We start from the raw sequence: 103,151 nt of genomic DNA, 5'->3' as shown, positions 1-103,151 counted from the left end.
TTTATTTTGATATCCTTTTTGTCCAATAAATTTGAAAAGAACATACCATTTGCCATAGTTGATTGGCTGAAAATTCTACTGATACTTTTACTTCTAAAATAGGAAGAAGTTGAAAGCCTAAGCAATCCCAACAATAATGCAAATTCAAATAAGTTAAAATCATCAACTTCGAATGTTGAGAATATTTCCAAAGGAGCTCAAAAATCCATCATGGGAACTAGAGCTTCGGATTCTACAAGAGTTATGAAGTTCACAAAGGTCCTTTCAGGGACAACAGTCATATTAGGTATAAGGACTCTCTCTTTAAACTCCCCCCCTTTCCCTTGCTTTTCTTCTCTCCCACCACTCTATTCATGAAGGTTAAATAAAGGTTAAATGTTTTTTTTTTTCTCAATATGTTTTGATGGTGCTTGGATGATTTGTTAGAATCTGTTAATATCCTCTTATTTCATTCCATCCATACAAACCCTGTAGCCATACACTACAACTCCACATGAGTTCTTGTTTTTCCCCACCAAAAGGATAGTGCTTCTCAGAAACCATAAAAATGCATGGTCAAGCTTCCATGGACATTTTGTGCCAAAGCTTTAAAGAATATTTTCAGCTCCAAAAGGGTCAATATTTTCAGCCTCCCTCTTGCACATAATACACTCATGAGGAGATAGACTAACTTTAGGCCTCTTTTGAACCACAAGTATTTACTCTACCGCGAGCAATAATCTAAAGAATATTTTTACACGGTACTTTTGCCCCTCCAAATCATATGATAGGGGTTGAAATGGGGGAGAGATGACTCATCAATCAACCTATGTGAAATAACACCTAAAATGCCCAAAGACTGAAGAGTCCAATTCTATCTGGTGTTAAAATTGCTAATGAAATCTAATGAAAAATTCTCAATCAAAGAGAGTCAAGAACGAAGCTGCAAATTTCTATAGAGATTGAAACTCCAGCTACAATTACTACATCACTTTCTATAGCAAAGTAATCTAATCAACTCTCTCTTCACAAACAAGCAAACAGTGCTAAAAAAAGTGCAAATGCTACAGTGCGAGCTCACACAATGCAAAGTCCCTTCCCAGTCCAAATCAAACCCTTACACTCTACACATCAACCACCAATCAAAAAATTGAACCAAAAAGTCAGATCTTTATGCTTATACATCACTATTAAAAGAAGTGTGATTCTTGTTATCGAATAAACAGTTACAAAGGCCTTTATACTGAAAATATAACTAATCTAACAGATGAATAACTAATTACTGCCTTTAACTATTAGCAAAAATTATCAATTTAATGAAGTAAAATTCAGTACAAACAATGTGACTATTCACAAATTTACACAAACACAAGGAAATAAAAAGAATTAACAACAACTATGCAAATCAGATTACAACAGCATCGCAGAATCTAAAGCAAGAAAAAAGTCATTTTCCAACTGTCATCAAACTACACAATTGTTCAAAATCAATAAAAAGTCATTTTCCAACTGTCAACAACAACGAAGAAGAAATTGCATAAACATAAATAACTCAAAATCAATACAATTCAGCGCCCGCCAAAGAAGGAAGAACCAGACAGAGATAATTGCCCTCCTCTACTCTCCAGAATTAGCCCTTCCCTCCTCCACCATAATTGGCCAACACCAATGATGTGCCCGAATGAGCCCTGCCACAGCTTCTTGCTACGGCCAAGCTCAGGCTTTATTTCGGAGCAGACTCATCATGAGGAAGAAGAGAAAGTGCTTTCGGCGTGGCGTCGTGGAGAGAAATATGATTTTGTGCTTTTAAACAAAAAGGGTAAAAGTGTATTTTTAGTCTTTACAATTTAGACAGACCCAACGAATCTGGGCCTCCTCTTTGGCCAAATCTAAAACAAAATTTGATTCCTATGTATTAAAACCTAAACAGAAATACTATATGTCTCAAATCCTAATTTGTAAGGATTTTTATGTCTAATACCTAATTTTTCTAAATTTTTTTGTTATATCTAACTGGTTAATTATATAGATTTATTTAGCTCACAAACTTATTTTGTAATTTTCCCTTAAATTGACTATATTAAGGGCATGTTTGGGAGTGCTTTTGGAAAGGCCAAAAGTACTTTTTGATAACTAAAAGCGCTGACAGCGTTTGGAGAAAAGTTTAGAAGTGCTTCTCCAAGAAGCACTGCTATATGCTTCTTCAGGAAGCACTCCCAAGTGCTTTTCCACGAAGCACTTTACTTTTTTATGAAAATTCTAAATTTTTATAATAAAAGCGCTTTTGTTAGAAGCGCTTATGAGCAGAAGTACTTTCTAAAGAAGCAGTCCCAAACGAGCCCTAAATTAATTCACTCTTCATTTAGATGAGGAAAAATAACTCGGAATTTAACTAATAATCGAGAATTTAAGAGGATATATTGACAATTCCTTTATTTGGCAACTTAAGCACGAAATTTATTAAATAACACGTAGAAAAAATCGTGGAAACTAGGGGCATCAAATTTCCGAATTTAATTTCCACCAAAATAGGCATCATTTCACAATTTCAGTGCAATTGATAAAATTTTGTCATTTACAAAATTCGGCATACATAAATCCAAACATTGAAATCTTCAATTGCCAAAAAATGAAATAATAGAAATATAAATTTTGTCATTTAAGAATTCTGTGTAATTTTCAATTCCTTCGTAAACTATAACATTAACATCAAACAATATTGTAAAGCTGATGCGGTGGACTTCTTTGTCCGGTAATAATACTATTCTGTCAATTTCGTTAGTAGATTTAAGAATCATTGAAGTGTTAGATTGTCTAAGAAACTTCAAAGTTTGAACAACATGAGGGATTGCCGAGGTTTTCTAATGCAGTTCAGTCAGATATTCAGGGCGTCTAGTAATGTTTTCGGAGAGTGTTTTATGAGAATATTTCAGAGAATGAAAACAAGAAAACAAATTTGTATTTTCAGGAAATGACAATGCGTCTAGTAGATTAATTAGAAAACATTTTTAGAAAACAAAAACAATGAAATCGTGTCTGGTAGTACAATTGTTTTTCATGTTTATTTTTTATAATTTCAGTTCTCACGCATGTGTCAATTGGTTTTCTTTTTTCTTTTTTCTTTTTTATTTTATTTTTAGAATGAAGAAAAGATAATATAGGTAGTTATGTTCCATAAAAGCAAGATCTATTATCTGATTTTGTTTTTATTTTTATTTTTTTAATATGAAAAAAATGTGAATTTAACATATTATCCTCATTTAATTAATAATTTCAATTCTTAATATTTGAATTAACTAAGGGCATTTTCTAGTATTTGAATGTTTCACCATTTTCTGCCTTTTACTTTATCTATATATATAAAGCAAAAGGCAGAGAATGGTGAAACATTCAAAATGCCAGAAAATACCCTTGATTAATGCAAACATTAATAATTAAAATTAATAATTAAATGAGGATAATATGATAAATTCACACTTTTCATATTTAAAAAAATTAAAATTAAAATTATTTTTTTAAAAAACCTCTTATAAGCGCGGAAGCGCGTGCGGAGAGACTAGTATATATATATATAGATGAAAAAAATTAAAGCTCAAAAACTATCTTATCTCCTTTTTTTTTTTTTTTCTCCTTCTCTCTCTTTCCTCCTCTTTTCTTCTTCTTTTCCTTCGCATGGCTGTTTCTTCTCTCTTTCTTCCGCTTTCCTTCTTGGGCAGAGATGAGGAACAGTCCGACTACGAGCACCACTTGTGGAGGTGTGGCTGAATCGCTGGCTGCAGCCGCGAGGCTTAACCAGAACACTGGAAAATAAACCTACAAGTCTAGATCTATATAATGTATACGTATAGATATATATGTACGCACGCACGCATGGTTAATTTTGGAGTTGTAACAATCTCAAGGAGTTTTTACTTTTTGTTAGTGCTACAAGTTGCTACAATAATGTAGACTTATATTTTGCGTTTAAAGGAGTTGTGTAGTCAATCACGTAACTCAAGTGTTTGGTTTAAAGTATAAACATGTTTCCATATATAGTTTGGGTTCGCAAATGTTGTCGCTATAATCCCACATTACAATTTCTTTGTAGGTCACGAGATAATAGTCATTAGATCAATTGAAAAATTATTATTGGGCGTTTAGATTGAACTACTCAACACACCTCTTTAATAGAGACTCAATTGTAGAAACTCCTCGACAATTAAAGCAAGTGAAGTGTATTCTGTTTGATTCACGTAAGAAACAATCTTAAAACAACTTAATATAATATTCCCCCATCCCCTTGAAAAAAGAAAAAAGAGGTGTAGATGCACTTCAGTGAAAGCACAAAATCCTATACAAAGGGAACATAAGTTTTACAAGATTTCTTCAAAATCAGAGTTAACATGTCTAAATTATGTATCTTAGTGCCAGAAGACTGATCCGTACAGTTGGGTTTGTGGCAGGGATCAATCAAGATATGAATCTTTTAAAATAGAGTAACCAAATAATTAATTTAGGAGAATCACAAGTACTTCTGATTTTGGGGATGTTTCTTGCTATCTGATTCATAGATATGGCTTGGTTGGCTGCCAGTTTATATATGTCTACATTTTCCAGCAAAAGAACCAATGAAATTAACAGCTGGGAGGATCTAAGATCTCATATGCTGAAGATTGAAGAACCTCTCCTCTGACTCTGAGTTGCTCGTACAAATGACTTGGGCCCCTGGCTAGGACCTGATTTAGCACTTTAACCACGTTGATGAGTAAGCTCCCAAGGAATATCTGCACACTTAAAACAATATCATAATAAGGGCGGATTGGGGTTAATCCCAGTTAAGCCCCCTTCGATGGTTAAGTCATAAACTAACTTCAAATGGAGAGAAAATGAATATAGGGTTTCCACAGTGAGAGTATTTATTAAATTTGTCTAAAGATAGGTGAGGGGTATTTATAGGGGAGAGAATGAGAGGTAGAAAATATCCCATGCATTGAATGCTCCTTTTCCAACCACCATGCCTTCTGATAGGAAATAGGTGGCAAAGTGATAAACGACATGGGATGGGAGGTGCATTAACTGATCCCTTTTCATCATTAGGTTACCAGTCAGATAAGTGAAGTGATTGACTTCTGACATTGACTTCTGACAAGAGGTTTGCCATGTCTATACATAATCAAATATTTATTTAATAAAGAAAAAAGAGGAACCCAGTAAGGACCGGCTTAACCTGTAAGGCCATCTCCAGTCATATGACTAAATGTAGTCCAGGGCTAAAAATTTAGCCCTCCAAAATATTAATTTTTTAAAGAATAGTGTAGGGCTAAATTTTTTCATCTCCAATCATGCAGGGCTATATTTTAGGGTCCTTCATATTTTATTATTTTGAAAAAAAACTATGGTACAACACATACATTCCACAACTATGTATTGATTAATTTAATTAAACTACTATTTAGAGACAATATTTCATAACCAAGAATTTTTTATAATTTTTTTTAACAACATTTAAAACATTTGAGAAGGTGACTACATTTTTTTTTATTTTTAAAAGGATGGCTTTCAATGGTTTGACATCCAATGGTCATGACCAATAATTTTTTTACAAATTGAAAACATTTAAAAAGACTTTTAAATATATATATATATATATATATATATCCAGCTGACATCATCAATGAAAAGCACATGCATAGAGCCCACAAAAAATTTTAGGCCAAAGCTGGGCTAAATGTGGGTTGGAGGCTAAAGGGCCAAATTTGGCCAAAATTTTGTTTAGCCCATAGTTGGAGATGAGTTTTACAATATTTTAGGACTATATTTGGGATATAGCCCATGACTGGAGATGGCCTAAGTCTTGAAAAATCTCAAGAGTTGTGTGACATGCTGAAATGTCATCCACGTCTATGACTTCCTCGCATATCAACATCTGAAGCGACATGTCATCCACATCTTTGACTTCCTCGCATATCAACATCTGAACCTGAAAGTCGCTTAGTATTTGTTATCTGACTGAGATAGGTGAAACATTTTCTACGAGTGGGGCTGGCCTCTGTTTTAAAAAGAATCCAACTATGTTTCTTCCTTTAGCACTTACTTGCATGACCCATTGAGAAAGTTAGCCATGATTTCTACTAAATGGTTTGCAATGAATATTTTATTGCTCAACTTCCTTCCAATCCTCCCCTCTTCCACTTCCATTGTCATTGGCTCTATAAAGCCAAACCAACCCATGAGAGATGGCGATGTTCTTCTCTCTAGTACTAAAATCTTTGCACTTGGGTTTTTCAGCCCGGCCAATTCTCGTAACCGGTATGTTGGAGTTTGGTACAACAAAGTTCCACGCCAAACCATTGTCTGGGTTGCAAACAGAGACAACCCCATAATTCCTGTCACTGATAATAATGCCTCTGGAGTTGGACTTCTAGCTGTTCATGGAAATGGAGGCCTGGTCATCTATGGGAAGGACCAAAATACCCCTATTTGGTCTGCTAATGTTTCAGTCTCTTCGCCAAACAATTCCATGACTGCCAAGCTTTGGGATACGGGAAATCTTGTTTTGCTTGAGGAGGACAATGGTCTTAGCCAAAGGGTATTGTGGCAAGGCTTTGATCATCCCACAAATACGTTGCTTTCATTTATGAAACTTGGGCTGGACCGGCGTTCCAAGTTGAATTGGTTTCTCACATCTTGGAAATCTAAAGATGATCCAGGAACCGGTAACTATTCGTATCGGATCGACCCAAGTGGGTTTCCACAGGTCTTTTTATACAAAGGTCAAGCTCCGCGCTGGAGGGCCGGGCCGTGGACCGGAGAGGGATGGAGCGGTGTGCTCCAAACGAGAAATGATTTCCTATTCAACATTAGTTTTGTGAACAATCAAGATGAGGTATCCCTTGTGTATGGTATCATGTATAAATCAATCTCCTCGAGAATAGTGCTTGATGAATCAGGAGCCGTTGCATGGTCCGTGTGGAATGATGAAAGGCAACAATGGATCAAGTATTGGTCTGCCCCAGAAGAGTTTTGTGATGAATATGGGAAGTGTGGTGCCAATAGCAATTGTGACCCGTCCAATATGGGTAAGTTCGAGTGCACGTGCCTACCCGGATACGAACCCAAGTCGCCACGTGATTGGTATTTGAGGGATGGGTCGGGTGGGTGCGTGAGGAATAACGGAGTATCCATATGTGGAAATGGGGATGGGTTCATGAAGGTGGAACGTGTAAAGGTACCCGACTCATCTAAGGCACTTGTGAGCATGAATTTGAGTTGGAAAGCATGCCAGCATGAGTGCTTGAGAAATTGTTCTTGCAAGGCATATGCAAAAGCAGATGAGAGATGGGGAGGGTTCGGATGCGTGACATGGCATGGGGACTTGATGGACACGAGAACATTTTCAAATGCTGGCCAGGATTTGTATGTACGAGTTGATGCAAATGTGTTAGGTAGTTGGTTCATGTCCTTTTCCTTACAAGTCAAGATCATTTTTCACTCGATTAGACTTCGATGGCATAGTTCGTTTATCCCTTCGTTCTTCTATTTTTATCTCATTATAATGCACTATGACTATAGTGTTAGTCGTTTTATTGAAAAAAAATTCCACCATCTTACTAATCTCAAATTTTCCTGGATTTTATTTGTGTTTTTTTTTTACCCTTGAAGCTCAATATGCAAAGTCAAATGGTTCACTTAGCAAGAAGGGAAAACTGGCAATTTCTCTAGTTTCTGTTCTGGTGTTCCTTCTTCTTGTAGTTCCCGTTTCTTATTGGTTGGTAAGGAGGAAAAGAAAAGGTAAATATCTGATACAAATTTATTTTCTTTTCACTATTCATTTGTCACCAAATTGTTCTGCACTGAAATACAAGTTGTGCTGCTAATGAAACAAAGGCTAGATAGATTACCTGCTCTGCATTTGATGGCAGGTAAGCAAAGACAAAATAAGTATTCCCCTAGAGTTACCACAAGGTCAACCTACTTTGAAGATTCTACTGCAGAACTTGATGAAAGTAGTATGCACTCAGACATACCATTCTTTGATCTAACAACCATAGCGGCGGCCACGGACAATTTCTCTCTTGCAAACAAGCTTGGAAAGGGGGGTTTTGGCTCAGTCTATAAGGTAGTTATCTTTGAATTATTTCTCAAATCAGAAATCAGATTTTTGTGAATATGCCTCGGTTTTTAGTTTTGCATGCACAAGAGCACTTTCAAGGGCACGAGAAGGCAAATTTCATACAAAAATGTGGATTATATTTTCAGGGTGTGCTTTGTAATGGTAAAGAAGTGGCAGTGAAAAGATTATCAAAACATTCTGGGCAAGGAATTGACGAATTTAAGAATGAAATTGTGCTGATTGCAAAACTCCAACACAGGAACCTTGTCAGGATTTTAGGTTATTGCGTTCAAGATGAAGAGAAGATGCTAATCTATGAATACGTCCCAAACAAAAGCTTGGACTCTTTCATCTTCAGTATGTCTTCCTTTTGCTTTCATATCTAATTTTGTCACTTGAAAACTAATAAGGCAGCAAGAATTTAGTCTATTTTCTTAATTTTAACATCCAGATGACACAAAAAGAGCACTTCTAGATTGGATAGTACGCTTCGGGATCATATATGGGATTGCTAGAGGGATCTTGTATCTTCATCAAGATTCAAGGTTAAGGATTATCCATAGAGATCTAAAGGCCAGTAATGTTCTACTGGATGCTTCTATGAACCCCAAAATTTCAGATTTTGGTATGGCTAGAATTTTTAGAGGAGACAAAAGTGAAGCGAATACAAATCGTGTGGTTGGAACATAGTAAGTTAAATTTTTCTCCAAATGTATAAGATATCACAATAGTTTCTTTCTAGATTCACAAGACCACCAACTGATGAAATACTTGATAATGCATGTCACGAGAGCATACAATTCAAAGGCTAATTTCAACATATTCTGTGGATCAGTGAATCAATGCTTTCGTAATCACTTTTCTTTCTGCTGCAGTGGTTATATGTCTCCAGAGTACGCAATGGGAGGACATTTTTCAGTGAAATCTGATGTATATAGTTTTGGAGTTATACTCCTAGAAATCGTTACTGGCAGAAAAAATTCTGGTTATTACCACGACAAGTATCCAGACGCAAATTTGGTTGGACATGTAAGTTTACTGGCTTTGTGGAAAACGATGTAGTTTTTCCTCTACTTATTCATGCTAACTTTGATTATCTAAAATCGTTTTTAGTTTTGGAACTTGTGGAGAGAAGGTAAAGTCTTGGAAATCGTCGATCCATCTCTGGGTGAATTGTACCCTGTCAACGAAGTTGTGAGATGCATCCAAATTGCACTCTTGTGTGTGCAAGAGTATGCCACTGACCGGCCAACCATGTCAGCAGTTGTTTTCATGTTAGGGAATTATGATGCAGCAGTTCCTTCACCAAGACAGCCTGCATTTTTGTTACAGAAAACTTATGATGCTGGAGACCCATCAACCAATACAGAAGGAGCTAAGTCTATGAATGATGTTACATGTACTAGTGTACAAGCTCGCTAAAAGGCCTAGTCCACAAAATATTGGATGTTAAGCTACTGCAACTATAGCAGCCTGCGTCAAAATTATTCACTTGAGGCTTTTTGGTTGCTGCATTCACTTTGAGGCTTGAGGCTTAATTTCCCAACTCTGCATAATTTCCCTTTTAAAAAAAAATAACATGCGTGTGTATATGTAGTATAGAGGTTTATGCAAATTAGGAGCCCTCCCAATTTGAAGGATCTAGGAGGCCGTCTTGCCCGCATGTGGCCAAGGTCTCCCCCAATTAAATAGAAGTAAATCAATTACAATATGAACCTTGATGTGCTGGAACAATTCTTTTTTGGATTGATGATGCTGATGGATCGAATATTATTGCAAGGACTGAAAAATGGCCAATTTATAAAGTAGGCTAAATGGGGCCTAGCGTACAAAAACTAAGATCGTTCGACCCTCAAACTGACACTGCACTGGTTTTAATTTTACTCATCTCCTCAAACTCCCCTACTTTCTACAATTCGAAACATGCATAATTTTTTCCCAAGAATCTAGAAGGTACAATACTCCAACACAATCAGGTTTTACTTGACAGAAAGATTGCAGCAAAAAGGATTTAACTTCCTAACCAATGATGCTGATACAAGTGATCACATAGCCAAGGCGTTAGAGGTTTATTTTGATATCCTTTTTGTCCAATAAATTTGAAAAGAACATACCATTTGCCATAGTTGATTGGCTGAAAATTCTACTGATACTTTTACTTCTAAAATAGGAAGAAGTTGAAAGCCTAAGCAATCCCAACAATAATGCAAATTCAAATGAGTTAAAATCATCAACTTCGAATGTTGAGAATCTTTCCAAAGGAGCTCAAAAATCCATCATGGGAGCTAGAGCTACGGATTCTACAAGAGTTATGAAGTTCACAAATGTCCTTTCAGGGACAACAGTCATATTAGGTATAAGGACTCTCTCTTTAAACTTCCCCCCTTTCCCTTGCTTTTCTTCTCTCCCACCACTCTATTCATGAAGGTTAAATAAAGGTAAAATGTTTTTTTTTTTTCTCAATATGTTTTGATGGTGCTTGGATGATTTGTTAGAATCTGTTAATATCCTCTTATTTCATTCCATCCATACAAACCCTGTAGCCATACACTACAACTCCACATGAGTTCTTGTTTTTCCCCACCAAAAGGATAGTGCTTCTCACACAATGCAAAGTCCCTTCCCAGTCCAAATCAAACCCTTACACTCTACACATCAACCACCAATCAAAAAATTGAACCAAAAAGTCAGATTTTTATGGCTATACATCACTATTAAAAGAAGTGTGATTCTTGTTATTGAATAAACAGTACAAAGGCCTTTATACTAAAAATATAACTAATCTAACAGATGAATAACTAATTACTGCCTTTAACTATTAGCAAAAATTACCAATTTAATGAAGTAAAATTCAGTACAAACAATGTGACTATTCACAAATTTACACAAACACAAGGAAATAAAAAGAATTAACAACAACCACGCAGATCAGATCACAACAGCATCGCAGAATCTAGAGCAAGAAAAAAGTCATTTTCCAACTGTCATCAAACTAAACAATTGTTCAAAATCAATAAAAAGTCATTTTCCAACTGTCAACAACAACGAAGAAGAAATTGCATAAACATAAATAACTCAAAAGAGATAATTGCCCTCCTTTACTCTCAAGAATTAGCCTTTCCCTCCTCCGCTAGAATTGGCCAACACCAATGTTGCGCTCGGATGAGCCCTGCCATAGCTTCTTGCTACGGCCAAGCTCAGGCTTTACTTCGAAGCAGACTCATCGTGAGGAAGAAGAGAAAGAGCTTTTGGCGCGGCGTCGTGGAGAGAGATCTGATTTTGTGCTTTTAAACAAAAAGGGTACAAGTGTATTTTTAGTCTTTATAATTTAGACAGACCAAACGAATCTCGGCCTCCTCTTTGGTCAAATAAAAAAAAAAATTTGATTCCTATGTATCAAAACCTAAACAGAAATACTATATGTCTCAAATCCTAATTTGTAAGAATTTTTATGTCTAATACCTAATTTTTCTAAATTTTTTTGTTATATCTAACTGGGTAATTATATAGATTTATTTAGCTCACAAACTTATTTTGTAATTTTCCCTTAAATTGACTATATTAAGGGCATGTTTGGGATTGCTTTTGGAAGGGCCAAAAGTGCTTCTGACAGCGTTTGGCAGAAAAGTTTAAAAGTTCTTCCTGGAGTCTATGTGCTTCTTCAGGAAGCACTCCCAAGTGCTTTTCCACGAAGCACTTTAATTTTTTATGAAAATTCTAAATTTTTATAATAAAAGAGCTTTTGTTAGAAATGCTTATAAGCAGAAGTACTTCCTAAAGAAGCAGTGCCAAACGAGCCCTTATTAGTTCACTCTTCGTTTAGATGAGGAAAAATAACTCGGAATTTAACTAATAGTCGAGAATTTAAGAGGAGAAATTGACAATTCCTTTATTTGGCAACTTAAGCACGAAATTTATTAAATAACACGTGGAAAAAATAGTGGAAACTAGGGGCATCAAATTTCCGAATTTAATTTCCACCAAAATAGGCATCATTTCACAATTTCAATGCAATTGATAAAATTCTGTCATTTACAAAATTCGACATACATAAATCCAAACATTGAAATCTTCAATTGCCAAAAAAATGAAATAATGGAAATATAAATTTTGTCATTTAAGAATTCTATGTAATTTTCAATTCTTTCGTAAACTATAACATTAACATCAAACAATATTGTAAAGCTGATACGATGGACTTCTTTGTCCGGTAATAATACTATTCTGTCAATTTCGTTAATAGATTTAAGAATCATTGAAGTGTGAGATTGTCTAAGAAACTTCAAAGTTTGAACAACATGAGGGATTGCCGAGGTTTTGTAATGCAGTCCAGTCAGATATTCAGGGCCGTCTGGTAATGTTTTCGGAGAGTGTTTTATGATAATATTTCAGAGAATGAAAACAAGAAAACAAATTTGCATTTTCAGGAAATGAAAATGCGTCTAGTAGATTAATTAGAAAACATCTTTAGAAAATAAAAACAATGAAATCGTGTATGGTAGTACAATTGTTTTTCAGGTGTATTTTTTATAATTTCAGTTCTGATTTTTTTTAATTATGATTTTTTTAGAGGCTAAAATTATTATAAACAATGAGCCCCTCGGCACTTTGTTGAGGCCCAAAAAATCCACACTTCGGCCCAAATAAATTATCGGCCCAATGCGATACCTTATCAAGAAGAAACCCGATTTAGGCACGCGAAAGTTCGTTATATACGCTTTGCACACATGCCACGCCAAGCAAATAAGCAACATGCCACGCTACAAGCTTAAGTGGGCCCAAGCCACGCAAGATGTCTAGGGCTTGCTTGAGTGGGTTGTGGTATGGATGGTAATAAGTTGTCATGAGGCCCATTGATGGGTCGAGAAATGGAGGTTCCGGGTTGCTTGAGAGCCTCGGAACCCAAACCCATTTCTTAGGCCCAAACATGTGGGTGAGCACAAAAGAGAAAGTAGCCCAACCAAAATAGCCCATTACTCCAACCAAAATAGCCTATCACTTCAACCAAACTAGCCCAATACTTGATGAAGTTAGCCCATGTACTTGATAAACCAACTTATTGTCATAGAAGGCCCAAACAACCCAAAAAAATATATGCAAATCTTCAGCACCTAGCTGAAAACAAAAGCCACGTTGAAAGCCAAAATATCCATGTGTGAAAGCTGCTGGAAAGCTCCAGCACATGGGAGGAACAAGTTTCAAGCAAAAACTTCCAAATGACCAAGGGATATTGGAGCGCAGATCACCATTTGAACCAGCATGCATACCTATTTCTTTCCTTCATCAGACCTAACCTTGGAAGAAGGAAGAAAAAAAGAAAAAAAGATGGCTGAAAATAGAAGTCTGAAACAGCCGCGGGAAAAGGGGCCTTGAGCACCCAAAATTCCTGATTTTGTGCAAATGAGTAGAGTGGATTTCACCAAAAAAAGGATGATTGAAGGGATGAAGGGAGAAAGGAAGGGAAAGACTTGACAAAATGATAAGGAAACCATTAGGGTTTCTTGGAAAATGTCAGCTTCCAGCGGCTATAAATTGAGGCCTTTTCTACCCAACAGAGGCAACCAACATCTAGAGAGCAAGCTTCATCTCTCATCATGAAATCTCTGCAATTTCGTGCCCTAATCCTCCATCTCCTCCCAGTTTCCATTCTGCCATGCCATTCTAGAGTCTGACATAGCTTTTGTCAGGCTGCTGGAAACTTACCCAAACCACCAAACACTTCACCATTAGCCACAACTCAGACCCAGAGAGCAAGCTTTCTCTCGAACTTACAAAAACCCAGCAATCTCGTGCACTGTTCATCTTCTTCTCCGTTTTGCTCTTCTGGCAGCTGCCGGAAGAACTTTGCTCTTCATTTTCCCTTTCCTAGCCAAATCTCTTACAAAACTTCTCATTCATTACCCTAACACTTCCTTTTCCCTCAAAGCAAGCCTAAATTTTCTCTTAGTGCCAAACTCATGTTGATTTTGCTCCCATGCCATATGCCACTCACGCTGAGCTTGAGAGTTTATCTGTAAGCATGAAGAAATAACCTGTAAGCTGCCATTAATTTTGGTTGGTGAAGATAACTGAAATACTTCCTAAGGCCCTACTGCTCTTTCGAGGTATTTTGGGGCCTAATTTTCGAACTCAGGCAAAGGGGACAATTTCATCAGTTTGCCCTTTTACAAGAGCTTGACCCATTTGCAGCTCTGGAGGAAAAAGTCCCCTGTAGGCACATACTCACACATGTGCCAATTGGTTTTCTTATTTATTTTTTATTTTATTTTTAGAATGAAGAAAAAATAATATGGGTAGTTATGTTCCATAGAAGTTTTTAAAGAAGATTAAATGTTTTTAAATATATATATGTACTGTTTTACGTTTACAATGCTATTTTAATAATTATTTGTATTAGTAAATATATATATATATATACATTTGAATAACTATAAATTATATTATTTGTTTTTCTCTAAATCCTTAGATATTTCTTGTGTATTAAAAAGCTAAAGAAAATCTGTTTTTATCTTTATGAGCAAGTTAACTTTGGACAAAAGGATTGACTTGGTAATTTTTATTTTATACATATATATATATGTATATATATATATATATAGATACACATATGAATGCAATCATCTTAAGGTGGAGTGGACGTGTGGATTAGGCACATGCATATTTCATTCTTGTCACCAATATATGTGTCATTGTTTTAAAGCTTAGAGCTTGTGTGTGTTTGACAGCTCGTGTTAGCAGTTAGATTTTATCTTCCTATATTCGTATTTATCCTTATTCATTAAGCTTATCTATATCTATTCTTACTTCATGCCCAAGTTTTGTAAGTGTATAAATAAGGCCTCTCCCCTATTTTGTCAATAACAAAAATGAGAACCAGAGAAATGAAGTAAATACCAGAGAGAGAGAGAGAGAGAGAGAGAGAGAGGTGATGAAATTCTTGGAGGAGATATAGAGTTTAGCTTGTATTTTCTTAAATTGGAGCAATGCTTTGGAATCAAGGTAGGGATTTCTTGGGAGCCTTTACATAAGATTGATTTAATTAAATTTCGTGAGCTCTATATTATGTGTGATATTGTATAATGTTCTTGATATGAGATATTTATGTATTGTGAACTATTTGAATAATGTTGGCATAATTATATCATGTCATGATAATTGGTTGGAGTTGTTGGGTGGAGAAGATAATAATGGAAAAGAGGTTAATGGAAATAGTCTTTTGTGTAGTTGAGTCTAACTCTTGGCAGGTACCAGGTCTCAGGGATCCCACAGTGCACATGATTTTTATTGGGTGATTCGGGACTGGCGAAAGGGAGTTAGATAAGATGACTAACAAAAGGGGAATTATGAGATGATTGAAATGGGTGTTAGTTCATATAAATGGGCATTCGGGACCAAGTGGTATAAGCATGGTATGGGACGTGCAGGTCTGCTTGTCCAGTTATATGAATTAACGGGAGTAGATGAAGAGCATTCATGCATTATTATTATTAATGTGATATTTGGTTGTGTGATTGCATGTCACTTAATTTAGTTATATCAATCTACTGTGGTAAGGTCTCATGTCCCTACAGAGCTGTAGTTGCTCACCCCTCACCCTGTTTAATTTTTCAGATGAATTAGTGGGAAAGAAAAGGAATAAACCAGTTGATGTTGAATTAGATGAGAGTGATAGAGCTTTATTTATTAATTGTAAAGTTGTAAGATTTTGGAGCTATTTTTATAAGAGAAGTTTATTTTAAACAAAATGTTTCGGCTTTCTATTTATTTTATTTTAGTTTTTATTTTCTTTAGTCATGCACCGGGCGCGGGATTTCCACCGACCCCCGGGTCCGGGGCATGACACTATTATCTGATTTTGTTTTTAATTTTACTTTTTTTAATATGAAAAAAATGTTAATTTACCATATTATCCTCATTTAATTAATAATTTCCATTCTTAATATTTGAATTAACCAATGACATTTTTTGGTATTTTGAATGTTTCACCATTCTCTACCTTTTGCTTTATATATACTAGCTTTTTTGCACGTGCTTCCACGCATGTGAGAGGCTTTTTAATCACGCGCTACACGCGACTTATAAAGTTTCGTAAATATTTTTTAATTGTATTTATATAGATGTCCGTTTCAACAGTTTCATATTTTAATCGAGCGCGTGTGATAAATCGTCGTTTTAAAAGTTTTCCTTTATCGCCCATATTTTTCTAGAGGTCCATCTTAGCAGTTTTTTTTAATAGCGTGTAAACTGCTAAAATGGACGTCTAGAAAGATACATGCGATAAAGGAAAACTCGTGCTCCATTAAAATATGAAACTGTTGAAATGAACATCTATATAAATACAATTGCGAAAAAATATTTATGAAACTTTATAAGTCCCGCGTAGCGCGTGATTAAAAAAATGTCTTTCACACGCGCGGAAGCGCGTGCAGGGAAGCTAGTATTTATAAAGAATAAACTAATGCAAATAGAATAGTCCTTTTTTTTATAAATATAATATAATTAAAGGGTATCGCCTCCCGGCTATACTACCGCGTTTTTATTTTTTATATAAAATAGTATAGTTGCATGGGGACTAAATTGGCCAAATGGGTAAAACACATGGACTATTTTGACATTTAAGTCTACATAATATGCACATAGGAGGAAGATATCAAGACCACTTGTGCCACCCATTCCTCTCTTACTGATCTTTCACTTTTTCATTGTCAATCTATACATAAATAACATGAGATAAGACCAAACTTAAACATATACTTTTAAATTTGTACTAATCAAATTTTAGCATAATTTGGGAACACGTATACTCACCTTCAATTTTGATAGTTTATCCTTTGCTATATGTCTACTCCAATAATCGAAAGAAAACTGTACCAAAAATAGTGTCATTTTCATAAGTCAAGAGGCAAAAGGAAAATTCTTTCATTTCTATATAAGAAGCCACATTTAGCAATAAAACAATTAATAAGAAATTGCTAGAGGATTAAAGGAACAGTTTCATGATTTGCTACCTTAACACTATGATAAACACAATTTTGGGCCTAAAGAGGTTTTAACAATATAAAATAGGAGGACTATATGTAATTGTGTGGTAATGTAGAATAGTAATGTTTTAAGTCTCGTCACAAATACTGTGTCACAGAAAGTAGAGGCATTTTCTATGTTTCACTTAAGTGCAATAAAATACATTAAGAATCCTTTAGTTTTGTTTATAATTCTTAAAGGTGGTGCTTTTATAGTTGGGAAAACATCTTTATTGGCTGCTTTTTTTATTTAAAAAAAAAAAAAAACCATTTTCAGAGTCAGACCATTGTAAAGCAAATGTTCTGCTACAGTGCATATATCAACATTTGGTTTTGCATCTATTTTTTTGTCGTACGTGTTTTTATTTTCAACATGCTAGCATCTCCATTTGCTACACAGTGGACCCATTCTTGTATTTTTAAGTAAAATTAACCATATGAATTCGCCATTAAAAATACCTACAAATACCAAGATCCTACATAAAACAGCAAATGTACTCATATCTCATTAACATATTTGAAACCACCTCTTCATACAATTCTGGTATACAGAGTGGGGTGATTTTGTTGAGCATGAAGACTTAATGACCGTATTCAGCTCCTGAATAATCAGAGTTCCTCTGTTCTTTCAATTCTGTAGCAATCTTCGTTCCCACCTCCTCTATTTTGTTGTTGAAGTAGTGGAAACACTTCATTGCATAGAATCCTATAGCAACTCCGTGCTAATTGTTACATCGATCTTCCTTTGCTGCCATTGAGTCAATTGAAGAAAATTAAAGCCTATTATTGATATGTCACATGATTGTAAGGAAGTATCAGCATCTTCATATAAACATAATTAAAATTCTCAAATAGTTCAAAATGCTAAATGAAGAAACAATAGGTCACTACCAAGATAACCATACATAAAATGTTTACTTGACAATGAAGAATAAGAATCACAGAGACAGAGAAGTGCCCAAAGAAATGTAGTCATTTAATGAAAACCACAAAGATAATATGGATTAAAGGGTGAACATGCATTTGAAACAATATTCTGCATAATAAAAGAATACAATTGACTATGAAAAATGAATGCAATCTTGTACTTCTTCATCCATTCTAAATGAAGGCAAATGGAAAAAGCAAAATCAAATTAAGAAAATCACTACGTTGCTTTTGTTCAGAAGAAAGATTTCATACAATGTATGCATTATTTTGCAACTGATAATTTTAGGATATATTTATTGTTTAGATAATACTTGTGTTAACATTAGTTATTATTGTCAAGATGGGAATGAAGACATTTTCCTAATGGTTATGTGATAAAGCAAACGATTAAGCAAATAGATAGCAAAGAAGAGGACAGAGAAGAAACTGAGGGAAGAAAATAAATTGATATCCTGTATAATAAATAGCAACGCAAACAGGAGGACATAGAAATGATATCTTGTTAAATTCACTCTCTTGCATAACAATATTAACCGAGGAAGACAAAAGAATAAACATGAGTAAATGAATTTATGCAAGATTGCCCCAGATATTTAAATCTGTGCAAAATTCAACTCTCTCACATAGTTTTTCAGCAAACCTTTAGAAAAACCAAAGATAAAGCAAAAGAATAAACTGAAAATAAAAAATTTAAAGCTGAAAAGAGTGGCTTCGAGGCATTTGAAAACCACAGAGTAAAAGCTGAAAAAAATATATATACATTTCAGACATAAGTCAAACAAACACATAACCACAATGATACACACAAACAACACCTGCCAATCTACCAAACCAATTGGTAAGCAGCAAGTCAAGAAACTGACCTCATTTAGGTAGGTGTATGGTATATCCATTGCCCTTCTTCAACCATGGATGGCCCCTCCCCTTGTAGCAACTGTAGCCTATTGGTAGTCTAGCTCAGTCAAGAAATGACCTGCATAAATGAAGCCAGCATCATAGTACACAAGAACTTTCTTTCTATATACAAAAAAAAAAAAAAAAGCAAATAACAATAGCCAAATTAAAGCAACTGGCCCAATTTTAGGAAAACAAATACAAAAATCAAACATAAAATTAAAGTAAAAATAAAAAATAAAAATAGAACTACAATTGTAAACTGAGTTCCTTGACTTGTTCAAAGAGTGGCATGACAGGTTTGGTAACAACAAAGATGGTACGCTTGGTGGTAGAAGCACCCAAAGTTTCACCGGCTTAAGTACTATGAAGTAAGGATATAATATTTGGGTGTCTAACCTGAAACAAAATCATATTCCAACTAATGTATCCTGATTGGAAACTTTAAAATACAAAATAGTTTCCAACTAACCTGAAAAACATGAAATACATAGTTTCCTCTACTTCTTTTGCTTCCTGTATGGAATCGAACCCTTATACGTCAGAGAGGTGAGAGACGATTCCATCTGTTAAGATAAAATTCCAAAGACTTTAATTTTATAAGTCAAAGCAAAACATTCAAATTAGAGACATAGATAATTAGAAATGCAAACAAAAGCATTCATATAAATATCATTAGTGACAAAAGCATTTTTCAAAAATCAAATTACATAGTTTATACAAATTTTGACAGGAAGAATGAGAAAAGCTCACAGTGTAAATGCCACCATAGCAAATTATGTCCCTTTTGGGGTTTTGCAAGTAATCTTTGTAGAGCTTATATACGGTGGTGGTGGTGGTGGATATGTCGCTGTAGCCATTGCCAGCACCTTTTGGCCAAACCTAAATCTACAAAGTTAAAGAAAACAATCACACGAAGCGCAGCTGTTGAAATCAAACAGAAAACAAACTGAAATAACCTAATAGAAACATTAAGAAATCACCCAATAACCTAGAAACATAAGTCTCCTTTGCATCACAACACCTACACCTAAAGCGAACACATACCCACACAATTCTTTAAACCAAACCATAAACCTGCAATTTCCTTTTAACAGGGCCAAAATACCCACACCTTCTGCATCTCTACCACTCAATCATCCAAAACAACCAAACTACAATAAAATGCATTCTACCAAACCAAAAATAAAACCCATTTAAACAAAACATTGTCAAAGATTACAGGCTACACAAATCATCCCAAAAATTAAATTCATAACTCCATCTGCATTAGCTGTTGATGGAATGTGAACTTCGAAACGTATTGTTATAAACTTTTACATTGGCATAAGACCCTTTCATAAGAAATAATAAATGGTAATAAATATATAAATCTATTCCAAAACTAAAATCAGAAATTCATAACAATATAAATGTAAAATTAGAGAGACTACACAAAGCGACCTTACCTAAACTAAAAAAGCCTAATTCTGGCAGCTGAACTGAAATTGGGAATTGATGTACAGAAGAAATTGAATTACTGAAAGAGAAAAAAGACAATTATGTCACTAATAAAGGTATGAAGGTCACAGGAGGTACCTTTGGACTTGTCCACGAAGAAGAGCGACTTTGATTCACTGCTAGAAGAAGTCATGATCAATGCTTATGTTGACTCACCATGATGCTTCCCTATCCCTCTATCTGTTTTGAGTCTCTATTGTGCTGCTTTCTCCCGCAGCAAACTGTATCTACTTAAACAATTGAAAAATGAAAAGAAAAATGAATATCAGAGCTAGAGACAACTAAAATATCAACAACCATATCAAAGAACCCCCGAAATATTTATTTATGGAATTGAGTTCCTCTCCATTTCCAAGCACGCATTCACTGCAAAGTTCAAACAAAAGAAAAATCTCAAAACATACTGAAAATTTTAATTTTCAACCAACACGATGCCAAGTAGCTTCAGAAAAAGCGAAGACAATGCGAAGCTTCACTGGACTTCCTAGCACAAAATTCCTAAATAAACAAATGAAATTGCCCAAATCATCATTGAAATGGAGAAAAACTGAGAAGAAGATGAGAGCACGTACCTGTAATTGGTGATTGAAACACTCAAAACAATTGAGCAATTAATTTCTCCACTACCCCCCTTCCTCTTGTCTTGAGTTCATATAGCATCAGAAGACAAAAGACGAAAAAAAGAGAGGAGGAAAGCAAATAAGAAGAGGAGAGCACCGAAGAAAAAGTTTTCTGCAACTGAAATGAACTGATGCTTGATTGAGGGATGATATTGGGGTAAAAACTGAAAGGAACTGCTCTTCACACGATCTGGCTGAGTTTTGTAGTTTTGTGGGTTTGTATTTTTTTCCTTCTTATTTTATTGCGTGTTTACGAAACTACACATCCGAACTCTAAAACATAAATTTCTCATAAGCTATTGGTTTTTTTGTTTCAGGGGTTTTTCTGTCCAAGTATTTTTGGCATTTCTTGAGCACGTTTTCTTCTTATTTCTTTTTCATGTTTTTTTAAAATTAAAATTTCAACACGTTTATTTTAGGGAGTTTCACTAAAACACCCAAAATGGGGGTTGAAATTATAAAAAAACCCAAGCACTATTTAAACATATAAACACACCCAAAACCCATCATTATACACACTCAAAACCCATTTATAAACACACCCAAAAAGTTGACTTTGGGGTTGATTTTGGGTGTGTTTCTATGTTTAAATAGTGTTTGGGTTTTTTTATAAATACATGTCTAGGATTGGGTTTATTTATAAATTTGTATTTATTTTATCACTTTACCCTTTTTTAATTAATTTTTTCTGCTTTAAATCAGTGGTGTTTTACTATTTCACCCTCTTTTAATTAAAATTGTATGCTTTTAATTTTTTCTTTGACAAAAGGCATATTCAGAATTTTTGAATGTTTCACCACTTTTTGCTTTATATATATATAGATGAAAAAAATTGAAGCTCAAAAACTATCTTTTCTCCTTCTCTCTCTTTCCTCCTCTTTTCTTCTTCTTTTCCTTCGCCTGTTTCTTCTCTCTTTCTTCCGCTTTCCTTCTTTCTTCCTCATTTCTTCTTCCTTTCCTTCCCCAGGCCGTTTCTTTTTTCTCCTTTTCTTTCTCTTTTCTTCTTCCTTTCCTTCCCAGGCCGCAGCCACTCCTCCTTCCTTCCGTGGCATGAATCCCATACACCCACCCATATATATATATATATCTCTCTCTCTAGTTCCACTACTTAATGGTTGTGGTGATTTGATTGGGTGATGATGGTGGTTGAGCTGGTATGTGGTGGTTCTTCTTCATGTCTCTGTTTTTCTTTTCTTTTCTTCTTCCTCTGTATTGTTTTTTCTTAGTTTGCAGATTTGTGTTATTTTGGGTGGGAGAAGATTGGTGTTGTTCTTGTCGGTGGGTTTATCGGTTGTTAGAAGCAGAGAAGAATTTTGGCTTTTGGTCTGATAGGGAGAGACGATTGAGCGAGAGATTGAGCAGAAGCAGTGTATTTTGAGTGTTTGTTTTATGGGAGAACAAAAATATCTTTTTTGTGTTTTGTAGAAGTAAACGTGAAGTGAAGTTGGTCTCATCTCATTTTATGAAAACATTTTCAATGTTTTCTGTTTTTGCCCACCGAACACATTTCTGCTTTGTTTTTGTTTTTTGAAAATGAAAAGGGTCTCTAAAACGTAAACGAACGGGTTGAATGAAGAAAAAAGAGGGTCCCAGCCTGTAAGACTTGAAAAATCTCAAGAGTTGTGTGACCTGCTGAAATGCATGTCATCCACGTCCATGACCTGCTGAAAGTCGCTTAGTATTTGTTATCTGACTGAGGTGAAACATTTTCTACGGGTGGGGCTGGCCTCTGCTTTAGAAAGAATCCAACCATGTTTCGTCCTTTAGCACTGAATTGCATGACATTGAGAAAGTTAGCCATGAATTCTACTACTAAATGGTTTGCGATGAATATTATATTGCTCAACTTCCTTCCAATCCTTCCCTCTTCCACTTCCATTGCCATTGGCTCTATAAAGCCAAACCAACCCATGAGAGATGGCGATGTTCTTCTCTCTACTACTAAAATCTTTACACTCGGGTTTTTCAGCCCGGCCAATTCTCGTAACCGGTATGTTGGAGTTTGGTACAACAAAGGTTGTGAATTTATTTCTTTAGGTTGTAAATTTATATATGTTTGAGAAGTTCAAGTTGTGAATTTATATTTTTTGGTTAAAGTATGCTTGAACTCAAAAAGTTTCAAAAGAAGCATAAAACCTAGGCTTAAAAGTGTGGAAGATTGAATTTTTATGACATAAAAATACCACACTTCAAGATCTAAAATTATCTAATTTAGGCCCAAAATATTCAAATTGGTTTAAACCGTTAATTCACGGTAACCGACCTATTTTTGAGGTTTCAAAAATCACATTACCGCAAATAGTCTGTCGGTTTGCGGTTCGAGGAAAATTTCACGATTACCGAACCGCAACCACCTCTAGTACCAACTAATTTTATATTATTATATTATATACTTATATAATTTATACAAATCTTAAGACACAGTACTTATTTATTTAGTTAACTTCCAATACATATATAAACATTCTTATATTATAAGTATATACTAGCCCCTTGGCACATGCTCACGCATGTGCCAATTGGTTTTCTTTTTTATTTTTTATTTTATTTTTAGAATTAAGAAAAGATAACATGGGTAGTTATGTTCCATAAAAATATGACCTATTATCTGATTTTGTTTTATATTTTATTTATTTTAATATGAAAAAGTGAATTTACCATATTATCCTCATTTAATTAATAATTTCAATTCTTAATGTTTATATTAACCAATGACATTTTCTGGTATTTTGAATGTTTCACCATTTTCTGTCTTTTGCTTTATATATGTATATATATATTGATTATATATTATATATATATATTGATTATCTTGCCTTAATACTTTTTTTTTTTCTTCAGCAAAATAGTTATATGTTGATTTTTTCTTCTGTAATGGGGCGGGTTGGGGAACCCATTCCCCAAAGAATGTGGGGATGAGGAATCCCCGATATAAATATTGCAGATATGAAGGCGGGGATAGGGATGAGAATGACATACCCATCCTCGATTTGACCCATTGCCATCCTTACCCACCCCCATCATTGTTCCTAAATTTGACCAGCCCAACCAATGCTGTATATTTTACATCAACGTTTACAATTATATTTTTTGGTCGGCCAAAGATGGATTGATCTCATTCTACAATGCTCTTTTTTTTTTATGTCAATCTAATTTTACAGTGCTACTTACCCCATTGTTAATTATTTAGTTAAGTGTCACCACTAAATCATTGACGTGTATCCCTTATCTCAAGTGATTTCAAACTTAAAAAAGGAAGACTAGAAAGGGGTAGGGGAAACTCATACACAGGGTACATAGGGCTTGAACCAAGGATCACTTGAGAGCATACCAAATTAGGTTAGAATTTAAGAGGAAAAATTGACAATTCCTTTATTTAGCAACTTAAGCACGAAATTTATTAAATAACACGTGAAAAAAAATTGTGGAAATTAGGGGCATCAAATTTTCGAATTTAATTTCCACCAAAATAGGCATCATTTCACAATTTCCATAATGCAATTTATAAAATTATGTCATTTACAAAATTCGACATACGTAAATCCAAACACAGAATTCTTCAATTGCCAGAAAATGAAATGATGAAAATATAAATTCTGCCATTTAAGAATTCTATGTAATTTTCAATCCTTTAGTAGAGTATAGCATTAACAGCAACAATATTGTAAAGCTGATATGGTGGACTTCTTTGTCCGGTAATAATACTGTATTCTGTCAATTCCGTTAAAAGATTGAAGAATCATTGGAGTGTGAGATTGTCTAAGAAACTTCAAAGTTTGAACATGAGGGATTGCCGAGGTTTTCTAATGCGTAATACTATCCTCTCTCGCCGTCAGATATTTTTATTGAATGAAGAAAAAAGAGGGTCCCAGCCCAGTAAGGACCTTAACCTGTAAGACTTGTAAATTCTCAAAAGTTGCGTGACCTGCTGAAATGTCATCCATGTCTATGACTTCCTCGCATATCAACATCTGAACCTGAAAGTCGCTTAGTATTTGTCATCTGACTGAGATGGGTGAAACATTTTTTACGAGTGCGGCTGGCCTCTACTTGAGAAAAAATCCAACTATGTTTCTTCCTTTAGCACTTAATTGCATGACTCATTGAGAAAGTTAGCCATGAATTCTACAACTAAATGGTTTGCCATGAATATGATATTGCTCAACTTCTTTCCGATCCTCCCCTCTTCCACTTCCATTGTCATTGGCTCTATAAATCCAAATCAACCCATGAGAGACGGCGATGTTCTTCTCTCTAGTACCAAAATCTTTGCACTTGGGTTTTTCAGCCCGGCCAATTCTCGTAACCGGTATGTTGGAGTTTGGTACAACAAAGTTCCAAACCAAACCATTGTCTGGGTTGCAAACAGAAACAACCCCATAATTCCTGTCACTGATAATAATGCCTCTGGAGTTGGACTTCTAGCTGTTCATGGAAATGGAGGCCTGGTCATCTATGGGAAGGACCAAAATACCCCTCTTTGGTCTGCTAATGTTTCAGTCTCTTCGCCAAACAATTCCATGACAGCCAAGCTTTTGGATACAGGAAATCTTGTTTTGCTTGAGGACGATGGCCAAAGGGTATTGTGGCAAGGCTTTGATCATCCCACAAATACAATGCTTCCATTTATGAAACTTGGGCTGGACCGGCGGTCCAAGTTGAATTGGTTCCTCACATCATGGAAATCTCAAGATGATCCGGGCATCGGTAACTATTCGTATGGTATAGACCCAAGTGGGTTTCCGCAGGCCTTTTTATACAAGGGTCAAGCTCCGCGCTGGCGGGCTGGGTCGTGGACCGGAGAGAGATGGAGCGGTGTGCCCAAAATGACAAACTTCATATTCAACGCAAGTTTTGTGAACAATCAAGATGAGTTATCAATTATGTACATGAGTGAATCAATCCTCTCGAGGATGGTGCTTGATGAATCAGGAGCCGTTGTACGGTCCATATGGCATGATCAAGGGCAGCAATGGATCAAGTATTGGTCTGCCCCAAAAGAGGAGTGTGATGAATATGGGAAGTGCGGTGCCAATAGCAATTGTGATCCATCCAATATGACTAAGTTCGAGTGCACGTGCCTACCCGGATACGAACCCAAGTTGCCACGTGATTGGTATTTGAGAGATGGGTCAGGTGGGTGCGTGAGGAAAAGCGGAGTATCCATATGTGGAAACGGGGATGGGTTCGTGAAGGTTGCACGTGTGAAGGTACCCGACTCGTCTAAGGCACGTGTGAACATGAATTTGAGTTGGAAAGCATGCCAGCAGGAGTGCTTGAGAAATTGTTCTTGCAAGGCATACGCAAACGCAGACGAGAGATGGGGAGGGTTTGGATGCGTGACATGGCATGGGGACTTGATGGACACGAGAACATTTCCAAAGGCTGGCCAGGATTTGTATGTACGAGTTGATGCAATTGTGTTAGGTAGTTGGTTCATCTCTTTTTCCTTAAAAATCAAGATAATTTTTCACTCGATTAGACTTCATTGGCATAGTTCCTTTATCCCTTTGTTCTTCTATTTTTATCTCATTATAATGCACTATGACTATAGTATGTAGTTAGTCCTTTTATTGAAAAAATTTCCACCATCTTACTAATCTAAAATTTTGCTGGATTTTATTTGTGTGTTTTCACCCTTGAAGCTCAATATGCAAAGTCAAATGGTTCACTTAGCAAGAAGGGAAAACTGGCAATTTCTCTAGTTTCTGTTCTGGTGTTCCTTCTTATTGTAGTTCCCATTTCTTATTGGTTGGTAAGGAGGAAAAGAAAAGGTGAATATCTGATACAAATTTATTTTCTTTTCACTATTCATTTGTCGCCTAATTGTTCTGCACTGACATCACCCACATCAAGAAATTCTCCTTTCAAGAGATGAATCACACTTTAGTCTGATCATAGAAATACAAGTTGTGCTTGCCAATGAAACAAAGGCTAGATAGATTACCTGTTCTGCATTTGATGGCAGGTAAGCAAAGACCAAATAAGTATTCCTCTAGAGTTACCACAAGGTCAACCTACTTTGAAGATTCTACTGCAGAACTTGATGAAAGTAGTATGCACTCAGACATACCATTCTTTGATCTAACAACCATAGCAGCGGCCACGGACAATTTCTCTCTTGCAAACAAGCTTGGAAAGGGGGGTTTTGGCTCAGTCTATAAGGTAGTTGTCTTCGAATAATTTCTCAAATCAGAAATCAGATTTTTGTGAATATGCCTCGGTTTTTAGTTTTGCATGCACAAGAGCACTTTCAAGGGCACGAGAATGCAAATTTCATACAAAAACGTGGATTATATTTTCAGGGTGTGCTTTGTAATGGAAAAGAAGTGGCAGTGAAAAGATTATCAAAACATTCTGGTCAAGGAATTGAGGAATTTAAGAATGAAATTGTGCTGATTGCAAAACTCCAACACAGGAACCTTGTAAGGATTTTAGGTTATTGCGTTCAAGATGAAGAGAAGATGCTAATCTATGAATACGTGCCAAACAAAAGCTTGGACTCTTTCATCTTCAGTATGTCTTCCTTTTGCTTTATTTTGTCATTTGAAAACTAATAAGGAAGCAAGAATTTAATCTATGTTCTTACTTTTAACATGCAGATGACACAAAAAGAGCACTTCTAGATTGGACAGTACGCTTCGGGATCATCTATGGGATTGCTAGAGGGATCTTGTATCTTCATCAAGATTCAAGGTTAAGGATTATCCATAGAGATCTAAAGGCCAGTAATGTTCTACTGGATGCTTCTATGGACCCCAAAATTTCAGATTTTGGTATGGCTAGAATATTTAGAGGAGACCAAAGTGAAGCGAATACAAGTCGTGTGGTTGGAACGTAGTAAGTTAGAATTTTCTCCAAATGTATAAGATATCACAATAGTTTCTAGATTCATGTTGAGGCCCAAAAAAAGGGGAAGAAAAAGCCCCCTACAATTCACAAGACCAACTGATGGAATACTTGATAATGCATGTCACAAGAGCATACAATTCATAGGCTAATTTCAACATATTCTGTGGATCAGTGAATCTATGCTTTCGTAATCACTTTTCTTTCTGCTGCAGTGGTTATATGTCACCAGAGTACGCAATGGAAGGACATTTTTCAGTGAAATCTGATGTGTATAGTTTTGGAGTTATACTCCTAGAAATCGTTACTGGCAGAAAAAATTCTGGTTATTATCACGACAAGTATCCAGACGCAAATTTGGTTGGACATGTAAGTTTACTAGCTTTGTGGAAAACGATGTAGTTTTTCCCCTACTTATTCATGCTAACTTTGATGATCTAAAATCGTTTTTAGGTTTGGAACTTGTGGAGAGAAGGTAAAGTCTTGGAAATCGTCGATCCATCTCTGGGTGAATTGTACCCTGTCAATGAAGTTGTGAGATGCATCCAAATTGCACTCTTGTGTGTGCAAGAGTATGCCACTGACCGGCCAACCATGTCAGCAGTTGTTTTCATGTTAGGGAATTATGATGCAGCAGTTCCTTCACCAAGACAGCCTGCATTTTTGTTACAGAGAACTTATGCTGCTAGAGACCCATCAACCAATACAGAAGGAGCTAAGTCTATGAATGATGTTACATGTACTAGTGTACAAGCTCGCTAAAAGGCCTAGGCCACAAAATATTGGATGTTAAGCTACGACAACTATATAGCAGCCTGCGTCAAAATTATTCACTTGTGGCTATTTTTCCACTTTACTTTGAATGGGATGCCAAACCCACCCTTGAATTAGATTTTAGTAGCTTTGGTGAGGACGTATTAGCAGAACGGGGATGTAGCTCAGATGGTAGAGCGCTCGCTTAGCATGCGAAAGGTACAGGGATTGATACCCTACATCTCCATATTTTTAATCGTTGTTTTTACATATATAAAAGAAGCTACTAGTTCATCTTCATCATAATAATGAGGATTAACTACACTTTAGTTCCTGGAGGTTTAGTGTCAGTATCGAAATGGGCCCCAAGGTTTCATTTAAATCAATTTCTTACCCAACATTTCGAAGAATTACCAATTTACACCAGCCGTTACATTGACCGTTAAAGTCAAGCGTTAAATCTTGGACGTGTGACAGGCCGGGCCCACCTTATAACCAAACAACAGTTAGAAAGAGACGAGACGAAGGGCAATTTCGAAAAAGAAAAAAAAACCAACGTTCGCCTACTCTCTCCAACGCACGCGTTCCAAGGCAAGTCCTCCATTACCCAGGCTTGGAAAAATCCAAGAAACTCAGAAATTGAGTTTTGTTCGTGGAGAGGAAAAAGGAGCAAGGAAAAAAGTTGAGAGGAAACTAACGAAGAAGATCCGATTGGCTGGCTGGAATGGATGAAGAGGAGCGGATGTGTTGGTGCGAAAAAGCTGCTACAATTCAAACATCTTGGACATATTCGAATCCTGGGATACGATTTTCCATGTGTGCAACAAAGGTACGTGCGACCGGCCATGTGTAAACGGTCAAAGGCAGTGATTCCTAGGCTTCTAAAATCTCGGAATAAGCTGGAGAAATCAGTGGCAAAGGCAAGACAAAGAGAAAAGGTCATTTGGGTGTTGTTGGTGGCTTTGTGGGTTCTATTTGCAAGCATCAATTTGGGAGGGATGTGTGGATGTGGAGTGAATAAAAAGAGGAGCTTGGGATTAACTTTTGCCATTGAATGAATTGTTTGTGGGTTGTTTTTGTGATTCCATGATTCTGTGATTCTGTAAGTCTGTAAGTCTTAGGTTGTTAGTAGCATTTTGTAATGGTTTAATTATTATGTAAGGGTTTAGGGTTTTATGGTTAAGGGTTATGGGGTAAGGCTTAAGGGCTTAATTGCTGACTTTTTGTAACTTGATGAAGTGAATGGAATGCCAAAATTTGTAGAGTATTACATCTAAATGAAATGAAGTGAATGGCCATCTAAATCTATGTGGTGGTCAAATAATGCAAAGGAATGCCAAAAACAATGTAAAGAGAACGGCCAATGATACTTCCCAAGTGATAGTCATCTTATGCAAAGGAATGCCAAAAACAATGTAGCAGGGAAGTTAGAAAATTGATGCACCTGGAACAATCAAGTGAATGGCCAAAATAATGAAGTAAAGTGCCAACCCAAAAACTCAGAAAATTCTGCATTCAAAATGGGCTCAAAAGAGCCAGATAATAACATTGCATATCATACATATTTTATGTCCATTCAAATTCATTCCAAAATGGCAGTTTCAGTGGATGTATTTGCATTCACAGTGGTTGAGGCTTATGTGAATGCCATGACATCCATAAAAAAAAGTCAGTACTTAAGTTACACAGGACCAATATATCAAAAACAAAAACCTCCTAATCACAAACTGCCAGTCTAATATAAAAAAAAAAGGTGAGTCATCAAATTTCTTTTTCAGTGAGCTTCAATCTACAACATTTGATCCTGCAGTTGAAACCGAAATTGCTGGATGAGGACATGAAGTTCAGGCTGGTTGTGCTTCAGAAGTGGCATGTCCTTTCTTACTTGCTTTTGGCTGCAAAATGTTTAGGGTGTTAACCTTTTTTTTGGAAATTTACGAAAATTGATAATAACTATCATAAAGACAAGTTACTTACCAGAGGCTTCCCTTTTTGCACACGCCTTGGAGGCTTGGATCTTTGCTTTAGGGTGCTTGGACCACCAACTGGAGTGGACGCGGCAGATGGATTAATAGTGGTCTACAACATAAAAATACTTGTCAGTTAGCAACAAAAGCTTAGGGTTATTAAGGGATAGAATTGAACAAGATTGAGTTGTTATACCTAGGTATTTTCAATACCCATCTTCCTCTTAGTTGCAGGTTAGGGTTTTGGGGGAAGATTCATATGACAAGTCCTCTTATTGTGCCCATTTTTACCACATAGGCCACATTTGAGAGAGTCCTATGTGTTGGGAATGCAAGACAATGCAGTTTCAGTTTGGTTGCTTGATACTCTCATCTTCATTTTGCCCTTGTGCTTTCCCTTTTCTTTGTTTCTACATTTTCTTGGCCTTCCAGGCTTTTTAGAGTAAGACAGAGGAAGATATGGCGGAAAGTTACTCCTATCCCACATATCCATCCCATTCATAGGCAGTATGAGATTATCATATATCTTCAAGTAAGTTGTTGTCAAATAACAGTCATCCACAAAATCCATGACATTAAGACCACCTTTATAATTTATGGCTGCAATAGCATGAACATAAGGCCATCCCTCCCGAGCTCTGCAAGAACAAGTCCTCAATTCCAAGTCCACAATATATTGTGCATGGCCACCAGCTGACACTTGGAATTTACCTCCACCTGACCACATTACCACACAAGCTCCTGCCTTGGCTTTATTTCCCTCCACTTTCTTAAATATTCTTGTGCAATAGGCCTATTCCATTTCAGCACTTTTTCCCTTCTTCCTTGTATTCTCCTCATCAGTTTACATCTAATATACTTAAACATTAATAGAATTGGTCTATCCCTACATTCCAATATTGTAGCATTGAAAGACTCGCACAGATTATTCAACAACATGTCACACTTCAAATGAGTGTTGAAGTGTGACTTGGACCAATGCCTTAGAGGTTTATCTGGAGTGGTTAGCCATTCATATGCATCCTTGGACAGTTTTTTCAGGTCTTCCATGGCCCTTGTAAAGTGGGGGACAGTGGTTGCATATGATGCTTCCCAAAACTTGTCTCTCAAGCTTTTTGCTTTGAACAATATCCTATAGTTGAAAAACATATGTCTTGCATAGAACCTGTGGTTACAATTAGGGACCACTTGCTCAAAAGCAGGCAATAAACCTTTCTATTTGTCGGATATAAAGGTGAAGCCAAATTGATTAACAATTTTACAATGCTTCACCAATAGCTCCAGAAACTAAATCCAAGAATCCTTGCACTCTGATTCCACAACTGCATACATAATTACCCAGGTTTCATTGTTAGCGTCTATACCCACAACAATTAACAGTTGCCCTACATAAACACTCTTCAAAAAGCACTCATCTAAACCTATAATAGGTCTGCACCCAGCTTTGAAGCCTTCCTTAGCAGCTCTTAAACAAACACACAACCTTTGAAACAAAGGTTACCCTAACTGTTGTTGGAAATCACACTTAACTATTACTATGGCTCCTGGGTTACTCTTCCTTAATTCCTCACAATAATCCCAAATTCTTGAATACTGTTCATTGAAACTACCCTCAATAAGATTTAGTGCCTTATCCTTTACTCTATACACTTGTTGTCTTAACACCCCTGTATTATAATCCTTCTTAACAATCTGCTTGAATGACCTGATTGGATACTAGGGATTGGACTTCAATGTCTTAACATATTTCTTACTTATCCATGTTGACTTCACAGTAGGGTTCTCCCATAGCTATGTACATGTGTGCTCACCTACATATGTCTTCACTTGCAATGTGTTCTCATGCTTCATTTTTGAAGCATATATCTTCCACCCAAAATCTGGGTCCTCATAAACTGCCTTCAGCTTCAAAGCCTCATTCCTAATAAATATTACATCCCTATTCTACAAGATGCCCTAAACACCTTACAATCAGTAAACAACATGCCAATCTCAAACTTTGGATATGCCATGTCAGTTGCAGTATTGAACTCTAGCCAATTCTTATAAACTTCCTCGTCAGAATTATACTTGGCATAATCCTTGCACTCAGAATCTTCAGAATCCAATTCAACATCTGTAGGCTAATCAGGAGCAGCCTCATTCCCAATTTCTTTAACCCCTATCCATTCAGTTTGGTCATCCACCCATTCATAAAAAAAACATCATCTTCATCTTTATTCATCTTCACTAAAGTTCTTAGGAATAATATAATCTGAGTCCTGACTATCAGAAGCATCATCATTTTCATCTTCAAAGTATGCATCATTTGCCAATCTTCTTCCACTTCTCAACATCATGGAATGCCTTTTGGACTGGGTCCTGATGCCATCAACCCTTCCTTCCACAACTTTGTCTTTATGGTGAACAATATTTGTCATCCTCATACTGCCGCATCTTTTTTTTTTTAACAAAAACACGCTTCACCCTATGTGACATGTCTTGATCCTTGCCTTTGCCTTTATCAGAACAACCCTGATTTTTTCTTGGCCCTTGTCAGAATTCTCCTTAGTATTCACAGTGGCAGTTTCTTTGCCTTGTTTAGAAGCTTCATCAATCAACCCTACTTTATTCAATCATTCTTCATTCAACTCTTCGCCTTGTCCACCTACTTGTTCAGTCAACCCTCTTCATTCAACTCTTTGCCTTGTCCACTTACTTCTTGATTCAACCCTTCTTCATTCAACTCTTCTATTACAACACTTGTTTTTTTTTTCTTCACCTTTTGCACTTAGGATACTCTCTCACCCACTGGAACAATGGCACCATAATTGTCACCAAGCTCTTCAATCACTACCCCAGTGTTGGTCCTAACATCATCATCCAAATTTATAAATATGTTTGAAGTCACTTGACTGTAAAACTGCTATTGATTGCATGCCAAGACATGTTCTAGGAATATATTTATCAACCTAGTGTCTGGCACAAATACTAGCATGTCTAAGACATCTACATCCTCACTCAGCTTAAGTAGGCCACCATCAAAATTATCACATGGAATACTGTACTAGTTGTTAATCAAACCTTCGTGCCCTAACTCCTTTACCATGGCATCTATCTCAGTCATTGACATTCTATCATTATCACAATAATCGAACCAATCACACTACTACAAAAATTGCAATAGACGATGGTAATCCACAATCGTGTATCCGGTTTTTCAACTGTCGTGAAATCGACCGACATCTTTTGATGCATAAAAGCACGACGGTAAATCCCCATCGTCTATTATTTGTAAAGATGACGCTTTTACTCAAAACCGTCGTCTATTATATGTAAAGACGATGGTTTTTTTGAAAGAAATGTCATCGTGTTGTTATATAGACGACGGTTTTTTTTACAGAATTGTCGTTGTTTTGTTATATAGACGACATTTGTGACAAAATATCGTCGTTGTTTAGGGGTAAGGACAACATTTTTGTTAAAACCGTCGTTAATTGTAGGCAAAATATGGCGGTTTTTATTTAAAACCGTCTTTGATTGTATAGAAAGATGATGGTTTTTTGTTTAAAATGTATGTAAAGACGACCTTTTTTGTTAAAAATCATCATTGATTGTATGTAAAGACGATGGTTTTTACAATAAAACCATCGTTGATTACATTTTAGTTCAATCGTCTAATAAATTCCTAGGTTGTTATATTTTAGTTTTTTAGTTTCCTATGATTCTATACAACTATTTTGATTAGAAAACTAACCAGAATGCTTTATTAATGAATATATACACTCAAAAATTGTTTCTTTCATAAAACTTGAAGTTTCAATAGTAACAATAGTAACAAGAATATCATGGTATTATACTGCAATAAAAGTAAAGGAAAAGAGAGTGAATGAAATGTGCAACCTCAGTCCATTTCACAATTGGTTTCCCAGCACGACCGGCGGAGTGACTGCATAAGCATAAGAAGCCAAAGCAAGACATATAGTAGGGACAAAAATTTCTCCGAAAGAAAAATCAGTACAATATGAAATTCTAACCACGAAATGAAACTCACTTAAAACATTTTGCAATATTTTGACAAAATTGTCACTCCAGCACTTGTTCTCATAATTCCCTTAGCAATCTCTCCATTTTTTGAGTCTTTTCATAATGGTGGTGGAAAAAACCAAATAAAAGCAAAGCGCAATTAATTTCAACAGATAATCTCTCCATTTTCTAAGTCTGTTCAATAGACATTTATTACTTACAAAACCAATAAAGACGAAGAAGAAAAAATTGAGAAAAACTTGAAAATGCCAGTCAATCCAGCTTTGCAAACCGACCTTGTATGCTTAATTGTTTCATAAAGTTGTTATATGTCCACCAATCTCAGTAACTAGTTCATCCCAAGCTTCCTCCTCATCTCCTGAGAACCAAATCTAAAAAATCTAAAAAGAAACTAGAAATAAAAAAATATGTAAACAAACCAGACAAATCAAGAGAGATAGAAAATCTAAAATCAGGGAGACAAAGAACATACCAGAAATGCAAAGAGACTAATCTCGAATTCACTAGCAAGATATAGAAGGGTATTGAGAGATTAGGTGACTTTTAAATCAAACCTTTCGAAAAGTAGGAGGCTAGGGTTTCGATCTTCACAATTATCAGGAGATTAGGACAATTATAGGGCTTGGACCTTCAGAGGAGTGCGAGGGCCAAGGGCCTGAAGTGGTGACGACAACCATGGGCCTGAAGTGGCTGCGCGACATGATTTCGGACGAGTCTTTGTAGATCGCAACTACGAAATTGGAGAGCTAACCGGACCAAGCCGCTGAGTTTGATGATAGAGTTGAATGCCTGAGATGGAGATCATCGTTAAATAGCGTGGAGATCGAGATCTTCACCAACCAACCAGCTTTAATTCTTAGATACAAAACCTCCCTCTCCATCTTGTGGATCTGCGAAGACCTCAATCTCTCAACTTCTTCATTGATATCGATTTTCTGATGATTTTGTAGAGAGTTTCATAAGGGTGTTTCAGAGAGCTGATGAGGGTTTCAAGGAGGGAGAGATAAGGTTTTCAGAGATGAGGAAAATATGAAAATTTGTCCAACGTGAATTCACTTAAGCGGCCTTTTTTTAACATGTTTTAAAAGACGACGCTTGTTAGCAACAAACGTCGTCTTTTAAAAATCAAGTGGCCTTTTTTTTTGTTCAGCGTGTTTTAAAAGACGACGCTTGTTAGTGATAAGCGTCGTCTTTTAAAAATCAATCTAACGCTAGGAGTGTATAAGATGAAATATCATGATGGTTTTAAAAACACCGTCGCCTTTTAAAACATAATGACGGTTTTACCATTGTGGTAGTGTCAACAGACCCATTCACATAATAGTTACATCTTATTTTACCATTGTGGTACATTTGAATAGAAAATCATGCCTCATCCCCTGCAGGTCGAAAGCCACACATTAATTTTACCAAACAAAAATACATGTAAGGCTGTTTACAAATACACACATACAAAAACAAACACAAATATTAATATAGTTACAAATACAAACAGACACATACGCACACACATATACAAATACAAACTTTCTATATCAGTACACACATACACAAAATGTAAGATTCCCATTGGTTGTAGGACCAACATACAAAAGCCAAAGTTTACTTCCGCATACCACCTACCATTCACACCATTCCATCTACCACCTAACTCGAAACTCACAATCCATTATAAAAGCCAAACTTTCACTCCACACCAAACTCGAAACTGAGACTCTCTATTTGAAAGTTTCACTCTGAAACATCATCTACTAAGAACCTTAGAACAGTAAGCCATATGTACCGTAGAAAGGTTCTCCATATCCTTTCAGACGAAGTCCCCAACTCATATTCTTCAGATCTTTCGTCTTTACTCCGTTTCAGTTTGATATTTGCACTCTATTTCAAATATTTGCTCTCCAAAACACAAACAAACCCTATCCTCTCCTCTATGTCTCTCTCATTACACGAACAAAACTCAGTTTCTGAGTTTCTTCGATTTTTCCAAGCTTGGGTAATCAAGGAATTGCCTTGGAACACGTGAATTGGAGAGAAAAGGCGAACGTTGGTTTTTTTTTTTTTTTTTTGTTGCCGAAATTGCCCTTCATCTCCTCTCTTTCTAACTGTTGTTTGATTATGAGGTGGGTCCCACGTCAGCATTTAACGTTTGACTTTGACGGTCAATGTAACGGGGGGTGTAAATTAGTAATTCTTCGAAATGTTGGGTAAGAAATTGATTTGAATGACACCTTAGGGCTCATTTCGATACTGACACTAAACCTCCAAAGACTAAAGTGTAGTTAATCCTAATGATGATACATTATAATGTGGGGAAGAGGTCCATATGTCTGCTTACATCATTCAAACTTCTTGGACTTGGAATTATTGATTGCATATGATTGAACACGAAATATGTACAAATACAATTCTCCATTTGCAACCGCACCCCCCATCATTGTTCCTAAATTTGACCAGCCCAACCAACTATATATTTTACATTAACGTTTACAAATTATATTTTTTGGTGGGCAAAGATGGATTGATATGCCAATCTAATTTTACAGTGCTACTTCCCCCCATTGTTAATTATTTAGTTAAGTGTCATCACTAAATCATTGACATGTATCCCTCATCTCAGGTTGATTTCAAATCTAAAAAGGAAGACTACAAAGGGGTAGGGGAAACTCATACACACATGTATCATAGAGTTTGAACTCATGATCACTTGAGAGCATATAAAAAATTTGAGTCAATCCAACAAATGTCGATTGATAAGAAATTAAACATCAAGTAGTCCAAGGGATCTTTTTGAATAAGTGGTTGTATCAGTAAACAATCAGCCCATTATATCTTATAACTGTAGAATAGTTTCAAAACATTTGGATTTGGGCTTGACTATTGATTTAGTATGTAAGGCATGTTGGCCCATCGTAAGAGGGAGCACTAGAACAATCGAAGTAGTGGATGATATTGATCGATGGCGGAGGTTTCAGCTCCCGGCATCGACGAGACCCAACTTGGCAAGTGTCACTTACTACATTTGGCAGCTAAAAGTTTTTCGTTATATCTAATTGAGTAATTATATATATTTATTTAGCTCACAAACTTATTTTGAAATTTTCTCTTAAATTGACTAAATTAAATTAGTTCACCCTCTATTTAGATGAGAGAAAATAACTCGTAATCTAACTAATAGTCGAGAATTTAATAGGAGAAATTGACAATTCTCTTATTTGGCAATTTAAGCATGGAGTTTATAAAATAATGTGTGGAAAAAATCGTCGAAATTGGAGACATCAAATTCCCGAGTTTAATTTCCACCAAAATAGGCGTTATTTCATAATTTCCATAATGTAATTTACAAAATTTGACATATATAAATCCAAACACTTAAATCTTCAATTACCAAAAAATAAAATTATGGAAATATAAATTCTGTGTAATTTTTAATTCCTGATGAAGTATAACATTAACATCAACAATATTGTAAAGCTGCTATGGTGAATTTCTTTGTCCGGTAATAATACTATACTCTGTCAATTCTGTTAAGAGATTTAAGAATCATTGAAGTGTGAGATTGTCTAAGAAATTTCAAAGTTCGAATAACCAGAGGAATCGTTTTCTAATGCGTTATACTATCCTCTCTTGCAGTCAGATATTCATTGAATAAAGAAAAAAGAGGCTCCCAGTAAGGACCTTAACCTGTAAGACTTGAAAATTTTCAAGAGTTGTGTGACATGCTGCCGACTTCGCCAACGCCTTTGCCTCCCAACGCTTCTTCTTCTCCTCCCCAGGCCGCTCCAACTCCATTGTCGACCAATCCGCATTGTCACCATCATCAATTGCCGCCTCGTCAGAGTCCCCCCCGACCACAAGCTCGTCAACCAAAGTGTGGTGGTCCCCACTTTTTCACCTGACCCTTACCTGGACTTTCGGCGGTCTGTGCAAGAGATGGTGGAGGCGTGCGAGGGAATGAAAAAAGAGAAGGAGGAGGAGGGCATGAAGAAGAAATCAAACTGGGAGTTCTTACATGAGTTGCTACTGTGCTATCTTGCGCTCAACCCCAAGAGCACCTACAAGTTCCTCATAGGCGCTTTTGCCGATCTTCTCGTCAGCCTCATGCCATCTCTCAGTGGCGGTGCCGATCTTCTCTGAACTCAAGTGTGTGAAATCATAATTTTAGACTTCTATAATCGAAGATAATGTCGTTGGGAGTTTGTATCAATTTCTGATGTATTTTTTTGGATATTTAATGTATTTAGTACGAATTTATGAAGTTAAAACATGAAAAATAATAACAAAAGGGAATGAAATGACACGTGGCATCAGGTAACCGATGTACCGTATTCTTGACGGGTGTCACCCTCTGGCAATGTCACGTGTCTTTTGATTTTTTTTTTTTTATGTGTTTATATTCCAAAGTTCATAACAATTAATTTAAAAATTAGAAAAATATACTGAAAATAGCTTCCCCCAATTTTATAATGTTACAATGAGCTCGTAGCAATTTTCGGGGCATTTTTATGATTTTCCTACTATTTATCACAATCTTCTTAAGAAATTTGTTTTAAAAAAATACGAAATAAGCGAAAGAAACACATGGCGGGATCTGAGCGTATCTTCTTCACTAATTGGACATGTGTACGTCAGCCAACTTGCCACATTCTTGCTTTTTACCATAAATTATTATTATATTACATTTTTCTTAGAAAAACCGTTAGAAAATACACACACGTTGGAAAAAAATTCCGAAAATTGCTACGAACTCATTGCAACTTCATCTTCCCTAGTGAATAACCCATTTCATATTTACGAATTATAAAAAATAATTCCAAACATTCTTGGGAGATAGTTATTTATGTAAGTTATTGAAGTTAATAAAGATATATAGTTAGAGTTGAGAGAAAAGTGAATAATCAAAAGCACTTCGAATTTTTTCACAATGAAATGGATGTTTTATAGCTTCCCCCGATTTTATAACATTACAACAATCTCGGAGCAATTTTTATAATTTTCCTATCTCGCAATCAGAGATTCATTAAGTAAAGACAAAAGAGGCTGGACCTTAACATTTTAGACTTGAAAAATCTAAAGAGTTGTGTGACCTGCTGAAATGTCATACACGTTCTATGATTTCCTCGCGTATCAGCAACTGAGATAGGTGACTAGTGTTGGCTCGGGTGACCTGGGGAAATGTCATCAACGTCTATGATTCCCTCGCATATCAACAACTGAACCTGAAAGTCGCTTAGTATTTGTTATCTGACTGAGATAGGTGAGACATTTTCTACGAGTGGGGCTGGCCTCTACTTTAAAAAGAATCCAACTATGTTTCTTCCTTTAGCACTTCATTGCATGACTCACTGAGAAAGTTAGCCATGAATTCTACTACCAAATGGTTTGCCATGAATATTATATTGCTCAACTTCCTTCCAATCCTTCCCTCTTCCACTTCCATTGTCATTGGCTCTATAAATCCAAATCAACCCATGAGAGATGGCGATGTTCTTCTCTCTAATACTAAAATCTTTGCACTTGGGTTTTTCAGCCCGGCCAATTCTCTTAACCGGTATGTTGGAGTTTGGTACAACAAAGTTCCAAACCAAACCATTGTCTGGGTTGCAAACAGAGACAACCCCATAATTCCGGTCACTGATAATAATGCCTCTGGAGTTGGACTTCTAGCTGTTCATGGAAATGGAGGCCTGGTCATCTATGGGAAGGACCAAAATACCCCTCTTTGGTCTGCTAATGTTTCAGTCTCTTCGCCAAACAATTCCATGACAGCCAAGCTTTTGGATACAGGAAATCTTGTTTTGCTTGAGGACGATGGCCAAAGGGTATTGTGGCAAGGCTTTGATCATCCCACAAATACAATGCTTCCATTTATGAAACTTGGGCTGGACCGGCGGTCCAAGTTGAATCGGTTCCTCACATCATGCAAATCTCAAGATGATCCGGGCATCGGTAACTATTCGTATGGTATAGACCCAAGTGGGTTTCCGCAGGCCTTTTTATACAAGGGTCAAGCTCCGCGCTGGAGGGCCGGCTCGTGGACCGGATATGGATGGAGCGGTGTGCCCCAAATGACAAATGAGTTCATATTCAACGCTAGTTTTGTGAACAATCAAGATGAGCTATCCATTGTGAATGGCATCACGAATGAATCAATCTTCTCGAGGATGGTGCTTGATGAATCAGGAGCCCTTGTACGGTCCATGTGGCATGATCACAGGCAACAATGGATCAAGTATTGGTCTGCCCCAGAAGGTTTGTGTGGTGAATATGGGAAGTGTGGTGCAAATAGCAATTGCGACCCGTCCAATATGGGTAAGTTCGAGTGCACGTGCCTACCCGGATATGAACCCAAGTCGCCACGTGATTGGTATTTGAGAGATGGGTCGGGTGGGTGTGTGAGGAAAAACGGAGTATCCATTTGTGGAAACGGGGATGGGTTCGTGAAGGTCGAACGTGTGCAGGTACCCGACTCATCTAAGGCACTTGTGAACATGAATTTGAGTTGGGAAGCATGCCCGCATGAGTGCTTGAGAAATTGTTCTTGCAAGGCATACGCAAAAGCAGACGAGAGATGGGGAGGGTTTGGATGCGTGACATGGCATGGGGACTTGATGGACACGAGAACATTTCCAAAGGCTGGCCAGGATTTGTATGTACGAGTTGATGCAATTGTGTTAGGTAGTTGGTTCATCTCCTTTTCCTTACAAGACAAGATCATTTTTCACTCGATTATACTTCGTTGGCATAGTTCGTTTATCCCTTCGTTCTTCTATTTTTATCTCATTATAATGCACTATGACTATAGTATGTAGTTAGTCCTTTTATTGAAAAAATTTCCACCATCTTACTAATCTAAAATTTTGCTGGATTTTATTTGTGTGTTTTCACCCTTGAAGCTCAATATGCAAAGTCAAATGGTTCACTTAGCAAGAAGGGAAAACTGGCAATTTCTCTAGTTTCTGTTCTGGTGTTCCTTCTTATTGTAGTTCCCATTTCTTATTGGTTGGTAAGGAGGAAAAGAAAAGGTGAATATCTGATACAAATTTATTTTCTTTTCACTATTCATTTGTCGCCTAATTGTTCTGCACTGATATCACCCACATCAAGAAATTCTCCTTTCAAGAGATGAATCACACTTTGAAGATTACCTGTTCATAGAAATACAAGTTGTGCTTGCTAATGAAACAAAGGCTAGATAGATTACCTGTTCTGCATTTGATGGCAGGTAAGCAAAGACCAAATAAATATTCCTCTAGAGTTACCTCAAGGTCAACCTACTTTGAAGATTCTACTGCAGAACTTGATGAAAGTAGTATGCACTCAGACATACCATTCTTTGATCTAACAACCATAGCAGCGGCCACGGACAATTTCTCTCTTGCAAACAAGCTTGGAAAGGGGGGTTTTGGCTCAGTCTATAAGGTAGTTGTCTTCGAATAATTTCTCAAATCAGAAATCAAATTTTTGTGAATATGCCTCGGTTTTTAGTTTTGCATGCACAAGAGCACTTTCAAGGGCACGAGAATGCAAATTTCATACAAAAACGTGGATTATATTTTCAGGGTGTGCTTTGTAATGGAAAAGAAGTGGCAGTGAAAAGATTATCAAAACATTCTGGTCAAGGAATTGAGGAATTTAAGAATGAAATTGTGCTGATTGCAAAACTCCAACACAGGAACCTCGTCAGGATTTTAGGTTATTGCGTTCAAGATGAAGAGAAGATGCTAATCTATGAATACGTGCCAAACAAAAGCTTGGACTCTTTCATCTTCAGTATGTCTTCCTTTTGCTTTATTTTGTCACAAGAAAACTAATAAGGAAGCAAGAATTTAATCTATTTTCTTACTTTTAACATGCAGATGACACAAAAAGAGCACTTCTAGATTGGACAGTACGCTTCGGGATCATCTATGGGATTGCTAGAGGGATCTTGTATCTTCATCAAGATTCAAGGTTAAGGATTATCCATAGAGATCTAAAGGCCAGTAATGTTCTACTGGATGCTTCCATGAACCCCAAAATTTCAGATTTTGGTATGGCTAGAATTTTTAGAGGAGACAAAAGTGAAGCGAATACAAATCGTGTGGTTGGAACATAGTAAGTTAAAATTTTCTACAAATGTATAAGATATCACAATAGTTTCTAGATTCACAAGACCACCAACTGATGGAATACTTGATGATGCATGTCACAAGAGCAGACAATTCATAATCTAATTTCAACATTTTCTGTGGATTAGTGAATCTATGCTTTCGTAATCACTTTTCTTTCTGCTGCAGTGGTTATATGTCACCAGAGTACGCAATGGAAGGACATTTTTCAGTGAAATCTGATGTATATAGTTTTGGAGTTATACTCCTAGAAATCGTTACTGGCAGAAAAAATTCTGGTAATTACCACGACAAGTATCCCGGAGCAAAGTTGGTTGGACATGTAAGTTTACTGGCTTTGTGGAAAACGACGTAGTTTTTCCCCTACTTATTCATGCTAACTTTGATGATCTAAAATCGTTTTTAGGTTTGGAACTTGTGGAGAGAAGGTAAAGTCTTGGAAATCGTCGATCCATCTCTGGGTGAATTGTACCCTGTCAATGAAGTTGTGAGATGCATCCAAATTGCACTCTTATGTGTGCAAGAGTATGCCACTGACCGGCCAACCATGTCAGCAGTTGTTTTCATGTTAGGGAATTATGATGCAGCAGTTCCTTCACCAAGACAGCCTGCATTTTTGTTACAGAGAACTTATGATGCTGGAGACCCATCAACCAGTACAGAAGGAGCTAAGTCTATGAATGATGTTACATGTACTAGTGTACAAGCTCGCTAAAAGGCCTAGGCCACAAAATATTGGATGTTAAGCTACTGCAACTATAGCAGCCTGCGTCAAAAAATTTCACTTGAGGCTTTTCGGTTGCTGCATTCATGCACAAGAGAATATGTTTGCTTGACGAACAAAAGCTTGGACTTTATCGTATTTGGTATACCTTTCAATTCACAAGTAGCCGTTACCATAATTTGATAAACCATGCTTAATTTCCCAACTTTGCATAATCTCCCCTTTTTTTAATAAATAAAATGTGTGTATGTATAGTATAGAGGTTTATGCAAATTAGAAGCCTCCCAATTTGAAAGCCCTAAGCGGCCGTCTTGCCCGCGTGTGGCCAAAGCCTCCCCAAAATAAAGGGAAGTAAATCAATTACAATAGGCTTAATTATGTACATTGTGCTTTCCAACTTATCTCGACACCACTGTAGTGGAAAACGCGTCTCAAAGTACCCCAACGTGCAAAACTGTCTCACGTTACCCTTTCCGTCAATTTTTTGAAGTTCACATATTCTGTTCATCTCCCAAAATTCCGCAGTAGCCCCTCCTTTATTACTGTTCATCGCTTATTTACCCTCCAAAACTCAGAAATTTCTCCTAACCAACACAACTAGCAGCAAGAACAACTCGAGAGGTTGAAAAATCATACCGGATCGAAGAAAATGGTGCTCGGAATCGCCCGAACGAGCAATGGAGATTTTGGGTAAAAACCGCCAATTTCTTGCTTTTTTGATCCGGACGGTTGGCGGCTAAGATGTGAGGTGGTAGAGGACAACGTCTGGTTCTTTTGATATCCATGTCGCGCAGGGTGGCGGAGGAGGCGATGGCCCAAAAAGTGCGATAAACAATAACAAATGGGAGGAGGCTCATTGCGAATTTTGGGAGATGAAGAACGTTCAGAATGAACTTCAAAAAGCGACGAAAGGGTAACGTGAGACATTTTTGCACGTTAAGTACTTTGAGACGCTTTCACCACATGTGAATCGAGATAAAGAAAGACATGTACATAATTAAGCCATTACAATATGAACCTTGATGTGCAGCGTTACATTTGGACTGAAAAATTCTTTTTTGGATTACTTTTTTGTCTTTTTTGGATTGATGATGCTGATGGATCAAATATTATTGCAAGGACTGAGAAATGGCCAATTTCTAAATTAGGTTAAGTGGGGCCTAGCTTACTTTCGTCTTCAAGAAAATTCTCTCTTAGTCCTAATCCAAAATATCAGAGCCCATCAAGCTTGGGCCGCAGCCCAATTTCATCTTGTAAGAAAATTCTACGTGGTGACCTGTCTTAGCCGTAAGGATGAGGATAACACGTGTCCAAGTTTCTACTAGTTTGACGCCGAACACCGACCCAAGTCCAAGTGTCGCGGACTCGCGCGGGAGATGGTGCCCGACTTGAAACAGAGTGACCATCTGTAAACAAGCCCCAAAAATCCTCATTCTACACCCGCCACGGGTAAAGTTCAAAGACCCTGCGGTCAAATTCTCACTCATCCCATTCCGTACGATCACATATATATATTTGTTACATATTTTGTTTCATTTGGGCACAACCTGTACTCGTAAAACACACTATGAAAAATAATCTCTGAAATTTGCGATCAAACATGAGCCAGGAACAGCCACGGAGACGACCTGACCAGTCCTCAGGTCAGGAACCCCTCAAGTACGGCGACGTTTTCAATGTTTCAGGGGAGTTGGCATCCCGTCCCGTTGCACCCCGCGACGCTGCCACAGCCCAGGCGGCTGAAAACCTAGTTCTCGGAGAGACTCAGAGGGGCGGCCCGGCTGCAGTCATGCACTCGGCAGCCACTTACAACGAGCGCGCTCGGCTCGTTGGCCACAAAGATGCTACAGAAGTAGCCAGAGAAGAAGGAGTGTCGGTTACAGAAGGAATTAATCCCGATGGCAACCGCGTTGTCACTGAAAAAGTTGGTGGACAGGTACAAAATTTCATATATATATATAGAAGTTGAACATTTATAATTATGTGTTCCTGTGTATGTTGGTCTAGCTCAATTTGTCACATCAATTTATTGAAATTTTTTTATGTCTAGGTTGTGGCCCAATATGTGGAACCGCCTTTGGCGATGGGCTCGCCAGGTGGAGCGCTGGACCGTGATGCAATTACAATTGGTGAAGCTCTAGAGGCCACTGCTCTGTCAGCAAGCGACAAACCCATTGACAAAAGCGACGCCGCTGCAATACAAGCCGCCGAGATGAAAGCCACTGGGAGAACCGAAATAGCGCCCGGGGGTGTTGCCGCCATGGCTGAGTACGCAGCTTCTGTTAACCCGCGCGACGTCAACAAGACAAAACTAGGCGATGTGCTAGAGGTACGTAATTTAAAAGATTAATTAATCATTATGTTTATGGGGATTTGTTAATTTAATTGTTTCTCCAAAATAATGAAGGATGCGACTCAGAAGCTGCCAGCTGACAAAGTGGTGACGAGGGAGGATGCAAAGGCGGTGATAGGGGCAGAGATAAGGAACAGTCCGACTATGAGCACCACTCGTGGAGGCGTGGCTGAATCGCTGGCTGCAGCCGCGAGGCTTAACCAGAACACTGGAAAATAAACCTACAAGTCTAGATCTATATCATGTATATGTATAGATATATATGTACGCACGCATGCATGGTTAATTTTGGGGTTGTAATATGTAGACTTATATTTTGCGTTTGAAGGAGTTGTCTACGCAATCATGTAACTCAAGTGTTTGGTTTAAAGTATAAACATGTTTCCATATGTAGTTTGGGTTCGCAAATGTTGTCGCTATAACCCCACATTACAATCTTTTTGTAGTTCACGGGATAATAGTCATCAGATCAATTGAAAAATTATTATTGGGAGTTGAGATTGAACTAGTCAACACACCGCTTTAACAGAGACTCAATTGTAGAAACTCCTCGACAATTATGGTGAAAATCATGTTAATTGGGTTTAACAAGAAGGGATAGGCCCAACAGAAACCTCAGGACAAAAGGGCTTACTCTACCCCCTTAATTAACCTGATAAATAAAAATAAAAAGAAGAAGCAGCAATACTGGTAATGGACTGGGGTGTCGATCCAGTATAGATTTTCCCCCTCCTTTCAAGTGTATCCGGTTTGATTCACAAAAGAAACAATCTTAAAGTAACTCAATATTATACTCCCCCATCTCCTTAAAAAAAGAAAAAAAACAAGAAGTGTAGTTGCACTTCAGTGAAAGCACAAAATCCTGTACAAAGGGAACATAAGTTTTACAAGATTTCTTGAAAATCAGAGTTAACATGTCTAAATTATGTATCTTAGTGCCAGAAGACTGATCCGTACAGTTGGGTTGTGGCAGGAATCAATCAAGATATGAATCTTTTAATATAGAGTAACCAAATAATTAATTTAGGAGAATCATAAGTACTTTCGATTTGGGGGAAGTTTCTTGCTATCTGATTCATACATATGGCTTGGTTGGCTGTCAGTTTATATATGTCTGCATTTTCCAGCAAAAGAACCAATGAAATTAACAGCTAGGAGGATCTAAGATCTCATATGCTGTAGATTGAAGAACCTCTCCTCGGACTCTGAGTTGCGTTGCATGGCTTGTTATCTTCTTGTGCTTCCCTCCCTCCATACCCCACACGACCGACAAGTCAGGGGAAGGCTTCCTCTATAAATAATTGATGGGCTCGTGGCCATGATAGGCTTTAATTGATTTATTTATTTATTCGATCTCTGGTTTCCTTGCAAGTCCATTAACAAATGATAACCCAATGACCAAAAGATGAGAAAAAACACCTGTTTTTGTTCAACCTTTCAAGTTTCAAGGAAACAGGGGTTCTGTTGTAGCAACTAGCTACCTACTCTCTCTCTCTCTCTCTCTCTCATCAAAATCTTGAAATCAGCTGTGCTTTGGTTGCAGTGGTCGATGCCGACGTACACATTAACTCAATCATCCCAACACGAAACTCAAAAAATTTGACAGAAAGAAATATGTGTGCATTTGATAGAAATGAAATATTATAATAAGAAAATGAACACTTGAGAGAGATTGATTAACCAACAATGTTGCCAAAAGTCTCCAAAGCTTTTTCAGTTTTTTCAGGTGATGTTGATCTTTCAATACACTGGTTTTGTTTTTCTCTCAGCCTATTTCTTTTTAGAAAAACTTTTGTGTTTTGTCTTCGTCATCATGCATGGATGTTAAAATGAATTTTAATAGTTAGCCATGGAACTAGCTTAGCTCCTAGCTTCTTCTGCCAATGAAGAAGGAAATAAATACTTGTTGATGGATTTGACATGTGGTAGATAGAGTTAGGGTGCTTTTTCTTGTTTCCAAAATGGAGTGGATGTGTATATGAATATGATGGGTAGGGTACCCAAAAAATGGTGGATTAATTGGGTTTTGGTTTGGGACACGTCACACGTTCCATGAATATGAATGAATTGAAGCAAAAAATGTTAGTTGGCTTGGCTCTGTGTCTGTGGCCAGGCCAAGGGGTCACCACCCCACCACTACCCCCATGTGCATGTTCTGTCCAATCTTGTGATTTGGTTGGAACCTACATGTACCTTCGTACCCACCCATTTTCCCTCCTTCAAAACCTCACGTTCACTAACTATTTTATTCACAGTTGAATTCACAAGTTTCAAGTTTGAGTATGAGCAAATTTACCTCATGAAAATTGGATGGATATTCAGTTCAGAATATAACTTTTTCAAAAACATAAACAGAGCGGTTTCTCACACGCTCCACTAAGATTCTATATATATGAGGATTCCAACATAATAAGATCACTCATCTACCAAGCCAATACCATTTTTCAATGAATTGGTCCGGAATATACATATAATAAAAGCATATGTATAAAATTATTACATAATTGTGGACCAAATTCGTGAGAGATCCTAATTGGAATATCTATAAAGCGATACGATAATCTAAACCATTTGATCCGTCACTGTCTTCTTTAAATTTCAATGGTGACAGTCTAGATAATTGTCATTGCATACAGAAAAAGGAAAAGTAACAAAAATCTGTATGTGTTTACATGTATGTTATATTGTACTGTTATCTTTGAGTTATCTTCAACTTGAAACAGATAATTTTTCCCATCCCATGATGTGAAAGCTCACCTGCGTTTATTTATGCACCTTCCTTCAATTTAATCAAAACTATGAGAAATTGTGTTACTGTAACACCGTTAGGTGAAGTTATTATCATCAACATTAGCATGAGTAAATATTTACTAATACTATACTATCATAAATGATTTCCAAGTACAAGTGATGACTCAAATTTCTCAGAAACTACGAGTTTGCTACTTCACCAACTCTATATATCTCTACATGTGACTAAACACACTGCTCACACAGACTCTCTCTCTCTCTCTCCTTCCTTTTAATCTCCCACTCTTTCTAACACCACCAACGGAAATGCCAAACACAGTAGGAAGAAACCTAAATCTCTGCTTCACAAAGATCACACGGCCACTCACTCTCCACTCCCCAGACAACGATCACAGCCGTCCATTACCCACCACCGCCGCCGACGCCGCTACCGCCACCACATCCACGTCATCAACCTCATTGATGATAAAAAACTTTAACTCCCTCTACGACGACCAGTACATGTTTGACTCCACCACCTCCAAATCCCTCAGCTCCTCCTTCGTCTCCTCCTCCGAAAACGAAACCGACGCCCCCGCCCCCGCCCCCGACTTCGCCACCGCTTTCGCCTCCCGCCGCTTCTTCTTCTCCTCCCCAGGCCGCTCCAACTCCATCGTCGACCAATCCGCATCGCCACCGTCGTCCATTACCGCCTCGTCAGAGTCCCCCGACCACAAGCTCGTCAACCACAGCGTGGCGGTCCCCACTTTTTCGCCGGACCCTTACCGGGACTTTCGGCGGTCCATGCAGGAGATGGTGGAGGCGCGCGAGGGAATGAAAAACGAGGAGGAGGAGGGCGGGAAGAAGAAATCAAACTGGGAATTCTTGCATGAGCTTCTGCTGTGCTATCTTGCGCTCAACCCCAAGAGCACCCACAAGTTCATCATCGGCGCTTTTGCCGATCTTCTCGTCAGCCTCATGCCATCTCCCGGTGGGGGTGACCGCAGAGAATTACCCGAGTTTACAGCTGGCGTCTGCGAGATTTCACGGTGCGTCTGAAATGAAATAAAATAAATATAATATTGTTGGCTTGTATGATATTTTAATTATTAGCAGTAAATGTAATATTTGAATGTATCGGCGGTGATGGGATAGGAGAAGAACCCAAGAAGTAGGTAGTTTTATTTTTGTTGTTGTTTTCAATCACATCAAACAACTCTAACTCAGTCTTTGTCTCCCTCATCTTCTTCTCTTCCATAGCTTGTCCTTGTCCAATATCAGCTTTATACGCTGAAATTTTGACAGTGCTTTTGTTTTTTTCCATCATTAGCATAGATTGCGTTGAGAAAAAATGGACTTTTGTGACGGCCCAATTAAATTACTAGCTAACCCTTCTTCAGCCCCAGCTGGCGGAGCCAGAAACTATCATCGCATTACATGGGGTTTTTGTTCATATTAAGATTTTGGCATGTGGGTTTTGTTCAACTCATAAACCTAATAGCCTGTTTTTGGTCTGGTTAACTATTGCTATTAGGTGAAGTTGATAATTAATGGAGTTAGCTATTAGGTGAAGTTACTTAACCCCGACGACGAATCATACGTGACGTGACTATATTACCGTAGTATTATATAATTTTTCATGCGAAGGGGCTTCACTGGTTCTCTTCTCACCTTTTGAATCCAAAGACACCTCCATGTTCAAGTTCAACCACTCTCCTGACTTTCGGAAATAGATAGTGGTTAATTAGATGATTTTTGGAGTTAAATATTATAATGAACAAAAGAAAGTTTACTTACCAAGTCAGGAAACAAGACAAATCCGTGCTTTTAACAAATTGTGTAGGTTTTGTTAAAAAGAGGAAAAATGTTAACATGGATATAAGCATGCTTAATTACTTTTAAAAAAAAGCATCCATACATACAAATACGTAAACGATTTGTTGATTGGTGGAAGTTTCCCAAGCACAGAGAGAGAGAGAGAGAGAGAGGAAAATCGAAGTTTAGTCCCATCAACTAATATCACTGTTATGCTTTGACATGGACTTCACAGTTTCACTTTTCTGCAAGTTTAAGCAGCACATGACTGTTTTCTAATAAACCCCTTTACTTCCCAAAATTACAAAATATGTGGGAAAGGAAACCAATCCAATAGTCTTGTAGGAATTGACAATTGGTTCACGCAAACTAAAGTAGGTGCCTACTTCTTGAAAATCTTTCATATCTTTGTTTCATTGTCATTCTCTTCATCTCTCTTCTCATTTTACTTATTAGAGGACGGGAAAGATAGAGAGATAGAGCAATGAAATGGGCAAATCCTGTGCGCCCGCCGTTTTCATGATTAATTAGAAACTACTTGTTTAAATAAGAGTATTATAGAACTTCAAGTACGTATAAAACGCAGTGTAATTGACAGTAAACGATGCTGATTTACGGGGAAATAAATTAAATTAAATGATGCACCTCATACAAATTATATGAATAAGGTAGGGTACAGTGTCTGCAGACTCAATGGTGGTGGGGGTCTGCTTGATAATTGGGAAAGTCTTTGCACTCGGACAAAATGCGCAGAAGGGAATCTTGTTTTTGTCTCTCTTTTATTTATTTATTTATTTATTTTATCTCAATGCTTCTGCCTTCTGCGCATATATAATTTGTTTATTTTTCAACTTGAAGCTAGGACAGATTGGAAACCCGTCACCCCAATTATACGTTGTACACGTAAACATGTGCTCGTATGGTTTTTGCACAGTTGAACTCTCATCACCACCCCAATTATCGAAAATAATGCAGCTAGCTGCATGCACCATCCATGGAACCTTCATTCACATGTTAGTACTTTGAGCTGTGCATGGTCAGTTATCCAAATGCACGCGTAGGTTATTTTTGATTGTTGATGGTCAATTATTACTGTACGAATGCTATTATAAATAGGAAGGAAATCAATCAGGGGTAATAGAAAATATACAGTGTATACATGTTAATTGCGTTCGAACGTCCACATAGGAGAAAATCTATATATATTTATGATAGGTTAATCACCAATCCAATCCACGTGAGGCTAATTTTTAACCGTTGATGTATGTAAAACCCATGCCTCATAATAATTTTATCACTGAGTTAGTATATGGGCTCTTGAAGCAAAGCCGTTACTAGGCCCACCGTTGTCCGTTTTGGGCTCAATCTGGCATCAGGGTAGACCAACGATTAAACCCAGAATGGCCCAGAAGCTTTACAATGTAGGGCCCAGCATAGACCAAGCCCAGGGTAGGACAAACCCCACTTGTTTACACAGAAGCTACAAAAACTCATCCAGCCAAAACTTTCTAGTCTCTCAAATTAGAATTTTTTTGTCGAAAAACATGAACTAGAAAGTACGAGAGGAAGGATTTCAGACATTAAAGACACTGGGTAAAATTGCATGGCAGATAGTAGAAGATGTGCCTAAGATTACTCCAATTTCATTTGGATCCTTTGGTTGCACTAGCAAAAAATTAGGTGACACCAAAACAAAGGGCTTCAGAATTCTGGAACACATTCACTTTGGAAATTACAATTAAAGAAACTATGCCTCAGTTAAAATAACAAATACGTCCAAGAAATAATCCAAAACAGGTATTTTCAGAATTCAAAAACGTTCTCAGATACACTAAAGACGCAAAATTTATCAAGCTAAAATGAAAACATCAGCAAGGAGCTTAAGAAATAGAAATTGCAAAAGCAGACTATCGCTTCTTGGAGACACCAACCGTCTTTCCCCTGCGTCCGGTAGTCTTGGTGTGCTGCCCACGTACCCGGAGACCCCAGTAGTGACGGAGACCACGGTGGTTCCTGTCAGAGCACACACAATTTATCAACTCAATACCAAATGAAATCTGTTAAAGCAAGCCAACAGCATTACAAGATACAAGAAACCCAATCAAATTCACTTGCAAATTTCATGTTCAGAAGTCCTTATCAAATGCAAGACACAAATGACACATGTTTCACCCATTAAGCTTAATTGATAGTCAACAACAAACCTGATCTTCTTCAGGCGTTCGAGGTCATCCCTCAGCTTCATGTCCAATGCATTGGAAACAACTTGAGAATACCTCCCATCCTTGTAATCCTTCTTCCTGTTCAAAAACCAGTCTGGAATTTTGAACTGGCGAGGATTCGCCACAATGGTCATGAGGTTATCAAGCTCCGCAGCAGAGAGTTCTCCAGCTCTATCATCCGCATAAAACCCACAATATACAAGTCAAATGAAGCTGAATGTAGCAATATTAAAAATAAACTAGCTTCTTTGTATGCACTACATTTGCAAGCAGATGGCACAATCTCTACTGTGCATTCTAAAGCCATAATTTGAAGAGAAGAAAATCAGCAATCATATTGGAATCTAAAGCGCCCAAATATAAATATAGAAATAGGATCCAAGATTCTCTATCAGAAGCATACGCATTTTCTTATCAAAATAGTTGACTTCAACTCATATCACTAAGTAGAAGACCAATATTTTCAATCAAAATAAAGTAGTTGTTCTTCAATTTAGGATGAGCAAAGCTAAGCTATTTTTATATCCCATACAAAATCGGATAAAATGATGGAGGGGGTGAAGAGAAAGGTACCTCTTGTTCATGTCGACATCGGCCTTCTTGCAGACAATGTTGGCGAAACGACGACCGATACCTTTGATGGAGGTTAGGGCAAACATGATCTTCTTCTTGCCGTCAACATTGGTGTTGAGCACACGCAGAATGTGCTGAAATTCTTCGTTCGCTACCAGAGACTACACATTCCAAATCCCGCCACAGAAAATTAAAATATTAGTCAACATTTAAGATATTAGGATCCAGAGACAGATATAGAGAGAGAGGGAGAGAAAGATAACCATGGCTAGGGGTTTAGATCTTGAAGCTTTTTGTGCAGCTCTTCGCCTGTGTGAGCGTGAAGACAGAAGCCTAGCAGCGTTGCGAACCCTAATTTTAGGCGCCGGGTACTTGATGAATGATTTATATACTCCATACAAAAATGGGTACCTATCTTTTGGGCTTAGGGCCCAGCCCAATAAAATATTAGCCCATGATAAATTCGTTATTTTTCTTTTCTTTCCAAGCCAAATTAATCATATGTTTTTTTCTTCAGTGTTTTTTTTAATAATAATAAATTATTTTTTTTAAGTTTTGCAACTACAACAGATAGAGAAGAAAAAGAGAACAGAAAAGAGAAAGTGGGAAAAAAAATTGCATAGAATAGTTTACACTATAAAACTAAAATTAACTTTAAATGATTTTCTTTCAAGTCTACATTTTTTATTATACAAGCGGTATTAGGAGGGGAATTTTCAACTTTAATCTATGTATTCACCTTCCTTTCTTCTCTCCTCAATTTTCTCAAGGCCTATCCTATCCCCCTCTCTTTAATTTCTCAAAAAGAAGGCAAAAACATAATCAAACATGAACTCGGGACAAGTTTCGATCATGAACTCGTTACCAGCTTAATGCTATCAGAGAAGGAAAAAGAAAGCATAGCAAAAGATCAATGAGCACCAAAATGGAACGCTGTTTTCATGGTTAAGCAATGGATCTTTCATATACAACGAGCACCAGAGGGGCAAAAAATATACAACCCTCCAAGGCAGCATCTAAATCTTCCATTGTGCTAAGCTATAAAATGCTACAGCTTGGTGATCTTCCTAACTGTACTTGAAAGAAGAAAAAAAAAAAGGTTTACATATTTACTCCCAACAATGGAACAAGCTTGGCTCCTCGACCAGCTGCTTCAAGCTCTACCGCCTAACTAAAAATCATGGAACCAAAAACTGTATTTGCTTTCTATAAGATGAGAAAATCGGTTTATCAACCCTTGCCAAAATACTACTACAAGTAGTACTCTTCTGTCGTAGATTGCTACCAAAAGCCTCCTGCTTACACTACTTACTGTCAATGTACATCAAAATAAGATCAACTAGCCGGGTTTGATACGATTATCACCTCAGAAGTACCAGCTGAGTTACCTCCACTAGATCCACAGTGAAGAGCCACCACAGAAGTATTGCTTGGGTCACACTGTGCATCACTTGTATTGTCAACCCGAGAATCAAACTCAGATGGCTTTAAGGATGGAGACCCATTGGGAGTTAAATCCACATCAGTGACATCAGGGGACTTGGTAATTCCATTACTTTGAAGATTTGCCCCAGCGCTTGTATTATCAACCCGAGAATCAAATTCAGATTGCTTTAAGGATTTGGTGTCCGTAAGAGACCCGTTGGGAGTTAAATCCACATCAGTGACATCAGGGGACTCGGTAATTCCATTATTTTGAAGATATGCCCCAGCACTTATATGATCAACCCGAGAATCAAACTCAGATTGCTTTAAGGATTTTGTGTCCGTCGGAGACCTGTTGGGAATTAAATCTACATCAGTGACATCAGGGGACTTGGTAATTCCATTACTGTGAAGATTTGCCCCAGCACTTGTACTGTCAACCCAAGAATCAAACTCAGATTGCTTTAAGGATTTTGTGTCCGTTGGAGACCCGTTGGGAGTTAAATCCACATCAGTGACATCAAGGGGCTTGGTAATTCCATTACTTTGAAGATTTGCCACAGCACTTGTATTATCAACCCGAGAATCAAACTCAGATTGCTTTAAGGATTTTGCTTCCGTCGGAGACCCATTGGGAGTTAAATCCACATCAATGACGTCAGGGAACTTGGTAATTCCATTACTTTGAAGAGTTGCCCCACATGAATGATGAGAATTTAACGTACAATGACCTTCAAAATCATCTGCTTTTTGGTGTGCCAATATGGAAGTCGGGTGAAATGCATCACAGGAGACCTTCCTAGTTTCCTCAACTGTCACTGTAGGTGTATGCTCAGTAGCAGGATAGTTATATTCCGCTTCACAAGTCTCAAACATCTTTCCATTCAGACAAAAAGTAGATCCTGCGACCTGCAAATGTTGAGAACCATGATGTTTAAGGTCCCTGGCATCCTGAGATGCCTGCAGCTCAGTGGCGTTACTTTCAGTAGAGCGGCAAATAGATCCTTCACCACAAGAACTGAGGTTTTTAATAGTGACATCTTCTGTCCTCACCTCACAGTCGACATTTTCAGTGCCCTCCCCGGAAGCAGAAAGGATCTTTATACCAGCGTCAGGGGCTTCAGAATCAACATGATGTAGTAACGTGCAAGATTTGCTTTCCATTTCAGGCGTGAAATTATGGTTCTGTTGGGTGTCCACTTCCACTGCCCTTACATCAGGAACTGAAGCAGAACTCTGGAATTCATTTCCACAGGGTGCAGTTGCTTCACTGCCAGACCCAGCCAAAAGCTTCTCATTAGTATAACATAACACCTCCTGCCCAGTTTGCTGATGCTCAAGTTCAGTGGACCCCAAACCTACAAGAGAAAATACAATCTCAATCACATAACAACCGGATACATTGACACAAATGATGGTTTCTGTAGATGATCTAACAAGATACTCATCTATGCTGATTTCCTAAATACCTTCCAGAGGAATCATACTTGCTTCTGATAACTGCTTCAACAATGGTTTCTGTAAAATATCTACACCAGGGAAAACCAATATTTTCATGTTCTTCATCTTCTGCTTGCCTGATTCTTCAAGGGGCTTAAAACCAAAAACAGAAGTCCATGTTCCCCTAAGTTCCGAGATTGCAGGTATGACCAATTTTTCAACGTTCAAAGAGCAGAGAGCCTAATCATGGTTCAGAAAATGGCACAAAAAGAAATAGAAAGCTAAGGATCAGTACACTATAAGGACACAAAAAGACTCTTCGCAATATTATGAAAATTCATGATTTACCTTAAACACTGAAAAAAATGTATCTCTAAGATAACAGAGTTTGAAATTTAATCAGACATAAAACAGACATTTAGACTTCTAAATCATGACAAGTTCAGAAAGGGGGAAAACAAGAAAGATCCATTTCAGATAAACACAAAATCTTAGCTTACTTAGAGATGGTAATTTCAATCTCATTACAAACTAGAATGGATTCCAGAATCAGCAGATAAAAACTTATGAATACGTTTCCATTAACTCCAAAAATGAGATAAAAAATGAAATTCAGCTTCTGAGCACACATGTAAGGCAGAGACATTCGAATTCAACATACAGATTCAATTGCAGTCAGAAGCCGACGGCACATTCCTTGACGCCTATACATATAGCGGGTCCCAATAAATGGCATCTCTGCTAAATAGTTCCCATGGATCCTGATCAACCAAGCAGTAACAGAGTGTCAAAATATAATTGCGGCACACTCACAAAAGTCATTCTACTCCTTGCTTAGGATTACAGCAAGGTATAACTCAATCCAAGAGAGGATATACAAGTAATTAATAAAGAAATAAATAGGGGAGTGGGTTTAAAAGAATTATCACGATCGTTTGTATGTTTTAAAGAGAGATTAAAAAAAATGAATTAAATACATCTATGAGACTTAATTTGCAGTCCATGATAAAACTATACGTCTGAATGACATGCCCATAAAAACTTAGAAATTCTGCACGCATTAACTGTTGCAAGCAACATATTCATGAAAGTATATGTAGGCAGGTACATACCTGATGGATGCTGCTGATATGATCTCATCACCTCTCTCTAGAATTGCAGTGACGAATCCACCATAATTCAGTCTGCTAAAATTTGACCTGATGATTGAAAATTATATAATCATTAAAAGAACTATGTTTTTCTACATGAGTTTAAAAATATTAGAGAGATATTTGCAATATATGGAATGAAGCTTCTTTCAAACTTCTCCGAATGCAAAATATACACAAGTAGAAGATAAACATACAACTTAAATAATTTAGACCTCTCTACATAAAATTAGAAAAACGTGATAAAAAATTAAACAGCACTTGACTTTCATATGGCCAACTTCCAAAATTGTCCTTGCATGGCATGGCAAAATCATCACCAACAAAAATTTCATTTTTGCAACAGCTGTTTGTAGAAACAAGAAAAGAACAGCAAAATAGCAAAACATAAAGTTATAAACAAATGGGTAATGAAAAGATAGGATAGGAACCTCCCCACCACTAGGGAATATGTAACACGCAAATGATAATTCAGATGTTTTTTTCCCTCATTTGAAATACTTGAAGTGGTTTGTCATTTTATTTAGGCAATGGCCATCCTCATTAACAAATAATACTAGAAATACAAACATCAATACAAGAAAATTTTCAAATTGGAAAAATGTAACATGTTTTCAATGGATATTGACATTCAATCACATGGAGAGAATTGGAAGATCGAACACTGTTTTCAAGTAATCACATGTTTTCAATAGATACTGACATTGAATCTGCATTCTGCAGATCCGCACAAATATTATCAAATGCTATACAAGGGCAACAGTCTAATTACTTTGCAATAGATATTGACATTCAATCACATGGGCGTAGCATTTAAGGACCAGTTAAGAACAAGTCATCCTTCACTTTTCCAAGGTACATGATCCCAACAGCAACCACCTTGAACTTGAAGAATTTATATATTATGAACACAAATCATACTTTTTAATGAGAAATTGAACACATACTTGTTCCAGGACAATGCACAATAGTCTAAACCATTAAAAAAAGGTTTCACACCCATATATACACACGCACACAAAATTGAGAATTAAAGGTATGCTTACCCACGATTATACAGAATATTATGAATCAGATTGACTCCACTTCTGTGGTCAACCATAGGCAAAAAACACTCATCCATTATTAAAAATGCAACAGCCAGCTTGGAATTGCATTCAATCAGCTTTGAATCACAACCGTCCTCCTGTGGTGTATCGCAAATAGAAACATCTGAGCCGATATCAGATCGGCGAATAAGAGTCAATGAAAATCCTCCTTCTATTTCACGTCTTACACCAAGAAGCTTCTGCAGACTCTCAAATAACTGGTATGACAAAAATGGGTAGAGAAATTTATCAAATGGATTTCCATCGGAGTAAGGAAAGAATGGGAAAGACATAAAAGGAAAAAGTTCGGCATTAAGTTTGGCAAAAACACAAATTAATCAATCATTGATCATTAGATTTAAAACTGAAAACACTCAGATACACAATTAAATCAGCATTTAAATCATGCATGCATTGTTAAAAATTCGTATATACGTAAATACAGCCTTATGAGCATCTCTTAAAAATAGTGTAAGAAATCTTCCTACAACTGAAGCTTTAAAAAACAAACTGCCAGATCTTTTAGCCTGTTGGCAGATGCATGCCGATCATGAATGCATGCAGCAATGCAACAGATCATTTTACTACTATAAACAGTATGTGAAGCTACAGATGCATGCAGCAACCCCTACACAAATATTGCAGTCCCAAGCTATTATTACAGCAACAGATCAGAATGTAATACCTCTTGACAATTCCTCCCGCAGAAGGATGGTCCACGGGAATCATCATTTACAGCATCCTTTGCCTGAATACAGGATCGGTGATCTAGAAAGAAAACATTTCCGATCATATTTTGCCAAATGTACTCAATTTGGGTAATACGGATGAAATAATAATAACATTAAAGGATAACCAAATCAGGCTCAGAAGAGAAAAAAAGGTCTGGGAGGTAGAGTTAATACATTTTTCCTCACACAAATGGCAAGTAATTAATGCTGACGCGGCTACATTTTCATCACCATCCCTTTGGCATGTGTTTCCACAAAACATCCCACAAAATTTGCATGAACAATATACACAATGCCACTCACCCGAAGGGAACTTCTGCAAAAAATAAGAATAGAGTTTTCATCTGGTAGAATAAATTTAAATCTCTCTCTAAACGACCTAGAGGCATAAAAATCTTCAGTTTATAGCCACGTCAAACGGTTTTTATTTCTATTAAATGCATGCTACTGTAGAGTAAGTACAACGTAACAAAAGGTATAAACTTTAGCATTGCAGGCAAACCAAAAACAGGTTATTCTCCCCTCAGAGTGTATATCTTATTAAATAAATTTAAATAGCATTGCAGTCCGTACTCTTTGACAAAATACAAGATAATTAAAATGATTCCAGTTAATTCTCAGGATATCAGAGTGTTCAGTCAGATAAAGTGACACCTACCAAGGTCACTGCATATATAACAATGTGAACAAAAAACTCAATCCTTTAACCTATTTACGATGGCTCTATGGGGCAGAAGGGACAGTGATAAAATAGCAATATAAATGATTATCCATGTAATTAGAGCAATCTATAAAATCAGTTGGCTTTGTATGCATACTTTTATCTCTAAACAACTTTGGTGGAATGTTGATGGACAACCATCACAACAGATCAAGTCCCCACCATCTCCGCAGATTCCACAAGTATCATCATTTGGGTCTTCCCTGTTAACATCTACGAAGTGGAATCCACGACGGTCATATTCATCCTGTTTATTCCATGAGTCTAGCAGGCATTGCAAAAGGGAAGACCCGGAGTCTAGATATACATGTTTAAATGGCTCAGAGTAATCACTTTTGGCATGAGTTACAAATTTCGAAAGCGAAATTGTTTCTCTACAGCAACCACAATGAACTCCATCTCTTGTAATTCTACCCTCAAGAAGCACCTGTGTCTTCCTCATGTTCATGTACTTCACTTTCGAATTAAGTGATAGGGTTCCCAAATCAATCATCCAGGCAAGTACTGTTCTTTTCCCATCATATGGTATGTAGCCATCATTTTCTGAATCTGCATTCTCAGAGTTGCGAACCAACAAAGCACATCGCTTTCTATTTTTCGTCTTATGTTGCTCATGATCCTTGACCAAACTTAACCTCCCCTTGCATGCTCTACTTACTGAATCATCCTGCTCAATAAGCAAACGTTTCCCTTTCAGTGACTTACCCATTTTCTTTTTCTTTTTCTCTTCAATAAGTCCATCCCCTCTACTCCCACCCTTTCCCTTCTTCTTCTTTTCATTAATTCCACCCTCCCTTCCATCTTTTCCCTTCTGCTTTGCCTTCTTCTTCCCCTCCCTTTTCTTAACAACTATCCTTTGTAGTTTGTTGACTTCCTCAGGTGGTATCGGAGTAAACTTGAAGCCAGCCTTACAACCCTCAGAATTACCATCACCATTTTCACAATGCTTTTTAAGAGCTTTGTAAGCCTTGGTGACTGACCAGTGAGTCCTTCCTGCTGGACTTACATACACTGCATCCTTGTATTCTTTGCCATTCCTAGGCCTATAGTCAATCGTCCAACCTGCACGCAGAATTAGTTCGACCATTTTATCTCTCACTAACTGTTTTTGCCTACTTCTGGCGAGTTCTCCATCTTGATCCTTCTGCTCATTTTTCTGTTCTTTATTTCCCTTTCTTTTCTGTTCACATTCTTTGTTTCCTTCTCCATCCTCATTCTCCAAATCTTTTTCTTTTTTATCCCTTTTATCTGGAGAAAAGGTCTTCACATCCAACACTTTCCCAATAAGCCTCCTTTCCAGATTTGAACCATTAGTTGTAATTTTCGCTTTCCTTTTTTTCCCCTTATCAAGCTTTCCTTTCAAAGCCACATTAGACTCCAGCACCTTAAGTGGTCTCCCTTGCTCGGATTTTAACTTCTTTCTCAACCGACCAACCACCAGACCACTCTCTTCCTTTTCTGCCTTCCGAGGTCTCCCGCGCTTACGTTTCAACTTCTTCTGCTTCTTTAATCCACCAGCTGACCTGTCACTTTCTTCCTTTTCCACCTTGGGCACCTTGGGTGGCCTCCCACGCTTGCCTTTCAACTTCTTTGTAAACCCTCCAACCAACTGACCACCCTCTTCATTTTTCACCTCAGTACATTTCTCACGAGACACATAACTCGCTCTACTTTTTCCAACACTCTCTGCCTTATCACACCCACGATACTCCACAAACCGTGACCGCAGAGCCCGACCAGCTATCCTTTCTTCGTTCATCTTTTTTCTCTCAATACCACCGTCATCAATATCTTGGCCATCATCAACCCGCCTCCTCTTCTTCCTAATCTCACCTACTCCCACATTTTCACTCTCGCCCAACTGAAGAACCCCTTCATTTTTTACTTCAGTACTTTGGTTGTGCGACCCACCACTTTCTCTATTTTTTGTAACCAGAGCACCATCACTTACTGCCTTATCACACCCTTCATTCACCACAGACTGTGACCGCAAAACCCGCCGAACAATTTGCACTTTACCCTCCACCTCTTTTTCCTTCACCTTCATTTTCTCAAGACCATCATCATCAATTTGCTTCTTCCCAATCTCAGCTGCTCCCACATTTTTAATCCCACCTGTATCACCATCTTCTCCACATTCCTCACTGCCCAACTGATGAACCCCTTCATTTTTTACATCAGTACATTGGTTGTGAGACCCACCACTTTCTCTACTTTTTGTAACCAGGGCACCACCACTTACTGCCTTATCACACCCTCCATTCACTGCAGACTGTGACCGCAAAACCCGACGAACAATTTGCACTTTACCATTCACCTCTTTTTCCTTCACCTTCTTTTTCTCGAGACCATCATCATCAATTTGCTTCTTCCCAATCTCAGCTGCTCCCACATTTTTACTCTCACCTGTATCACCATCTTCCCCACATTCCTCACTGCCCAACTCATCGCTTTTCTTCGCTTTATCACCCAGAATTTCTCTCTCAGGTTCCTCGGGACAGCTCGAAACCAAATGTGGACTGTTCTCACCGCCTGAATCAGAGCCACCTTGCTTCAGCTCATCCCCTCTCTTTTCAACACCTAGCTTATCTTTATCAACCTTCAACTTGCCAGATCTCAAGCCCTCCTTCATCTCTTACAAACCCACCCAAACACCAAATCCCCGAAAACCCAGTTTCAGTTTTGTTTCAAAATAACTTCAACCAAGCCAAACCAAACACGCACACCCACACAGCCTCGCTTGAATTTGATTACACAAACTCACCAGCAAAAAAAGAACCCTGAAACCAAAAATCAGTATTTATTTTTTATTTTTTATTTATAAAATAAAAACTAAAATCAGTGAATACTTGTAAACATGTACGGACTGACCAGATCACCGGCGAGAAGACGACGGTCAGCCAATGCAAGCAAACACAGGGCAATTCACATGTCTCGCGACGTCGTCCGAGACACGTGCACTAAAAGCTTCACTGTTTCAGACATGGCGCTTGTGAAATCGGGGATTGAGGGGTTTAGAGGGAGGGAGGAGAGAGAGAGAGAGAGGAGTTCTTGACAGAGACAAGAGGGCTTGGGGATTTTCAAGGTTTTAGGGAGAGCTTTACCTTACTCTTCTCACTTTCTTTTTCTTTTCTTTTATTTTTTATTTTTCTCTGTGTGCGTATTTTATAATTGTCCCTCGTTATTTGCATTCCGATTCCTAGTTTCCCTCCATAAAATTATATCCCAATCGAAAAAACATTAATTATTTTCTATTTTTTTCCAAAGACTTGGGTCGTTTCTTCGGCCCGTATGGCCCACAACTTTCTCCAAATAAGTCCATTTCACGTTGAAGTTTTCTACTAATGAATGGATATCTAGCTTATTAAATAATAAAGCGTGGTGTCGTTAGTAAACTGTCATCTCTAGGTAGCAAGTTACCTGATACCTCAATAACAAGAGTTTGAAACCCGTTATAAGTACTTTGTGGCCATAAGCAAGTTGAATCCCTGCGAAAATGAATCTCACCCTTCGAGTGCTGGGACAATAAAACGTTAAATATATTATATTAAATAGATTTCGATGTTACTCCCCTGTGTGGCCTGGTACCTCAATGCATATCTTTAATTTAGGTGTTACTCCCTTGTATTAAAGTTAACATTAAGATTATATTAAATAGATTTCGGTCTGTTACTATTACCCATAAATGTTAAATGTTTTGCATGCATGGTGATTAATTTAAGCTCAAGTGGGTAAAAGGTTAATTTGTCAATTTAACAACTATAACTGTGCATTAAACCAATTTTCTATTGTAAATAAGTCCTTATACATAGTGCAACAGAGGACAACCACGTGTAAATGTTTGAAGTAGATGTTCATGCTCATCAGCACATTTCATGCAAGATAATTGAAGACGAGTGAACAAAACAATCTCCATTCTCATGAGCTTTAGGTTCAACTAAAATCTTAGGTGCAATGTATGGATAAATGTTCGTAACAATTTGAATTATAAATAAATGTTCGTAATAATTTGAATTATGAGTCCCTTATTACATATGCCATCGACTTTAACAATGGTTCTAAAAAAAAATATTGCAAAGCGGTAACTTAGCAGCTCCAATTCTCCGTATTAATACTATCAATCATTGTGGCCCTTATCGTACGTTAAAGGACTAAAAAATATTTGTACTGAAGTCCACAGTCAGCAAAGGGCATTGGAAAACTTAGAATCTTGTTTGCTAACTGGACCGAAAGACATAATTTCTGTTTATATATTTGGGTCGACAGTCTGTCCCCAAAGGGCGTTGGATCATGCCCTTGAAATTGTATAGCTCATTAACAAGACATAGGCTATGTTGCAGGTTTTTATATTTTATTATAACTTAACAATGTTATGTCAAGGTTAAGTATGTAGACATGTGCCGATAAATGACAAATTTAGAAAACAGACCATTCTCTCACCCACCAATTGTAAAAACATGGCATGTTATGTTATGGTAAGAAATTTGTTGTGATTTGCTTGAATTAAAGATGATTATGTATTGCAAATGACCACTAGTATAGTTGTTTGGAGTATGATATAGGTTATGGGTTCGAGTCCTCGCATCAGTCTAGTATGTGTGTGAGTTTAGTATGTTATCTTTCTTCTAAATATAAAATGTTTTGAAAGAAAAAAAAGAAGAAAAAGATGACGGCGTGTTATATGGTAAGTAATCTTTGGAGATTGTTGGAGATTGAAACACAATCATATAGTATTACCACTCCATTCACGTTATATAACATGTAGGGCTTGTCCAATATAGATCCCTACATTTTCTATTTCCTAGACATATACCCATCACTCTATAAATCTATGTGTAAAACCCAATTTCAAATTTAAATGAATAGTATGATATAAGAGGTCGTAGTATTTCTATGTTTTTACATCATTGCCACTAAATTTCATATTTTATTTATAATTTATTTCAAGCATTTCATTAACTGCCATAAATGTAATTAATATACTCCCTATTAATAGCATATCAATCACCCCATTTCTTTTAGTTGTCATTCCCACTCACATCTCGCCCCTTAAAATTACAAAAATAAAAAATAAAAAAACCTGTAAATTACATATCCAATAATGTACCTATGTAAAATATAATATAAATATATACATATAAAATATAGGTATATTATTTACCAAAAAAAAAAAAAGTCAGTTACTTTGTAATTCTGTATATTTTTCATAATTAAAAATAGGTACACAATAATTTATATAAAATATATGTACATTATTTACCCACAAGTAAATTATTTTACAATATACCTGTAAATGTTTATAGGTACATTATTTGGAATAGATAATTATGTACACTTTTCATACTAGGTAAATTATGTTTTTCATAAAACAAACAAGTAATAGTTACATTATTTTTTCAACATAATTAGTATGTACAGTTTTATTCATAAACAATTATAAAGTGGATTATTAGTCATGTATAATTCATAAAAAGAAAATAACATAAACATTTTATTAAACAAACTGATTACCTAAATTTGAATTATTGTTAAATTTTTTTAAAAATGTTTCAAAATTAATTCCTACATCCATTACAACCATTTGGAGATCTTTCCAAATTCAACATCTGTCATTATATACAATCCAATTAAAAACTGTTTCCATATTGATTCCTACATTAATATACAAAATGCAATAATGGCTTAGTTGGGGGTATTTTTGGAATATGAAAAGTACAATAAATCAGATTTTATGCTTAATTAGGTAACTTGCTGAGTTGGATCCTAGTCATGGGTTTTTACTTATACAAATTGGATATTATTTATAGGAACAAAAAGTGAAGGGTTTTAGGTATGGTAAATTAAATTTGAAGGGTGTAAGCAAAATTTACTATAACATGTATTTGTTCATGAATACTAAATCTTCTATCTTAATATCAACAATGTTGTTCACTTATACTATAACACGTAAATTAATAATACCATATGAATACGCGTCGTACTAAAATAATGAAGGTTTATAACTACATTATCTCTGTCGTGAACTAGGAAAAACAGAGATAATCATGTAATTGGTAGCTTACAAAATGATGGATTGGCAAAGGTTTGTCTGGTTAGATGTGATGGATCGGCAAGGTGACCGGTGGTTCAATCACCAGAAGTATCTCCGACCAGATAATTAGAAATGATCAAATTATGAAAAACGTAATTCTTCGAACGCCAGCCAATCGGTTCATTTGAATGCAATATTTTCTTACCATACTAGTTTAACTCAGAATTGAGAACCAAATTTAAAGGCATTGATGATTACATAATACAAAAAACGATGAGTTCCACATGAAATCCTGGTATTCAAGATCCAATCGTACGACTCATAATCAGTAAATTTAGTACTCAAAATTCAATATCTTTAACATTCATAAGTCAAAAACAACATGCTACATTTTAAAACTTCCTTATCGAATAGTTAAAACATCATAAGCGTTTTTTTTTTTCATAAAAATTAAAAACATCCGAAAATTTTACGCCTACTAACAAAATAAAATAACAAAATGCGGATAGGAACCGCCAGCGAACACATGCGATCCAAAAACATGCTCAAGCACTCATTTCTTCTTCCCACTCTTGGCAGCATCACCAGCCTTGGTCTACAAATAACATTTGCAAATGTTAACCAAGAAAACGTTACAGTTCCATAATATAAATCCACGAGCTTGCAGAAAAAAATACCCCCTAACACAAACCAACAGCAATATTTCTTACCTTCTTGACTCCACGAATCTTCTTGGATCTGTTCTTCCTTTCCTTGAGTTGCTTCCTTGACTTTTCCACCTTTGTATCCAGTCCATTCTGCACAAGGAGCCAAGTTTGAGAGAGAGAAAGATAGATAAATAGAGAGGGAGAAAGAGAGGGGGAGAGCTTCCTGTATTTACAGGATCCAAGAGAAAAGAAAAAAGCCACATGTATTTCATACCAAACTAACTACTGATTCTTTAATTGAAAGAAACCACATATTAATCATCCTTTGACACATAAATCAACTATTAGTTAACTCATCAAGGAACTGAAAAAGCCTGCGTTTGTAACTTTCAAGCAGTTGTTAAGATTAGTACCCCCCAACAAAGGAACACTAAGAAATATACCAGGAAAGTGAAATGACACATTGTAGTAAAAAAAATCATGTGAAAATATATGAACCCATTCAAAAAGACGTGATAGGGAATCAAAATTAACTAATCAGCAGACTTAAATAGATTGATACAACTCCCAAAACATACCCTTAGTCTACAGTTAATGAATAGCTCCACAGGGCTTTTGTATCAAACTCATACCCGAGACGGAAATGGGTACAACTAATGCACATTTTGAATGACTATAGAGCTTAAATAGGTATACGCCAAAATTTGCAAGTAACATAGAACTGGGATGGAAGAAAAGAAGATAAATTTACCCTGATCAGCCTGTACTTTGGCTCATACTTCTTTGCATTCTCTACGGAATCATAAATCAAACCAAAACCAGTGGATTTTCCCCCTCCAAAGTGGGTGCGGAACTTGAAAACAAAGATGGCATTTGTATCTTTCACCTCGTACAACCTTGCAAGTTTTTCCTTCAACTCTGCCTTCATTATGAGAGGAACAGAAATTAATTTCAATCAAAAATTAAAAAGAGCAATCTACCAACAAAAGAAATTAAATTCAGAGAAAAATAGATCTATCATTATTTTGAAAAAAAGGTGAGATTAGTCGATGAAGATGTTGGTAACAACAAAGTGCAGAAGAATATAATAGATACGTAACACTACAATTCGTTGATTCAGGGTCAGAACTCAAAGCTTCAGCCCTTTATTAAAACTTATAAACAAAACATTAAGCTCAATATAACTATATTTGTCATCAGTAAAACAGACATTAAAATCGGACAACCCCATGATTTCGAACTTGTTATCAGATTAGAAAAGAAATAAAGGTCGTATACATTTCCTATTTGCTAGTGCAAAAATATCAAGTAGAACCAAATGCCCAATGAAAGAAAGCGAGAGCTCAAAGAAAGAACCCAAACCTTGGAGACATTGGGTCTACCAGGATGCAGAACATCGATGACCTACATCAAAACCAACAATCGCACAGCAAAAATCAGCTACCAAACAAGTAAGTTTCTGGTTAATTTTCTAACTAGTTTTCCCACATTTTCTAGTGAACCAAACAGGGATAGTGGCCAGAAGACTCACAAATTGCTTCCTCGAGAGAAGACGGTTGGTCATGAACTTCCTCGTACGGATCGTCACTGCCTTGCTATCCGCCATGGTTTCTCTCTTTGCGCCTCCGCTCTTCTTTCGCTTGGAACTGTCTGTAAGAGCTTTGTGCGTTTGCGAAGGAGGAACTTTGAGGTTTTAGGGTTTGGAAGCCGGACGAAACATAATAATATATATATAGCGGATAGGGCCCATATTCTAATATGTTGGGCCGATTTTAATGGAATGGTCTGGGCCCAACTTATCGGCAATAAAATGACCCATCAGCGACTTCGTTAAACCGACCTTCTTTTTACCAATATAGCAGACGACAAGATAGCAGACGTCGACAATAACCAATTCGTCCGCAATGGGTCTGGGTTCGAATTCGAAGTCGATGTGAGGATTAGGGCTCTGAGGCATTGATTTTCAGGTCAGACATTAAGTGGTTCTGGTAAAAGCTTTTCCAGGTTAGTTGCTTTCCAAAATAACTTCATTCGCGACTTCGTTCAAATCTTCTCTGATGGGAAGGCCATCGTCCACCATCCATATCCCCGATAAACGACACCGTTCCGAGCACGAGAACGGCCGTTACCCGCCTCACTCCGACTCCTCCGGCGACAACCGCTACCAGCGTCGCAGCCCCAGCTATGAAAGTTACGACCGTTACAACAATAACCGCAAACCCCACAGAAACCGCTCCGTCTCGCCCGATCGCCCAAACCCTAGACGAAGTCCTAGGACCAATCGAGACCCAGGCTCTTTGGCCCAGCGTCGCAGCCCCAGCTACGAACGTTACAACAATCACCGCGACAGAAACCTATCCGGCTCGCCCGATTACCCAAACCCTAGAAGAAGCCCTACGGCTAATGGAGGCCCAGACTCGTTGCCCAACAAATTCGGGCGGGGAGGCAACCGGATGGATCGGAATGGAAGGCGATCGGAGTCGGAGGAGTCCGACGAGGAGCTGAAGGGGTTGAGCTTCGAGGAGTACAGAAGGCTCAAGAGGCAGAAGTTGAGGAAGACGTTGAAGTATTGTATTTGGAATGTGACGCCCAGTCCTCCTAGGGTTGAAAACGATGAATTTGAATTGGAGGACAAGGCTGATGAGATTTCTGAGCGGTATGGCGAGGAGGAAAAGAGTGAATCGGGCGAGAAAAAGAAAGAGAAGGCAAAGTCTGAATCTGAGTCCGAATCGGAGGATTTGAGGTCGAGGAAGAGGAAGAAGGGTTCGAGTTCTAAGCGCAAGAGCAGAAATTCGAAGTATAGTGATAGCGAATCGGAGAGCGAGAGCGAGAGCGATGACGAATCTGAATCCGAGGAAGAAGATGATCGCAGACAGAGAAAGAAGTCAAGAAAGAGGAGTAAGAGGAGCAAGAGCAGAAGAGAAAGGAGAAGAAGAAGAAGAAGTAGGCGTAGCAGTAGCGATTCTGATGAGAGTGAAAAAAGTGAAAGTGAGGGTTCAGATTCTGAATCAGAGGATCGCTTGAGGTCGAAGAAGAAGGGAAAGTTGCGCAGTCGGAGTAAGACAAAGAAAGAATCCGGAATAGATGGGGAGAGTTCTGATTCGGAGAAGGGTTTGGATTCTGAGGTTGATGCCAAGCCTGTTACTATGGTGGAAGAGGAGGTGATAAAGGATGAGAGTAATGTGGAGGCATTGAAGCTGAAAGAGATTTTTGAGGCCCAAAAGAAGCCTGCACTGGATAATGAGCCGGTGGTTGGGCCAATGCCATTGCCTAGAGCTGAAGGGCATATTAGTTATGGTGGGGCGCTTAGGCCCGGAGAAGGTGATGCCATTGCACAATATGTTCAGCAAGGGAAGCGTATTCCACGAAGAGGAGAAGTGGGTCTTTCAGCAGATGAGATTCAGAAGTTTGAGAGTCTTGGGTATGTGATGAGTGGTAGTAGGCACCAGAGGATGAATGCCATTCGTATTAGGAAAGAAAACCAAGTTTATAGTGCTGAGGACAAGCGGGCTTTGGCCATGTTCAACTATGAAGAGAAATCAAAGCGCGAGCACAAGGTTATGGCGGATTTGCAGCGGTTGGTTCAGCGCCATATTGGGCAGGATGTTGGTCCTACTCACGACCCTTTTTCTGGCAAGGCCTCAGAGAGTGCTGATACTTAGTTTCATGTTTGCTTTTGTCTAAGTTGTTGTTGCTCTTTTTTATTTCCTTTCATTAACCATGTATCATATGTGTTACTGGTTGATTTTGAGCTGTATTGAAACTGGATACTTTGGTTTGTCAATTTCTATTTGAGTTCTTAAATGTATTCTCTTTTAAATGCATTAGATATCAAATTGTGGGAGCCAACCAGTTAATCATTGCATTCCCAGTTATCAATTCATGCAAAATCTCTGGGTCTTGTCTGTGTTTTTAATGTTTAATTAATTAAATTGTCAAGAAGTTGAATGTAAATAGCCTTTCTTGTAGTTTATGGTTTTGAATGTAAATCAGTTCATAAATGGTTTTGGGGTTATCGTCGCCCAGCTTTCACAGAAGGCGGAGAATGTGCAGTGCTCAAAGACTTTGCATCAGATTTTTTGTCTTTGTATTCCAGGTATTGTACCTTGCTGTAAATATTTGTGCACCATTGTATATACATTGTTATTTCTGAGCTCTGTTATCTTTATCTATTGTTTTCCTGCTCGTTTCCCTGGTGATAAGTTATTGGCTGGTTTATCCCTAACCTCTTATATTTCAAATTCTGCATTCTCCATCTTTCTTCTTTTTCTTCCTAAACTCCTTTTCCTTTTTTGTTCAGTGATCTTCGAGACAGAGATGAAGGAGAATGAGCATAAGAGACAAGCTAGCCCATCTTAAAGAGTGTGGCTCATGTAGGTGGCGAGCAATCTGAATCCTGTCTTATAGACCATGGAGGTCTGAGAAATACCATGATCTGTTGCAACAAATCTCAGGAAAATCAAGTGACATTTAGAGATCAATATACAGATTCTGTTAATGCAGTCACCACCAACATGAAAGTGGATTTGACAGGCAAGGATATGACATCTTATTCACCAGTTGATGAAGTCGTGAAGTTGACTGGTAAACATGAATCTGATGAAGCATGTACTCCTTCAAGTTTTGTGCCACTCAAAGATCATCTGGATCTGAACAGTTGGCAACAACCAGAAATATGCAGCCTATATAGAAAGAAAGGAATTTCAAAACTTTATCCTTGGCAGGTATCTTTACATTTCTGATTATAATTTACTTGAAAAGACCCTCCATGTTTTTCAATTTTTTGTATTTCTTATTCTTATGGGTAACTTGTGAAATTCCCTAGAATGGCCAACTGATCTGTTTCTTAATATTCAAACACCACGACAGGATTGAAATACTGTAACAATCCTATAAGCAAAAAATTCCAGAATACGCAGCAGAATAAACTCAAATAAAAACGCAAACAATTGCACAGGGGACACACGATATGTTGACGCAGTAAAAAACCTCAAGATGAGGAAAACAACTGCGGGCACTATGCCGGAGAACAAATCACTATGAGAAAGAATACAAAAAGGTCTTACAAGTCTCAACTCACAAGACTAACGCTCACAAGGCAGATTTGCCTACTCGCCTTTGCTACTCAACCCAACCAGCGATCTTGTCTTCCTTCGTCAACAAGAGATGGCACAACTCTAGTCTCGGCTGCTCACACCTCAAGGCACGATTGTTGATCACCAACATGCATAATGCTCATGAACTCACACATATATGAAAAGATGATTATTTAATCACTCATGGAGGCTAACAAGGAACAGCCACATGAGTTTTCAATATGAACTCTCAAAAACCTCTCTGCAAATATTTTGTCGTTCTTCCACTTTTTCAATGTTGCAGACACCTAAACAAAAAGCTAAGTTCCTTTCTTTTATTACACGCTTAAAACTAGGTCAGAGACCAAAAAAGGCTTTTAGCAAAAATGGGCTTTTTAACAAATAAATTATTTCTTTAAAACAAATAAAGCCACTTAATTAAAAACCCAGCCGTAAAGACAAAAGAGCCCTTTTGCTAAAGAATATAAAACCATCGTTAAAAACTCATTGATGTCTGGCACTGGATTATATAAGACTGAAATCATATATCAATCATGTACATCTTACAGCCACTTTTGATGATCAAGCAAATATGAAAATATGAATGCATGGATGCAAAACATACCTTGGCATTGTCTCTGAGCCACACTGATCCAGGATAGCAGAATGTCACTTGAAAACTGTAGGTTACACTCAAAGACCTACTCTATGTTTTTGTAACAGGAAATTGCCAATATACCAAAATTGCCAATATACCAAAAATTGGTCCTAACAACTTGAAATTGGAAGAATTGTTTAACCTGCAGCTTATGAGTTTTTAAATTATTTTATCAAGATTTTATGATCGATAGGTTATGCGTCAACTCTTATAAAGAATTCCATTGTACATGTTTTTCAAAAAAATGTTTAAGAAGCCTATGGGCGAGTATAGCCGTTTAAAGAGTATCGCCGAGCGGCTATACTCTTAATTATATAAAATATTCTAACAAGTATAGCCAGACGCTTCTAATAAATTGAATATTTAAACCGTACAGCGGCTATACTATTTATAATAAATTCGAATATTTAACAATATATTAAAATGTTTAAACATTTTAGCCGCGCGGCTATACGTCTTTAATAAATTACTCGCTAAATATATTAAAATATTCAAACCGTATAGCCGGGCGGCTGTACGTGCGGAATAAATTCGAATATTTAAAACGAGGCTCAATATATTAAAATGTTTAAACCGTTTAGCCGCCCGGCTATACCCGTTAAATATATTAAAATATTTAAACGTATAGCCGTTCGGCTATACGCTTTTAATAAATACGAAGTATCGCCGCTCGGCTAGACTCTTTAAATAAATATATTAAAATATTTTGACAAGAACTTGGCTATACGCATTTAATAAATTCGAATATTTACGGCCGTATAGCCGCACGGCTAAACTCGTTTAATATATTAAAATATTTCAAGAGTATAGCCGCACGGCAATACGCTTTAAATAAATATATTAGAATATTTCAACAGTATAGCCGTGCGGCGATACGCGTTAAATTAATATATTCGAATATTTAACAGTATAGCCGCGCGGCGATACTATTCAAAATTCAAAAGTGTATAATTTTCTTTTTTAAAATATGAAGGGTTAACGGTAATTTCAATCTATCTTATCATTTTGGACATCATACAAATTAAAGTCCCGCTAGAATTCCCCTACAAAAATATGGGTTTGTATGCATGTTGAATTTCTGTCGAATTTTAATTATCTTTAATAACTATTTGTCTGAGTTGGAACTCCTCTGTTTTTCAATATTGGTACATCATACATGGCAATGATATGAATATTGTGTAGAGTAATATGTTTTGTGTGCGCATTACAGTTCCTCCAACCCGTTCAAGAAGCCATTTTTCCATCCTCTAACCCTTGTTTTGTTGGGGTGATTATTTTGGTCTTACTGTCAACAAATGCGATAACGTGTTTTTAACTTAATTCTTAATTGTTTTCTTTTTCTATTTGCAGGTACAGAGAGTGTAAAAAAGAAGCTTCACTTCGTTTGTTCCTGGAGGAGGAAGCATAAGTAAGAGTTCCTTTGTATAAAAATACGCAAAATCATGAGTCTATTTAGGTGAAGTTCATATGTATTTCAGTTGCTTCTCCTCTTCATCTGCTTTCTCCAGTTTTCATTTTTCTGTTTTGTTTTGCTTCTTTTATGTTGTTTCAACTCATGTCACCGGCTTTGGTTGTGGTGCAGGCTTTGAAGTCGTCTCCAACTCTCTGCTGGGACTCAAAGGAGGAAACAATGTCGTTCAAATCAGTATTGGACTGATATGAAATTAGATTTCTTTAAACCTATTGTATCAATTATATAGTTTTTCTATAATCAATTCTCAACTGTATGATTTTCTGTTGGTCTTAACTCTGACAGAAACAAAGAAAGAGAGATGGAGATGATGATTTGATGGTGAAAGGTAGTTGGGTGTGCTTTCAGTCTTATTTCATGTTGAGGGTAGTCACCCTTCTTCAATTGCAGTAAACCTTGATGTAACCATATTGATATGAGAAAATTTGGAAAACATCACCCCCTGTATTTGACGACGGTGGAGTCTTTTTCATAGGTGGTCTATTTGAATCTGAACAATGTACTCTCTTTTTCAGATTCAGTGGGTATATTCCGGTGTCTGTATTTGCTTTGGCATTCTTCTTTTTGGATGTCTCTGAATGCTTGTATTAGGCGGTGTTTTTGCGCTTCCATCGTTTTTCAAGCAGAGCCAAGTAGCATGCCATGCACAGCAAACACACACTTGCTATACAGTGAGAAGCAGTATGTACAGAAGTGAAAGAGCCTGAAGGATTCAGCAATCTGGTGACAAGAAGGATGCGAGCGCAACTTGTAAGTTACAGAACTGAGCATTTGACCAGAACCTTTTAGAATCCAGAAGATTTGGAGTGGGATTTCTTTGAGCTTTGGTGGTCCTAATTTCTGGACAATGTAAACTCTGGCTGATTCAAATGTACCCAAGAGTTTGCTGCATGCAATTTTGTCTGGGTCAATTGTATTCTGGTGGGTGACACTGACTTATAATCATATGTTTCTCCAGCTATGCATGATATTATAAATGGTTTGCATGCTCCATGAAGTGGTCATTAGAGTAAGAAAGATACAAACTTGAATGCCCTACATCTTTTTTTTTTCATTTGGTTTAAAGGTGATAGCTGTTCAGGCTGCAGGAATGCCCTACATCTTTCTTTTCGATAGACGACCTTTATCTTGACTCTTGAGGAGGACATGCAATCAAACCTTCTCGAATCACTTTTCGACACGCATGATCTATAGAAGAAGTCAGATGAGAAGAGAGAGAGTGTAAATTGTCAATCAGAATGATAGCTTTCTCATAAATAAAAATTGCTGCTCTCTTAAGTAAGATGAAAATTGAGTGCAGACAGCATATTAATTTTCTGTTAAGCTTTGAATTTGTCAATCTCAGAAACTTGTCTATCATTTCTTTTTGGCCAACTTCAGTGTAGGACCATCCATAAATTATGGACCATAATCTAGAGTAGGTTAGTTCAATCAGTTTGTTCAAGGTGGGGGCAAAAACCCATCTTCAAGTTGTCAAGAAAGATTTTCATAATTAACAATTGATGACAGAAAATGACAGTCAATTGGGTCCTGGTGAGACCCTAAATCTCACAAATATCTTTATCTTACCTAAACATCATGTACTCAGCAAGAACATTGACATAATATTTTTGCTTAAAATAACAGCACTATAAATATACGACAATTTCAGAAAAAAAGCCAATTGTAAAGGGATTTTGACTTGCAGACTTGGTCTTGGGTTCGATCTCACCTTGGCAATGTGTGCGAGAAAACTCCCTACCCCTTCCTAACTCTGAAAAAAGAAAAAAAAAACTACTTTGTTATACAAAGACATCACTTCCCCAACATGCATAATTGGGATTATAATATAATGGACTCTGCTCCTACCAACCAAAATGTGCACCAAAAAGAAAGAGAGACGACCATAGTGGATTGTGTAATCTTAGGCCTTAGATATGTAATCAAAAAGCGAAATGAATTCTTGGTCTAAATGAAGATGGGGAGAGTTTGTCACCACACAACATTAGGGAAGGCTTGGTCTCCTCTGACAACTAAGTTCTGGTTTTGGTCAAAGGTAACCGCGTCTACAACTCCACGTCCATGCGCCTAGCTAGAGTCTCACTGTCCTAGTCTGCTATCCATTGTCATATCCTAGTCCTATTAAGTAAGCAACTAGGTATTGGAGTATTGCTAGAGTCTACCGCCCACGCACAGAGAGATCTTGACCATCAATGTATGTGAAATTCACAAAACATCAACGGCTAGAATCAGTTCATGCCTGCACCGTAGCATTCTTCTAATGCATTTCTAGAACACATTGATATGGGCTACTAACATGGTTGAAGGCGTGAAGCTATGTTGATACAGATGAAAACAGAAAAAAGTAAATATACCCAAAACAAGGAAGATGCATTTTACAGAGTAAGAAATAAAGAATAGGTTGTGATGTGAAATAAAAACCCATATGATTGTGCTTTTCACTGTGAGTGAGAGCGAATGCATCACATCAAGTAGATGCCCATTTGTTATAAGCATGTAAATTTCGCATAATGTTGTCTGTTTCTTTATCACTTTAGGGGAAAACAACTTTGAATTTGTTGCATTGTATTGCTGCTAAAGAAACTTTCTTTGTCTCACTTGACAAAGGTGACAACCAAATTATGGAAAAGTTTAAAAAAAAATATATATATATATATATATATAACTCAATAGTGAAGAATTTTTTTTCAAAAGTTAGTGTTTTTAAGAGAGAGACTTTCATGCAACAGGAATAAAACTATTTGTACTATTCTCAAGCAATAGCACAATGACACGAGATAACTTTTCTACGTGTCATTGCATTATTAGACGGATTGCTATCCCCAAGAAAGTGTTTCGTGTTTTGAGTAGGGGTGGTTGCGGTTCGGTAACCGCGAATTTTACTCAAATCGCAAACCGACAGACTATTTGCGGTTTGGTGATTTTGAAACCGCAAACCGACCGTGTTTTGCGGTTTATCGCATTCAGTAAACCGCAAAATGCGGATCGGTTACCGCGAATTAGCGGTTTAAAACCGCGAGTTCTCAAGCATTCACAAAAATATAAATTCACAACCTAAATAAATACACAACCTCAATTTCTCAAACATATATAAATTCACAATCTTCTAAACTTCTCAAGCATTCACAACCTAAGAAAATTAAAGTTACAATTCCAAGTATTCCAATTAAATTTAAACTTCTCAAGCATTCCAATTCTAAATCCTTTAAAGTTATAAACCAAAAGGAAAATGCAAAGCAAAATGAATTAAAGTTACAACAAAAAAGAAAAATCCAATTCAAAGTTAATTAAAGTTACAAACTAAAAGGAAAATGCAATGCACCAATGTTACAAACTAAAGTTACAAACGCAAGTGTTGGTGGTGAGTGAATTTGAAGAACCTCGTTGTGTTGTTTGAGCACCAATGTTATTTACAAATAAAACAACATAGTTGAGTACATTTTATTATAAGAAGAAGCATAAATAACATTAGTATAAATAAACTAATTACTTACAAGTTGTCATATGTTCTATTTCCTTGTAAAATTCAACTTCGTCATCCGTGTGGCTATACTTTGCGGTTTGCGATAACCGCAAGTTTTGAAAATCAAATCAGAACCGCAACCGCAAATGCGGTTCGGTTCTTAATACCGCAAATCCGGTTCGGTTTATCGCGATCATGCGGTTTCATTGCGGTAAATTGTCGGTTGATTTTTGCGGTTTTTCGGTTTTTTGGTTTAAAATGCCACCCCTAGTTTTGAGGTTGTGCTCTCTGTGTTTTTTTAAACTCTAAAATGCAATGCATGTGTAATGTCAGTTAAAGGGGGAGGGCCCCAGTATGATTCTTTTAATTATGGACAAGAAGAAAGAGTGCCCAATTGCCCATGAGAGATACTTTTTTTTTTTTTTCCTTTGGGCATTTGTGTAACGTAATATGTAAACCTGCCCTTTCCAGCAAAATACCCTGTTTGCAATTTTGACGTTTCTTTTCATATTTAGACCCCGTTTCTTTTTCTTTCCAATCAGTTCCTTTGAGGTCTCTACCTCTCCACTGCCCATCTTTTCTCTATCAAAATCACTTTTTAAAATTCTTTATCTAAATTTTGGGTCTTTCTTTCTTGAGTTGAAGTGGTCTCAAACATTGGCAGTGAATTGAAAATCTCAAAGGTCCTTCCTTTCTCTCAAAAAGCAGACACCCAGATAAAACTGAAGCATTTTGAAGCTGCTCTTGGAGCATCTGAATGATGGGCGCGTAAGTTCATTCAGTTTTCAGGTAGGAGCCCCTTTCTCTGTGTACAAATTTTTATGCTGCCTGCATTCCCTCTTGTCACCTCAAATTCTTAGCCAAACTAGGAAGAACCAGAAAGAAATTAGTCATCTTTGTTGGTGTTATGATGAGGGACTTTCCTTCTTGTTTTGGTGAAAATGGTGTTCAAGTTGCTGATTCTTCTTCTTCTTCATCATCAAGAATCACAAAAATTGCTCAGAACTTGGTTTCTTGTGTCTACCAGTGTAAATTACAGGGTCGTTTGTGTTTTATTACTGTGACATGGACCAAAAATTTGATGGGTCAAGGCCTAAGCATTGAAATTGACGATGCAGCCAATCAGTGCATCTGCAAGGTTGATATCAAGCCATGGTTGTTCTCCAAGAGAAAAGGGTGCAGGAATTTAGAGGTGGACACCAATAAAATTGATATATATTGGGACTTGACCAATGCTAAGTTTGGTTCAGGACCTGAGCCATTAGAGAAGTTCTATTTAGCTGTTATGTTTAACCAAGAAATGGTTCTTTTTCTTGGGGACTTGAAGAGAGAAGCTTTCAACAAAGATCCTGTTGGTTCCATTTCCAGAGCCACTTTCATTGCCAAAAGAGAGCACATTTTTGGGAAGAAATTTTATGGCGCAAAGACTCAGTTTTGTGATAAGGGGAAGAGCCATGATGTGACAATTGAATGTGAGACTGTTGGGCTCCATGAGCCATACCTTGTGATCTGCATTGACAGTAAGATGGTGATGCAGGTGAAGAGGTTGAATTGGAAGTTCAGAGGCAACCACACCATTTTGGTTGATGGGCTGAGAATTGAAGTGTTTTGGGATGTTCACAATTGGCTCTTTGGCAATGCCATGGGCAATGCAGTTTTCATGTTCCAAACTTGCCTCAGTGATGACAACAAGTTCTGGACCAGTCCACCAGTTTTGGATCCTTCTGTGTTGGCTTGGTCTTCCTCTCAGCCATTAAGAGATAACCAGTTGCAGGGTCTTGGCTTTTCACTGGTTTTGCATGCTTGGAAGAATGAATAGAGAACTGAAAGAAGCCAGAAGCTTGTTTTTCATCGTTCTGAGCCTTTACAAATACTTGAAAGTTCTGGTTTTGATTGTATGTGCTGTTTGTCTCTCTAGTTTTCTTATATCAAAACATAATTCAATTGCAGGAACAATGCATGTTCAAGAAATCTTTTGCAAGTTTGATTAGTGGTGCAATTGTCTGAAACAACCCTCTTCCCATCTCTTTACTAAAGAAATTAAAATTGAATAGTTGGTTTGATTGAGTCTCCTAATTTAATAATGATACTTGACTTTGTTGAAGAAGAACGGCAACTTTAATGTTGCGTGTTTGATGTTTTCTTCAAGAATGAGAATGGCCTCTAGATGCCCAAATGCAAGAAAGTGAGTATTGCACTTGGCTCGCTATTTCTCGTTTAATACAAAATGCCTCTGTTTATGCGCATCGAGATCGGAAAACCGAAACATCGAGGTGGATAGAATGAAAAAAGTCAACAAACCAACATCAAATTGGATTGAACCAATTTAAATTGGTTTTAATTCCAATTTCACACCTTATCAAATTCGACCGGACCAGACCGAACTGGTTTTGTATATTTTTATTTTTTTACAAAATTATTTAAATCTAATGCTATATTTTTAATATCGTAACTAATATTTCCTCAAACTCAACTTCAAAACATCTCTTTTTTCTAGGCCAAACATCTCTCTTAGCATGAAATTGGATCATTTGTAAATTTTCAAGCTCAAACATTAAAATTTTAGTTGGAATTTGTATTTAAAACAAATGATTTGAAAATAATAATAATAATTCGGTCCAAAACTGGAAAAACTGAAAATTGGACCAAAATCGGTTCAAACCAAACTGATTGGTTTTATAATTTTTTTTTATTACTAAAATCGGACTGATTCAATAGTTTTAGTTCCAATTTCGATTTGAGATGAAAATTAGACTAGACCAGACCACGCCCACCCTTAATAGGCAAATTTTGGCTGGCTTAATACTGTTTTTTGAGCTTTTAAGTCATCAAAATAAGTTGCTAAAAAAAGCCAAAAATATATATATATTGTATAAAAGAACGAAAGATAAAACATCAAGTGAAGGATGAGTCAACTATGGGAGAAAAACTTACATATACCAAGGATACCATCTTGGGGCTATCTCAAGCCAATTACCCATTGTCATGTGTTTTAACTTTCCAAACTTGACAATGAGTGAGGGGCTTTGGATACCGCCACGGTGGAATCCTCGTTATATGCAAGTTCTTCTCCAACTATAGAGATGGTGAGCAGAATTTATAGTAATAACAAAACCAAAACATAGTATCATTTCTAATAATTAATTAATTTTTTAATGAGACTAGGTAGTATGAAATCCCATATCTTGCTACATTATTATATAAAATTAATAATATTTAAACTAATAATAGAAAATCTAAGTTAATATAATTTTAAAATTTAAAGTTTTCAGATCAATTAAAAGTTCATTTGTATAATTAAAACTTAATAATTGTACCAAATAAAAACTAATTATAAAAAAGAAAAAGAAAAAAAGAATCCATCAGCAATTTGGCATAGGATGCAGTTACACACCCCATGTCAGTTGCAGGGGTTATGATATCGTCACCACGGCACTAATCCTCCCAACACACACACCACGCACACGTGGCAGCGAACGCCAACTCCGTATCTCTCAACCTCCAAAAGCACTCGGCTTTGATAAACCACCCGCTATGGATACCCTGCTACACAGCCCGTCATCAATGGCCAAGCGACCCTGCCCCTCCCAAAACCCTAGAATCCCAAACCTGAACCAATTGGACAGGGATCAGCTTCTGGACACATTTCTCGAGTTCTCTGACTCGCCCCCTTTCGCCATCGACCTCTCTTTTGAGAGGCTTCTCGAGTCCAGGTCCTGCGATGCCGATCAGACCAAGCTCATCGATCGCGCTCTCCAATTGGGCTCTGTGCTTCTCGAGGCTGCTAAGCGCTCTGCAAGAAAACGAGCCTCCAAGCACAACTCTCTCACCTGGGCCCTCCCTCCCGACCTCACCATCAAGGTACGTCTCGGTTTTGTTGTGACGAACAAGATCAGACTCATACGAAACTGAATACCAATTGAGTGGGGTCTGATTGTGCAAATTTTTTTGATTTCGCGGCTCGATTTGGAAGAGTTATTGTTTTCCTTTCGTGTTTGTTTTCGATTTGGGGCTTGTGTATCTGAAGATTTCGGCGTTGCATTTTAGTTCCTTGGTATTATTGCTTTGTGTTTAATTTTCCGATCACTAATCTGCATGTTGCTTAATGTTTATGATTTGTGTTCTTACAGAATATGGTCATTTTCAATGTTGAAATTTATCATCTGCATTGGCATAATGCTTAAGGCTGGTATATGGTCATTGTTCTGCGAGAATATCAATATTTAGTGCGTCATTTTTGTGCATGCCAGAACTACTTTATCCTTAAACATTTAGATAGGAAGTGTGTGCATTATCTGAGTATATGTGCTGATATGCAGGTCTTTTCCATGCTTGATACACAAAGCCTATGCTATGCTGCAGCTACTTGTTCAATGTTCAATAAATGTGCCATGGATCCTTCTTGCTATGCCAATATTGACTTGACAACAGTTGTCCCAAAAGTTAACAATGCAGTTGTTTCCACAATGATTCAACGAGCTGGGAAAGCTCTTCAGTAAGAGTTTTTTCACCCAACTGGTCCTTTAATCTTAACAATCTCGAATATTTGTGTCAAGTGAAAACTCTGGTGCATTTCTGTAGTTGGCAGTTGTAATCTTGTAATTTATGGTTTCTCATTTTGATATTGCATTGGCATATGATATTCTCATTTTCATAACATTTGCCTTTCTTTTTGTCTCTCTTAATTGGTTATTCAGGTCTCTTAAGCTTGGTGTAGTTCCAGGCCCAACTACGCCGCTTGGATCTTGTCAGCCTTTAGTTTATACCATCAGGAATTCTGTAGATGTTTCCAACTTTTCATGGAATGATAAGAGATCCAGGCAAGGGAAGGAGTCATCCGTTCTTACCAGATCCTGTTTAAGCCCTTTAGGCGGGAATAGTGGTGCTCCAGGGTATGCTTGAATTGTAAGACTTGAAAATTTTGTTTGTGAAATTTACTTGTTTTCTTATGCCTTCTTTTGCTTCTTGTAAGGACTCTTTTGAGAAGGTTGCACCTTTACAATATTGAAAGGATGGATAATACGTCACTTTGTGGGGCATTAGTGGCCTGTCCATTTCTCCTTGATCTGGAAATTGTTGGCCTGTAAGTTCAATTTTTGTTTTTGTGCAATCTTGTATGTTGGATTATACGATTTATCATTTCGTGCAATCTACAGTCACGTTGAATTGAGGCAAACATTGCAATCTGTGAGTGCAAACTGTCACTTGATAGAGCGTCTGTTCTTTGAATCTTCAAAAACAGGTATTGCACTTCTTCATGAGGAAGCCTGCCTTATGTTGTCAGAATTTATTCTTACACATGTATTTGACGAATATCAGGTAGAGATGACAGTTTGAAATCACCAACTTGTGTTGATCTTATGACTGATTGCCCTCATCTTACGTCACTGGCCCTCAGAGGGTTTAAGTTGCATGATTATAAAGTTCGTATACTTCTGAAGGTATGTCTTGGGCATTTCGAGAAACAACACCCAAATCCGATATATATATATATATATATATAATTTTTTTTTTTTTGGTTATAGTAGAATCATTCATAACATTATGGAGAGAGAGGGAGAGTCGAAATTTTACTTTACAGTTATGACTTGTCTTATCAGTTATCAAGTTGGATTTTTATGTTTTGTTATCAGGTTTGGTCAAAAAAGTCTTATTTATTATTTTCTAATATTTCAATTTTCGTATTGTCTTCATTCCTTTATACCTGAGCATAATAGTAAAGGTCTGGGAGACATTAATACCTTTGACAATGCTGTTTTTGGGATTCCTTATCTATTGTTTGATGTATTTTTCATTTTTGTTCCTGTAATTGGTATCCCCTGGATGATGTCTTTGGTTAGTGATGTGAATACAAAAATTGGTCCCAATTTGGTGAATCATCTTGCCTTCAGTCATGACTGCGAAGTTTAATATCTGGATACTTGTTCAGGGATTGAGGAAATTAAAGTATGTTGATTTTTCAACATCCTACTCAATCACTGGAGCATTTTTAAGGTCAGTTATCTTTAACGGACGAGACTTCTTTTAAAATCTCTGTATCATAGACTTATTTTATTTATTTATTTATTTCAAGGAACCTCGGAAGCAACACAGGTGGGAATCTGCTGGAAGTCTTAATTTTGCGGGATTGCATGCATCTCAAAATGGTGATGACTTCAAGCTGTCCCTCTACTTTTGTGTTCTCTCTCTCTCTCTCTCTCTCTCTCTCTCTCTCTCTCTCTGAAACCTAAATTGTGATTTGAAGGTGGAGGCTGCTCGGTTGATGACAGCAGTTCTTGCTGGGGATTTCAAGTTGCTTAAACATCTTGTAGGTTGATAGAAATTCATCATATTCTTATTGTGTAAGCTTGCATATGAAGTTCTAGGTCTCAGAATGATGCTCACTTTTCCTATTTCCTCAAACAGGATATATCTAATAGAGAAGGCTTGGCATCTGAGAATGACTGGTATCATAGATGCTACAGCACAAGGTAAGGAATATAGTTATTTTTCATTTTTCTGTCAGGTGGGTAGTTGGGTTACACAGTGGAATAGAGCTCCCACATCCCTTAAACCAACACCCTTACTGAAGGTGGGATTTGATCTTTGGTTTCCGATGTATCACATAGAGACTTTACCAGTGAAATTCTTTTGTCAATATTGTGCAGTACAATTCCCATAAGGCGGGTGTTGGAAGAAAGGCCTAATCTCTGTCTGTTGGCGGAGTTTCCGCCAGAAGGAAGGTTTGCTTATTCTTCAACTGTTGTACTTCAATGGTTTTACTTATTCAACTATTGAAAATATGCTTATCATTATTGCCTGGGATCCTGAATGGTTTTGCAGTTACGCCGACATTGATCAAATGTTTGACAGCGAGCCATATAGTGATATCAGTCTGCCATCAGCATCGCAGATGAGCAGTCCTTCATCCGATGGTTCAATGTTTGTGAGTTTTTCCGAGAGCAGTTACAATAGTGATCATGGTAGTGGCAACGAGGATGCTCGAGATGCTGGTTATGTTATCTATGATGAAAGCTCAGACGAGGTAGACTATGTGGCTGTGTAGGAGAAAATACCAAATATGGCAAGGATTGAAATCTGTGGCCACCAAATGGATCATGTACCTCTCTCCCTCCCTCCCTCCCTCATCTATTTTTGTTATACTTTACATGATGTGTGGTGCATTATAATTTGGAAGAGGTTCACCACTGATATATCCTGCATACTCTTTAACAAATTTGTAGTGTTGCCTATATGAGATGCCAGCACAAATTTGAACGGTAAATAAGACTTGTGGACGGAGTTGGTGTGCCGCCGCGATCACAGTATCATCACAGTTTCATATGTGAAGTTCGGTGGTGGGCTCCCGGTACTTGCCAGTATGAGTAGAATAGCCCTTGAAGCCCTGTTATCTCATTTCTTTTATCTTTTTAGTCCTCGATATCACCCTGTTTATCATATGGGATTGTGGGTGGAGCAGCTCTCAGCTCTCTTTACTTCGTTTTGTATTTAAAATTTAAAAAGATCTTGTAGCAGCAGAGCTTATATGCGTGCAAAATCTATTGGATGACATGAAAATTTAATTATCTTTATCCAGTCATCCCCACAATTACTTTTATTATTAACCCTATGCAAAAAAGAAAAAAAAAATCATTTTATCATCATCAAAAACTAATGACATGTCTTTTTTTTTTTCTTTCAAATTCCTTTAGTTGTGGATGATTTGAATCACCAGACACAATTCAATATGACAAATTGACAATGAGAATGCTGTGTGTATAGAAACATAAATGGCATTTTATAGAAAATCTCAACTTAACCGCCATCAGAAGCCTTGTACCATTATATAATGCAAATTAAACATTAAAACAAAATTCCTTCGTCAGTCACGCAACGCAGCACATATTTTGTAGAGCGAGAAATTAGGCAAAGAAATCATTTGTGGACGATGGCCAGCAGTGGCAGTGGTCAAGCATCGCCGCCGTATAGACCCTACCGCCACCTCAAGACCCTTCGCGGCCATGAAAACGCCGTGTCGTGCGTCAAGTTCTCAAACGACGGCAACCTACTGGCCTCGGCGTCGCTCGACAAGACCGTCATCCTCTGGTCATCCTCCGCCCTAACTCTTCTCCGCCGCCTCGTCGGCCACTCCGAAGGCATCTCCGACCTTGCTTGGTCCTCCGACTCCCACTACATCTGCTCCGCCTCCGACGACCGCACCCTCCGCATCTGGGACGCACGCTCCTCCGCCGGTGAGTGCGTCAAGACCCTCAAAGGCCACTCCAACTTCGTTTTCTGCGTCAATTTCAATCCACAGTCCAACCTCATCGTCTCCGGCTCATTCGACGAAACGATTCGTATTTGGGAGGTCAAGACGGGGAAGTGCCTCCACGTCATCAGGGCTCACTCGCTGCCTGTGACTTCCGTGCACTTCAATCGAGATGGGTCGCTCATCGTCTCCGGCAGTCACGACGGTTCTTGCAAGATTTGGGACACAGCGTCAGGGACTTGCTTGAAGACGCTCCTTGAGGATAAGACCGCTGCAGTCTCCTTCGCTAAGTTTTCGCCTAATGGCAAGTTCATACTCGTCGCCACTCTCAATGACACCCTCGTAAGAAAAGACCCTTTGTTGTTTTCCTTCGTTTTTCTGATTCTCAAACTGAAAGTTGTGATTTTCCTTTCCTGGTTACTTGAAAGTTATGATTTTTATTGATTATGAGCACGCTTTTTCAATTGGGTTGCAATTTGTCTTTGAGTTTCACTTGATTAGCAATCCAATTGGTGATCATAAGCATGCTTATTCAATTGGGTTGCAATTTGTCTCTGAGTTTCAGCTGATTAGCAATGCAATTTGTGATCATAAGCATGCATATTCAATTCTTTGAGTTTCAGCTGATTGCAATTTGTGACCATAAACATGCTTATTCAATTGGGTAGCAATTTTTCTTTGAGTTTCAGCTGGTTAGCAATGCAATTTGTGATCATAAGCATGCTTATTCAATTGGGTTGCAATTTTTCCTTAGCTTCAGCTGATTAGCAATGCAATTTGTGATTAATGGGGCGGGTGGGTTGAGCAATTTGCTTTTTGATGAATGGTTCTTCTAGAAGCACAGACTCAGAGCATGTTTATAACGTGTGCATCCTGTTAAATATCAGAGATAGGGAATGGATTAAGTGTTTCCGTAATTTGTAGCAGATGTGGTTAATTGATATGTGGGTTTCAAATTTATTTTTTCCTGGGTGCAGAAGCTGTGGAACTACTCAACTGGGAAGTTTTTGAAGATCTATACAGGTCATGTGAACAACGTGTATTGCGTAACATCCACATTTTCTGTGACAAATGGTAAATACATTGTTAGTGGCTCGGAGGATCACTGTGTCTACTTATGGGATCTTCAGCAGAAAACTATGGTGCAGAAACTTGAAGGCCATTCTGATACTGCCATCTCCGTTTCCTGTCATCCATCAGAAAATAAGATTGCGTCTGCAGCTCTTGGAAATGATAGAACTGTCAGGATTTGGTTTCAAGATACTTAATAACATGGAAGTTTTCAGATAAACAATCATTTTCCTCTATTGTAAACATTAGTATCTAATTTGGGTAGAGCTGTAAACATTAGTTTTCATAACTTCCAACCTTCTTTTTGCACTTGTTAATCTTTATCGGTAATCAAAGATGATTCATTTTAATCTGCTCAAATTGACTAATAGAAGGAATGAATGTATCATATTCGAAGTTGTGCCATACGTAGTTGATGGTCTTGTGTTATATGACGCAGCCCAAGTTAGCGAACAAAAGCTCTAACTAAACTAAGCAAAGGACTATTATATAGCAAACGGATATTTCGCGTGTCATGACAATATGACAAAATGGGAACTTTATCTCTCCTCCCTCTCTCCCTCTGCTCTCCACTGCGCCCCCGTCTGGCCTCTTCACGAACCCATCTCTGCAACCCCGTTTCCTGGCCACTCGTCTCTTTAACTTATCCGACGCCAAGAAGACTTCGCAGCAAAAATGTTGCCTTTGGCAGCAATTCGATTGACCCAAAAGAGTCTGAGTTCTTGGATGAAAACGGAGTTGTTGATGATATGGATGGCTACATGAACTACCTTTCGCTTGAATATGATTCTGTTTGGGACACAAAGCCATCCTGGTGAGCCTTCCCTTCTTGGGCCTCCATTATTTTCACTGTTATTTCAGAATTAATACTCTTTACCCCTTTTCTGTTCGTCCTCATTCGTGGGTTTTTTGGCGTTTGTAGTATTCTTGTGTAAAAGTTTGGTGTAGTTTTCCTGTTTTCCAACATACCATCCTTTTTGTTTCTGAAAGCCTCTTCGTTTGTTAGAACTGTAAATTTAAATTGGAGTTTTCCTTCATAGTTTGGTGGACTCCGTTGGAATTGAGTTTCAGTGTGTATATAAGAAAAAGGAGTTTCTTGTTTTCTGTTTCCATCTGATGAGCAATTTTGAATCCAACTGCTCGCAACATTTTGATTCTTCTGCATAAATGTTTCATTCATTTATCATATGGGTTCTGGTGATTGGTGGTGATTGTAGGTGTCAGCCATGGACAATTACACTGACTGGAGTGCTGGTGATTGGTGGTAGCTGGCTTATTCTGAACTCGGTAGTAATTACAGTCTTGGCAGGCTTACTAATTAGCACATGGTGGTACATCTTTCTGTATTCTTACCCAAAGGTGTAGGCATCATCTTCCTATTCTCTGTTTTATTGTTTTTTCTTCTTTTGTTGCTTTGCTTTTCTTTTTAATTGAACTTTCTGGGGTTTTCTTTCGTTTTCCAGGCATATGCAGATATGATCGCTGAGCGGAGGAGCAGGGTGACCAATGGTGTTGAAGACACCTTTGGTTTAGGGAAGAGCCAGTAATCCTTGATTGAACATCAAATTAGCAAGTTTGTAATCTACCTTAGTTTTACCGGCCAGAAGGTTGTTAAATCCCATCAGTGAAGATCAATTTAATGATTTTGATTGAATATCTGTTGTGCCAAATTTCTCTCTTTTTGTATCTCTCATATCATCCCAAATAATGTCAATCTAATAAATCTTATTGCTTGGGCTCCTCACGTTAGCTTCTTTCTTCCAAGAAAACAAAGAAGGATAACACAAATAAAATGACACAAGCAAGCTTTCTAAATTCGAACATGAGATCATTCAACAAAATATCATCGTATACATGACTAGCTCTCCTATGGAGCAGGCATTATCAGAAGCTTTTCCTCCGAGGCCTGATTTCCTCCGCTAGAGGCCCTCTCCGACGCTAGTAGGGACTGCAAGTCACTACCATTAGCCAAGCTGTTGAACTCAACAGCTTTTGAAGGCATGGCTGGGTAGCGTCGTTGGCAAAAGGTCATCAATCTCTTGACTGACTGCAAGTATTTGCGAGTTGTCTCGTCATTCATAATGTGAGCCACACTGTTGGTGTAGATCTTCTCGCGAGCTGAACGTTCATGGATACCAACCATAGTGACACCAATTGGCCATGGTGCATTCCCAATAGCTAGTTTAATGTACTGGTCCATTGCAGCTAGGTAGTCTCGCTTCATGCAGCACCGCACCACCACCATCAACGCTTGGCGAATATCATCTTGAAGGATCTGCAAATAGAATACAACAATTCAATGATCCATAACCAGCAATTAAATGAAACCCAAAAAACACAATCCAAAGAGTAGTACACAATAGTAAAGAACGGGATTTTAAGTTCTAAGACAATTCATGTGAGACATTTACATCAAAATGCATTGTTTTCAATTTCTTTTCCCAGCTTCTTACCATGCCGATGATGATTTTAACGCAGACATTCCATTCCACTAATGAATTAGAATTGCTCAATGTGCTTGAACTAAAACAACATAACCCAAAGAAAATTTGCACCAGGGTTTTAAATTATAAGATCATTCATGTGCGAAATTTACACCAAACAGCATTGTTCGGAATTGCTTTTCCCAGCTTAATATAATGGTCATGAATTAGAATTTGCAGATAATGTGATTGAATTGAACTAAAACAACATAACCCAAAACACAATTAACACATCAAAAGCAATAATTTACCAACCTTCTTCCTACAAAACTTGAACAAAGGATGCAGATAGCGCGCGCATTGCTTAAAAGTGGCAACCATGGACTTCCCCTTAGCAGTCCTCCTCTCAGCATCTGGCATCTCCCGCAGCTCCTGGTTCCATTCATTCAACAACTTCTTGAAGAACACCAAGATCTTATCTTCATCACACAACTCCTCGAAATTCGTCTTCATTCGCTTCAAATCCTTATCAGCATCGACCCCGCTCGAGCATCCATCGGCACTCAAATCCTCTTCGCGGACGCCACCGTCGCCGTCCTCCACGCCGCCGTCAACCTCCGTCTTCTGCCTCTTCCTCTCGCTCACAATCCCCGACTTCTGCCGTTTCCTCAGCTCCGCGATATCGCGGAGAAAGTCGTTTGTCTGCCCCTCCGTCATGTCACTATCGACTTCGAACAGGCCGGCCTTCAACACGTACTTGAACCGGTCGAGCCGGGCGTCATCGTCTTCGCCGAAGAGAGTGATCGGCTGCTTGAGGAGCCGGAGTCGGCGAACGACCTCCTGTTTGGGGAGGTTGAGCTTGTCGATGTTTTGCTCGTCCGTTAGGGATTTGGACGTGGTGGCGTTGGAGGAGGTTGTGGCGGAGGCAGTGGTCGTGGAGGCATTAGGGTTTGAATTTGCGGCGGAAGAGCCGTCTGTGGTGGTGGTGTTGGAGGCGGTGGCTTGGCGCTGGGCTTTGGCTTCTAATTCGCGCTTCTCTTGTTCCCGAAGCTTCTGGATTTGCTTTTGTTCGATCTCGGAGCGCTTGAAGACTCGCTTGCCGCCGGTCTCTTCGGCAAGTCTCTGCCGTTTCTTAAGGATCTCTTGCTTTAGCAGGTCCATCTAGGGTTTCAATCGCTCTCAATTTTGGGGAAGAAGAAGATAAATCGATACTCTTGAATTAATTAGATCGAGAAATGATAAAATACTTTGTGGTGTGGGTTAATGGAGCTCAATCCGAAATAGTCACGTCGGGTTTTCGGGTCCGGGTCTATAAGGAAGCTAATTATTCGGGTACGGGATCTTAAGGCGGTGAAACCGACCCGAATTTTGACAAAGAAAAGGACGGGTCGAATGTTTTCGAGGCCTTGAGGTTCGCGAGAAAGAGCGAGAGAGAAAGAGAGGAGAAGAGAGATGACTACGATTCGCAGATTTTGCTGCAATGATCTTCTTCGTTTTACCTCTGTCAATCTTGACCACCTCACTGAAACTGTAAGTTGTTGCCTTCTCCCTCTTAAATTTGCTTTTTTTTTTTCCTTGTCCAATTTGCTTTCCTTTTCTTCCTCAAATTTGCTGATTATTTTGTAGATAATTCTAATAATCTGTTATTTGCAGTTCAATATGTCATTTTATATGACCTATTTAGCAAGATGGCCCGACTATTTTCATGTTGCCGAAGCCCCGGGACACCGAATCATGGGTTACAGTAAGCATCCCCAGTCTCTTCTATTCTATTAGTTGTTATATTACAAAATGTATCTTGAAAGCTCATTTCTTTCGGGTTGAAACTTTTCAATTGTGAATATAAAATGGAGGATGAAGAAGATGTTGGGAATAAGCTTTTCCTTCTATGCTAGCTTGGGGTGAAAAGAACATAACATTATGCTTAACTTAGGGCCCGTTTGATAACCATTTCAATTTTAGTTTTTAGTTTTCATTTTTTGTGCTAGATTATAGAGGAAAAAGAGGGAGAATGGAAGTGAGAATGAGAGTGGAGATGGGATTGAGAGAGAATATGAGAGGAGAGAATGGGAGGGAGGAGTAACAAAAGTGAAAACAAAAACTAAAAACTGAAGTTTATTTGAAATTGTTTTCACTTTTGTTACTTCTCCCTCTCATCCTCTTTTTCAATCTCATCTTCACTTCCACTCTCACTCTCATTGTCCTCTGTACGCTAGCACAAAAAATGAAAACTAAAAACCAAAATTGAAATGGTTATCAAACGGGCCCTTAGCATTTTATTTGGTATGCTGCTGCCATTTGGTTTCTCTTTTGTAAAATTACTAAGTTTATTGTGTCACCATTGGTATAAAGTTGTTTGCTTGGAACAATGGAATTAGTAGAATTGGACAGTTAAAGACAATATGTTGCAAGGAGATTGTGGGAGGAGAGATTTCAGATTAAAAAAATGGGCTCTTATTGTTTAGTGTAGGGGGTGCTAAGAATAAAATACATGCAGAGGTTTTCTTGGATATCTAGGATTTGTTTGCTTGACCAGTTTGTTCCTGAAAATGGTTAAAGGATGAGGTGTTAGTGAGGCGTATGAGAGGCGTCTTGACTGTCCTCTTGATGCTAATATGCTTGCCATCTGTTTTTATTTTTCTTCCCAGCTTTCTTTTAGTCATGATAGATGCCATAAATGGGTATCTGATTCTGATATGATGGCAGTTATGGGAAAGGTTGAAGGGCAAGGTGAGTCATGGCATGGTCATGTAACTGCAGTAACTGTTGCGCCAGAATATCGCAGGCAGCAATTGGCCAAGAAACTCATGAACTTGCTGGAAGACTTTAGTGATAAGATGTAAGAGGGGCATATATTGATTAAGATTTAACTGTCAATGCACATTTCAATAGTTTTGTTTGCTGGAAATAGAAACTTGGCCATCTTTTTGCAGATCATTATGTTACAATAATGGAAAATCTGATAATTGTTTTTCTTGACACACTTTTTTTTGGGTCTGAATTTCTTGACACACTTAGACATATGTTGATTGGTGAAATGATCCTAAGACCTATCGGACCACTCTCTACACATTTTCCACCTGCACCTAGGTCCAATGCAACTGGAATTTTCTTCTTGTCATACTATTCTTTCTTACCATAATGAGGATTCATTTCCCTCCAATCTGTGGAGTCTTTTTGTGGGCTGCATTTGTCTTGTAAATCAGTTTTTAGGTTGAGAGCAATATGAAGTCTTACTGGGTCATATAATTTCTATGTGTTTGTTGTATATGCCTCACCTTTGTTAATGAAAACTTTGGTTTGGCAGTGATAAGGGTTACTTTGTTGATCTTTTTGTGAGAGCATCAAACACACCAGCCATAAAGATGTATGAAAAGGTAATGTTTCTTGTAACTGTAGATATTCTTTGCATTGTATTATCAGCCAATATTGAAATGACCAGAAATTAGGTTCCATTTATTTGTAGCATACTATCCATTTCTTTCTTTTACATGAAAAAGGCTTGCTTTCTTGTACAGAATGAAAAGGATCATTTGGCTCTTTTTGAGAACTCCAAATAGAAGTTCAGCTTTAAACTGAAAATTGTTTCAATTTTATGAATCAAATGCATCCTGTTGGGAAGAGCTTAATTATATGATTTGTTGCTTCTATGTGATTCCTGGTTTGTGCGAGCCAGACATAGATCCCAACTTGGATATTTCTGCAATTTCGAATGGGATGAGTCATGCTCACTATCTATTTAATTTTCTTTTCCATTTTTTTCCCCACAGCTTGGTTACGTGATCTATAGACGAGTCCTACGGTATTATTCAGGGGAGGAAGATGGGTTAGGTGAGTTTCCCCATCCAAACTAACATTATGTAAAACTGTTTTCCGTCTCACTTTTCTATTGTGTTTGTTCTTGCTTCAGATATGAGGAAAGCATTATCTCGGGACGTTGAAAAGAAGTCAATCATACCCCTCAAACGGCCGGTTACTCCTGATGAATTAGAGTATGACTAAATCTGATTTCTATGGAATTTCTTCCTACTAAGTGCGAAGATGATGTATTACCTTGTGCTTATGGGTTTTTGAAGTTCAGGAAGCTAGGTCCTATAAACTGCTTTTAAATTCTCATGTGAAACTCTGTCTAAGTGCGCTGCTCATGAATATGACACTAAAACACAGTGGGTTTATTAAGAAGTTCGCATCATCTCACTCTGTTATCCTTGTTGTGTCTCCTGCGAGATGTGTTGCTTTATGCCGGTTCAAAAGGTTTTGAAATCACCTTTCAGAAAAAGCCAACAAATCCCTCTGCGTAAGCTTGTAATTGAAGCATGTGAAAATAACAGTGATGAGGTTTTCAAAATCTCTCATTTCAAGCTATTTAAAAACGTGTGGCATTCTTAGTTGCTGGTTGCGCAAGCAATCTCCAAATTTAACTTCAAAAAAGGAAAGAATAAAAAGTTCTCCAAATTCATCAAAAATTACACTCGAAGTCCAAAGAATTTTATAGTGAGGGCCTCTCTTAAATGACGTCATATCTCTTAACAATTTGATCAAATTAAGAGGTATGACCTCAACTAAAGGCCTTAGACAAGGCTCGCATTATAGAATGACTCCTCGAACTCCATCGAGAGATTAAGGGGTGGGCTGCAGCGAGAGTTGTACTATTGGGCACAAAGTCGTATAGATTAGAAGGCTCAAAATCGAAATTGGCCCAAATGAGAATCTCTTGTCTTGCCCGGTCAAATACAAATTTGCGACCCCCTTCCTAAATTAAGTGGGTCAATATTCCTAGCAAAACGCCTAAGAACCCTCTTTATTTCACTCACATTCTTTGAAAAACAAAAAGGTAAATGAATTTCTTCATGATATAAACCCAGATGAGTCCTATTACATACATGCGCTTTGTAAACCATATCTTGTAAATGTCTTAGATGAGACACAAATTGAATTAATCCACAAAATCCAAGCCTTGTAGCTTGAGTACTCAAGAGCGTTCGCCCTTGCATCCGAGATCTTGCATTTTCAATTTTAGCCCGAGTGCTCAAAACAAAAAACTTTCGTATAAGTTGAAATTTTTGTTTGGGTGCGGGCGGCCCCGCCAATATGAGGAAGGTGGGTGGGGAAAGCTGGATTGCTTCTTTGTTCGCCACATGCACAACAAAGAAGCAATGATGGATTGCCTCACGTGCCCTCTCGCGATGCCAAAATTGAACCAAACATCAAAGTGAGAGAAAGCAGTGATGGAGATTTCGGGGTGGAAGCACTTTTGCCAAAATGGGTTACTGTCCAAAAACACAGAGTCATATTCCTTTTGGCTTTGATATGCCACACTCTCTGTCATGGGGCATCAGATCAGATCACACTTCCACCTCCACATCCCAATCCAAAGTACCGTCAAATGCTTTTTTGCATCAACACCCAAAACCCAACAACAAAAACTGCTTTTTTTTTACACCATTTTCATGATTCAACTAACCGTGCAGGAGGGACATCATTATGCCAACAATGTAAATGCTTTGGTTGACCCACCCTGCATTTGCATTTCATGGGACCTCTCTTTTTGATGTGGGAATAAAATATGCCTGCCATTTAGAGGTGCATGAGTGACAGGTTTCTGTTGTAACCAAGACTAAATCACCTCTCTCTTCTAATTGCCTCCTAGTTAAGCTTAGGGTTAGGGTTTTGCTCTTGTATTAGGCAGGCAAAACAGAAAAGGAAAAAGAAAGAAAACCAAATAGGGTCACTTTCTTTTTTCTTCTGATAACAGATCTGAAAATGTGGGATTGGGTGAATTTTCACTTCGGATGGAAGACCAATCCAGGAACTTTTTCATGGCTTTGTATCCCAAAAATTGTCTGCCATTGTTAAATCTGCTAACACAAAAAGAAGGAAACCTCAGACCAGCATATTTGAAAGACATCACATTTCCTTACAAAGCAACTCTATGTAAATGTACCCACTACCTATATTTCACTTCGGATGGAAGACCAATCCAGGAACTTTTTCATGGCTTTGTATCCCAAAAATTGTCTGCCATTGTTAAATCTGCTAACACAAAAAGAAGGAAACCTCAGACCAGCATATTTGAAAGACATCACATTTCCTTCAAAGCAACTCTATGTAAATGTACCCACTACCTATATTAGTGCAAACAACCCCATGTCGACTGGTCCTCATTGAGATTTGACCTTTTCACAGTAATAGTAACCCTTGCTTTAGGGTTTGTTTTTCTTCTGATAGAACATCTCTTCTAATTTCTCCACTTCTTTTCCATGTTTAGATTGGAATTATGCTCGTGCTTGAACAGTGAACAGTATATACTCACTGATTATGATTATGATTATTTTTCGCCAGAGGTTTTATTTGGTTGAAATAAAACTTCTGCTAGACCAAAATGCAGGTGTAGGAAGTGCAGAAATAATCTTCCTTGTGATATTTTTCATTTTTCAAATGCTGCGGAAATATTATTTTCATCTCGTTTGCTACAGGGGCATGACAAGCGAACAGCCATGGTTCACTCATTTGACATGTCAATCATCACCTTTTGTGTTTTGTGCCTTTGTCCTTGTTTACTTATATCTGCTGTATAATTTGTACTTATTACTGATCAGGCTCTGCATAATGCAGGATTTTGCTCCACAATAATTAAACCCAGAAAGCAAGTCTCTGTTTCCCAAAAACACTCTCCTTTTTTGGAGGATATTTATATTCAACACTAAACAAAAACAATGACCATTTGCAATGTCTAATTTTTTTTTTTTTCTTTCTTTCTTTTGGGTTGAACTGAGTACATCTGCCATCACTAAAATGAGGCACTGTGGCTAATCCTATACGCAAATATCAGATTACTCGCTCGAAGAACACTTTGGTAAGGTGGCTGTTAATGGTTCCAGGATCATAGTAGGCAGAATAGTAAAAGCTCCTCGCGACCACGAAAAAGGTTTGCTTGATCGAAGAGTGTATGTCGTCCGAAGGGTTTTCGAGCATCATTTTCACAAGTTGTTGCATTTCTGATTCTATTTCTTGGATTTTCATGGTACAACTCCCATTTTCATTTACCTGAAAAAATAAAAAATAAAAGGATCTATCAATCACTGCCCCAATGAGTATAGTTAAATTAGTGGAATATGTGACATGTCGTTTGAATTTATCTAACCTTGTGCTTTTGGTTTTGGTAGGAGTGTAGTTTATTGCAAACACTGTTAGTGATGCTAAAAAGTTGCTCATGCTCTGGATTGGACAACAACAACCCTTCTGGGATTGAAAAGCCAGCGGTCTGATTTATCGTTTCCACCAGTAGCTCAGCTTCATCTTGGTGCATGTCCCCTTTCTCTTGCCACTTCGTAAGCCACTTTTCCCACTTTATATTTAATTAAGAAGAAAAACAGAAAACACCAAGTTATAAGTATTGGGATTAATTAGTACTACTAACTCGGCAGCCAATGGAAACATAAAAAACAGAAAATAAAAATGGGACTTGTGTGGTAGAAAAGAAACTCACAGCTTGGCGTAGAGGGTGGCTAATGTCATGACCATGAGCCACCATTGCGTCCAATGAGAAGTGGTGTAGAGTTGCCATCAAGGTCTCAATAAGTCCTTGCCTTTTCTTGTTTGTATTCATCTTCCTGCAACACAAAGCACATGTAATTGCCTCTTTCGAATGTCGGTAGAACTGTAACACCGCCACGTGATGTATCTAACTAATCTAGTCATGTTTTATATATATATATATATAACACGCCAACTGCATATTAATGAATATTATACCCACAACTATAAATATGTCTATTTATATCATAACATGTGACATGGTATTTCAGTACCACATGATAGTTTTTCCTTAGAACCACCACACTCTGCCTTAATTGGTAACATGGATGTTGTGCTTATTCCTACTAGTATTAGACCTCTGAAATCTTGGAACTTCCACTGTGGTGGCTGATTATTTGGTGCGCTCATGACACATGAACTGACATTTCGAAATTAAATTGTCTTTGTTTACCTAGAATAAAGTATTGTAGGGTACCCTACTGATGTACCTAGTTGCATTATTAGCAGAGGCCGGTGAATAAGACAGACACCGAGAGTGAGAGAGAAAAGATCAAACAAACAAACAACAATAGTTATTCTTTGTTGCAGTTTTAACGTACGTACCTAGTTCTGAATTCATGTACAAAGGCCCCCCTCTGCTCATAAGTTTCTTCCTTGAAATGACACCCGACTGTTTCAATCAGGCATGTCGTTTTAGCCCATGCAACTCTCTCGTTTGCTCTTTCTGGTTCAAAAATACTTGCTGCAGCAACAAAATAAGCCATGAGGAGGCTTCTTCTGCTCAATCCGTAGTCTTCAAGTCTACATTCTGCGTACCACCTGCGTACGTACGTACGTATAATACATAAGTATAGTTCCAAAAAAAGATTTTTTAAATTTTATATAATTATAAAAGTGAATAATAAATTGAGGGTTTTGTTTTGTTTACTTTTGAATGTTGTCCCATTCGATCAGATGCAGTGCTTGGCAATTGTTGTAGTCAAGTTTTGCCAGCTCGAGGTAGACATTATTGTTTACGTAGGGCATCCTAAAGCAAACAATCGTTAGAAACAAAGTTCAACATTAATATAGGACAGAATGTCAGAATTTAAAAACCCGTGACTCCGTGCACCCGAATTCGATCCCTCTCCTCGTATACTAGAGTAATTTAGAGTATATCTTCGTCAAAAAGAAAATGTGAAAACTATAATATACCTGTATAGAGTCTTGCCAATCCAGACGTCATCTCGGCCACCATACTGTTCGATGAAGAATCTGGTCTCCAGTCGAGGTAAGCTCGCATACCATGGAACTTCCAGTGCGTACCCCACCTGTTTATTGGCCCTTTCTTTTTAGAAACTTATTCTTTTTTGTATGTATCCAAACGAAAAATAATATTCTCATTCTCATTTATGTGTTTGTGGATATAAAGCTAATTAAGAAAAAAATCACAGTTGTAAAATGCTTTATAATATTCTTTAATTCGTGCCCCTCATCGAATGGCATCGATCCCATTGATTTTTCTCTGATATGTATATATCATGCCGTAAACAGGATATATAATTCTGTTAAAATAAATAAAAAGATTCAAAATTCAAATAAATTATGTTATTAAATCTTAATTTCATACCTCGCCAGGCAAGTCCTTGGTGATGATCCATTTGTCTAGCAGCTCATTGGAAGCTTGTTTTTCTCTCAGAAATTTGGTTGAAAAATCCTTAGCCTCCTCGAGGATGTTTTCTCCAGGGAACAAAACTTGACTAGCCCTGAACAAGTTGTACATTCCAGTCACAGCTTGTGTGCTTTGTCCAGCAAAGCAGATGAACTCGTTGCCCTTCTTGAAGTGCTCAAACACATCTGTTCTCGTTAATTAACCCAAAAATTAAGTTTATTAAACTAAACCAATGGAAATTTAAAATAATATAAATTTGAACTTACCAGCAGACACATGGTGGCCATGCAACCTGAGCAGTCTGAATGCCATGGCAGTGTCATCAATGTCCTGTACCTCGGAATTTCTTGCCCAACAAATTCCTTTCTCAGTCCAGTATCTATAAGATAATGGGAAGAAAAAAAAATAATTAAAAATTTTGCCATGTCAATTATCGTCCGTATAAAATAAATGCACCGATGTTAAATATAGAAGCTCGAAATCCTAACATACCTGTTGACGTAATTAATACATTCCTTAATTTGTGGCTCGACATATCTAGATATTCCTAAGCGCTGCAGCCGATCCACAACCCATACATGTTCGAACAAGTCCACTGGGTACACATTAGGGACTGAAAAAGCAAAGATAAAAGGAAAGTAAATACATGTTATTTATATTTGGAAAAGACTATTATTAAAAATGTTGGACAAATGGCATTCAGTTGAATAAGTTAATTACCTCCCCCATTGAACTTGTGAACAGCTTTTGCCAAATAAGTCATGCATTTGGAGTCTTTGGTCTGCATGAGAGCATAGGCAGTGGAGGCCGGAGAGAACAAGAAAGAGCCATCATGGGACTGCAGTTTTAGAAGCTTTTTCCAGTCCAAACCTGCCATTCCTTCCAAGCTGTGAAGTAATGTCGTGGGCATTTTGTGCATTATGTCCCTCGGTATCCTATCCAGAAAATAAACTCAAATCATTCAGGTATATGTATATATCTTCCCTCTCCCACACACATTAATAATTACATGCATGTAAAAAGATGTACAACCAGGGGACCAAATTATTATATAATATATCTATCTACATGGCATGGATAAGGTTATACTTTTTGTTTATTCTTTTATCTGAAACACAAACCCAAAAAACAACAAACAAAAATAAAAGTTCGTGAAAATCTGCAAAAATAATGATGGCTCGTGAGGCTTTACTTTGTGAGCTTTAGATTTCTCATGGCATAAATCTCATGCAGCACTGCGCAGTCGTCAGGTACTTCCAGGTTTAAACTTCGAGCTATTTCAAGAATCGAAGGAAAAGCAACTTCAAACCCGATAGGCATGTGTTGGGCATTCTCGTTCCCAAGCTTGTTTATGTTTTCCTTGAAATATGCCATTCCTGTATCATTAAAAGCAGAACCAATATTTAATGGGGTTATCATTAAAAGCAGAACCAATATTTAATGGGGTTACATTTAAGGAAGAAAATGTAAAAGGGAAACGAGATTATGGTTTAGAAGATTAGGCGAGCATTTTTATACATCGAGTTTAGTTGTCGGTCTAACTAAGTAGTCTACCTTTTTCACATTTGTCGGGATGAACGTTCCATGTTTTTAAAGCAACAACACAAGCTATGGTGTTGATGATGCGATCGTGAGCCGTGAAAATTTCACTATCTCCCCAAGAGCCATCTGGGAGCTGGTTGTTGGCAATCCATTCGAGGCTGGAGGGGAATTGAGGCAAGCCACTTCCCTCCACATCTTCCACCAGAGCCACCCAAGCGGTGTCGTATGCTGACACTGTGATCTCTCCGTCCTCCATAGACCCCAGCATCGATCTGATGGCCACCACATGTTCCTTGATCTTATTTGACACAAAACCCTATTCAAAAAAACACATGAATAATTGGAATGCGGGTACAAGTTATACATAAACAAAAATAAATATAAATAAATAAATAAATGAAAAGGTGAAGTTAAAAGAAAACCCATAAAAAAACAGGGTACCTTAGGATCAGCTTCGGCTTCTCTGTCATCCTCCACAATCTGGTGCCACTTTATCACTGGCAGACCATTTTGTAACACGTCTGCATATTCTGCACAAAAGGATGATTGCTATATGTGTGAGTGTATAAAAATGTACATATATATAAATATATATATATATATTATATTGTATGACAGTAAAAAGTAAAAGAAAGAAAAGGACGAGAAAGTGAAAGAATATAGCATGATTACCTTGAGTGCGGGGTTTGGAAACCGCACTGCATTTTGAGAGAAATACCCTTTGGTTTTTAGCTCCGAACGACCAGACACCTACACAAAAGGGTAGTGGTGGTCATTTCTCGGAGTTTATTTCTAGTGGTAAAAATTAAATTAGTATGGGTTTTACCATGAAGAAAATGGATATATATATATATATGTATATAATGTATAAATTGGAAATGGAAAAGACAAGACTATGCAGATATACATAATGGTGGTAGGCTCTTAGGTGGCAGTTGCCTGCATGTTGAAATCCACGAGGTTGCCAAAACTAAAGGAGAATCCAAGAGAGAAACACATTTAACGCCCTCTTATTGAGGTAAACAAAATAAGAGACAATAGGCAGGCATGTCATGGCTAGCTAGCTCTGAGCTCTGAGAGCTCTCCAACCAAAAAAATGAAAAGCTAATCAACCAGAGGTGAGCTGATGATCACTTAATTAAAGATCATGGGAATTAATTATCAGTATTGAGAAGAAGATCTTCATCTGCATGCAGCTTTTCTTTTTGTGAGTAGTTTTTTGGCAACGGCAACGACGATCCATGACAGAGAGAGAAAAAAAAAACAGTATCTCCGATCAACCAAAGATCGAGAATCTTCAAAAGATTATAACCCACTTGCGAATTTAAACGCAAACAAAGTAGTGATGCATATATATATATATATATATATATTAATGGTATAAATAAATAAATAAATATTTTTTAAAAAGCTTGAAAGAATGATAAAGCAAAGAAACGTAACAGTAACTGGGGACTCACCCGGTAAAAATTTAGGTTGATTAATGGTAAAAGAAGAGGAGGTGGGTGGGAGGGTGGGAGGTGAAGAGAGCAAAAGATGGGTGGATTGAGAAGACATGATAAAATGTTTTTGTTTGGTGCTGTTGGTGGTGGTGGTGGTGGTGGTGGCTGCTGCTGCTGCTGCTGCTGGTGGGGGGAGGAAAACGGAGAGGATTTACAAGTAGAGAGAAGGGGGAAGCAAGCGGACAGAAGGAAGTTCCCAAGAGATTCCCGCTAGGCGCATGGCATCATACTATGAAATTGAGGACTGTCCTGTCCTTTTCCTCTTTATTTAGAGCCTCTTCGCATTTCAAATTTAGAAAATTTTGCTCAACATTTCTTGGTAAATTTGCGTAGGTTGGCCTAAATTTGCCTAAATACGTGTATTTTCCAAAAGATTCAATCACATTTAATCTACAATACATGAACTTGGTTGTATTTGGAAAAATTTCAGACCAAAAAAATTCAGTTGTATTTGGATAAAATTTCTCCAAAAGATTTATTGTACCTGGTCATTTTAGATTCACCTAATTATAAGTACATAGGTATCTAGTCTGGATTTTCTTTTTCATACTATGGTAAGAAAATATTTTCATAACCATTCTAGATACATGAATTCTCCCCAGATTTAATACTTGGTAAAATTATTTTCCTTATAGAGCGAGTCCGATATATGGTGAAAACAAGTTTTAAATCCATAAATATGTGTATAATTAAAAAAATTGATTGAGTGATCACACGATAAATAATTGAAATTGACACTCTCAAAGATCGAATTTCTCAACCAATTAACTCTTAGTCTAGTGGTACTTCTCTTTTTAATGTTGGAAGAGGTCCCCGACTTTCGATCCCCTTACCGCATGAATTAAAAAAAAAGATTACATATAGGTATATATAAAAGACCCTCTTGCTTGCGCACTCATGCACCCTCGCATGAGCGCAAATAAACAGCGTTATATTTTTTATTTATGTGTATTTATAAAAGACTATATTTCTGTGTAAGTCACGCTAAGTGTGTTTGACTACTTGGGACATCATAATGGTTCGAAAGTTTCTTTTGGGGTGGCTTTGGGTTCAGAGGAGAGAATTTCGGTTGAGAATTTTTTTATGTGGCTTTGAAATTTGCTGGACCAAAATCGAGCTGTAAGCAGGATGTTCTTTTCAACTTGTACTTGTCATGTTCTCGACACCATATGGAAGCAAAGAGTAAGGCCCCTGGGCCCTCCGGGGCCGAGTAAAATCATCACCAACTTCAGACAAGTTATGCTCCAAGAGGAAATAAATCCTTCTATATATATAGCAACCTTGTAAGTTGTATCTATTCTTGGTAGTTTCTTCTCCATTCAACATTTGTTTATCTGTTTATGTTGTAGTAGTGGGTAAGTGCTACATGTTTGTTTTATTTAGAAAAAGTACGAGAAGGGGATCAAACTATAGTGCAAAGAAACAGACACACTGATTGATTAGATTAATTGACCTAACTCACATCTGCAGCAGCATAACAAAAATGATCCAATTACAATTTACATTCATTACGTAAATTAATGCATGCGTGTCAATCATTATATATATGAGTAAAACAAATTATATATGATGTCTAATTAATCAGAAGAGAAAAAAACAACATTATTTATCATTGACTTAAAGACTTTTGTCAAATGAGAACTGAAAGATATTGGTATCATTGAGTTCTAACCTCGGAAGATGCTTTCCTTCCCTAGTTTATTCTTCTGGAAAACAACCACAAACAACAAAATAAGTTTAAGTTAAACTCATGGATTAAGTATATTAAATACTATTGTTAAGTGATGCAGCTTTCATTTTTTTGTCAACTTAGCATTAGGGTATTTTTTTATAAAAAAAAAAGTGAAATTCAGATTTGATTCGAATTGCCTCTTAGGCCATCACCTTCCAAAGTATTCACAATATGCCTTGTTGTCGTCCAGCGCTTTTCTGGTTTTGTTGTTTTCGTCAGGAGGTGGTGGTGGTGCCTTAGAAAGGAACCCTAATTAACAAATCATTTCATGCTAATTGCGATTAAAAAAAATATAAAACCCACACATATGATTCAAAAAGGTGTTAAGGTTGATGTTGTACTTTCTTCTTTCAGTAACCTTGTCAATAAAATAATGTCAAACAATGT

At 37.5% G+C, this 103,151-nt stretch overlaps 16 protein-coding genes and 2 long non-coding RNA genes across 19 annotated transcripts; 12 read left to right on the top strand and 6 right to left on the bottom strand.

Moving 5' to 3' along the window:
* The first annotated feature begins 5,984 nt into the window (after window positions 1-5,984).
* Window positions 5,985-9,821, top strand: LOC103334242 (G-type lectin S-receptor-like serine/threonine-protein kinase At1g11410). Its single transcript, XM_089054522.1, has 7 exons — window positions 5,985-7,403; window positions 7,621-7,749; window positions 7,881-8,077; window positions 8,218-8,428; window positions 8,523-8,760; window positions 8,947-9,100; window positions 9,185-9,821. Exons 1-7 carry the CDS (start codon window positions 6,080-6,082, stop codon window positions 9,491-9,493), a joined length of 2,562 nt encoding a protein of 853 aa, XP_088910648.1. The 5' UTR covers window positions 5,985-6,079; the 3' UTR covers window positions 9,494-9,821.
* A 7,658-nt stretch (window positions 9,822-17,479) lies between these two features.
* LOC103334144 (uncharacterized) lies at window positions 17,480-21,283 on the bottom strand. 2 transcript variants are annotated; one of them, XR_016127964.1, is made up of 6 exons: window positions 20,988-21,283; window positions 20,494-20,781; window positions 19,669-19,803; window positions 19,388-19,481; window positions 18,885-18,994; window positions 17,480-17,871 (listed from the first exon to the last, which is right to left on the bottom strand). It is a non-coding gene; the product is annotated as an uncharacterized LOC103334144 (long non-coding RNA). The 2 variants fall into 2 exon arrangements; XR_514241.3 differs by having other exon boundaries at window positions 17,480-17,839; window positions 20,988-21,282.
* A 3,855-nt stretch (window positions 21,284-25,138) lies between these two features.
* Window positions 25,139-28,968, top strand: LOC103334241 (G-type lectin S-receptor-like serine/threonine-protein kinase At1g11410). Its single transcript, XM_008237186.3, has 7 exons — window positions 25,139-26,462; window positions 26,681-26,809; window positions 27,004-27,200; window positions 27,341-27,551; window positions 27,638-27,875; window positions 28,100-28,253; window positions 28,338-28,968. The coding sequence occupies exons 1-7, from the start codon at window positions 25,154-25,156 to the stop codon at window positions 28,644-28,646; spliced, it is 2,547 nt and encodes an 848-aa protein (XP_008235408.2). The 5' UTR covers window positions 25,139-25,153; the 3' UTR covers window positions 28,647-28,968.
* A 10,795-nt stretch (window positions 28,969-39,763) lies between these two features.
* LOC103334238 (G-type lectin S-receptor-like serine/threonine-protein kinase At1g11410) lies at window positions 39,764-43,767 on the top strand. Its single transcript, XM_008237184.3, has 7 exons — window positions 39,764-41,305; window positions 41,524-41,652; window positions 41,853-42,049; window positions 42,190-42,400; window positions 42,487-42,724; window positions 42,907-43,060; window positions 43,145-43,767. Exons 1-7 carry the CDS (start codon window positions 39,988-39,990, stop codon window positions 43,451-43,453), a joined length of 2,556 nt encoding a protein of 851 aa, XP_008235406.2. The 5' UTR covers window positions 39,764-39,987; the 3' UTR covers window positions 43,454-43,767.
* A 1,136-nt stretch (window positions 43,768-44,903) lies between these two features.
* On the top strand, window positions 44,904-46,217 carry LOC103334143 (late embryogenesis abundant protein D-34-like). Its single transcript, XM_008237085.2, has 3 exons — window positions 44,904-45,398; window positions 45,513-45,791; window positions 45,870-46,217. The coding sequence occupies exons 1-3, from the start codon at window positions 45,063-45,065 to the stop codon at window positions 46,032-46,034; spliced, it is 780 nt and encodes a 259-aa protein (XP_008235307.2). The 5' UTR covers window positions 44,904-45,062; the 3' UTR covers window positions 46,035-46,217.
* Window positions 46,218-48,786: 2,569 nt separating this feature from the next.
* Window positions 48,787-49,787, top strand: LOC103334142 (transcription repressor OFP12-like). Its single transcript, XM_008237084.2, has one exon. The coding sequence runs from the start codon at window positions 48,873-48,875 to the stop codon at window positions 49,602-49,604; it is 732 nt and encodes a 243-aa protein (XP_008235306.2). The 5' UTR covers window positions 48,787-48,872; the 3' UTR covers window positions 49,605-49,787.
* A 2,254-nt stretch (window positions 49,788-52,041) lies between these two features.
* Window positions 52,042-53,548, bottom strand: LOC103334141 (small ribosomal subunit protein uS13z/uS13y/uS13x-like). Its single transcript, XM_008237083.3, has 4 exons — window positions 53,419-53,548; window positions 53,156-53,316; window positions 52,565-52,753; window positions 52,042-52,373 (listed from the first exon to the last, which is right to left on the bottom strand). Exons 1-4 carry the CDS (start codon window positions 53,419-53,421, stop codon window positions 52,268-52,270), a joined length of 459 nt encoding a protein of 152 aa, XP_008235305.1. The 5' UTR covers window positions 53,422-53,548; the 3' UTR covers window positions 52,042-52,267.
* A 521-nt stretch (window positions 53,549-54,069) lies between these two features.
* LOC103334140 (uncharacterized) lies at window positions 54,070-62,783 on the bottom strand. Its single transcript, XM_089054711.1, has 9 exons — window positions 62,583-62,783; window positions 59,809-62,491; window positions 59,165-59,306; window positions 58,945-59,027; window positions 58,218-58,477; window positions 57,133-57,219; window positions 56,682-56,781; window positions 56,050-56,260; window positions 54,070-55,938 (listed from the first exon to the last, which is right to left on the bottom strand). Exons 2-9 carry the CDS (start codon window positions 62,341-62,343, stop codon window positions 54,491-54,493), a joined length of 4,866 nt encoding a protein of 1,621 aa, XP_088910837.1. The 5' UTR covers window positions 62,344-62,491; window positions 62,583-62,783; the 3' UTR covers window positions 54,070-54,490.
* Window positions 62,784-66,040: 3,257 nt separating this feature from the next.
* On the bottom strand, window positions 66,041-68,100 carry LOC103334139 (small ribosomal subunit protein eS24z-like). Its single transcript, XM_008237081.3, has 5 exons — window positions 67,921-68,100; window positions 67,752-67,793; window positions 67,141-67,311; window positions 66,453-66,539; window positions 66,041-66,337 (listed from the first exon to the last, which is right to left on the bottom strand). Exons 1-5 carry the CDS (start codon window positions 67,993-67,995, stop codon window positions 66,296-66,298), a joined length of 417 nt encoding a protein of 138 aa, XP_008235303.1. The 5' UTR covers window positions 67,996-68,100; the 3' UTR covers window positions 66,041-66,295.
* Window positions 68,101-68,258: 158 nt separating this feature from the next.
* Window positions 68,259-70,193, top strand: LOC103334138 (Ras-induced vulval development antagonist protein). The gene has a single exon (XM_008237079.2). The coding sequence runs from the start codon at window positions 68,447-68,449 to the stop codon at window positions 70,049-70,051; it is 1,605 nt and encodes a 534-aa protein (XP_008235301.2). The 5' UTR covers window positions 68,259-68,446; the 3' UTR covers window positions 70,052-70,193.
* A 3,515-nt stretch (window positions 70,194-73,708) lies between these two features.
* On the top strand, window positions 73,709-74,538 carry LOC148916018 (uncharacterized). Its single transcript, XR_016128197.1, has 2 exons — window positions 73,709-73,921; window positions 74,109-74,538. It is a non-coding gene; the product is annotated as an uncharacterized LOC148916018 (long non-coding RNA).
* Window positions 74,539-77,552: 3,014 nt separating this feature from the next.
* On the top strand, window positions 77,553-79,037 carry LOC103334137 (uncharacterized). Its single transcript, XM_008237077.2, has one exon. It carries the CDS (start codon window positions 77,964-77,966, stop codon window positions 78,873-78,875), a length of 912 nt encoding a protein of 303 aa, XP_008235299.1. The 5' UTR covers window positions 77,553-77,963; the 3' UTR covers window positions 78,876-79,037.
* A 1,493-nt stretch (window positions 79,038-80,530) lies between these two features.
* LOC103334136 (F-box protein SKIP17-like) lies at window positions 80,531-84,627 on the top strand. The gene is made up of 13 exons (XM_008237076.3): window positions 80,531-80,917; window positions 81,376-81,551; window positions 81,754-81,948; window positions 82,029-82,139; window positions 82,213-82,298; window positions 82,376-82,497; window positions 82,986-83,050; window positions 83,130-83,202; window positions 83,301-83,363; window positions 83,462-83,526; window positions 83,704-83,778; window positions 83,879-84,155; window positions 84,280-84,627. Exons 1-12 carry the CDS (start codon window positions 80,591-80,593, stop codon window positions 84,099-84,101), a joined length of 1,581 nt encoding a protein of 526 aa, XP_008235298.1. The 5' UTR covers window positions 80,531-80,590; the 3' UTR covers window positions 84,102-84,155; window positions 84,280-84,627.
* Window positions 84,628-84,833: 206 nt separating this feature from the next.
* On the top strand, window positions 84,834-86,692 carry WDR5B (Transducin/WD40 repeat-like superfamily protein). The gene is made up of 2 exons (XM_008237074.3): window positions 84,834-85,646; window positions 86,282-86,692. Exons 1-2 carry the CDS (start codon window positions 84,984-84,986, stop codon window positions 86,570-86,572), a joined length of 954 nt encoding a protein of 317 aa, XP_008235296.1. The 5' UTR covers window positions 84,834-84,983; the 3' UTR covers window positions 86,573-86,692.
* Window positions 86,693-86,764: 72 nt separating this feature from the next.
* On the top strand, window positions 86,765-88,031 carry LOC103334134 (spindle pole body-associated protein). The gene is made up of 3 exons (XM_008237075.3): window positions 86,765-87,189; window positions 87,593-87,734; window positions 87,839-88,031. The coding sequence occupies exons 1-3, from the start codon at window positions 86,906-86,908 to the stop codon at window positions 87,920-87,922; spliced, it is 510 nt and encodes a 169-aa protein (XP_008235297.2). The 5' UTR covers window positions 86,765-86,905; the 3' UTR covers window positions 87,923-88,031.
* Window positions 88,032-88,168: 137 nt separating this feature from the next.
* On the bottom strand, window positions 88,169-90,121 carry LOC103334132 (splicing factor Prp18 family protein). Its single transcript, XM_008237073.3, has 2 exons — window positions 89,114-90,121; window positions 88,169-88,650 (listed from the first exon to the last, which is right to left on the bottom strand). Exons 1-2 carry the CDS (start codon window positions 89,957-89,959, stop codon window positions 88,243-88,245), a joined length of 1,254 nt encoding a protein of 417 aa, XP_008235295.1. The 5' UTR covers window positions 89,960-90,121; the 3' UTR covers window positions 88,169-88,242.
* Window positions 90,122-90,168: 47 nt separating this feature from the next.
* On the top strand, window positions 90,169-93,003 carry LOC103334131 (Acyl-CoA N-acyltransferases (NAT) superfamily protein). The gene is made up of 6 exons (XM_008237072.3): window positions 90,169-90,328; window positions 90,452-90,542; window positions 91,505-91,637; window positions 92,106-92,175; window positions 92,569-92,629; window positions 92,709-93,003. The coding sequence occupies exons 1-6, from the start codon at window positions 90,251-90,253 to the stop codon at window positions 92,798-92,800; spliced, it is 525 nt and encodes a 174-aa protein (XP_008235294.1). The 5' UTR covers window positions 90,169-90,250; the 3' UTR covers window positions 92,801-93,003.
* Window positions 93,004-95,455: 2,452 nt separating this feature from the next.
* GA1 (Terpenoid cyclases/Protein prenyltransferases superfamily protein) lies at window positions 95,456-101,256 on the bottom strand. The gene is made up of 15 exons (XM_089055481.1): window positions 100,991-101,256; window positions 100,203-100,280; window positions 99,972-100,060; window positions 99,543-99,846; window positions 99,181-99,364; window positions 98,709-98,923; window positions 98,481-98,601; window positions 98,255-98,367; window positions 97,947-98,173; window positions 97,532-97,647; window positions 97,266-97,364; window positions 96,941-97,156; window positions 96,288-96,411; window positions 95,943-96,146; window positions 95,456-95,845 (listed from the first exon to the last, which is right to left on the bottom strand). Exons 1-15 carry the CDS (start codon window positions 101,085-101,087, stop codon window positions 95,627-95,629), a joined length of 2,406 nt encoding a protein of 801 aa, XP_088911607.1. The 5' UTR covers window positions 101,088-101,256; the 3' UTR covers window positions 95,456-95,626.
* Window positions 101,257-103,151: the final 1,895 nt, after the last annotated feature.

This window comes from Prunus mume, linkage group LG6 (genome assembly GCF_029339155.1).
Source record: "Prunus mume cultivar Tortuosa linkage group LG6, ASM2933915v1, whole genome shotgun sequence".
In the NCBI taxonomy this organism is placed as follows: domain Eukaryota; kingdom Viridiplantae; phylum Streptophyta; class Magnoliopsida; order Rosales; family Rosaceae; genus Prunus; species Prunus mume.
Note: the sequence above shows the minus strand (reverse complement) of the source record. Positions and strands in the feature narration are given on the sequence as shown.

Bases quoted from the DNA above. Each gene is read 5' to 3' on its own strand.
- LOC103334242 (XM_089054522.1), top strand. From the start codon at position 6,080: ATGATTTCTACTAAATGGTTTGCAATGAATATTTTATTGCTCAACTTC. The intron at 8,078-8,217 runs GTAGTTATCTTT...TTATATTTTCAG, and splicing joins GTTTTGGCTCAGTCTATAAG to GGTGTGCTTTGTAATGGTAA. The intron at 8,761-8,946 runs GTAAGTTAAATT...TTTCTGCTGCAG, and splicing joins AATCGTGTGGTTGGAACATA to TGGTTATATGTCTCCAGAGT.
- LOC103334241 (XM_008237186.3), top strand. From the start codon at position 25,154: ATGAATTCTACAACTAAATGGTTTGCCATGAATATGATATTGCTCAAC. The intron at 26,810-27,003 runs GTGAATATCTGA...ATTTGATGGCAG, and splicing joins GGTAAGGAGGAAAAGAAAAG to GTAAGCAAAGACCAAATAAG. The intron at 28,254-28,337 runs GTAAGTTTACTA...AATCGTTTTTAG, and splicing joins ACGCAAATTTGGTTGGACAT to GTTTGGAACTTGTGGAGAGA.
- LOC103334238 (XM_008237184.3), top strand. From the start codon at position 39,988: ATGAATTCTACTACCAAATGGTTTGCCATGAATATTATATTGCTCAAC. The intron at 41,653-41,852 runs GTGAATATCTGA...ATTTGATGGCAG, and splicing joins GGTAAGGAGGAAAAGAAAAG to GTAAGCAAAGACCAAATAAA. The intron at 43,061-43,144 runs GTAAGTTTACTG...AATCGTTTTTAG, and splicing joins GAGCAAAGTTGGTTGGACAT to GTTTGGAACTTGTGGAGAGA.
- LOC103334143 (XM_008237085.2), top strand. From the start codon at position 45,063: ATGAGCCAGGAACAGCCACGGAGACGACCTGACCAGTCCTCAGGTCAG. The intron at 45,399-45,512 runs GTACAAAATTTC...TTTTATGTCTAG, and splicing joins CTGAAAAAGTTGGTGGACAG to GTTGTGGCCCAATATGTGGA. The intron at 45,792-45,869 runs GTACGTAATTTA...AAAATAATGAAG, and splicing joins AACTAGGCGATGTGCTAGAG to GATGCGACTCAGAAGCTGCC.
- LOC103334142 (XM_008237084.2), top strand. From the start codon at position 48,873: ATGCCAAACACAGTAGGAAGAAACCTAAATCTCTGCTTCACAAAGATC.
- LOC103334141 (XM_008237083.3), bottom strand. The intron at 52,754-53,155 runs GTACCTTTCTCT...TGCGGATGATAG, and splicing joins GATGTCGACATGAACAAGAG to AGCTGGAGAACTCTCTGCTG. The intron at 52,374-52,564 runs GTTTGTTGTTGA...GTGCTCTGACAG, and splicing joins GAACGCCTGAAGAAGATCAG to GAACCACCGTGGTCTCCGTC.
- LOC103334140 (XM_089054711.1), bottom strand. From the start codon at position 62,343: ATGAAGGAGGGCTTGAGATCTGGCAAGTTGAAGGTTGATAAAGATAAG. The intron at 56,261-56,681 runs GTATGTTGAATT...AACCATGATTAG, and splicing joins TTCTGACTGCAATTGAATCT to GCTCTCTGCTCTTTGAACGT. The intron at 55,939-56,049 runs GTATTTAGGAAA...TTTCTCTTGTAG, and splicing joins AAGTATGATTCCTCTGGAAG to GTTTGGGGTCCACTGAACTT.
- LOC103334139 (XM_008237081.3), bottom strand. From the start codon at position 67,995: ATGGCGGATAGCAAGGCAGTGACGATCCGTACGAGGAAGTTCATGACC. The intron at 67,794-67,920 runs GTGAGTCTTCTG...GTTTTGATGTAG, and splicing joins TTCTCTCGAGGAAGCAATTT to GTCATCGATGTTCTGCATCC. The intron at 67,312-67,751 runs GTTTGGGTTCTT...CTCATAATGAAG, and splicing joins GTAGACCCAATGTCTCCAAG to GCAGAGTTGAAGGAAAAACT.
- LOC103334138 (XM_008237079.2), top strand. From the start codon at position 68,447: ATGGGAAGGCCATCGTCCACCATCCATATCCCCGATAAACGACACCGT.
- LOC103334137 (XM_008237077.2), top strand. From the start codon at position 77,964: ATGATGAGGGACTTTCCTTCTTGTTTTGGTGAAAATGGTGTTCAAGTT.
- LOC103334136 (XM_008237076.3), top strand. From the start codon at position 80,591: ATGGATACCCTGCTACACAGCCCGTCATCAATGGCCAAGCGACCCTGC. The intron at 80,918-81,375 runs GTACGTCTCGGT...GCTGATATGCAG, and splicing joins CTCCCGACCTCACCATCAAG to GTCTTTTCCATGCTTGATAC. The intron at 81,949-82,028 runs GTATGCTTGAAT...GCTTCTTGTAAG, and splicing joins GGGAATAGTGGTGCTCCAGG to GACTCTTTTGAGAAGGTTGC.
- WDR5B (XM_008237074.3), top strand. From the start codon at position 84,984: ATGGCCAGCAGTGGCAGTGGTCAAGCATCGCCGCCGTATAGACCCTAC. The intron at 85,647-86,281 runs GTAAGAAAAGAC...TCCTGGGTGCAG, and splicing joins CCACTCTCAATGACACCCTC to AAGCTGTGGAACTACTCAAC.
- LOC103334134 (XM_008237075.3), top strand. From the start codon at position 86,906: ATGGGAACTTTATCTCTCCTCCCTCTCTCCCTCTGCTCTCCACTGCGC. The intron at 87,190-87,592 runs GTGAGCCTTCCC...TGGTGATTGTAG, and splicing joins TGGGACACAAAGCCATCCTG to GTGTCAGCCATGGACAATTA. The intron at 87,735-87,838 runs GTGTAGGCATCA...TTCGTTTTCCAG, and splicing joins TTCTGTATTCTTACCCAAAG to GCATATGCAGATATGATCGC.
- LOC103334132 (XM_008237073.3), bottom strand. From the start codon at position 89,959: ATGGACCTGCTAAAGCAAGAGATCCTTAAGAAACGGCAGAGACTTGCC. The intron at 88,651-89,113 runs GTTGGTAAATTA...TTCTATTTGCAG, and splicing joins TCAAGTTTTGTAGGAAGAAG to ATCCTTCAAGATGATATTCG.
- LOC103334131 (XM_008237072.3), top strand. From the start codon at position 90,251: ATGACTACGATTCGCAGATTTTGCTGCAATGATCTTCTTCGTTTTACC. The intron at 90,329-90,451 runs GTAAGTTGTTGC...TGTTATTTGCAG, and splicing joins TTGACCACCTCACTGAAACT to TTCAATATGTCATTTTATAT. The intron at 92,176-92,568 runs GTAATGTTTCTT...TTTTCCCCACAG, and splicing joins CCATAAAGATGTATGAAAAG to CTTGGTTACGTGATCTATAG.
- GA1 (XM_089055481.1), bottom strand. From the start codon at position 101,087: ATGTCTTCTCAATCCACCCATCTTTTGCTCTCTTCACCTCCCACCCTC. The intron at 99,847-99,971 runs GTACCCTGTTTT...TTTTTTGAATAG, and splicing joins AAGCCGAAGCTGATCCTAAG to GGTTTTGTGTCAAATAAGAT. The intron at 98,924-99,180 runs GTAAAGCCTCAC...TTTTCTGGATAG, and splicing joins AGAAATCTAAAGCTCACAAA to GATACCGAGGGACATAATGC.